The sequence below is a fragment of the Ursus maritimus genome, unplaced genomic scaffold, assembly GCF_017311325.1.
Source record: "Ursus maritimus isolate PB19 unplaced genomic scaffold, ASM1731132v1 scaffold_2, whole genome shotgun sequence".
In the NCBI taxonomy this organism is placed as follows: Eukaryota; Metazoa; Chordata; class Mammalia; order Carnivora; family Ursidae; genus Ursus; species Ursus maritimus.
The window spans coordinates 96,797,915-96,938,939 of record NW_024424452.1 but is presented as its reverse complement, the minus strand read 5'-3'; the positions used below and the strand labels follow the sequence as shown (position 1 = coordinate 96,938,939).

General features: G+C 46.6%; 6 protein-coding genes, 1 long non-coding RNA gene and 1 other non-coding gene across 12 annotated transcripts; 4 read left to right on the top strand and 4 right to left on the bottom strand.

Moving 5' to 3' along the window:
* The first annotated feature begins 17,332 nt into the window (after nt 1-17,332).
* On the top strand, nt 17,333-17,439 carry LOC121104126. The gene has a single exon (XR_005836496.1). It is a non-coding gene; the product is annotated as a U6 spliceosomal RNA (small nuclear RNA).
* Nucleotides 17,440-34,952: 17,513 nt separating this feature from the next.
* IL19 (interleukin 19) lies at nt 34,953-39,773 on the top strand. The gene is made up of 5 exons (XM_008685079.1): nt 34,953-35,096; nt 35,250-35,315; nt 37,573-37,725; nt 38,654-38,728; nt 39,678-39,773. Exons 1-5 carry the CDS (start codon nt 34,953-34,955, stop codon nt 39,771-39,773), a joined length of 534 nt encoding a protein of 177 aa, XP_008683301.1.
* A 12,320-nt stretch (nt 39,774-52,093) lies between these two features.
* Nucleotides 52,094-54,646, top strand: IL20 (interleukin 20). Of its 2 annotated transcripts, XM_008685167.2 has the most exons (5): nt 52,094-52,252; nt 52,547-52,612; nt 52,728-52,880; nt 53,475-53,549; nt 54,569-54,646. In XM_008685167.2, the coding sequence occupies exons 1-5, from the start codon at nt 52,094-52,096 to the stop codon at nt 54,644-54,646; spliced, it is 531 nt and encodes a 176-aa protein (XP_008683389.2). The 2 variants fall into 2 exon arrangements, with proteins under 2 accessions (XP_008683389.2, XP_040490533.1); XM_040634599.1 differs by lacking the exon at nt 53,475-53,549.
* A 12,789-nt stretch (nt 54,647-67,435) lies between these two features.
* On the bottom strand, nt 67,436-74,661 carry LOC121104039. Its single transcript, XR_005836411.1, has 2 exons — nt 74,526-74,661; nt 67,436-73,895 (listed from the first exon to the last, which is right to left on the bottom strand). It is a non-coding gene; the product is annotated as an uncharacterized LOC121104039 (long non-coding RNA).
* On the top strand, nt 74,585-79,541 carry IL24 (interleukin 24). The gene is made up of 5 exons (XM_008685077.2): nt 74,585-74,755; nt 75,910-75,972; nt 76,831-76,989; nt 77,427-77,501; nt 78,376-79,541. The coding sequence occupies exons 1-5, from the start codon at nt 74,585-74,587 to the stop codon at nt 78,457-78,459; spliced, it is 552 nt and encodes a 183-aa protein (XP_008683299.1). The 3' UTR covers nt 78,460-79,541.
* A 613-nt stretch (nt 79,542-80,154) lies between these two features.
* On the bottom strand, nt 80,155-94,754 carry FCMR (Fc fragment of IgM receptor). Of its 4 annotated transcripts, none has more exons than XM_040636402.1 (8): nt 94,549-94,753; nt 87,616-87,951; nt 86,749-86,880; nt 85,562-85,784; nt 83,575-83,705; nt 83,040-83,312; nt 82,733-82,791; nt 80,155-80,461 (listed from the first exon to the last, which is right to left on the bottom strand). In XM_040636402.1, the coding sequence occupies exons 1-8, from the start codon at nt 94,583-94,585 to the stop codon at nt 80,285-80,287; spliced, it is 1,368 nt and encodes a 455-aa protein (XP_040492336.1). In that variant the 5' UTR covers nt 94,586-94,753; the 3' UTR covers nt 80,155-80,284. The 4 variants fall into 4 exon arrangements, with proteins under 4 accessions (XP_040492336.1, XP_040492337.1, XP_040492338.1 ...); XM_040636403.1 differs by having other exon boundaries at nt 83,040-83,195; nt 94,549-94,751; XM_040636404.1 differs by lacking the exon at nt 87,616-87,951 and having other exon boundaries at nt 94,549-94,754.
* Nucleotides 94,755-100,552: 5,798 nt separating this feature from the next.
* Nucleotides 100,553-111,722, bottom strand: PIGR (polymeric immunoglobulin receptor). Its single transcript, XM_008685076.2, has 10 exons — nt 111,431-111,722; nt 110,306-110,650; nt 108,041-108,694; nt 106,452-106,784; nt 105,561-105,884; nt 104,506-104,683; nt 104,014-104,135; nt 103,030-103,161; nt 102,846-102,904; nt 100,553-101,793 (listed from the first exon to the last, which is right to left on the bottom strand). Exons 1-10 carry the CDS (start codon nt 111,471-111,473, stop codon nt 101,698-101,700), a joined length of 2,286 nt encoding a protein of 761 aa, XP_008683298.2. The 5' UTR covers nt 111,474-111,722; the 3' UTR covers nt 100,553-101,697.
* A 17,556-nt stretch (nt 111,723-129,278) lies between these two features.
* Nucleotides 129,279-137,460, bottom strand: FCAMR (Fc fragment of IgA and IgM receptor). The gene is given in 6 exon segments (XM_008685165.2): nt 129,279-129,460; nt 130,079-130,197; nt 130,845-131,601; nt 132,513-132,851; nt 135,841-135,984; nt 137,406-137,460. Coding segments are annotated over 6 exon segments (1,575 nt in total). The 5' UTR covers nt 137,440-137,460.
* Nucleotides 137,461-141,025: the final 3,565 nt, after the last annotated feature.

Here is a 141,025-nt window from a genome sequence, read left to right as displayed (position 1 = left end):
GCTCATTGAGAAGGTTGGATGGTGAGATGAAATTTTCACTCCCGAATTGCAATTTTCTTCAGAAAGCACCGAATCTTCCAACTTTCACTCCCTCGTGAGTAGAGTGGGATTTTCTAAATTTTGCAATTGAATTTAAGAAATCAAAAGAAAATCCATTTGTAGCTAAAAAGAAAAAAAAAAAGCCAGCAGAAAGAGGCCTCTATATATCCACATGTCTTTTGAGTTACAGTCTTATTCCCCATGGCCTCTTAGCCAATGATATGATGAGCGTTAGAGATTAAGTGATTTCCAGGGACTGCTCCTGTCCTGGGTTGCTGCTTCTCATGGGACTGCTGGTCTATCCTCTGCTGTCCTGATATGCCAAGCAGCGATGGAAGAGAGCCAACTTCTTGGGAGCTTTCCCAGGTCAAAGTCAACACTGTTTATATCCTGGTCCCATCCTAATTCCCTAGCTCTGTGCCCATCCTCTCCTGACTCTAGAAAAGCCTCCAGCCATGCTGGCCCTCCTGACTCTCTCAGATGTTCAGGTGTGCAGGATAGTCTTAGAAAACATTTTCCCCTCTTCTGTGCCTGTCAAACATCACTCATTCTCAAGGTCAAACCCAAAAGTCCTGTCTCGGTGAAGGCATCCCCAATCCATTTGATGCAAGAGCCTGCTCTTCTGTATTCTCCCAGCACCTTAACTTCTGTCACTACTTTCACCCCATAATATTACAATTATTTGTTCTTATGTTAAGTCAATTGAATTTGCTGAGTTCAGGGACTAGACCTCAATCATCTCTGCACCCCTAGGAACTTGCAACAGTGCCTGACCTATAATAGATTTTCAGCGAGTACTCTATTTGATAATACAGAATGTTTTATCTGGGCATCTTGTTTGTTGGGATTGGGTAGTATGAAGATGGCTTTGGGAAGAATTCCAACAAGCAGAAAATGGGGAAAGGGCATTCCAGGTGGAAGAAGTAGTATGAGCAAAGACACTGAGGTAGAGAGCATGGACCAATATGGGAGTCTGGAGGGAAGGAGAAGGAAGGAAGGATGGAGCACACTAAGTGCCAACCGTGGAGCTGGGCTCCTTATATGCACTGTTGCACTGGCCTTTACAGAAACTTGGTGAGGTGGCTTCTATTCCTACAAAGGTCATAGAGCTCGAGTTGGTAATGGAGACAGGATTAGACCAATTCTGTTAGGCTCTAAAGCCCACAGCTTATCAGGGTTTTAGAGAATAGTGAGTAATTCAAGTTGGAGCCTAGAGTAAGTGGAAGGAAATAAGGGGAGAGAAGGGCAGAAAGACGCATATTACAGAGTTATATTATTGATAATATCTAGGCCTTTTTCACTGCCTATCATGGACCCAAACCTGTGCTAGGCACTTTAAATATATCACCTCACTAAAATGAATGGCATCCTTATAGGTGATCATCCCCATTTTACAGATAAGTGAACTAAATCTCAGAGAAGTTCAATAATTTGCCCAAGGTCACCTAGCCAATACATGATGGAGCCATGACGTTTTTGACTTTTGATTTTCCACAACCAAGGCTCATTGGGAAAGAACTTAAAGGATGAATCATCACTTAATAATTTGATTCTAAATGACATAACAGGGGTATAGATTTCTTCTTTCTTTCTTTCTTCCTTCTTTCTTCTTCTCCTTCTTCTTCTTCTTCTTCTTCTTCTTCTTCTTCTTCTTCTTCTTCTTCTTCTTCTTCTTCTTCTTCTTCTTCTTCTTCTTCTTCTTCTTCTTCTTCTTCTTCTTCTTCTTCTTCCCCCCCTTCCCCCCTTTTTTTTTTTTTTTTTTTTTTTTTTGTAACATAGGCAAGTCCCAAGCCTGGGCTTTTCTTCCAACACTGTCCTTCTCTCCCTGTATATTTCTGCCCACTGTCTTGTCTCCTTCTTCTGTCCCCTCTGCCCAAATGGATAGAACTAGACCCCATGCATAGTTAACTGTTGGCCTTAAAAAGAAAAAATGAGGGACACCTGGGTGGCTCAGTCAGTTAAGCGACTGCCTTCAGCTCAGGTCATGATCTCAGGGTCCTGGGATCGAGTCCCCCATCAGGCTCCTTGCTCAGTGAGGAGCTTGTTCTCCCTCTGCCTGCCTTTCTCCCTGCTTGTGCTCTCTCACTCTCTGACAAATAAATAAATAAAATCTTTTAAAAAATTATAAAAATAAAAAAATTTTTTAAAAAGATGAATCTTCTGATAGATAAGAACTTTTCCTAAGAAAGAGAATGGATAGGAAGATGAGGGGAATGTCTGGCCAAGGTCTCAAGACGTAATGGAGCAACGGCCCTAGGAGGGCAGGGAAGAAGTCGTTCCCTTTTTCTGTATACTTTTCCTTTTTCCTTTTTCCTTCATTCATCCTGATTGGGTGAAGTTCAAAATCAGCCTTGTTCAGAATTACCTGGGTTTGCTTGTGCAGAAGGCGGATTTCCTGGCCTCACCCCAGATATCTAGGAGGTTTTTTGTGTGCCAGAGAGTCTGTTTTTTTCAACGAGCACCCCAGAGAGTCTACGAATTGAGAATACTGCCTTTTTACAGTTACACCCATAGGATTTAGCTATTAGTGCTGAGAGAACTTGAGGTGCCAGGAACTTGGGACTAGATGTCATCCAGGTGCCTGCCCCAACCAGGAGCATTGACCTGGAGGCCGTGTGTAGGAGTCCCCGTCTTTCGGAATTAGTGATGTGGTTAGAGTAGCAACGTGACTCTCTGTGGACGGAAGAAGGTAGGTCGGATGTGAGAGTCTCCCTCCATGAACGTGCGTGCGTCATCTCAGTCATCACTTGTATCTTTATTCTCAAAAACAAGTCAGTTTTGTTCCTGTCAGCATCTTGGTTGGCCCGCAACCAAGAGGGCAAGCTGAGATGGAGAAGCCCAGTCACAGGCCTCAGGTGATGCTTTGGGGCATGGCTGGGGTGGGGAGAGCAGGAAAGCATTACTCAAATTGCCTTCAGTAGTAAGAAAACAAAACAAAACATGATTTCAGAAAACACAGCCAAAGGACATAAGAGCTATCTGCTTGCACGAATTTTAGGGATTATGACATTTTTTTGTTTTTGTTTTTTATCGTCAAGAATGGGGTGATCTGGACTCTCTAAGGAAGTGAATTTCAACCTGGATGTATTTCAAAATAATCTGAAACTTAAAAAAAATAGAGATGCCTGGGCCTCACCTCCCTATCTGCTAAATCCAGGCTGTCAGTGGTTGGACCTGGGAATCTGTATAAAGCTCCTTGGGAATCTGAAGCAGCCAGTCTGGTACTGCACCAGGGATTAGCATTTGGAAGCCACTCCACTAAGGTGAGAAGAAAAATCACTCCAGCCTGAGCAGTATGATATCAAGTCAAGTTTATTTTCATTATATTTAAATATGAACTGCTTGCTATTTACACCTGCCCATTGGGTTTGCAAATGACAACTTCAGAACACGGGCTCCCAGACCCTGGAAGTCATGGAGATGAATTAGATGACATCTGTCCAAGTCATGGCGATAGAAAACCCCTGCACTGGGAGAATTGGGCCAATGAACTCTGAAATCCTTCCTAACACAGCCATTCCCTGGCTTCAGTGTTAGCCATTTCAACTTGTTCTTTTCTTGATTTTCATCTATGTTCTATGCCTCCTTAGAGTCCCTATCAGGTTGGTGCCTTGAATCATATAGGTAGTGAGAAGCTGAAAGTGATTAGAGATAGAAGGAATTAGGGCAGGTTTTAGTCATAACAGGAGTGCCCAGGGCAGCTATTCAGTTGTACATTGCACAATTCTAAGGGCACCCTTCAAATTGTAGTTAATGATGATAGGCACATTTATTACTACAAGTATGAATCATTTGAGTCAGAGGCTGCATCTTTACTCTCAATAAACTTTTATTGATGTCAGCATCTTTCTAGGCACAGTACAGCCCAATAAAGAGAAGATTTGGTGCCTAAAAGTGTTCCTGACCAGAGATGCCTGCCATAATGACCCAAGAATCAAAGACACAAGAGAGAGGAAACCCGCCAAACAAATCTCCCTCAGCCAGTCTCCTTGACTGCTTTCTGCACCTTCATCTAGGGGTGAAAGAGAAGAAGATGGACTGGAATTTTTCAGCCTAAAATTCTTTATTTGTTTGGGTCCTGAAATTTCATCACATTATAGGAAAAGTAATTGTGACTTTGAAGGACTGGGTTGCTGACTGCAGTGGGCAAATTGGTCCAAATCCCAGAGGAATGCTTTTTGGAAGAAAATTCCACCAGCCCCCTTCCTTTCCAGATCCTACCCCTTTTTCAAAGTTCCACTCAATCTTTGGCTTCTCCATGGACACCGTTCTGATCATTCAAACCATTAAGTGATGCCCTCTATCCACACCTGGCTCTCATTACAGAGTACACCTGTATCTGTATAATTTATTTGGCTTTTAATCATGTATGTATTTCTGATAACTCTCCATTGGTTGCCCTGGATTGTTACTTATCTTTTTGTGCTAGTTTACTTTCTCAAGGATACTATGAGCAAATTAATGCATTTACATGTCCAGCATATAGTTCTAGAGTGCCAACTTGTGCCAGGCATTGTTCTAGGTCCTGGGAGATTAGATTCTCTCCTTCTCTCTCTCCCCTCTGTCAACCAACTATCATCTATCTCAGGTGGTAGATGCAATAAAGACAAAAAAGGCTAAGGGAAGTTAAATAATAAAATAAAGGAAATCATTGATCAAGAAAATGAATGACAGTTCCATTCAATTTTTTTGTTTATTTACCAAAGAATACCATATGCTTAGATGCTAAAAAAAAAATTACACCTGTGTGACTAGAACTAGCCATTAAAAAAATGGAAACAATCCAAGTGGAAGAAAAATGTTATTAGGTTGGAAAACATAGTTGTTGAATTAAACTCTAAAATGGAAGCCACGACATGCAAATGGACACTGCAGGGAACTAAATTAGTAATAGATAAGATGAAGATAAATTTCCTAGAACACAAAAGCAAAAGACAAAGAAATGAAAATGAAAGAATAGAATAATTGTGAAAGACAGATATCAAAGAGCCAATCCACAAATAACAAGAGTTCCTAAAATAATTAACGAAGTCATTTGTAGAAGAAAGCATAGAACATTTATTGGCTTTAAGTAAAATTCTATTTTTTAAAAGATTTTATTTATTTATTTGACAGAATGAGAGAGAGATTACAAGCAGGGGGGAGCTACAGGCAGAGGGAGAAGCAGGCTCCCCACTGAGCAAGGAGCCCGATGAGGGACTGGATCCCAGGACCCCGGGATCATGACCTGAGTTGAAGGCAGTCACTTAACTGACTGAGCCACCCAGGTGCCCAAGTAAAATTCTATCTTTAAAATGAAATATGCTTATTGTATTAATCAGGAATCTTTGGGTTGTGTCAGGGTCCCAGCTCAAACTGGCTTAAGCAAAAGAGGGATCGTATTGGCTCACCTAATGAAGTTTAGAGGTTCACTAGCAATTCATCGTCCTGCTCTGGCTTTCTTCTGGCTTGGCTTCATTCTTGGGTAGGTTGTTCCCATGGGATGGCACCCAGTCACTCTAGGCTGACATTCTTCCAACTTTCCATGCTCAATGGGTGGAAAGAGTTCTTCCTTTCTAATACTTGTGTGGCATTAACCTTGGTTTAATCCTCAGACTCTGATTGGCTGGGCTTGGGTCATTGACTCAGTTTAGGCAGTGGTTTAATCCTCAGACTCTGATTGGCTGGGCTTGGGTCATTGATTCAGTTTAGGCAGCTGAGAAGGGTTGTGGCATTGGTTGCATTGACAGGACACTCTCACTCCTGGAATGATCAGTTGTCTGCTCTATCCAGTGTCCACATGGACTGCAAGTAAGGGAGAGATGGTTTCCCAGAGGATGATGGGGCCGCTGGCCCCAGAAGAAAGGGGAGTGGATGTGGCTAGGCTAAAAAATGTCACGTTGCAGAGATTAATAAAAAATCCACCCCCAGACCTATTCATGCAGAATTTTTAACTCTATAAGGTTACCGAAAGCCTATAAATAAATATGCAGCAAGAAAAAAAAGTCACATGTACCTCAGATTTCTCTTCCACAATTCTACATGCTTGGAAGGCAAATGTACAAAGTCTTTTGCGTCGTGAAGGGAAGAGGTTGTGCGACCTAAGAATTCATTACCTCGGCAAATGGTCACTCAAAATATATGCATTCAGAAAATATAGTTCCCAGGACTCTCCTTGAGCAAACTAGTAAAAAAAGTGTTCTAGAACACTAAGGATAAATTAAAAGTAGGTATAAAACAGCACCACTTCCCATGATTCTACCTCTGAGATTGGTTCCTTTCTACCATCTCTTTCGCTGTCACCATCATTGTTCATGTGGACCATTGCCACAGCCTCTTAACTTGCCTTTCCCTTCTACTCTCCACTCTTCTAAGCCATTCTCCTCATATCATCCAATGGTCTCCTAATAAACCAAATCATGTCACTTCCTTGCTTAAAATAATTATGGCTTTGTATGGCATGTAGAATAAATTCAAGCTCCTTACCATAGCCTTTGAGACCTTGCCTGATTCAGCCTCTGTACATTATTCCCAACTACATTGTCCATTGCTCACTGTGCTGCAGTCACGTAGCGACCCTCAGTTCTGTGAGTGCGCCAAGCTTCTTCCTCTGTAGGGGCCTTCACACATGCTGTTTCCTCTACTTGGAACTGTCTTCTCTTGATTCTTTCTTTGTCTGGTTCCTTCTCTTTTATTACATCAGTTTATTTACACCGCTTCCTCAGATGGTCTCTGATCTCACAATCTAAAAATAGACTTCCTTCCAATTTTCTTGGCACCCTTATCTCAAACCACCATCACAGCTTGTAATTATATGTTTACTTGTGTTCACCTCTGTTATATCTGTCTTGCCCTGGAGTGTGAACCCCATGAAGGCAGGAACCACATCTGTTTTGTTCACCACTGAATTCCCAGGTCTAAGCTGACCTACAATGTTAAAGCAATGGAGCAGGGGGCAGATTTTGAAGTTCTAGATTAGGGGCGCCTGGGTGGCTCAGTCAGTTAAGGGTCTGCCTTTGGCTCAAGTCATGATCCCAGCATCCTGGGATCGAGCCCTGCATTGGGCTACCTGTTCAGCAGGGAGTCTGCTTCTCACTCTCCCTCTGCCTGTTGCTCCCCTTGCTTGTGCTCTCTCTATCAAATAAATAAATAAAATCTTTAAAAAAATATTAAAGTTCTAGATTAAATGCACGAATCCAGAATACAGTTTTTTCGGTTCCTGATTTAGTGCCATAAAGATTGCTATAAACTGATGTGATGTAGAATTTCTGAAAGCAGAATTAGCAATGCATGCAGAGTGATTGCGACCTTGAAGGAAGGATGCAATTCAGTGGGTCCGGGAGAGGTAAGAGGGCATTTCGTGTGTGTATGTGTGCACGTGAATGCAAGCACGTATGTGTGTGTGTGTGTGTGTGTGTGTGTGTTTGTGTGTGTATTGGTGTTAGTGCAGGGAAAGGTTAGGAGAAGACTAATAAGAAGAGGTCTAGAATTGAGATGGATTAAGTGTATTGAGGTAAGGATGTGAGGAACACAGCAAGGCTTCCATGTACCACAGGACCCACAAGGGGTTAAAATTCAGAGGAAAACCAGAAATTGCTTCCAGGAGGCCAACGCTTTCTCCTTAGAGGGGCTCGGTGTTCTGTCTGTGTACCTGCATCAGCCCTAGGACTTTTGGTCTGTGGACAGCAAGGACACCTTGTGGCACAATAAGGAAGGGGTGAGAAATATGTAACGAAGAGGCTACAGGTTCCAGAGGGGCTGCCCACGAAAGGAAGGCAAAGGGGTGTGGGTATCATGAGTGAAGGGGTGCACGAAGGTTTGGAAGACAGAAAAGGAAGGCAAAAGGCTCTGGAAACAAACTTGCATGACTCCCCTATGAATCCAGGAGTAGGTCTTGTTTAAAGGGAGCAAGCAAAACTGCTCTCTATTCCTAGAAAACAAACTTTATGCATGTTTTTTTAAAAGTAAACTCTACCCTCAATGTGGGACTTGAACTCATGACCCCAAGATCAAGAGCTGCACAATCTTTATGCCTGTTCCTCAAGGTGGCCCCATGGGTGTTGCTGCCTGCAGACTGGGGCACCTTAAGGAACAATGAAGAGAGGCAGATGTAGCATTCTCAGGTGGAAGCTCTGGGCTGGCTTACCTGTCTCTGCCATTTTGTATCTATTTAACCTCAAGCTAGCTCAATACCTTAAGACTGTTCCCAATGAAAGGAAGGGACAATGAATGATCCCCCACAACCTTATGTGTGAGCCCCACAGGCTCTGTGATTTGTAATGCCGGCTATACTTGGTCCTGGAGAATGTGGGCATAGTGGGGAGGGTGTGACCCTCTGGAAATGCTGTCTGTGGGCCTAACCTCCATTGGCTTGTCTTGCCCCATCTTCACTGTTGCTCAGCCTCAAAAAAAGACTCTTGGCCTGCTGAGTAGAACATTTCTCTGTCCAGTTCTCAGCTTTGGCAGAGACTTTAAAAGATGGTTTTATTCATTACCTTGTGTCTGAGAAGGTCTGCAACATAGTCATTCCAACCTCTGGATATCTATCTAGCTTCAGGAGCATCACTAGAAAAGGTGAATCTGTGCTTTCTTTACCACCTGTTGAAAGGAGCCATGTGAGAAAATAAGGGTCCATGAACAGTGGCCACTAGATGGCATCATAGTAGTCTCGGTGCATCACAGGAGCGCTGCTTCAGACAAGAAAGACAGTAGCTGCGTGGAAGCAACACAAGTGTCCATCGATAGATGGATGGATAAAGAAGTTGCAGTATATACACAGTGAAATATTATTCAGCCATAAAAAAGGATGAGATATTGCCATTTGTGAAAATATGGTTGGAACTTGAGGGTATTATGCTAAGTAAAATAAGTCAGAAAGAGGAAGACAAATACCGTATGATTCCATTTATATGTGGAATCTAAAAAAAACCCAAAATAAATGAATAAACAAGCAAAGAAAAAACAGAAACAGATCCATAAATATAGAGAACAAACTGATGGTTGTCAGAGCGGAGAGAGTTGGGGGGTTGGGTAAAATGAGTGAAGGGGAGTGGGAGGTATAGTCTTCCAGTTATGAAATAAATAAGTCACAGTGATAAAATGTACACATAAGGAATAGAGTCAATGGTATTGTCATAGCATTGTATGGTGACAGATGTGCTTACTCTTTTGGTAAGCATAGCATAATGCATAGACTTGTCGAATCACTACATTGTACACTTGGAACTAATGTAACATTATGTGCCAGCTATACTTCAATAAAAAATATGTGGTAACTATAGGAGTGGGTTGGCTAAAGCATATATTTTCACTGAATGACTTGCAAGATACTTTCCTTCATTTCTAATGATATTGAAAAATCTCAGATCAATCAGTGGATGGTGGGTTCCAGCTTAGCAATCTCCAGGTATGGAATCCACCATCCCATCTATGTTTTTGAAAACGTTATAGCAACTTCACCTGGGAGATTCACAGTCTTCTCAAGATCCATCACAACCACTCTTTGTTGCCACTAGATTTCCAAGTGGAGTCAAATATCAGCTTTCTTTAGGGGGAAGTAGTACAAAATCTGACTCAGAGAAAATCATTTAAATGCTAAAAGAATTGCAAGATTGTATAATACACATTGGCAAAAACCTGGGAATGGGTGTAAGACTAAGGATGGTGGAATATAGCACTGGATCAGATCAACTTACTGGGTGCATTTATTAGATATTCTGGGTTTGATGTGTTAGCTCTTGCAACTGTCAGTGGCTTTAAAACTTTCTTGGTTGGCTGACAGAACCTTGGACTCAGTAGTGCTGTGTGTTTAATAAGGTTGGTATGCTAGAACATCCCTGACAGGATATAGACGAAGGCATTCAAGATAGGGAGAAAGGAATGATAAAGTGACTTTATCACACAAAATCTGCACACCTGCCCCCCCCAAATACGTCAACCAGAAGGCCCAGGGGACAAAACATTGAGAAATACATTGTTGATGAGAGCACCTGCATTTCTGAAAAACTCTGAAAAATACTGTTTTTTTGTAAGCCAGATATAGTGGTGGAGACACCTGCATTGAGTTGGGCTCACTGATGTCAATGGGAATTCCTACATAGCAGAGGTCAAATGACAGAACACCAAAGACAAGGGGACATTCGCCATAAAAGGCAGCATGAATATAATGGTAATCAAACTGTTTTGAGACGAGGGATCTCTAGTTGGACAATTGATCATGGTGCATCTAAGAATGAAAAAAAATTGATAGACTACTAGAACGTTGTTTGACCTGTATGAAAAGTCTGGTGGCCAATAAATTGGCTTGAGTGACCTCTCATTCTAGACCCAAGTCAGTTATAGACTCAGAGTCTCTTGTTTGGAGGGGGATGAAATGACCCATCTTGTGGACTTTAATTAACATCTTTCCCCAGCTATTCCAGTGCTTGTTTAATGGACCTGTATATGAAGTAGGATGGGGTTACATGTGGGCTCAATAACAGAGACTTGCCCGAATCAAAATTTTTCTGACCAGCAATGCTGCTGAATGCCTAACTTGTCAACTACACAAAGCCCCTGATATGGCAGTATTCCCTAATGGGCCCAGCCAGCCCTTGGGGCGGTTTGATTCAATTGTTCTTTTCTATTGTGGAGAAGAGCAAAATTTTTTTCCTCCTTGGAGAAAACAGGTTTTCTGAGTACATACCTGCTTTTCTGCCCAAGAATCTTCTGCTAGCATCATCTGTGATTACAAAATATGGCGTACTGTACATAACATTGCTTCTGATCAAGACAATCATTTCCAAAAAAGTGCAGCAGTGGATTCATGCCCATGGAATTAACTGGTATAGCCATATACCCCACCACCCAGGAGCAGCTGGCCTAGTAGAAAGATTTAATGGATTACTGAAGGTATGGTACCAGTTGAGAGATGACATCTTGAAAAGACAGTTCTTCCTCAAAAGATATAGATTATACTTGGAATCATAGACAAATATATCTATCTGTATTTCCCATAGTCTGTCTACATGGGCCTGGGAATCAGAGGTAGAAGTGGACTAGCTCTTCTCATTACTAAAACTCAGAGCCTGCCCACAGATGTTTTGCTTCTGATCCTTGTGACTTTGAGCTCTGCTCATTTGGAGTCATGATTTCCAAAAAAACAAAAGCTTCTTCCAGAGCATACACCAATATTGCATTGATTTGGAAGATGAGACTGCCACTGGATCATTTTGTGTTCTTCATGCTACTAAACCAACAGGCAAAGGAGAGAGTTATTCTACTGAGTGGGGTGATTGATATTGATCAGCAACTCAATGAGGGTGGGGGACTATATTTGGAACCTGGGTATTCTCTGCGGTGAATTTTCATGCTGATAGTAGAAGTTAATAGAAGATGACAGTTTTCCCACCCACCCCTGCCAAAGCATATCCAGTGATGATTCAGACCCTTTAGGCAAGATGGATTACCCCACCATAAAAAAAACAACAACAAAAAAACCCAACCATCTGAGGTGCTGGATGAAGACAAAGGAAATATGAAATGGGTAGTGAAAGAAGGAAGTTGTAAACATCAATTATGGCCTCATGACCAGTTACTTGCTTATTATGTATATGTGTGTAGATATATAATTGTATATATTAATTATTTTATTATTCTCTATCCTTCAGGTTTTATTGGAAGTTAACTTCATAATTTGTTTTTTTGGAAACATATGTTCAGATGAAACTGAATTTGAGAAGTAACCAATGCCACTCAGGGACGAGTGCAATGATTGTCGAGACTCTGCAGGTCTGAGTTTGGGAAGAAGACAACACTGTCTTGGTTTCTATGCAGAAAAGTTGCATTTGGGGGAGAAAACAGAGGGTTTTGTGGTAATAGCAAAGCTCACAATTTGTAGAGTGGTGTTACAGATGCTGAACAGCCAAAGGAGTGGGCTGTATCAGTTACTGTACCAGTTACCTTAATGCCTCTGTTTCAAACTCACCATTTCTTTTGAATGGGAAAATAACTTTACTTTGTCTGGGGGGAGGGTGGGCAGGCATCTAGTCCCAGAACTTCTGGGATGACTTCTTGGTGCTGGCGCCTTGGTGACCAAGGAGCCTAGCTAGACCTGGGACTCTGAAAGTCACGATTTTGCTTTTCCGGATGGCTCTGCCATTTGGGTCACTAGATGGAGACTATGAGGCTGGAGAAGGAACAAGAGGTTTGCTCCTTGCTATATACTTCCTGAGGGTTTTTTTTTTGTCTGCTTGTGGTTCCTGTATTACCCCAGCAAAACTTCATCATGGCATAAGCGTTTTCGTGTTGTAGCAGCAGCTGAATCCGGTTTGTAGTTTTTCTAACCCCTGCAGAATCAGCTTCATTGTGTCTCCTTGGGAACACCAACAACAGCCAGCCACTGCCTTTCCACAGAGATCTGGGTCCCAGTCTCTTGAATCCCCTCTTCTGAACTCAGACGACTAACACTGGCTGAGCAATACCTCCTACTCAGAGGTCTGAGTTTCAGTTCCTCGTGGACTGTCTACTAAGTTTTTAAGTTGTAATAACTTCAATCTTCGTTTTGCTTCCTCAGATCTCAGCAGTTGCAACTTCCATGATATTTTATAATTCTCTTTTAACCCTTTTGTTACTGTGATGGTTAGTTTTATGTGTGAACTGGGCTAGTCCATAGTACCCAGTTATTTAATGTACACTAATCCAGGTGTTGCTGTTAGGATATGTTGTAGATGTGTCAAGTATCCACAATCAGTTCCTTTTAGATAAAGGAGATTACCTTCAATAAAGTGGGTGGTCCTCATCCACTCAGGTGAGACTGTAGGAGCAAAAACTGAGGTTTCCTGGAGGAAGAAGAAATTCTGCTTCAAGACTGCAACATTAGCTCTTGCTGGAGAATTTCCAGCCTGCTGACCTGCTCTACAGAATTCAGATCTGCTAGCCCCCACAACTGTGTGAGTCAGTACCTTGAAATTAATCTATTTATGCATATTAAGAGGTTCGGGTTCTGTTTCTCTGGAGAGACCTGACTAATGCAGGTATCTAGTTAGGATCTTTGTATGTATTAGCATATATTAAACTCTGTCTAATCAAATAACTGATGTGGTTTTGATTTTGTGAGTGAACCCTAACTGATTCAGTGGTAGGATCTTTTAATAAAGACTCCTATACTAAATGTGAGTTTAAAAAGCTAACGTGGGTAGAGATTGCAGCCAGTAAGTAGAACTTTGCTTAGGAAGAGAAAATATATGCCAAAGCAGAGTGTGTAGGTTAGAAGACTAGCAAGAGACGATGATTAACACACAGAGCTCATGGAGTGTAACAAGGAATCAAAGCTCAGTCCTCTAGAAGGACAGGATTATCCTGGTACAGAAGGAAAAGAGAGAAGAACACCTTGGGTCATATAAAAGATTAGAAGTTGGAAAAGAGGAAACCACAGTAGATCAGAGCAGAAGCTACTTGTCTGAGACATGGGTTTAGGAATCCAGTTCTTCAGGGAGGACATTCTGTCTATCTATCCCTATGTAACAAATCATGTAAGAACACAGATGCTTAAAACAACAAGCATTCATTTTGCTCACAAACCTGCTGTTTGGGCAGGGCTCACTGCAGACAGATCATTTCTGTTCCACGCCATACTAGGTGTAACAGCTAGACTGGGGCTGGCAGACCAACTTTTGAAATGTGTTACTCATATGGCTGGTGCTGACTCTCTGGGAGCTCAGCCAAGGTGATCCTTCTCTCCAAGTGGGCCCCTCTCCAGGCAGTTCGGGGTTACTTATGGAAGAGTGGCTGGGATCAAAGAACAAGCATCTTTTTTTTTTCCTAAAGATTTTATGTATTTATTGGACAGAGAGAGACACGGCGAGAGAGGGAACACCAGCAGGGGGAGTAGGAGAGGGAGAAGCAGGCTTCCCGCCAAGCAGGGAGCCCGATGTGGGGCTCGATCCCAGGACCCTGGGATCATGACCTGAGCCTAAGGCAGACACTTAACGACTGAGCCACCCAGGCGCCCCAAGAACAAGCATCTTAAGAAAGAAAATAAACTGACAGGGTCTTCAAGAAATTGGCAGTGTTGTTTCTGCTGTGATCCACTAGTCAAGTGGCCACAGAACCCAGATTCAAGGAAAGGAGATATAGATCTCACTTCTCAGTGGGAAGACTGTCAAGGAATCTGGGGCACAGGCATGTTTTAAAACTGCCACAGAGAAAATAGTAGAAAAAGCAATCAACATTTGGTTATTGAGAATTCTTACCTGGCCACATTAACTGGTAAAGTGCATATAGTTCTCTTTCCACTGGGTAGTTCAGTCACAGAGGTCCTTTTGAAATCTTGAGTTGAAGTATGCCCCCTTTTTAAAATAGTTATATACATGGCTTCCTTGGTTAGGTCAGTCCTACATGATTATCAGCATGATTTGGGAGATTAAACAACAAAATGGGAATAGCATAATCCTATGGAACACACAGTCTTAGCAAGAAAATGACACCAAGACAAATCATAAACATTATCTTAGAAGCAGCTGGGTAGAAAGGACACATTACGTACAGAGGAACAAAGATAAAGATGATAACAGAATCCTCCTTGGAAAGAATGCAAATGAGAAGACAGTGGAGCATTATCTTTAAAGTACTGAAAGAAAAAAAATGTGTCAATCTAGAGTTCTGTACTCACTGAAAATATCTTTCAAAAATGAAGGTAAAATAAAGTCTTTTTCAGACATACAATAGTTGAAAGAATTCATTGCCAGAAGACATACATTTCAAGAACTGGTAAAGTCCTTAACCAGGTGGAAATCTGAATGTACACAAAGAAATAAATGGTACTGGTTTTTGGAATGGAAATGGTACTACATAAATAAATATATCAGATTATTTCTTTTAAGAATTTCTTTAAACATTAACTGTTTAAAAATATCAGTAATGTGGGGCGCCTGGGTGGTTCAGTCAGTTAAGTGTCTGCCTTCCACTCAGGTCATGATCCTGGGGTCCTAGGATCAAGCCCCATGTCGGGCTCCCTGTTCAGCAGGGAGTCTGCTTCTCCCTCTGCCTCTGTACCTCCCTCTGCTCGTGCTCTCTCTTTTTCTTTCAAATAAATAAATGAATAAAATCTTTTACAAAATAACAATAATGTATTTTGGAGTTCATAACATAAGTGCAAGTAAAATATGGCAATAATAGCATAAAGACTGGGAGAGGAGAAATGAAAATACGCTATTATAAGTTCTATACTTTACATGAAGTGGTATCTGATACCAGATAACAGATTTGAAGGAAGACTACAATGACTCAAAGATGTATACTTAAGCTCTAGGGCAACCACTAACACAACGAAACAAAGAGTTACATGTAATGAGTCAACAAAGAAGATAGAATAATAATAATAAATTATTATTCTAAAAATGGAATAATAATAATAAACTCAATGAAATCAAAAGCAGGCAGAAAAAGAAGGGGAAAAAGCATTAACAAACAGATGGGACAAATAGAAAATAAATAGCTAGAGGATAGACTTACATCTAACCATCAATAATAACATGTCACGTCAATAATCACATGAAATGTAAATCAGCCCAGTGATGAACAGAACTCATCACGTTGGATTAAAAACAACAACAACAAAAAGAGACCCAAGAATATGCTGTCCACAGGGAACACACTTCAAATACACAAACAGGTTAAATGTAAAAAAAAAAAAAATGCAGAAATGCCTACAGATACACCATGCTATCACTAGTCAAAAGTAAATTGAAGATTACACACAAACACACACACTCTTGTTTTCTGACACAGTGGAATTAAATTAGAATTCAGTAGGAAAAAGATATCTGAAGAATCCCCAAATATTTGGAAATGAAATAATGTACTTCTTTAAAAAAAAACACCTTGGATCCTAGAATAAATCAAAAGAGAAATTAGAAAGTATTTTGAACTGAATGAATACAGAAACACCACATGTCAGACTTTGCAGAATGCTACTAACGCAATACTTAGGGTGAAATTTATAGCACCAAATGCCTATGTTAAAAAAGAATTTCCTCAATTTGCTAAGGGCATCTGTGAAAAACCTAGAGCGAACATCATACTTAATGAAAAAAGACTGGATACTTTCTCCCTAATGTTAGAAACAATACAAGGATATTCATTCTCACCACCTGTATTTATCATTGTATTTGAGATTCTAGCCACCGCAAGAAGGCAAAACCAAAAATAAATAAAATAAAAGGCATCCAGATTGGGAAGGGAGAAGTAAAACTACCTTTATTCATGGTCTACATAGACAGTTCTATAGAATCTACAAAAAGACTCCTGGAACTAATAAGTGAGTCAAGTGAGATTGCAGAATACAAGATTAACATACAAAAAATTGTGTTCTAAATGTACAAAAATCAATTGTGTTTCTGTATACCGGCAATGAACAATCAGAAGTTGAAGTTGAAAACTACAATTTACAATAGTGTAAAAAATGTGAAATACGTAAGTTTTACTTTGATAGAAGATATGAAAAACTGTGCAGTGAAAATTAGGAAACATTGCTGAAAGAGATTAAAGAAGACCCAAGTAAATGGAGAGATGTACCTTGTTTGTGGATCAGAAGACTCGGTGTTGTCGATATAACAATTCTCCCCAAATTGATCTATAGATTCAATAAATATTAATAAAAATTCCAATACATACTTTTTGTAAAAATTGGCAAGCTTATTCTAAATTTATGTAGAAACTCAAAGGACTGAGAATAGCCAAAACAGTTTTGAAAAAGAAGAATAAATTTGGAGGGCTAATGTGTCCTGATTTCAAGATATATCACAAAGCTATAGTAATCAAGACAGCGTGTAAAGATAAATAGATCAGGGAAACAGAATAGGGAGTCTAGAAATAGACCTGCCTATATATGGATAACTGGTTTTTGACAAAGACGTAAAGGCATTTAGTGAAGAAAGGATATTCTTTTCAGCAAATGGTGCTGTAACAATTGGGTATCGGCATTTAAAAAAAAATAAATTTGATCCTTACCACACATCACACACAAAAATGGATCATAGATTTAAGTATATGACTTAAAGTTATAAAACTTCTAGAAGAAAACATGGGGGAAAGGCTTGGTGATTTTGGCTCAAGCAAAAACTCCATAGCTACGATGACAAGAGCACAATCCATAAAAGAAGAACAAGTTGATAAATAGGACTTTGTCCAAATTAAAAACTTCTGCTTTTTAGAAGCCACTGTTAATAAGAGAATGTAAAGATCAGCTACAGAATGGAAGAAGATATTTGCAAAGCATATGTCTAATAAAACACTTGTATCCAGAAAATACAAACTTTATGTTAAGAAACAATTTGTGCTCACTTCAGTGACATTTACACTAAAATTGGAACGATGCAGAGAAGATTAGCTTGGCCCTTGTGCAAGGAGGACATGCAAATTCATGAAGCATTCCATATAGTTTTATGCCATGACCTTACAGGACAATAAAGGATTCGCCTTAAAAAACAAAACAAAACAGAACAGAACAGAAACAAACAATTCAATTTAAAACAATGTAATATTTGAACAGATGCTTCACCAAAAATTCTTAAAAAACTAAACTGACGTCTACAACATGATCTAACCATTTCAATATATGGCATTTACTCAAGAGAAAAGAATGTATATGTCCATACAAAAATTTTACATGAATGTTCATAGCAGCTTTATTTGCAATAGGTTGAAACTGGAAACAGCCCAAATGTCCATTAGAAGGTTAAGTGAATAAAGAAATTGTGGTATATCCATACAATGGATACTGGGCAACAGTAACAAAAAATGAACTTTTCTTTTTCTTTTTTTTTAAGATTTTATTTATTTATTTGAGATAGAGCAAGAGTGAAAGAGAGAGAGAGAGCACAAGCAGGGGGAACAGGAAAGGGAGAAGTAGGCTCCCTGCTGAGCAGGGAGCCCAATACAGACTCAATCCCAGGACCCTGGAATCATGACCTGAGCCAAAGGCAGCCGCTTAACCGACTGAGCCACCCAGAGACCCATCTTTCCTAGATTCTGTAGAGGATTGGAGATTGTCACAATCTCATCAGTACCTTTACAAACAACTGAGATCTTTTGCTGGCCATTTATTGAGAAGTTACTTTGTGCCAGAAACTACCCGTCAGATGAATTACCTCTAATTCTTACAATGAAAGACTAAAGCTCAGAGAGGTTTAAATAATTTCCCAAAGCTCGTAGTTACTAAGTAGTGTGACTAAAATGTAAGCGTACATCTATCTAAACTCAAAGCCTGAACTCTCAGGTTATTCTCATATATCCTGCAGCTAGACCACACCTTTTTCATTTTATACTTGTGAAGATTTTCTTTTTAGATTCAACCATGAGGTCTTACATTTATCCCTCCTAAATTTTATCTTGTTGGATTAAACTTACTGCTCCAGATTTTCAAAATATTTCAGGATCCTCATTCTGTCATTCCATATGCCCATAACTTCCCAAGGTCCATGTCCTTAGCAACTTCGATAAGCATGGCTTCCGAAACTCTATCTGAGTGATTGATAAAAATCAATAGGTCAAGGGACAGGGTAGAAGACTGTGGCCAGCTATTAAAAATCCCCCTTTAGTCTGACATCAGTTTATTAGTCTATACTCTTTGAGGCACCAGCATCCTGCCCTATCCCTGTCCTTATATCAAGATTCTGAGGATATCCCTGTAGTTTGAGCCTAATGCCCTTTTAGCATCATCTAGAACCATATACTAATATTAATTGGCTGATATGATTAGCCTGCAGATGTCTTTCAAACAATATATGCTTCTAACCAAACATGGTGCCTGGAAGGATCAAGATATGGGCCTTAACACCTCATGGGTTAGGGCCCACCGGTCATATGGGCCATATGGGTCACTCAGTGGGTTAAACGCCCGTCTCTTGATTTCGGCTCAGGTGGTGATCTCAGGGTCATGAGATTGAACGCTGCGTCAGGCTCACTGCTCAGCTGGGAGTCTGCTTGAGATCCTTTCTCTCTCCCTCTGCCCCTCACCCTGCTTGCATGCAAACTGTCTCTCTCAAATAAATAAATAAATAAATCTTCAAAAAAAAAAAAAAGGTATCAGTCCCTAGTATTGATGTTTGCCATTTCCCACATAGGTCTCCTCTTCCTCCTCAGCTGCCCCATCTCTGAGGTGATTAAGTATCTGTTGCCCAAAAAACCAGATCATCTCAAAACAGTGGCTTCAAACAACAATAATCATTTATTTGTTCATGAATTTGCAATTTGGGGTATGGCTTGGTGAGATCATTTTGCTGTTACTCCACGTGGCATCAGCTAGGGTGGCTTGAAGGACAGCTGGGGACTGGCACCGCGAGGCTCCTCTGACCCAGCTCATGAAGTGTAAACTCTGGGGATCCCATGATCTTGCCTCATGCCTTCCTGCCACCCTCCCCACCTCACTTCCAAACTCGACCTATGTCGACCAACATGTGTTTTCCAGACTTGCCATTCTCAGGCATCTCCAGGTCTCTGTCTAGCATGTTTTTTTTCCCTTTCCTTGACTAACTCCTCTGCATCCTTGAAGACTCAGTCAGGGCGTCACCACCACCTGGAAGCCTCCTCTGATAACCCCTAACCCCACACACTTCAGTTCACATGAAGTAACTCTCCACGATATTCCCACAGCACATGTTTCCCTTCCTTAAAGCACTTAACCTTCTCTAACGGAGTGTTCTTTTTATTTCCCTGTCTTTCCCACTAGACTCTTCACACTTTAACGGAAGAAACTTGTGTTCTCGGTGGAATGTAGTAGATGTTCAGCATGCTGAATCAACGAATGATGCCATGATAAGACAGATCTTGTGAATTAAAATGCTATCAAAATACCTGATTAGCAGCAGGACCCAGCACTAGAAGGCCTCAGGGGAGCACGTTCTCCTGGACCCAAGGTTAAATGAGTTCCAGTCTATCAAGCATCCTTGAGCAGCGCCTCACGCACAGTGAGCACTGTGTAAGCATTTGCGGCCATGACTGTGATGACTTCCGCAGCTTTCAGAGGAAGAGCTGACCTTGTTAAAAGTTCTTTCGGCTCCCCCATCAGGCTTTTCCCTAGAAGGAGTCCTTGAGTGACTTCAGCACCTTCCCACATGCCCTTCCTCCTCCTCCTCAGGCTCTGGGAGTTCCCTGAGGTTAGAATTCCCGAAAGAGGAATCCTCTGGAAGAGGAAGTGTTCAAGGCTAGCAGTCTGGGTGTGTCTTTCTCTTGGCAAAAGCTTAGTCCCTGACGTCAGCTTCTCTGTCTCCTACTGGCTCCCACTGCAGCAGGTGGATGCAAGCTTGCCACCTGTCAGGTGTTTCTGAGCTTCCCCGGGCCTGGCAGAGCTAAGGAGAGGCAGACGTGAGCAGTGACAGGCTTCTCTGGTACCTGCCACTCTGGGATCAGCATCCACCTTCCCTTTGCCCTTTGAACCCGGGGTCGTTTGTGCTGGAGGGAAAGCAGACCCCCTGGAATGAAAGGCAATTACACTTGGGGAGAAGCCTTGGTCTACACCTTAATTTGGATGAGGTGCCAGGTTCTTCAAGTTTCCTCAGGCCTGGCTCCTGCCCTGCCTTTCTGGGGTGGCCAGGAGCTAAAAAGTCCCAGATTCTTCCTCATCACATCCCTGCCCCACCCTCCCAGGAATTTGTGGAAACCTGAGCGTGGCAGTTTGGGCCTGAACTGTGATTAATATTTGGTGCTGGGAAAACCAGAATTCTGGGCTAAGGTTGAAAATTTTGGGGGTGAGGGGAGAAGGGGAATTTCCAAGATGCCCCTGAGAGAATGAAACTGGGCAGGGTCCTGGGGAAGAAGTTTGAGTGCCGAGGGAGTCTGAGAAGGGTTGATGGGGTAACACTGAAAAGTAAGGCATGTGGCCATAGCAGAGGTAGGGTCTTGAAGAACCATGTTAGGGGCAAAGATAGTGTGGGAATCCTGAGGGGGCTGCCGGAGTCTGGTGGATGATGTGGAGGAAAGAATGGAATTAGGTACTTCTGTCTTGGGTTTCCAGATAAACCTCCCTTCCTTCAGGAGCTCTTCTCTGACCATACAGGGTCTCCCAGGGCAGCACTGTCCTAATCCTCACCCCACTCCAGAGTCAGACTCTGTGGGTCCAGACCCAGCTTCTCCCTCACTAACGCTAGGACCCTTGTCCCAATATTTAAGCTCTTTTCACCTAAGTTCCCTCAATCTGTGAGATGTGGTTGAGAATAGTACCTCCTCACAGGGTTATAAAGAGCAAATGCAATGATAATTAAAAGTGTTTAGCACAAGGGTGCCTGGGTGGCTCAGTAGATTAAGTGTTGGACTCTTGGCTTTGGCTTAGGTCATGATCTCAGAGTCCTAGGTTTGAGCCTTGAGTGTGGCTCCGCACTGAGCAGGGAGTCTGCTTTAGATTCTTTCCCTCTGCCCCTCCCCCAATGCATGCTCTCTCTCTTTCTCAAATAAATAAATCTTTAAAAAGAAGTGCTCAGGGGCGCCTGGGTGGCACAGCAGTTTAGCATCTGCCTTCGGCTCAGGGCGTGATCCCGGCGTTCTGGGATTGAGCCCCACATCAGGCTCTTCTGCTATGAGCCTGCTTCTTCCTCTCCCACTCCCCCTGCTTGTGTTCCCTCTCTCGCTGGCTGTCTCTATCTCTGTCGAATAAATAAATAAAATCTTTAAATAAATAAATAAAATAAAAAATAAATAAATAAAAAGAAGTGCTCAGCACAGAGGTCAGCTCTTGGGTGGTACGGGCGTAGTGGTGGCCGTGACTGGCTAATGACCATCTCTTCTACCACTGAGAGGTCTGTGGGGGGCCAGGGCTGTTCGTGTTGTCTGCCACTGTGTCCTCAGAACCTAACTCAGTGCCTGGCACATCACAAGGGCCCAATGGGTGTTTGTTGAATGAATGTATAAGTGGCTAAAGTGGGCTCAGGTTAGGGCCCCTGTGGGAGTTAGGGTATAAGGATATGGGTCACTGTGTGCATCCTCTAAACATTTTTCTCTCGGTGATCCAAGTTAAAAAAAAAAAAGACATCAAGGTTATTCCTGGAGAGAATGCCTGTGAGTGACCACTTTTCTTTCCTTCCCTTTTACTGTATCTCCACAAATTTTCCCTAGCAAAACAAGGATTCATTTTCTTTTCTTTTTAAAAATTTTTTTTTTGAGAGAGCGCTAATGGGGGTGGGGTGTGGGTGGGTGGCAGAGGGGGAGGAGAGAGAGAATCTCCAGCAGACTCCCCGCTGAGCCTGGAGCCTGACTGGGGGCTGGATCTCAGGACCCTGAGATCCTGACCTGAGCCGAAATCAAGAGTCCAACGTTCAATCAACTGAGGCGCCGGCAAGGACTACTTTCCTAATGGTAGAAAAGGAGAAAATGCTAGTACAGCTTTGTTATCAGTAGAGCAGAATTCCTTTCCCCTCCTCTCCCTTCCCCTCTTCCCCAACCTTCACCACCACCCTGGTAGGGACACTTGTTTTTAAGAACTCCTGTTAATAAAATCCTAGAAGCTGGAAAAAGAGAGAGAGAGAGATTGGAGAGAGAGTGCTGTGAAACAAACCTAAAACTACAGGGGTTCTGGAAGGGAGGAGCTGTGACTGAAGGGGATAAGCGTGAGTAGCTAAGGCAGGGAATGGCTTCTGTTTCTGCTCTCCTGCCCATCACCCTCTCACCCTCCTGCCCCCCTTGGAGGCCTTACTGGCTGCTTCCTGCCAAGGGAATTCTCAAAGCACAAAGCCATGGGGATGAGGTTCCTGCTTTTCTAAAGAAGGATCTGACTGAAGCACATTTGACCTCGGTCAAAGGATCTCCACGTGTTCAGAGGGAAAGAACATTTTCAGCCCCAAATCTTGTGGTGCCCAGCAATGATCATGAGCCCGTGTGGCGAGGGGTGAAATGTCTCCTGGTACCCACTCTGGCACTGCCACTCTTGGTTACAATGGAGTATTAGTCTCCAGAGGCCCGTCCCCCTACTTGGGGGAAGCACTAGCAGCTGCCTGTGGGAGAGGGAAGGAGAATGGTCTGGAGGGAAGGCGCCGGGACCAGACGCTGAGGGGCTCAGGTTGGAGGGCTAGCTCTACCTTGGTGCATGATGCTCCAATCACTAAGCCTCCGTTTCCCATCTGGAAAAAGACGGTAGGAACATGTTCCTTACTTATGAGGAATTTTGAATATCTAGCAAGACCATCTGTGAAAATGCTTTGGAGAACATGAAATGATGACAGATCCTACCTGTGGTTGGGAAGAGTGTTGGTGGAGAAGTGGAAGGCACGGACTTCCCTCAGTGAGTTACATTCCTGTTGCTTGCATTTTCAAATTAAAAACCATTTACTGGGATGCCTGGATGGCTCAGTAGGTTGGGCATTCAACTCTTGATGTCAGCTGAGGTCTCGATCTCAGGGTCATGAATTCAAACCCTGTGTTGGGTTCCACGCTTGGTGTGGGGTCTACTAAAAACAAAACAAAACAAAACAAACCATTTATTGAGTTCCCCCTTTAGCTAGGAGTGGACCCATATGTTATATTGTTTTGTCCTCATTTGCCCATGTTCTAGATGAGAACACTGAGGATAATAAAAGTTAGCCTTATGGGACTTGCCCAAGTTTGGGCAGCTAATAAGTGGCAGATCTTAAATCTGGCCCTTCTTTCTCAGTCAAACTTGTAGTGACCAGCTTGTCTTGGTATGCCCAGGACTTTCCTATCTTCAGGACTGAAAGTTCTGTGTCCCAGGAAACCCCTCAGTCCTGGGCACCCTGGGATGTTGGGTCACCCTAAGTCCGGGCTTATTCCATAACTCAGCATCATTTAGCTTTGCCAATGTCAATGGGGACTACAGACCTATGGGGGCCGGAAATTATTCTCCTGCTTTCTCCTAAGGGAGAGATGGTGCAAGCCTCCTGCCCTGGGAAGACCCTTCTATAGGCACGACTAACATGAAGAAACTCAATAGAAAGGCCTGGTGGTGGCTCCCTTTCAGCATCAGATTTGTGTCTTTCTGTGAGTTTCATCATTGAGCATGTTAATGAACTACTCTTAGCTAAATAGGTAGAGAGAAAACGCAGTTCTTTCTTTCCAAATGAATGCCCTCGCTATGCTCCTTATCACCCCTTACACATGGATACAGCACGTGATTTGCAACATAGGAGGGCAGGGCAGGAATTAGCAACCCCACTTCTCCTGATGAGGAAACTGAGGCACAGCGGTTCACTTGTCCAAAATTATCCAGCCAGCAAGGGTCCAAATTAGATCCAAAGCCAAGTTTTTTAAGGTTTTAAATTTAGAGCTAATGGACTCCTGAATGTTGGTGAATGGACATCAGAGAGGAAGTCTGTATGTTCTTCACATTTTGAGGGGGTCACTCCATATATTTCACCAACTTCTCAAAGGAACAAAGCAGACATCTTGGATTTGTAGTCTGGGCATCATTAACTTTTTCTGTGCTTAAACCATGGTCGTGCTACAAGAAAAGCTTTAGGGATGTCGAGTTAATCTGGCACTTAAAATGTACTTAAGTGTTATTGTGCTTCAAGTGCTTTAGATAAAGTGATTAATTTTACTTTGATATAACTGGCTAAACTGAATTTTTTTCTCTTCCTGTTTGGTAATTCTTTAATATCTAGAAAATGTCACATTCAAAATTATTCCTTCTGGTACCACATTTTGTTTAATCTCTAACATAGGTGCATATACTGAAAGAAAAAGACCTATACAATTTGACTCTTCAACAGCCAGGGTTGCCTGCCTCCACTTCTTCCTGGGGGTTGATTCACTAGGAGAGAAGCATGCAAACCCTTTGCACCTGACATCTCTGATTTTTCTGTGGTAGGGCTTCATGTAAGAGGCACAGAAGAAAAGTGTTTCTGGGTACAGATCGGGGGGCCCTTCCTTATTGGGCAACCAGCTTAGTGGGCAAGCTCTTCATGTTGCACTCACCACAACTTACAGGTGGTGTGGGACAACACCAAAAACTCTGTAATTTTCTGTTTTTGGAAGTTTCCATTATCTGCCATTTATTCCTTCATTCACTCAACAGGCATTTATGGAGTATCAACTACATGCTACATTTTGGAGGCAAAATAATGAGCAAGACAGACGAAATCCCTGCCATCATGGAGTTCAGATCCAAGCAAGAACTTGACCTTATGTTCTCCAGCTAAAAGGTTGACTTAGGAAAGGAGCCATCTGGTTGCTGGAACGCACTCTCTGATGGAGGAGACACAGTCTCAGTCCTCCTCAAGTTTCAAGTCTGACGGGAAGGAGATTTCAGAATGGCTCAAATAACTCAAAGTGAAAATGAACAGAGCACAGAGTAAGTTCACAAGTGTTGAGAGGAGACCAAGTGGGAAAAAATGGAGAGGAGCAAGAGGATTCCTGGAGAAATTGCAATATGTTTTAAGTTTGAGCCTTAAACTGAAAATCCTAGCTCACTTCTTTTTTTTTTTTTGAAGATTTATTTATTTATTCATTTGAGAGAAAGGGAGAGAGAACATGAGCCGGGGGAGGGGCAGAAGGCGAGAAACTCAAGCAGACACCATGCTGAGTGTGGAGCCCAATGCGGAGCTCGATCCCTTGAGATCATGACCTGAGCTGAAATCAAGAGTCCTACGATCAATGGACTGAGCCACACAGGTGGCTCACTTCTAAGAGACGCCGACAGTGAGCTCCCGTTCAGCATGCCAGATGGAATGAATCTGTACCTGGAAAATGGTGGATGTTTAACCCAACCAGTGGAGACAATCCTCTAGGAAAGGAAGTCTAAGCAAAACCTCCGGCTTTCTGGATAGACAGGTTCCTAAAAGTTGGGATAATACTGTGACAGAGTGCTGCTGGTTGGGGTTTCCTCCAGGAGACCATGTGGACAGAAGATGTAGTCTCCCTCCCTGCCTGCTCTCCCATGTCAAGTATTTCAGATCTGTGAGCCCTTGCTCTGCTGCCTGCTAACTACAACTATGCAGTAAGTCAACAGCCTCCAGTTCAACCTCCTCCCCCCACCAGGTCTCTTGAGATGAAGCCCTCCCCAGGAACTCCCTGGTTCCCAGTGCCCGTGGGAACAAGTCTTTTTAACTGACACAGTTCATTTTACCAATAAGGGAAAAACCACATCCGATTTCTACAGAATCAGTTTCTGCTGACATGCCTGGATTTGTTGGTTGGGAAGGGTGCTCTCAAGCCATATTCTCTATACCATTTGCTACTCTGCTTTTTCTTTGCTTGGAGGGAAGAGATTTTTTTTTTGTAATTGTAGGAAGCTTTCTATATTTGTAGGAAGAAGCCAGAAGAAGTGAAAAAGGTCAAGTGAATGAAAACAGCACTGGATTGAGTTCAGGGATATAGGTCCCTAGTCCACCACTCTTCAGCTGTGTGGCTTTGGACAAGATACTTCTTCCTTCTCAGAGCCTCAGTTGTTTCCTCATCTGTAAATGAGAAGGCTGGACCAGATGCTTCTTCATGTCTGGTAGAATGAAGTGGTTAAGAGTGGGGGTGCTGGAGCCAGTCTGCTAGATTGCATTCAGCTCTGCTGCCTGCTCCCCAGTGCCCTGGGGTGAAGCATTTGACAAGTGTCGGCTTCCACAGCTAAAGCAATAGACATAAACATAGCATCTACCTCATGGAGCAGGTAGGAAGATCAAAAGAGATCATATATATTTGGGTGCTTAATACTGTGCCTGGGCTGATAAATAGGCTTAATAGTTGTTAGCTATTCCTGTTAATCTAACTCCTTTGGTCTGTGAATTCTGAGTTCGTGACCATGAGAACTGCAAGCTAATGGAATGAAAAGCACATGGAACATTTGGATTTGATACTATTCTTCTGGTTCTCCTTGGAGCAAGTCGAGACACAAGGGCCCAAGAGCGGGACTTCACCTTCTCCCAATGGCTTATGCCTCTTTGGGTGGACTTTCATGACATGTTGCTTTGAACGAAGTGCAGTTGTAATATGTTTATACTGGCTGGACGGGGGAAGGAAGTGAGCATGTTGGCATGGGGTGTTATGCAAGAACTAAATTTTTATCTTCCATTGTAATAAGCTGATAGATTACTTCTAAAATAAAAAGTATGAGATAGCAATAAAAGCATGTTCTTTAGAATTGTGGAGGTAGGTAGCAGAAGAGGAAACTGAATGGTGTCAGCTGTTGCCTACAGGGCATAGGAATAGGGGGTAGGGAGGGCTGGGGCAACTGACTGCAGTTTTCATCATATATATGCCTTCTAAAATCAGGTACATGGTAATCTTTGATTAAAAATAAAAATGAAATTACAAAATACAAATAAATGCAATGTATTATCCTAGAGTCTGTGGTTGGTGGGGATTTACTGTTTAGCTAAGGAAGTTTAAGCTTCAGGTCCCTCATTTGCATGGGTTTCTTTCAAGTCTGCGGAGGGGACTTAACAATGTTCACATGTCATATATTCTTGTAAAATTCATGAGATGAAGGTATGTTAGCCTTAATCAGTTAAGATTAGTGTCCTTTTTCACTCTGACTTCTTCTCATGGCAGGTGACATTAGAGAAGTCACAATACCTGGGGAATCTGGCTAAGGAGTAGTTGACTTGGGGACATTGGCATTTATTGAGATGTAGATGTAGATGGAGGGGCGCCTGGGTGCCTCAGTCGTTAAGCGTCTGCCTTTGGCTCAGGGCGTGATCCCAGCGTTCTGGGATCGAGCCCCACATCAGGCTCCTCCGCTGGGAGCCTGCTTCTTCCTCTCCCACTCTCCCTGCTTGTGTTCCCTCTCTTGCTGGCTGTCTCTATCTCTGTCAAATGAATAAATAAAAAATCTTAAAAAAAAAGATGTAGATGGAAAGGCTTATAATCCCATCTGTATGTGGTTAAGATATTGCTAGCCATTCTGGTGTGAGAATAGCACTGGGAACACTCCTTCCGCCCATGGTGCTGATTCTTGTTACTGGAATTGTGCGAGCAGAAGAGAAGCAAGTTTTGAGATGTATGGAGACAGAAGCAAGCGTGTTGAAAATTCTTCTGGGCATATAAAACTGAAAGCCAAAGATTTGGATTTCATTAAAATCTAGTCAACATAGAAATATTTATTTATAATGCAATATATATGATTAGAGATGAATCAGATACTTTTTTCTCTTCTGATGGGAACTTCATGAAGCAGAAATTATCAGAATTTCCATGTGTGTAGGGTGCAAACCTGTCACATATATGTCATGCATTCCAACTATCAGCAACAAAAAACCAATTTTGGACAACCATACTAGAAGAAAGACAGACTCGTCTTTTTATTCTCTTCATAGAAAATAACATTTAAAAATCATCGTCAAAGAAGAAACAAAGAGAGGTTATGTAGTTAATTGATGAAAATGTTCAGTTATCTTCCTGGATTTTGTGGTGAGGGTTATTTGTCAGCTTTTAAAATTTGTAATTTGTTATGATTTCTTTTATCATTCTAAATAAAGATTCACTTTGGTCTCCAATTTTGTACTTTTATTTTAAAATTTCTCTTCTTAAAAAGTGCCTCCCTCCCTGATTATATGAGCTACAGGCCTCATACAAGCTGGGTCTGGCCCTGGCTGGGGTTGAATTCTATAAATCGTTTGGTGTAAGGTTGCCAAACTCAACTAATGAAAATACAGGAGCCCAGTTAACTGTGAATATTAGATGGATGAGCACTGAAATGTGCTTATCTGAAATTCACAGTTAACCGAGCATCTGGTGTCCATCCAGTGGGAATAAAAGAAACAGGAGTCAATTCAACCAGGGTAGAGGTAGGGAGGAGGAAGGAGAGGGCAGAGGGAAAGAAAGAGGGGAGAGACTTCACACAGGAAGTCACACCAGAGCTAAGTCTTGAAAGCTGGATAGCATTTGCAAAGCAGAAAAAGCAAGGGGAGGGCTTTCTAGGTGAGAAGGGGCAGTGAGATGTTTGGAGCTCATCAAGAGAGATGAAATTGAAGATGTGGACAAGTCTGATTGTGATGGTTCTGAAGTATTGTGGGGACAGGCTTGCCCTTTATCCTAGTAGCACCTGGGAGCCATGCTGGGAGTTTTAGGCTGGGGAGTACCAAGACTGGGTTTGCACTTTAGGAAGTCTGGCTTCCTAGGAGAAGATGCCTTGTTGGGAATGAGACCAGATCAGTGATCCAAGAAAGGAACAGAGGGGCAATGCTTGGACTCTTTCCATTATCCATTCCTGGCTCCTCCTCCCCAGTCTCCATATGGGTTATTTCATGCCATTTGACCTGTAGACTCCATTGGCATAAGGTGTCAAACAGGATCTGAGGCTCTAGATCAGCAGGACTTGAGTGGGAGCCCTGTGGGTAAGAAAGGAGAAGGCATAGTCAGGTGTTTGTAACATAGGTGCCCAATTTTTCCTTCCCTCTCCCACTAGGCAGGATCAGCCAGTTCAGATTTCCTTAGGTCATGGACTTCCTGGGCAAAGGCAAGTCAGAACAGCTTCTCTTAGGGGAGTTACATCACCTCCCCTGCTAAACAGGCTTGAGGTTCCCCATAGTTTTGTGTTCCGTTCCACTCCATGTGATCCTAAGGCAGCATGGGGTTAGGAAGAGCACTGAGCTAGAAGTCAAGAGATGGAAGTTTGAGAACAGGGTGCCGCTTCCTCACTGTGTGGCCAGAGGCTCATTCACTCCTCCATTTGTTCATTGCTATAATGGGAATCCTGAACTAGGTGCCCTCTGCTATCCTTTCTGCCTCTCATTTCCAAATCTCAAACAAAGGAGAAACTTTTTAAGTTTAAAATCCCCAAGGACTGGGAAATTTATCCTTTTTTGCTTTATTTTCACAGCTATACACAAATTCCAAGCTTATCATTACAATCCAAATGTATTTATCAAGACATTTAAACATTTGTTTTCTTTTTACGTTCCTATTTACTTCCCAGATGGAATATCCATTCATCAGGACCAACATTTCTTTCTTTCACAGACCCTTGCTCTATCATTCTTTCTAGTGTGATATAGTCCTCACAATGATGTGCACAAAATCATTCATACAGACCTTATCCATTTTGTCCAGATCACTCAGTAGGGCCACACCACTCAACTCTATAGAGCCTCATTCCCATAAAAGGCAATGGGCATGGTGCCCTCTGGAGTTGTGCAATGCCTGGCTCACTTTTTGTCTGAGGTCCATGATTTAGCACTTAGAGGAGTGGGCCAGCTGCACCATTTTATGGGGAGAAAATTACCTTGGCACCACCATGAACAGTTCATGAAGTTGGAGTGGATAGTGGGTGGGGACGGGGGATTGGAAGGCATGAGAGAGCTGTGTCCAGCACACGTCAAGCTCAGAGCATTCTCCATTCTGGCTTGAAAGTCTTCCTTCACATTCTTTCTGCTTCCCCATGTACCAGATGGAAAATTGAGCTCTGGTATTCCCATAGTGGATCAACTGGTTCTAGAAGATGCAATACTAAGGTTAGACATAGCCCTACATTTATGGATCAAATCCATAGTTTGACTGCAATCCTGGAAGGGATGCCATTCCATCGCAATCTATATTCTTACTTTAAGTATTATATTGTTAGGCAGCAGGGCTTAGGATGGAGGGAAATCATTTCTTATTGTCTCTCTTCCCTCTCAATTTAGGTCCTCAAAAAGGGACTGCAAAATTAATAACAAAGATTACTATTTTTTAAATTTTTAAAAATGTTTTAAGTAGGCTCCACAGCCAGCATGAAACCCAACACGCTTGAACTCATGACTCTGAGATCATGACCTGAGCTGAGATCAAGAGTCAGACACTTCACCGACTGAGCCAACCGGCCATCCCAAAGTTTACCATTTTATAACCTCCTGTTACGTGCCACCAGGTCACTTAAATCTGAGCACCCTGCCCACATGGTATGTAGTAAGCACAGTGAGCACTAGTTTGCAGATGAATAAACAGAGGTGCAGAGATGAACTGACTTGCCTTCAGTCTGACAGCCACAGGGAGCAGAGGCAGGCAGCCTAAGCCAGGCTTCCTCCAGAGCTGTAGTCCCAGATGCTGTGATATACTATGTGCTGGAGAGGAGCTATAAACACATCACATATTTTTCCTTCCTCTGCAAGTTCCCTGATATGACATCTCTGCCCTGAAATGAAAGCTGGGTCAGAACATACAGTCTGAGCACAAGGGGCTGAATACAGAGTGAGAGCCAGCAGGGACAGTTTTGCAATCACGTAGCATGTGGGGCTGGGCCACCATCTGTGAGCTACGAGCCAGGAGACTCAGGCCATGCTGGGAACATAGCACCCACCTTCCTGCCCAGCCCCTTTTCGGGGAAGCAGGGGCGAGTGGGTGGGAGATCTCTGGACTCAAGAGAGCTCCTCTGTCTCTGCCAGAAGGAACAGAGAGACACCTATTAACTCCTAACGAAGGTGTCTTCTCCTTTTCCAGGTGCCTGGCCCACAGCATTAGAATAAATAATATTTATTGAGTACTTACCATGGATCAAGGCCATTAGCTCATTCAAATCCTCATAGTTTATTTTACTTATTTTATTGAGCTTCAGTAAAGTCATAAACAGCTTGTCTAGTGTCTCACAGAGAAGAGAGAAGGCAGGGTATAAATCTAGAGCTACACCGTGACCATTACAATCTACTTACATGTAGTGTATCATTAAGTCCAAGATGCTGCACAAGGTTTTTAGCCCTCATAGCTTCTTTCCCTTGCATCTACCTCCATAAAAAGTCCCCAGACTTCCCGTCCCTCTTTCTTCTCTGCCGGTGTCCTGCCCATCACTCCCCCGTCTAGCTACATGCAAGGTCTGCTCCAGCCCATTGTCCAAAGGGCCTGGTGGTCTCTTGTTATTGCAGCCCATCTTCATTGAGAGTGCTTCATTTGGTAAAAACAAGCTCTGCTTGTTTGTGGATGTCATGTTTGGGGAGGAAATTTTTACAACTTATCTATCCCTCAGCGTCACCCCAAACCCTGATTCTTAGAGAAGTCATGATGTAGAGTTTGTATACAAAGAGTAATTAGATGGAGGGTCTTCTGTTCCAAGAGAAAGGACTCTAGGCTCTGTTCCTGAGTCTGCCACTGGCTGCTAAACCCCTCTACTTCCTCATTTTCCCACTGTCTACTTCTCATTTTCTCTCCCTGCATTAATCGAGATGAAAGGGCCCTCCAAGGGACATGAGAAAGAGGAAAGAGATGATGTCCAAATAGATACATTTCTGAGAGGGGAAAAGAGGTTTCCCATAAGGTTAAACAAAATAATGCATGTAGAGCATTTTGCTAGCGCCTGACACAAAAAGGTGCTCAACAGCTGTGTGAGGCATCGGGCAGATGGAGTGTGCCGGGACCCGGGACACCTGCCGCATCTCCTGGGGCCGGCTGCTGTCAGGGTGGGGCTGTCAGGAGAGTACGTTCCTGAGTTTGCCTGCAGGTTACAGCTGGTGGCATGCCACAGCTCTCAGGAAAGTGACCTAACTTGGATTTTTCTGTATGGACACAGAATTGCAAGAAATTCTCATTTGCATGGAGATGGGGAGTTTATTCTTCCTAGAAGCTGCATGTCAAGACCCAGAAGAAAGAGGCATTTCTTAATAATGATTAATCAGCTGTATCTCAAAGAAGGAAGAAAAGAAAACAATTAAGGAAATGAGATGCTAAGGAAACAAAGAGAAAAATAATCTCCCAAAGGCGGACCCACCCAGTAAACCTTGACAGCATTTCCTCTTACCCACCTGCATAAAAGTGACCGGCCCTTTCCAAGTGGCAAGGAGCAGAGAGAGAAGACACAGGAGCGGCCTGGAAGCGCCTGGTGAGAGGTAAGGCTCACGTGAGGCTTTTAGGCATGCTCTCCTAGCTCTTGTCCCTCACTGCTGCAGAGAGGTGACCTGTCGTCATCATGTATGTCCTGGGTATTTTGTAGGATGGGGAAGGGTACTCCATAGAGAGGATGAACCTCCTAGTACCTCGTTCTCAGTAAGGAAAGATGGAGAGTGGGGAAGAAGGAGGGTAGGAGGGAAGGGAAAAGGAAGGAATCTAATATTTACTATGACCTTTTTGTTCTAGGAGCTGTGCTGGGCATTTGATATCTTTTCTTTTTTAATAAGGCTTTGCAGTATTAAATAACTCTTTAAATGTAAGGATCACCACCAGTTCAGTGGGACCACGTCAGAAAGGCGCTCCTGTCTCTCTGGTGGGAGAGGAGCTGCTGGGATATCCAGTTGAGTCCCAGAGGGAACGCTACTGTCCATGGGATGGTGTGGCGGTAGGGATAGCAGGCCCCAGGGCCAGCCCGCCTGTCTTCCAGTGCTGGCTCTGCCACTTGCTGGCCACCTACCTTGGGCAGGTGTCTTCACTTCTCTGTGTCAGTTTCCTCTTCGGTAGAATAGGAACAGAAACAACTCACTTCACAGGGTGGTTGTGAGCATTCAATAAGATAATTGTGGGAAATGCTTGGCACAATACCCCCCACACGTGGCATGAATGATAAACATGAGCTACTACTGTTTCTAAATTGGCCAAGATGTCTGGGATTGTCTAACCAAGCTAAGGGAGGCATCTTTCTCCTCTGCACAATGTCTGAGGCTGCTGGCATGGGGTGATCAGACGATGTCCCACTGGTTCTGAGAGTCGTCTTGTCAGAGGAAAAATTGTGATCTCCTCCCAGTCACTTGACTTTCTAGAAGTGTCCTAGTTGCCTTGAGAGGGGATAGAGCTGTGGGGGACTCTACAGTCTTCCCTGCCGATGGAAAAAGAGGAATCAAGCCCTTTGGTATGATGCCTGTTACATGGTGAGGTCTCATTCTACAACTGCACGCTCACGGGGAATAACGCCGAGTTACTAAGACATGAGGCAAAATGGTTTTCGAGCAGGATTTGCTATTTCTTGGCTTTCTGGAGAAGAGCCTGGGAATCCCAAGGAAGACTGAAGAATGGTGGTGGGAAATGGGGCCCACTGAGGCTCGTACTCTCACACACATGTGCTTTATAGCTCTGGCACCAGGAGCTACAATAGGCGGTGGGGGTGGGCTCGGCAGCCCCCACAGCTGGCTTCCTATCTCGTGCAGGGCCACAGGCCACACCCACCTCAGCGTCAGCGCATGCGCGCGCGCACACAGACGGCTGGAAGCAAGAGGTCTGGGCGAGCACCGTGGAGGATGCTGGGCAGAGGGTTGGTCTTGTCACACGCGCTGTCCTAAGACTTCTCTTTAAGGCTAAGGCCTGGTCTAGTGCTGGAAAAAGTCAGGGGAAGAGACTCAGAACAAGAGACTTTTCTCCATATGTCTGCATGACACCATAGAGTGGTTACATGGGAGAGGCAGAGAGGACAGAGGCAGGGAGGGTGATGGGACTAGAAGCGTCTGGCCCTGCCTAGGACTAGCAAGCTGCAAACATGCCCCTGACAGCCCCTGGTTCAGTGGGTGACAGAGGGAAAGTCGCCAACTTGTCCCCCTCTCTCACTTCACTGTGGCTAGTTAGTTGTTTGGAGGTGTCTTGGGCCTCCCTTTCCCATCTTCTCCAGAAGGTGACATCTTCATAGTTGGCTTCAAACAAATGATTTTAAGCAGATACACATCGGGGGTTTATAATAAAAGGGAGTCGCCTATTTTGGGAGCAAACATGTAAAAAATGTGCTTTTAGGGTTTTTCAGATCTGTTGCCTAATTCCTAGGGCGTATTACCAACTCTGTTTTTCCTATTTAATTTATTAAAAACAATGCTTTTCATCACTGTTGACAAAATGAGCCCTGTTGAGTCATAATGGAGTGATAACCACACAAATAGACTCCCTGGGACTTGAGAGCGCACCGTGTTGTGCTTTCTGGGGTGAAGGTGGGGGAACGGGGGAAGGGAGAGGGCTCATTCAATTGATTCAAGAAAACCAGAGGAGGAGACACATGACCATGAACTCCACAAGGCTGAGGTACTGAGTCTTGTTTTCTTGGCTGCTGTCTGGCCTGCCTTGCCAGGTCCAGAGGAGAGCTTGGTCAGGGGTCTCCACCGCTTTCTGCTCTCAGCTGGGCAACTGACTTCCACCCCTTCCTGCAGGACATGAAGACTCCGTGTGTTTCCCTCTGGCTCGTCGCTGCTGTGTTCTTCCTGTGTTCAGTGCGTGCCCGAGGTCTGAGGAGGTGTCTGATTTCCATGGACATACACCATATAGAAGAGGCTTTCCAAGAAATCAAAAAAACCATCGTGAGTATGGGTTCAGGGTGCAGGTGTGGGCAGGGGAGCGTGTCTCACCTTCTGTCTTAACTTGAAGAGCAAGTTCTTTTTCATTATCCTTTGTGTGTCAGGAGGACATGGAGTCCTCATGGCTTGCGTCTGTCCTTATGTTTCCCTCCATAGCAAGCTAAGGACCCCTTCCAAAATGTCACCATCCTGTCCACGTCGGAGACCCTGCATAGAATTAAGGTATTGGCTTGTATCTGTTCTTTCTGTATTGTTATTTTTATGGTGAAGTGGCCCTGGGCTGAGAAAGAAATCCCCACCCTGTCTTCTTTTCCTTCCCAATCCCCAGTGTACTCTCTAAATATTCCTGGTTTCTCGTTTGGCAGCTGATGTTTTAGGGCACACTTGTATTTCAGGGACTTGGAAACCCCCAGGAGGGATCAAAGTAGCACCACTTACCTAGAGAGGGATTGGGGGTGTCACATGCTCAAATGGGACAGGTTGTCTGTGGCTCAGGGTGATTCTGGAAGGTTTCATGGGGGAGCTGAGAAAATGAGCAGTAACTTAAAAGCTGAGTTGGCTATGGGGCAGTGGAAAAAGGAGGAAGGAGTCTGGAGATCAGGGAGAATGTGTGTGAGATCAATTAATGTGTGTCAGGGGACAGTGAGGCAACCAGGCTTGTGGTGTGAGGGTCGGGCAGGTGAGTGAGGTGAGTGGAAGAGGATGAGGTGGAGAAATACACTGGAGTGATCTTACCAAGAACCTTCAAAGCCAGGCTGAGACCTGACCTTAAATACAGCAAAAAGGAGTCACTGTAGGTTTTTGATCCAAAGACAGGATCTTTCAGAAAGACCGTCTGGTGATGTTCTTTACAATGGAAAATGTGAGGCAGGAAAGCCAGTAAAGAGATCAGTCCAACGGTCCAGATGAGAAGTGTTGAGTGTGTTACAAAACAGTTGTTTTACAAGGTGAGAATTCACTTCACAGAAGGGGTCACTGAGAAATGACCTTAAAAATGAGCTCCTCCAGTCCTTGTAAGCATTCTAGAAAGATCCAGTTCTTTTTCAGATATTTATCGGCCAGAGTGCAAAGGACAATTGCAATGAGTTACTTTTTTTTTTTTCCTGTTGGCTTCTCTGAGTGAGATAATTCTTCTAGGCAGTGTTGGGCCTGATCTATTTGTAGTAAATAGATGTAGTCACTTACTAAATACTATTCCAGCCAACTGTATGAGAGACTCATAGGATAGTGCAGTTGGAAGGGACCCAGAAGGCTACCTGTTCCAAAGCCATCATTTTCAAATGAGCAAATAGATAGCTTGGGAGAGAAAATGACTAGTAAGTGGTTGAGCCCGTGGTTGAACCCTCAAGCCCCCTCTGTCTCCAGATTCTTTCTCTTCTCTAGGTCCAGAAATAGCTGATGTGACATAAGAGTCAATGAGCATGCAGGTCTTTATCATATTTCTGCCTTCCTCCCCCCCCCCCCGATAAAACAAAGTTGTGCCACTTTTTGCTTCTTTGGTTAAGGGAACCAGCAGGAGAGAAGGAGGAGAAGGGTTTTGCATTGCAAGTAGAGTTTGCCATCTAGGAAAAGCTGCCTGTGGGGCCAAGGAGGCTTTGCTGCTTCAGTGTTAATGAAGATGGATGCACTGTCCTGCTTCACACCCCTCCCTTCTCAGACCGAGCTATAAATCTCCTGCCCAGCAACTCACTGGCTCTCGGGGCAGCGTGTAAATTGCTAGAAGGAAACTCAGCCTAGCCAACAGCTCTGGGCTGGGTCCTGGGAATCCAAGCCCCGTCCCCGCCCCGCCCCGCCCCCTTAGAGGCGTACCCACTGTGCCAGCTGCAGACCCGCCCAGAGGTGCACATTTCTGCAGCTGTCAGTTTCCATTCTTGCAAATCTTAGCTCCATTCAAATGATCCCTGCAGTTTAAAAAGGATGGATTGGGGGGGTGGAGGGGGAGCAGAGCAGGGCAGTCAGGATAAATACAACGTCATTATGATGGAAGGAATAGTGCCCAGCACACACCTGGTGTGCAAGAGCTACTGATAGGTATATGCATGTATTTACACACATGTTGATGGGTGGGAGAGGGTATGGGGGGGGCGGACTGCAGCACAACATAAGGAAGTATTTTTCCAGAAAGCTGCACAGACTTAGATCCTTTCGAAAGGATCAAATGCCTGGAAGGGTTTAAGCTGAAGTTAGTGGTGCCATGTGGGATGCTGCAGAGAGAATTCTAGTCTGTGACTGGGTTCCATTGCTTGCTGTTATATTTCCTGGCCATAAAAAAAGAGGAACTACAATCTCTCTTCAGTGCCTTCATCACAAGTAGCTTTGATGTGGTGAGAGGACATGGATACTCTGAGACCAGCATGAATTTAAAAATTTGACTTTTAGCTATTTTGTTCCTTGATGCCCCTACTCAAATAGGCTGCTTTGGTCTCTGAGACGGTAAGAGAAGAGGGTCCCTGGGGCTTCCTCTAATTTGTGTCTGTAGCCCTTAGATGTCTGCTGCATGACGAAGAACCTCCTGGCATTTTACGTGGACAAGGTATTCAAGGACCATCAGGAGCTGAACCCCCAAATCTTGAGAAAAATCAGCAGCATTGCCAACTCTTTCCTCTACATGCAGAAGGCTCTGAGACAATGTGTGAGTGGTCACATCAGAACCCTACGTTCCCCAACAGCCCCAGGGAGAGCCCAGGACACACTGATCCCACTCAGCTTTCCGAAGTGATTCCTGGACTCAAGGGAAATCCCCTGCCCTGTCATCCATGGGAAGAACTGTCCAGAACCTCTTCCTCAGGGCTTCCTCTGGCTGATACCTCAGCAGACCCCATTTCCTCATGGATAATCCTCCTGGGGTGACCTCATATCGAAGTGATCTCAGCACTGGCCTGTGACAGAGACAAGCCCAGGAGTCCAGGCTTATCATACGTATCCCTCCAGTTTCTTTGTTTGTGGCCCTTTGGGGTTTCCATAGCAATTGACCTCTGGGTTGTTTCATCCTATAGTCTATCCCTAGGGGTTGCCTATAAATTCATTGTGCTCTATTAAAAACAAACACCAGAAATGAAACCAAACCCAAACAAATCCACAAAAACTTATTCCAGGAGAAACCTTGGGTTCTAGCCCAGACCCTGCCAACGATTAACTGTGTGACTTTGTGGCAAATTATCTCTCCTTTCTGTGCCTCGGGTTCTAAAATTGTTAGAAGTCATGACCCCTGCCATACTTATGTTAAGATTCATTTTACCAATTATTTAATTAACTAATCCAATAAATATTTAGTGCCTCTCTTGTGGGGTGGTGCATTCACCGAGTGGTGACAAGAAAGATTTGGCCCCTACTTTCCTGGCCCTTCCAGTCGCGTGAGTTGTAAACCCAGAAAGAGCAAAAGCCCTGGTCAAACACAGGGCAACTCTATCAACAGACTCTCCTCCCCCTTGCTGCTCCAACCCAAGTTGACCCACCTGATACACACCCCCTTGGGAAGAAGGAGGAATGTCCCTCCTTGGCGGAAAAAGTGGGCTGGGTGGAAAGGTCCTCTGATGGGTACTTCCTCCACTTGATCACAGCAGGAGCAGAGGCAGTGCCACTGCAGGGACGAAGCCACCAATGCCACCAGAATCATCCACAGCAACTATGATCAGGTAAGGGTAGGCAGGGGGAGATGTGGAAGATGGAGATGGACGTGGGACCCTGAGCGAATGGGCCAACCCCTCTGCCTCCTCTCCACTTCCTCAACAAGTGTTTATTGCCGGCCTTCCCAATGATGGGTGTCAGCCAAGAGTGTGTTGGTCTTCACCCCTTGGCTCATTTCCTGGGCTCCCCTTCTCACACCTCCACAATTGTCTCCTGCCCTCACATATCAGAACTGACCTGTGTTGAATTTTGAGGGAAAGGGCACACTATTTCAGGTGGGTGTGACGCGGAGGGAGCCAAGATCCTCAGGGAGCTGTAGGGTGTTGTGCACCAAACATGTTACCTGCTAGGTGTCCCTGTGGTGGGTCACTGCCGCCAGCGCTCTGTGGGGTGACCGAGAACAGCGCTTCTCACGCGCGCAGATGCAGGATGCACGTCTCACATAGAGGTAGAGCAGAAGCAGTGGTTCCCACATGCCTCCTTTGGGGACTTTGCCAAAGTAAAATGCCGAGCCTGGGCTAGTAGGTATGGAATGAGGCCTGAGATTCTGCATTTCCACCACACTCCCAACTGATGCCAGTGCTTTGGCAAGTCAGGAGGCGGGAGGCTGTTCACAGCTCTGCTGCGTTGTGGAGAGGCTCCATCAGATCCTGTTATAACTGGCTGAGACTTGCACTGTTCTTGCCACGAGCCAGCTATTATCCCAAGCACACTGCAGATATGAACACATGTTCCTCAGAACGATGCTATGAGCCAATATCTGCATTGGATAAATCAGGAAACTGAGGGAAACAATTTGGGTTGCCTGTTAGAAAAATAATTTGGGGTATGCATGCTCTGCCGATATAATTGATGGAGGAAAGGAAAATCTCATGACGACTGCAACATGGGGAAGGATTTGAAAACGATTGCATAGTCGAGAGAGGCATGTTCTTAGGATGATTTGCCTGATTTCAGCTGGAGGCCCGGTCTGCTGCCATTAAGTCTCTGGGAGAGCTGGACGTCTTTCTAGCCTGGATTGACAGGAATCATCAAGGAACTTCTGCGGCCTGAGGACCAGCAAGCTAACACCCCAGGGAGGAGCAGCCCCTGTTCTGTGCCTGAGGGGAGGGAGATGGGGAAGGCCCCATTTTTATGCAGATGAGGGTGTTTTGCAGAGACCTCTCTCCCCTCTCAAATTCTCTCCTCTGGGGCTGGGATATTGCAGGGAAAAATCTAGGTTTGAACAGATCTCCGCATGGGGCTCCAAGGCCCATGGGCTGGGCCCAGGCTGCCTGATCCCACTTGAAACTAGACAGTCTGCTGTCATATTTATAATAAACAGGTCTGTCGGAAGGTCCTGCAGGCCATCGTGGCGGAAACGGGTGGGCTTCCCCCTAATTTATTGTGCAGTTGTTTATCCCGTGTCTGTGGTGTGAGCTGAGCGATGTCCTATAGTGCATATTGTACGGATTGATTTTCCTGAATAAACTCAGTTCTCTGCCAGTTCGAAGTGTCTTCTCATTCAGCAAGGGTCAGTCAAGGAATCGTAGGTGGTGATGGTGAGAAGTGAAAGGGGCCTTAAAGAACGCACATAGGTAGGGAAACAGGCTCGAGACGGGTAAGAATCAGTGAGTCCCAAAGTGAGTCAGTGCAGAGAAGGGCTCCACATGGGGTCCCCAAAGCCCCCCCCCCCCAGCACCCTGTCCTCCACCTAACAATCGAGAAGATGGACACAGGGCTTCTGACCACCGGGTTCTTGACATCACTCTGCTTCTCTCTGTCTCTGTGACTTTCTCTGTCTCTGAATGTCATTTCTTTCTTACTGCTCCCACCTGGATAGGTCTCTGACCCTACATTTGTCTTCCATGGGCATATAGGTTGAGTTAGAGAGAGGGTGTTTCTGACAGAGGGATGGCTGTCCTGGGGACAAAGCGGAGCAGGTACGGCCCAAGGCCTGGGCAATGCTGGGTAGAGAAGTGTGGCCCAGGCTACAGCGGAGAGAGGCCAAAACGGGCACCATCTTCTAGAAGGACACTCTTCACGTGGTTAGCGACACTAACAACTGACTCTTGCTATGCATGTGCCATGTGCCGGGTGCTGAGACGAGCACTTTCTCGGCACCACCCCGGGTCCGCATCTGTGCTGGAAGCGGCGGGCCGAAGCATCCTTTCCTCACTGCTATCCGAGGAAGAGATGCCGCAGAGCACGCTCTACTGGAAAGAGCAGGAGCTCTGAAGTCAGATGCACTGGCGCCGATCCTGTGCAACTTGGCACAAACTACTTAATGTCTCTGTCTCAGTGTCCTCGTCTGTAAAAGGGAGACAATGACACCAATCTCCAAGTGTTGCTGTGAGCATCAGGCGTGGTGAAGGGCCCCTGGGAGCCCAGCAGGGTGGCGGCTGCACGGCCGGCGTGGTAGGAAGAGTGCCAACCAGGAGCTGGGGTCTGGTTTCAAGGCTTCTCCTGCCATGGACTGCCTAGGGCAGGTCGCTGAATTTCCTTGGTCCTTAGTTTGTCTGGAATGTGGATTATGACCCCTATACAATCTCCTGTGTGTGCTCATTTAAAAGCCAGAGTCAACATGATGGCCTAGAGAGCCCTGCGATCTGCCCACATGGCCTCCCCAGCTCCGTTTCCTCTAACTGTGCCCCAACTGCGTATTGGGGCTCACTCCGACCCAGCCATCCTGGTCTATTTTCTGTGCTCCTCAAATACCCCGGGCATGCTCTCATCTCAGGGCCTTCGCACTTTGTGGGAACACAGATGGGTAAACAGAGGTGGGATTAAAAAAAAATCCAGTGTTACATTCTGATGGGATTAACAGGCTATTAAGAGAAAGTGGGACTGTTTGCAGAGGACTCCACCTTAGCAAGGTGACCTTGGATGGACATCCATGGTGAGCCAGCTGGATGAGGGCAGGACCACCTTCGTTAGAGCATTTCTGATCTCTTGCCTGCCCTGGGGACCACTTGACCCCAGACACCTCCTCCTTTAGGCCTTTATTCAAAGGCCTTTGTAAGAACAAAACCCTCATTTCCACCTTTAGCACATCTTATACCCCTTTCCTGGTCCCCAGCGTCCTATTTTATTATCTGTTTCCCCACTCAGATGTAAGCTCCATGAGGGCAGGGACAGTTTGTTTTCTTCACTGCCTGGCACTTACTAAGGTGTTAAATTCATATTTCTTGAATAAATGATCTGGATGAGCTTAAATGATTATAATAGCAAACATTTATGTTAGTGCTTTCTACATGGTAGGCTATTGTCTAAAAAATACACATAATGTATTATAATATGAATATATATATATATTTTATTTAATTCTCACAACAATCCTCTAGCAGCTCTGAGAATGAACTAAAATGAAAAAAAAGGCCACTGCTTTGAATTTTAGCAATACAGATAATGAAACCCCAAGGAGGAAACCGAGGCACAGGGTGGTTAAGTAACGGACCTGAAGTCACACAGCTCACAAGCAGCAGAGCCAGGGAACCTGGTTTCGGAATAAGCTGTAGTGTCAGCAACAACGGGCCGGTGCTGAGCGCTCACTCCGTGCCAGGCACCGGGGTGAAAACTTGACATACCCTTTCTCCTGCACTCCTTACAAAGCTCCTGCAAGGTAAAGATGATTGACCAACCCAATTCTACGGAGGAAGAGATCTAAAGCTTGGCGAGTTTCCACACACACCTAGGGTCATGCAGCTGGTTGTGGAACTGGGAGTCAAACTCAGGGCGTCCTACTCCCAAACCAGAGCCCTCAGTCACAATGGAGCGTCGCCTCCACATCTTGCACAGCTGGCGGGAGGCTGGCAAAGAAAGCTCCTTCCTGGCATCCTGGGCCGTACCTGTCTGGTTGCAGAAGTCACAGAGGAGGCGGAGGGGACAGGGCAGGAGGAGACGGGGCAAGAACTATGGGAGGAGAAGATCTCTCTCCCTCTTTCCTTCTGTATCTCTTGTCTGTGTGTTTCACTTTGTCCCCTTCACTTGTGCAACTGTCCTTTCTTTCCTTACAGACTTGAATGTCTCCTGACTCTTGGAGCCCCCAGGGGGCCTGGAACAGAGTTGTGTTTTGTTTTTGGCGTTGTTGTTTTGCTTTTTTTTTTTTCGTTTTCTGCTTTCACAGAGCTGGTGCTTAATACATGTCTGCTGAGGAACCAAGTATAACATTCTCCCCTAAGCCATCCCTTCTGAGTCTTCCATGAACCCTTAGGCACCCTTGCAAACCTCTAGGGCTCACCTTCCACTGCCAAGGGAGGGACCCCACAGCAGGTGGCAGGACCATGGTGGGCACCTTACATATAGGATCTCACCCAAGGCCCAGAGGAGCTGGGAGGTCGGAGCTCTTACCCCCAAGTGAGCAGTGAAAGCGGCTGAGGCTCAGGAAGGTGGGAGACTTGCCTCAGATCACACGGCTAAGGGGCAACAGATGTAGACAGTAAATCCAGGTCCCATCATCCCAGCTCCAGTGCTCTCTGCCCTTGCTGCTGGGGGAGTCCACTTTATTTTGGCCAAGACTCTATCCTCCAGGGCCTAGATTACCACCTTGGATGCAAGCAACCCAGATGTACAAAAAAGGGCCTGGACTTACTAGCAGCAATCCTGTCAAGTTACACACCCATGAATGGGCCAACACAGAGCAAAGAAGCAGAGGCCAACTTCTGAATGGGTCACACGATGTTCCTGTCCAGCTGAGAGTCTGGGCTCCTCCTGGAGGACACTCTCTCCTCCTTCCATCTTCCACAGCAAATCACAGACAGCCAGGCATGCTTGGGGTAACTCTTTTAGAACTGTGGTCTTGGGGCGCCTGGGTGGTGCGGTCGTTAAGCGTCTGCCTTCGGCTCAGGGCGTGATCCCGGTGTACTGGAATCGAGCCCCGCATCAGGCTCCTCTGCTGGGAGCCTCCTTCTTCCTCTCCCACTCTCCCTGCTTGTGTTCCCTCTCTCGCTGGCTGTCTCTCTCTGTCAAATAAATAAATAAAATCTTAAAAAAAAAAAAAAAAAGAACTGTGGTCTTGCCCCAGAGATTGGCCAAGAGGATAAGAGGATAGGTTTTTGTGTGAAATTCTGCTCGTGCCCTTCCGGTATGACCTTGGGCAATCTCTTTAATCTGAGCCTCAGTATCCTGATCAGAGTACAAAGGCAGGAGAGAGCTGCCTCACGGAATCGTTCCGAGGATTCAGGACCCCATCTAGAGTAGATGTGGATAGTAGGCATACAGTAGGTGCTCATTAAAAATGATGGTCGCTCCCAACGAGTCTCACCTGTGCTAATCTAATTTCCCATAAAAAACTCTTGTCTTGGGAAAGCCTTCCTCTCACATGTTTTTTAAACTAGCAGTGAGACAAGACAAAAGGCACTGCCTCTGGGTCTGTGCTCCAGGAAGCTGTCAGCGGAGTCCCTGAGAGGGACCTTGCAGTTTCTACGCAGGCTCTGGCTGTCTTCCTGAATCTCTCTGCTGTTCGGACACCCTCCTGCACCCTCCTTCCTCAATCACAGGCCCGTCCCTGTGCGGGACCCCTCCCTTGACCTGTCTGGACCTTGCCTCATTCATGCTCAGCACAGTCCCTAGTACCTACAGATCACAGGCTCTCCCAGGCAGCTGGGAATGAATGTTGGTCGGGGGCAGAAACAAACTCGTTCCGGGAGATAGGTTCGGCGACCAGCATATCGCATCTGGCCAAGGAGTTTGGGGGAGGATAAATTTTCTAAAAGCTGTTACGAATGAGCTCTAGAGCATTCTAGAGGTAGTCTCTACTTCCAGGTCTGTTTCTGAGAGCCAGTTGGTTAACCCAGGCTCAGACCTCTGCCATGGAACCAACATCGGTAGGTTAGAGTGTCGTAAAAGAGGCCTCCTCCATGCAGGCACAAGGCTTGATCCAGGCCCGGGACCTGGGAAGGGTTCAGAATCCAGTATTTACCACGAGGTACGTTTGCCCCAGCAGGCGCCTGGTCTGGATACCTCTGTCTGGTCACTTTCAAAGGTACTAAGAAGACTCTGTACCTCAGTTTCCTTACTTGGAAAATGAAAAGAATAATCATACCTACCTCATGGGTGGCCTGAGGATAAAATGAGTTAGTATTTTATGAAGTATTCAATGTCTGGCATTCAGTTAAGCACTACAAACAGCAAAAGGGCCTCTGGTCACACTCTGTGCTGTCCTGTCTCTGTCCGAGCCTAGGCTGAACTTCCCAAGCACCATAGCTCCACCCCGGGGACAGTCTTCCTCCTGTCCTTCCTCTCCACCGCTGCCACTCCCATTTGTGTTCCCTGGGACCCAGAGCGGTTTTCTAGTGTTTGACAAGTCCGAGATCCTGAGTGTCCATCTCCTCCTTCCAGACTGTGCTCCTTGGGGACGGCTACATTGTGAATGGCTGCACTCGGTATGTAAATACGCCTTCAATAAATTAACGTGTACATGAAGCCAAGCCAGTCCCCACTGTCTCGGCAGCTCCCTCTCACAGGAAAGCTGTGGCTTTGCTTTTTGGTTGTAGGACATGCCTTGTCCTCCATGGACACATCTGTTTGGTACCCCTGTTTCTAGCCTAGAACAAGGAGTCAGTTTTCCCCTCTGTCTGGCCTCCCTGGCTTTGGTTTTGATTTTGCCCCTGATTGTTGTCTTATGGTCGTCAAGTCCACATCCTGAATCCTGAAGGTCAGTGCCTCCCATCCCTCTCCTGGTCAGCCAGCCCTTTGAGTATCTTGCTAACCTAGGTCCCTGCTTACCTGGGAGCGGTATGGTCCCAAGTGTGCCAGCTATGGCACGTTGTCTGCTCTGACAAGGCCAGAAGCAGCACCTTCCCTCTTGGGCAGGGAGTTCTCCGTTGTTTCAGGCCAGCAGTGCTGTGAGCCGGGACAAAGAACTCAAGAAGTACTGACTTCACCTCTTCCTCACCTCCTCAGTGTCTCTAACACAACCCCATCCAGCCCAGGAAGGGTGCAGTGCCACTCCAGAGGACGTGTCCTGAGGCAGAGTGCTGACGACGCCCACTGGTTTTCCCAGTGGTTCCCACTTTGCAGGCAGAGGCTGGGAGGAATTAGCCAACTCTGGGGTCCTCTGTGTCAGAGGAAATCTCAAGAGAAAGGGTGACAGCAAGTCAAGTTGGTTTAACAGAGGACTGTGCTGAGGCAATGGGATCATGCCTGGGGAGCTCTAAATGATGTCTGAGGGGACAGTGGTTGGATGTCAGAGAGCTTAGTCTCTGTGGGGAACTGGTGCCTGAAAAAGGGCTTTGAATCGAGTTAGGGAAATGAATCCGTAAGCAAGTCTGCTGAGCTCCTGTGATGTGTGCAATGTTGACCAAAGCATCACCAAAGGAAACTGGTCATTGGTTCTTAGAAATGGAAGATTTCAGAGCGTCACTTCCTCGGACTTATGTTCACCATTCACAGCGTTGACCTTTTTCAACGTTCTTCAATACCTGCCCCCCTACTCCACCCAACACCCACAGGGGTGCCCTCCCTCAGGTCCAGAAGCACCCTCTGCTTCAGGAACTTTGTTCTAGCTATCCCATTGCAAGGAGCAAGCATCCCTCTGCTCCTGCCACAGCCTCTCCACCCCCAAACCTCATAAAATCATTAGTTCTTCAAAGCCTTGCTCAAACCAGACTCTCTAAGAAACCAACTTAGATAAGAAGTAATCTCCACAACCCCCCCAACCCTCAGTGCCCATGATGACCACAGACTGAATTTTCTAGGAATGTCCTGATAACAATGTCTCCCATCATCTCCATAAAAAAACCTCCTTCCTCTCCCACTTCGTGTCACAATTGGGAAGGTGTGATTTGTATACCTGTGGGTCATTTGCACCTGCCATTAGAGCCAGGGGATCTCAAACTTCTATGTGCTCTGGACCTCTTTGGCACACAGCAAAGCCTGTGGCCCCTACTCAGAATAATGTTTCTAAATGCCTAAAATAAAATAAAATACATAGGATTACAAAAGAAATCAATTATATCAAAATACAGCTATCAAAATACAGAATGACAACAGGTAGTATATAATGAACGTGCTTCTGGATTAACGCATTAACAAGATCTAGCAGCAGGCAGGACTACAAACTACTGACATTTCTTTTTTTTTTAAGATTTTATTTATTTATTTGAGAGAGAGAGATAGTAACAGACATAGTGAGAGAGAACACAAATGGGGAGGAGAGAGAGAAGCAGACTCCCTGCTGAGCAGGGACCCCCCCCCCCGACGTGGGGCTCGATCCCAGGACCCTAGGATCATGACCTGAGCCGAAGGCAGATGCTTAATTGACTGAGCCACCTAGGCATCCCAAACTACTGACATTTCTAAATAGTGATGAGTATAAATGTTATTTTGAATATCTGAAACAACTGTAATGTGATACAAAAATATTTGTGATTTCTATCAGTGACAAAGTCACAGGTACTGCTAATAGTCTTGTGGTTTGTATTTGTTTCCTGTCCTCATAACCAAAGAAAATGCTAAGTTTTGATCAGAGATTAGGGAAAAGAAAAGATGTGTTTTTTTTCCCACCCACCTTCTCCCAGGTAAAGATCTCCCACATTAAAGGCTCTGTTCCCCTACAATGCTCTGGGTCCCACAAGAGGTCTCAAGAGACCAATCTTTTCACTTGGGTGCTCTGGTGCCCACACATGGGAGTCTCCATGCTTGTTTATGGAATTAAAAGGCAAAGAATTAAGTTTATCCCTATTCTTCTAGATGAGGAAACTTAATTCAAGACCATGTCTGGATTTTTGTTCCCAGATTCCACGTCTAGGGGAGGGTTTTCCCAGTTTTTCCCACTTCGCAGGCAGAGGCTGGGAGGAATTAGCCAACTCTGGGGTCAGCTATGTCAGAGGAAATCTCAAGAGAAAGGGTGGCAGCAAGTCAAGTTGGTTAAACAGAGCATGATGGAAAGATGCAGGAAAAGGAAATGACATCACTCATTTTGTAGGCTTTGAGGACAAGGAACTGAAAATGTACGCTTCAAATAGCATCAGTTGCTCCGCCCATCCCCACCCTGCAGGGGGTAGCAGGGGAGGTACCAGAGGCTGCAGGCAGGGCAAAGCTCCCACACTGCAGGCCTAGGAGTGAGAATGGTCTCTACTTGCCCACCCAGGGAGCTGAAGTTCTTCCTTCAGCAGAACCTGAACACCCAAATGTTTCCCTCCAAGGTGATGCAACTGGGCAGGAAGCCCACGTGCCAGCAATGGTGACGTTGTTATAGACAGGAAAACCCTGAGCTGCAAACGCAGGACTTGCCTTGGGAAAAAAGGAGTGGCTGGGTTTTATTCTGGGTTTCTAGAAAATTGTTTCCTGCCCAAAAATGGCTTGGTTAAAGAGCTGAATTCATTTCATAAGAAGGAATTCTTCCTTTCTCTCCTCTGCCCAGCTCACCTTTACAATTATGCTGGCACTGATTATATGCTGACTCTCAGTTTTAAAACCCTATTTCCTAGAGTTAGCTTGATATGCTCATGAAATGTGCCCCCCATTTCTTCACCACAGCCACATCATCCACTAAGTATTTTATTTGATCACTATGTGCTAAGCACTCTGCTGCCCTTGAGGATTTCATGGTTAGTACAGTTACTACCATATCTCTTCCCTCACTCTAAGACCCTCCATGGCTCCTTATTGCTTTGGGGGGAGGGTGGGGACAAAGAATCACAGAAACAAAAGGCAAAAATGAAAAGTACTTAAATCATTTAAGTAATTTCCCCATAATTTACAGATGAGGAAACTAAGATCCAGAAAAGTGAAATGATTTCTCCAAGACCACACAGTGGGCTGTAGGTAAACCTAGAGCTAGATGATATCTTTCTAGACTCCTAGTCCAAGTTCGTATTCCTTGGCATGATAACCTGGATGATAAAGCCATATTTCCAATTTGATCTCCCATCACAGTTCTGGATGATCATGAGAAATCATCAAAAAAAAAAAAAAAACAGGCATGAGCTCAAGAGACATTTAGATGAGCTATTCACACATGCTTTCAACATTTATCAAGCATTACAATGAGAAGTTATGGTCTTCATTTTCAAAGAAATTTAGGGAGACATTAAAAGATTTTAAAAAGAATGTTCTGACCCAAAGGTAGAAGAGCAAGGAATCATAGTGACATTGAATATCAGAATTGGGATAGGTCTTATACGTTACCTATTCTATTGCTCTCATTTGTATGTAAACTGATATGTAAACAGATATGTAAACTGAAATCCAGAAAAATGAAATAATATGGGAAAGTCATCCTGTAAACCATGGAATCCCTGAACTCAAATACAGGACCTCAGAGTCTTAGGTATTAAGAAAAGAGTTGAAAAGGAATATATTATAATCTCTACCATCTTGATAGTTTTCAAAGCATTGTATATAGTTAATCCCAGATGGTTGGATTTAATCTTACCCGGAAGTGTTGTCCTACTTGATGGATTAGTTCCTGTCTACAGAAATTTTTCAGTGTCATTAGGAAGAAAAGACTAAGGCTTATGAAACAGAGGACAACATTGGACTTTCTTCGTGCCAAAGAAAAATCTGCAATTGGAAGTGAGAGAAAGGAGGGATTCGTGTGGCCCCGAATAGATCAAAAAGAAAGAATTGGGGTCCATTCTTTAATGATGAATGGAGGGAAAGCAGGGTGGCCATTGTTGGAAAGAAGTGATGGAAATGACAAAAGCAAAGAAGAAACAGCAGGAACTCGCCTAGTGTCTGGGCTGGGGAGAAATGTGGTTAAAGAGAACTGGATTTAAAGGAGGGGGTCGGGGGCCTGGCTGGCTCCCCGGGTAGTGCATGAGACTTTTTATCTAGGAGCTGTGAGTTCCAATGAATAAAGGACAGGCGGGGCAAGGTAGGGAGAGATAGCCAGTTATGTGATTAGGCTCACAGAAATCCCAAAAATATGGAGGTTTGGGGAAACCAGAGGTAGGGGAACAAACCAGACCACCCTGCCCTGGGCGTGTGGGGTGGGTGTCTTTTTTTTTATAACAGTCACCTGTGACCAACAAAGAAAAACCAGACCCTAAAAAGAAGTTATCACCAGTCCTTACTCAAGCCAAGACATCACAAGAATGATAAGGCCACAAGCTCCCCGGTCAGTTCTAAATTAAAGACTGTCCGTGGAGGCCATTGTTGGCAACACTGTTGGAAACCCTCTCACTCCTGAGAGCTTTTTCTGTATCTTCACTTAATAAAACTCAATCACTTTACTCACTCTCCTTTGTAAGATTCATTCTTCAACTCTGTGAGACAAGAACCTCGCTCTCCTGCTTCCCTAGCACCACGTTGGGTGTGCAGATTACTTAAAAATAAAACTTAAAAAATTATAAGAATCCAGAAGGGGACAAAGCACCTGTTGGAATTCTCTTCCAGTTCTGTAATTCAGTGATCTTTCCTGCCCTGATTACTATTTTACCTTCCTTCTGGAAGGAAGCCGGGAAGAAAGAGGCCCATCTTTTATCTGAGAACTATAACCAGTAGTCTACTAAGAAGTAAGACTCTTTAGGAGGAAGGTGTTGAGGTAACACAGCCTGCAATTAATCTGCCTTAGGATGGGAGGAAGTGCAATGCCACCAGAGAAATTCCAGGGGAGTTTCAGACCTCACCTGCAGGAGCTCATTTCCTTTATGTGACATGTATAAATAACTGGAAGCCTCTTGGCTTGAGACAGACTCCTAGGAGACCAGAAGCAGCAGCCTTTCCTGAACTCAGGTAAGAGAACTCCCTTTCTCTACACTATTCACACAGTTCTGTGTTTCAGGCTGGTTCTCCCAATCATTTACCCAAGTGTGTTCAGGGCCGCATCTAAAGAAGCCCTTTCCAATAGGACAGAATATCCTAAGGATAGAGAACTGTCATGTTTATCTTCTCACGCCAGTACCTAGTGCAATATTTAAGATGGTGTTCAATAAATGCTAATCGAATTGTTGCATTTAAGCTATATTTACTATACACCCTCATGTTCAAGGCAACTAACATCATTCTCTTTTTTAAATGAATTGATTATTCACTATATTTTAGATGTATAAATCATGCATCATTTTCTTTAAACGTCAAAACAAGTTTCTGGGGTAAGTGTTATTACCACCATTTTGGGGGCTAAGAAAACAAAACTCAAAGAGTTTTGTCCTACTTGTCCAGGGTCACGTAGATGTAGGGTCACTAAAGCATTCAGGTTTGCCTGTGACTTCTCCAGTTTTAAAACTGAAAGTCTTGTGTCCTGGGATCCCCCTCAGTCCAGAGCAAACTGAGACAAACTAATTTGATGGGAACTTGTAGCCAGTATGTCTCAGCATGGCACTGTCAGATTCTTTATTTAAAATGTTGATATGTTGTTCATCATGGATTTTTTTTCACTTATTCTGATGTTGCATTAAAATATTACTTATTTTGATTATTGAGACTTTTTGTGCCCCCTTAAATTCTGTGCTTGAGGTGAGTGCTTTGTTCTCCTCACCCTAATCCTAGCCCGTTATAATTTATCTTGAAACTCAGCAGTATGGGGATAGGAGCAGTCTATCCCAAGAAGAAATGAGTTCCCTTCCTACATTTCTTCTCCTTTTTGGGGGGCCTGGGCAGAGCCAGGAGTTGCAGAGTCAGGAAAGAGCACCCTCTTGCATTCCTCTCTGATGTGCCTGACTATAGCCTTCCTGTAGACGGTGCTGTGGAGCTCAGATGCCTCAGGAGGGAGAAATATTAGGTGTACTGGGCTAATTGCCCATCAGATCTTGACTTGCCCTGGCAGTAGGATTGCTATGAAATCATTTACTTTCTATTTGCCTTTGGGGATGAAATAAATCTCTTTCCCCCAAATAACCAACCTGATCCCAGACAAATACCAAACAGCGAAGCTCTTCTGCCCTGGGGGCGGCCATAAAATCCACTGACAATATTCTCCAAGTTTTTTGGTGGCTCACCAACAGCTTCTGTAAGATTCTGTTTTCCTGCAGTTCCCCTTAGGGCTTAAGGGGACTAGAAGAGTGAGCCACCTTGGCATTCTGAAAGGGAAGACTGAATACGTCAATTCACCACAACAAGTTTTAACATTTTCCCTGAAATGTAATCCTCTGTCTACTCACTGCAAGTGCCTGCTGCTCCAGGACTTACCTGCTGGGCAATGACGATGGGGTTGGGATGGGGACAGAATAAAGAGTCAGGACCTGTAGCACCAACTCACACTCAGACCCTGAACAAACACCCAGAGTCTTTTCTTCCAGGAGGCTCAGCAGCTTTTCTTAGTAAGTTAGATGAAAGGGCCAGACTGTCCAAAGCCAGACAAAGCTATTGAGTTTCATCAGGGGACACCTGGGGAAGGCATGTCCCTGCTGACTGAATTGGCTTCTTAAGACATGATGTCGGGAAAATCAGTAAGTCATTCTCTTTCCTTTGAATTCCTAGCTCCTTTGGTCTTCAGATTCTGGCGCAAGATGAAAGCCTCTGGTCTTCCCATCTGCCTTTTCTCTGCTGCATTTTATCTCTTCTGGACACCTTCTGCTGGACTGAAGACACTCCGTTTGGGAAGCTGCGTGATCACCACAAACCTTCAGGAAATGCGAAATGGATTTTCTGAGATACGAGACAGTGTGGTAAGTGAGGGACGCAATCCCTCCCTGCTCCAGTGGCTGTATCTCTTCTTCTCTGCTTGTCGTTCTCTGTCCTCTGGCAGCCCAGCATTGCGATCACAAAAAGAGATAGGCTGGGGACTCCTTACCAGGAGGATGTGTTCCTAAGAAACAGCTGTAGTTCATAATTTAAGAGTGTTTTAGAAAGGGACACTGTCTGCTGGGCTGTGTGGCAGGGAAAGGATGAGAGGTCTTGATGTGTAAGACCTGGCAGTAGTCACTGACCTGTCCTTTCATGCCTTGCCTTCTTCCATTTAGCAAGCCAAAGATGAAATCATTGATATCAGAATCTTGAGGAAGACTGAGTCTTTGCAAGACACAAAGGTATGTGCTTGGTCCATAAATTTCTGGGAGGAAAGATGAATTGGAGGCATCTCCATCACCCTGGGTCTTGTCCCTGGATGCTCTCCCCTCACCAACATACTAGTCTTCTTTGTAGCCTGCAGATCAGTGCTGCCTCCTCCGCCATGTACTGAGACTCTACCTGGACAGGGTATTCAAAAACTATCAGACTCCTGACCACCATATCCTCCAGAAGACCAGCAGTCTTGCCAACTCTTTTCTTACCATCAAGAAGGACCTCCGGCTCTGTGTGAGTAAAGGTCTTGGGTAAAAGGATCCATTCGGTGCACGTAACCTCAGTGACTTAGCAACCAAGCTCTTTCTTACTCCCATTTAATGGATAGAAAAGTTGAGTCCAAAAGTTCTCATAATCTGTGTTGTGCCATGTGACTAGGTAATAAGAACTCAGTTTTACTGACTTTTGGGTGTATGCTCCATGCAAAAAGTCTAAATAACTACAAAATGCTCTTTGATATTCAGGGTAATTATCTATTATCCATGAAATCACACTTTTTCTGTAAGTGAAAGATCCTATGATATGTTAGTATATCCTGTGTCCAGGCAGCCGCTCACCAAGCCATTGGATTCAATATCAAGATATGGTCTGAATAGGACCTGGGGATCCAACAAAGAGCTTCATATTTGAGCCTACAAAGCTGGCCTTGTCTTCTAGCTGATGGTTAGTTTTCTGATCCCCAATGATGAGGTCTGAAAAGACTTTGCTATAGGAATGGAGTATGTGCAAGAATGCAGGTGAAAGAGTAGAATTCCCCTTCATGGCAGTGACAAGGGCATAAAATCAGAATCTTTAATAAAATCTATTATTCTGTGGCATTCTTTTCAGCATGCGCATATGACATGCCCTTGTGGAGAGGAAGCAATGGAGAAATACAGCCAGATTCTGAGTCACTTCGAAGAGGTATATGCAATTTTGGCCTTGGTTGGGATGGGTGTGTTTTCCAGAACTGAGATCACAGATGGGTGGGATGGATATTCATACTGGTAGAAATCCTGTAGCCCTCAGTCACCCTTTGAGGTCATGTGGACCATCCCTCTGCTTTAACCCGGGGGACACCTATCCAGGCTCTAGAAAGGTGCTGTCTCCGGAAGATGCTCTGGGGTTCTAGAGGGAATGGCCCTAATTCCATCAAGTCATTCCAGAGATATCTGATCTTCCAGCTGTACAAATAAGAGGCAATAGTTTTCCAACATTCACACACTTATACATACCCTCAAAAACATTCAGTCACAATCCCCCACATGTCCATGCCATGTTGTTTCTCATCTTGGTACCTTTGCACATCTGCCAGGAAGGCCTGGAGTCTATTCCTCACTGACTAATTCCTACTCATCCTTTAAGACTCATCCTAGGCCTCATCTCCAGGAAGGTACTGACTACATCTCTCAAAGTTAGGTGCCTCTCCTGTCATCCTGTGGGAGCTCCACCCTCCATCTACCACACTACATTTTAGTTGCCTGCTTCTGTCTCCCTCACTCGACTGAATCCCCTGTCAGTAGGGATTGTGCCATTCATCTCTGAATCCCTAGGCAACCCAATGCTTAACACAATAAATATTTGTTCAGTTGAAGTTGCACAGTAGGCAACCCTTACACACACACACACACACACACACACACACAATCCTTCTTTAAAAAAAATAAACAGCCTAATTATTTTGATCTCTGTGATTCAAGAGGCTTGGGTTGTAGTCTGAATTCTACCACCCCCTAAGTTTCAGTTTCCCTCTGTAATGGACTCCTGATTTTCCTTCCTCTTGTGAGATCTCGAGATTCCATAACTTCTTGTAAGCTCTCCATTTTGAAAAGAATACTGTGCTTACAATCCCCTGTAGACCTACCAATGAAAGGAGAGAATTAACCCAGAAGCACATATTGTCTCTTTATGAGGTTCTCACCACAGAAGTGTGTGTCTTTCAGCTTACGCCGCAGGCAGCAGTGGTGAAGGCTCTGGGAGAGCTGGACATCCTCCTGCAATGGATGGAGGAGATGAAATAGGAAGAGAGTGAGGACCTTACTGGCAGTAGTGCTGGCCAAGAGTCCCAGTCCTTGGTACTGGCGGAGGCATGACCCCAAACCACCATCTTGTTGCTATATAATTTAGTGCTCGTCACCATGTATATTATTTATTTATTTATTATTTGCCTCTTTACTGTGGTTGTCTCCCTATGTTCCCACTCTTAATCTAGCCCATGGTTTTATAAGATTTTGATAATACCTTTTCTACTGTTGGGTGTATTTATTAGTTAATATACTTATTTATTTTTGCTATTTAAGTTATTTATTTTTGTTTGTAAAGATAAAACTTATTAAAAAATCCACGGATTCTATTTATAACCTGACTACAGTTTTTCATGCAGGTTTTTGTACAGTAAACAAACCATCTAAATTCTAGAGGGGTGGCTAGGGGTGTTACTCATTTTATTAAATTAAGGACATGTTTACTGACTGCCAAGACTCTATGATATATTTAGAAGTGAACTAATGGCTACTAAGTGTGGGTTCTGGAAGAAGTTCTGATGTGAAATTGCAGACTTATCTTACAATTACTGACCACCCCCACTCAACTCCCCAACCCCATCCTGGTTATGGAATCCTGTATCGTCAAAATGTATTTCTACAAATAAAGTTTTCTTTGCATAATGTCTTTGTGGAGTTTGAAAATGCTTCAGGATCAAAAACAATGGTGGGGAGACCTTGAATCTCTTATTACCAAGGGACTTCTTGTTCCTTTGGGGAAGAAGATGTCAATGGGAACTTGGGCCTTCTTTCTCCTACTGAATGCATTCCCAGCTCTATATCTTAATTGACTCACATCTCTGATCTCACAACTCTGCCCTCTACACAAAGGGGCTGTGACGGAGTGAAGGGCTTCAATCATCCCTGTTTTTACCTTGTTGGCTTTGAGCACTGTCCTCTCTGCATCTGGTTTTCTTTCTCACTCTAAGTTCTCTTACTTTTGCAATCGGGGTCTTGATTGCAACACAAATCACAATGTGCAGAAGGCTCTATTGTAAGGGTTAAGAACACACAGATGCGAAGTGTAGTTACTGGGCCTTGCCCAGGTTGGTGCATGAACACTCTCTTGAGGCTCTTCTACTTTGTATTCTGGCCAGCCCCAGGCTCTAGGTTGTTTCTGGATCAAGTCTTTGTCTTTGTGACCAACTACTAAGTCAGTGTTCTCTCTTCCACCTCCTTTCATGTTGAGCTTTGCTGGGTTCTTCTGGCACTGGCTGTTTGCCTCCTTCCTCTCCACCTCACTCTGAACTGCACTCCTTGAGTAACAGTTTAGTTTTCCCAATTTCATGAACAGCAGACTAATGCTGATCCCTGGTTCCCAAGCCAGCTCCCCTCATTGCCTCTGGTTTCTGCTCTCAGCCCTCAGCTTGGGCCTTGATGGAGTTTAAATAACTTTATTAATTTCTCTTCTCATTATACAAGTAACAACTACCCAAGAGAGAAAATTTGGAAAATACAGAAAAAAATAAGGAAGAACATTTAGATCACCTCTTATCCATTCTTAAACATTTAGGTGTATTTTTCCCAGACCTTTTTTCTTGGATCCAAAACATAACTTAACCCTCATTACCTGAGTGATTTGGGTTGTAAAACTTAACCTTCTTGGAAATCAGTTTCTCCCTCTGGAAAACAGGATGATAATATCTACCTTTTGGGGTGATAGAAGACATGGTTTCTTATGTTCCTTTGAAAACAAGACATCTTCTGCTTTCATATTCCACATAATTATCACCTATTTGCTATCAGATTTTTACTCCATCTCACTTATCTTCTATCATATTTTCCAGTTGCATGTATCCTGGTTTTCTATGACCAATCTGACAAACAACTTAGCTTCAATGCTCAAGGAGTAGTTGAGGAGCTAACTTCACTGAACTCAGTGTTAAAATTGGAACAACCACCTCCAAGAGACATTGGATAGCAAGGAGGAGCCTGGTTTTACCTGCCAAGGGTGTGAGTCTTCCAGATGGGTGCGTCACAGATTGACCCCACAGCTAAGTATGAAATTCCTCCATTTGTTTCCCAGGAAACATTTCTGACTCTTCTGGAAGTCTGGTCCATTGGAAGCCTGGGTCTTTTAGGACTATACATTACCATGTTAGCAATGACTTTACCTTACCTTACCTCTTTGCCTATCTATTCCTCTCCCCAGCAGGACCCATCTCATCCTCCAAGTCATTGCTTGACCTATCGTAGTACTAACTACAAGGAATTCAGCAGTGAAGACACGATCAGGTTATGGGCAAAGAGAAAACTTCATAAAGGTGGGGCCAATGAGGGATAGACTCTAAAGAATGATTTATGATTGCTACTTCCAACTCCAACAATTAAAATGATTATTGTCGTTTATTAAGTACTCATCATGGGTCAGGCACTTCATTGGGAACTTCACATACATCATATTCAATCCTTAAGACAACCTTGTGAGGTAGATAGTAGTGTTAACCAGTTTGCAAAGGACAAAGTGCTCAGAGATGGTAAGTAATTTGTGCACGAGGCAGAACCAAGACTTGAATGTGGTCACCTTGATACCACAGCCTTGTATGCTTCCCACTCTAATGTCCACTTTTCTCCAACAATGGCATTTGGGTTCAGAGGTACAGTAGGAAGGAAAAATGTGTGATGACTTCATAAGAACATGAATAAAAATCCTGACTTTGATAATCACTATCTTGGGCAAGCGACATAAGTATCCTTAGTTTCTTCATCTGCAAAGTTCAGGTTATACTACTTACCACACTGAGTTGATGTGAACACGAAATGAGATTGTCACAGTTAACTTGAACAAGCACTTACTATAAATTAGGTACTGTTCTAAGTGTGTTGTAAGTGCCCATTCATTTATTTGTATAAAAGCATGATGAGATAGCTCTGATTATTCCCATTTTACATATGATGAAGCTGAAGACCAGAAAGGTAAAATATCTTGTTTAAGTTCACATAGCTTACAGTGGTGGAGGTAAAATACGAATATAGTAGGAAGACTGGAGAACCATGCATCTGACCACTTTACCTCGCCAGCTGGACAGAATGTCCAGTCTATAGAGAGCACTTGATCAACAGAAGCTCTGGCTATAGTAGCGGTTCTGCCTTGAGAGGAAGGTGATGAGCCTTCCTACCAAGCTGTAGTGCTAACTCTAACTTACTCTCTATGACATCTCTGTTGACCTTCGTTTTTCCATGGTCTACACCTCGTCTCCTCAACAAGCAGAATGTAAGTTCCTTTGGAGGTCACAAAGTAAATGTGCCGAACCTCATGTTGACCTATCAGTTCTAGTTATTCTACCTCTCCAGGTCTCAGTTTCTGCTGAGAGATTGAATATACAAATGGACAGTGGTTAGACCATATGTAAAAATAGAATTCTGATCTACAATCTGCAGCTTGGGAAACCAACCCATTGCCTACACTGCCCAGCCCAGGAAGCCAGTCTACTATCTTTAAGTTGGATTTGTATGAAGTCAGACCACTATCTAGCAACCAGCCCAGGAAGCAAAACCATAACCCCTGTAGCAATTGGTTCCTTGATGGTCAGGATTTGATTGGTAACTGACAGATTCCCTGTATTTTGTTCCCATTCCCAACTTAGCATGAACCAGGGAAGCAAAATATGCACTCCTAACCAATCCCATAGGATGCCCTGCTTCTAGTTAGCACACTGATAGCTTCCCCATGCCAATCAAGGCATACCCAAAGTCTTCCTTGTTTCCTACTGTAAAGCTTTCCCACTCCTGCAGGCCTTTAAGTCTGTGTTAAAACACAAGTGATAGTAGCTGACTTCTTTGCTATAACAAGCTCCGAATAAATAGCCTTTGCCTGTTCTCATTTTGTTGGTCTTAATTTATTCCACACTGCATTTGTAAAATGAAAGAGTTGAAACAGGTGATTCTGAATTCTAGAAATGAGATGTGCTGTAACTAACGCAGAGGATCAGAGGTAAGGAGTTTGCATGTATCACCAGGTCTGGATTCAGAATTTGGGGTGAGCACATCTGATTGGGCAGGCCTACAGGGTGCCCTGGATGCCAAGAAGCCTGGACAAGCCTTCCCTCTGATGGGAGGTGGGCTCCTTCTCAGAACGAGAGAGAGCTCCGAAGCCTAGAAATGAGATCCAGATGCAGGGTAACTCAAAAGAATAAAAACATTCACTCTATCTCTCATTCCCACCATAGCTTGAGGTTGCCTAAATTCCTTATTTTTTTTAAAGATTTTATTTATTTATTTGACAGAGATAGAGACAGCCAGCGAGAGAGGGAACACAAGCAGGGGGAGTGGGAGAGGAAGAAGCAGGCTTCTAGCGGAGGAGCCTGATGTGGGGCTCGATCCCATAACGCCGGGATCACGCCCTGAGCCGAAGGCAGACGCTTAATCGCTGTGCCACCCAGGCACCCCTAAATTCCTTATTTTTAATGATCCAGACCTTCTCCAACATAGTCCAGTGTAGCTTTGTCTGCTTATCGCTCACTCAAAAAAATAGACAATGGACCATTCTTCTGCTGGACTCAAGTTCCTAAAGGATAGGACTGTGTCTTTTTGGCTTTTTAGCCTGTCCTATCTTAATATAACATTACATTATTGATAAGGACTAAATTCAAAAGCAAAAGGATGGCATGTATGTAACTACAAAATTTTTAAAAATACCAAATGAAAATCCTTTTTCTATGTATGTGGCTCTCACCTGACTTTTCCCTGAGTTAAACGCTGTGCCTTTTGCCAGAACGCAGATAACTCACCCTGCAGACTGGGCTTTGCCAATAGGAGGCAGCAGAGCAAACAGCAAGAGGACGACTGAATACAGTTACTCCCCTATTTCACTGGAAGGCTGGGAGGAGAAGAGGTGACACCCTCCAGTTCAACTCAAGTGTCATGAGCAGGATGAGTCAACTGCTTAACGGGAAGAAGGTAGGACCCAGAGGCCTGGAGGCAGGAAGCTGTGGATTACAACTAGAGTGCTAATACCTTTCAGAAAGCATTCTTTGTCTCACTGAATGTTAGAAGTCGAGAGAACATGGATCAGTTTACAGGGCGACATGGGGTTCAGAGAGGGGAAGCAAATTGCCAAAGGTTACACAGTGAGTTATGGCAGAGTTGGCATTAAAACTCAGGTCCCTGGACTTCCAACATTACTAAACCTCAACTCAGTTCAAGAAGAAATAAGTCATCCATAGTAGAAATGAAGTAAAACTGTCTTTATACATAGAGGACATGCTTGTCTGGGTAGAAATATCTGATGGAATCTGCAAAAAGCTCCTAAAACTAAGAAGAAAGTTTCATTTGGTAGCAGAATATAAGATTCAATATACAAAGATCAATTATATTTTCATATACCAATAACACACAATTGGAAGTTGAAAAAATAATATATTATTATAATGCAAATAATAATATAATTAAATAATATATGTAAATAATATGTGTATATATGATACACACACACTATTGACAACAACATAAAAAATTTTGAAATGCTTGGGGATAAATCAGGCTACAGATGTAAAAGATTTCTTCACTGGGGCACCCACCTGGGTGGCTCAGTTTGTTAAGGGTCTGATTCTTAGTTTTGACTCAGGTCATGATCTCAGGGTCATTAGATGGAGACCTGCATCAGGCTCTGCACTCAGCAGTGGGGAATCTGCTTGAAGAGTCTCTCTCTCTGCCCCTTCCCCCACTTGCATTTGCTCTCTTTCTCTTTCAAATAGATATATCTTTTAAAAAAAGATTTCTGGGGCACCTGGGTGGCTCAGTCGTTAAGCGTCTGCCTTTCGGCTCAGGGCATGATCTCAGCGTTCTGGGATCGAGCCCCGCATCAGGCTCCTCTGCTGGGAGCCTGCTTTTTCCTTTCCCACTCCCCCTGCTTGTGTTCCCTCTCTCGCTGGCTGTCTCTCTGTCAAATAAATAAATAAAATCTTTAAAAAAAAATAAAAATAAAAAAATAAAAAAATTAAATTAAATTAAAAAAAGATTTCTGCATTAAAAACTACAAACCATTGCTGGGAGAAATAAAAGATGATCTAAATAATGGGAAGACATATCATATTCAAGGATTGGAAATCTCAATATTATTAAAATGTCAATTCTCCCCAAATTGATCTATAAATTCAATGCAAGCACTATAAAATTTTCAGCAGCCTTTTTTAAAGGTAGAAATAAATTCGCTTTAAAATTCCCACTAAAATACTACAGACCAAAAATAGCCTTCTGAAAGAAAACGAAGTTGGAGAATTAATATTATCTAATCTCAAGACTTATATAAAGCTATGGCAATTACGACAGTGTGGTATTGGTGTAAAACTCGATCAATGGAACAGAAGAGAAAGTCTAGAAAAAGACCCACACATTCATGGGCAATTGATTTTTAACAAAGTTATAGAGGCAGTTCAGTGGAGGTAGAATAGACTTTTCAGGAAATGGTGTCAAAGTAATTGGATATTGTATGGAAAAAAATGAACTTGGACCCCATACCTTATTCCATATATAAAAGTTAACTCAAAATGGACCATAGATCCAAGCATAGACTCTATAAAAAAAAAAATGTGCGAAAGATTTGAGCAGACGCCAAAGAAAATGAACGAAACAAAAAGCACATGAAAAGATGCTCAACATCATTTGTCATTAAGTAAATGCAAATTAAAACCACGATGAGATACCACATCATACAAACTAGAATGGCTAGAAGTATAAAGATTGGCCATACCAGGTGTTGGGGAGGATGTGGGGGAACTGAAACTCTCATATACTGCTACTGGGGATGTAAAATGATAAAACCACTTTGAAAACAGTTTAGCACTTTGTAAAAAGGTAAGTAAACATCTGCTGAATGACCTAGCCCTTCCATTCCTATATATTTATCCAGAGAAAAGAAGCCATATGCCCATATAAAGACTTATACAGGAATGCTTGGAGCAGCATTCTTTTAAATAAAATTTTGAAACAACCTAAATGTCCACCAATAAATGAATGGTTAATATGGTGGATGTGTTTATTATCTTGACGGCAGTGATGGTTTTACAGATGTATACATATGCCAAAACTTATGAAATTGCACATTTTAAATATGTGCAGCTTATTGCATGACAATAATATATCAGTAAAGCTGTTACAAAATAATTCAATTTAAGGCAGTTTCTCTTTCTAGGCATTATGGAGGTTATAGGCATATAAAGAGAGTGAGGTTGGTAGAGCAAGTCACTGTCCAGCAATAGATGGCCCAATATGATTAAAGAAAGAAACTTGTGTGGAGGTGAGACCAGAGAAAGCTTTCCAAAGGAAAAATCCTTAGATTAGGCCTTGAAGGATGAGCAAGGATATCAGCAAGTGGCATGAGAAGACAAAGGACCTCAAAGTCCTGCTACCTCAGGCAACTGGCTCAGTCTTGTGCTAATAGCAATATCTCCTTCTGCATGTATAGCATATAGCAGTTTAAAATACCTTTATTTAACTCATTTTATTTACTTATCTATGTCCCACCGCCTACTGAAGTGATTTAGAGTGGCTTATAAAGATACACGCAATCCAAGATTTAAGGAAAATGGATGAAACACCTGGAATGCAGACAATACAATGAAGTTGAGCTAAGATTTTTCCACAAAGGATGTATCATAAGATTCTGAATCATAAATTGCTAGAAGGATCAAAATTTGGCTTTGTGCTTTATACAGGCTGGAACAAATTGGGAAACAATTATTACAAACTCACTAAGCACTTGCTCTAGGTTATCTCATTGAACCCTCACAGACTCCGCACAGGGGGGGTGTCTCTCCTCCCAATGGTAGAGCACAGAGATTTTTCTGAAGCTGGTGGGAGCTGGTGGATATGTGGAAGTATTTCCCTCTTCATCTGTTCTGTATGAAGGAGGAAATAGCTGTTGGCTTCTAAATGAAACTTCTCACTGAGAAAAATTCAAGAAAATTTGGAAAAATCAGGAAATACGGAAACAAAACCTGGAGGTATTGGAGAGGTAACAAGACAGGCAGAATTACAGCGCCAAGATGTGGAAGATGGAAATCCAGTCAGTGCTGGGGTTGGTACTGGGGATGGCTTTTCCCTCAGGGAAGTCATCTAAATTGAGAAAAGTTAAGGAAAGGTTGGGAGACTGAGAAGATGTGTAGAATTTAACACAAATTTATAGGATTGGGGCAACAAAAATAGGCACTCAGAGCCTGCTGAAGAGGGGCCCTACTAACTCCCTGCAAGCTTAGGGTTGAGACCTCAAAGAGCTGCCGCAGGAGTCATGGTACTCCATAGACTGGCCCTAACAGGGACAGAAAAATCAGCTTTGAATCATCTCAATCTATTAAAGTCATCTGAGTAATTAAAGTAATCTGAGATAACGAACCCCCTACTCTCCTTTCAGAAGCAAATATATATCCACCTCAGAGGAAAATGATATTCTAAGCTTGAAATTATCTTTATAATTTTTCATATACAATATCTGGAAATGTTCAGAATAGGCAAATGCATAGAGGCAGAAAATAAACCAGTGGTTTCCAGGGGCTAAAGGCAGGGGGAATAGGGAGTGCCTGAGAATGGGAAGGAGTTTGCTTTTTGAAAAGGTGATGAAAATGTTCTGGAATTAGATTAACAGTGCTGGTTGCACAACTCTGGGAATATACCCAAAACCACTTTTAAAGGGCGAACTTTGTAGTATGGGAATTATATCTCAGTAAAGCTATTGTTTTAAAAACAAACATGAGATAACAACGTTTTCAGACCAACAAACTTTAGCAGAAATTACAAATAGTTATTTAAGGCATAATGATTTCAGGACAAGATGATCTGGCTTATTAGGAAATGACTTTGTTCTCGTATGCTTTCATTATAAATGTTAATCAAAAAAGAGCCCACTCCACAAATTCTGATCTTGAGGTTTTCATATAATATTCTCATATGACTTCTCTTGGGGCTGAACTATTATCATTTTAAAGCAACTTTGCAGACACCCTAAGCGGATGATAGAAGCTGCGATTAGCCATAGTCTATTCTACTGTTTCTCTATGAGGTACTATTATAAGCACTATTTTTATTCTTCCTAAATGGAAGAGCATATAGATAAAGGGTAAGAAGTTATTTGTAGCCATCTCAAGCTCTTTTTATTAATAAAAAGCATTAAGTGTGTCATGGTAATATATAAAAATAATATTAATAATATTTTAATAGCAGCTAACTCCTTCCTGTGCTTACTAACGTGTCAGACTCTCTCTTCCACGTATTTTGCATGTACTTTCTCGTTTAACCTTCACAAATACCTATGAGGTGCATTGTTATTCTCACTTCAAAGAGGAGGAAACTGAAGAACAGAGGAATTAAGAGACTTATCCAAGGTCACACAGCTAGTAAATTGCAGAGCCAGGAACCCAAACACAAAGTGTGACTCCATGGCTGCATGTTTTCCGGTGCACTGTGTTTACTGCCTTTCATACACTCAGGCTTGGAGTCAGAATCCCAGAGTCAAGTCTAGGTAGCTCCATTTGCTAGCCCTATGAGCTTGGGCAAATCATGAAACTTCTCTTTGCCTTGACTTTCTAATCCATAAAATGGAGACGACATCTGCTCTGAGTTTTCAGGAATGTCAAATTGTGGAAGTACTTTATAAGGTACAACACAACAGGCTGGCTTATTGGTCTACAGCTGAGACCTACCCCCAACCCCCGCCTCGCCAAAGAAATGATGAATTCTAGTCCCATGCTACCAGAATTCGTACCCAAACCAATCATCCTGGTAGGTGTCCTGGTATGTGGCCAAAAAGGGCTTGCAATATAAATTGGGAAAGCTGTTTCACTGAACTCTGTAATACTTCGGGCCCAACATCTTATTAGGGGTGAATGAGACCTTGCGACATTTTTTTGGCTGGAGCAAATTGGCACTGAAAGCCTGGTGAGGAGAATCTCATTCTCACAATCCCTGGGGCAGCAGCTGGAGCTTACAATAGCTGGCTCGGCCAGCCCTGATGGTACAGACTTGTGCATGGATGTGCCTATGAGAGACACTCCTTTGAGATTCTCAAAACACCCTGGAGAGTGGGACTTTGTAAGAATCTGCTATGTTTACATGACTATACGGGACTATAGCACTTTGAGATATTTAATTTCTAATTTTTAATCACAGGTTAATGAAACATGAACATTCAGGTTATGCTATTACACATTATTTTTATTATTATTTTATTGTGGGAAAGAAGAATTCACTCAACCAGGATTAAGCAATTAGATCCATTACATCTTCATTCTTGGAGGGCCATCTGTCTGGCCTGGGAAAAAGCATGGTGACTTTTCAAGGCAGGAAATACTTCACAGAGGGAAATACCCTCTCTTCATTTCCATGAGTAATACATTTTCTAAAAGGATATTTTTCGGAAGTTGAAGGCAGAATGGACAATGAACCCCACCCACTGTTGCTGGAAGTAGCGACTACTCTTCGTCAGTCCTTCGACTTTTGATGATTCCCTGGATTTGATAATTTATCTGTGGGAAAAGGCTGGAGATAAGGAACCACATACACAAAATTTTTGGTTTAAGAACCCAAGTTATTTTGCATTTCAATCATCATGTGCAAGGCTTTTCAGGGACACAGTCTCTAGTTTGTTATATTCTGGGGCAAGCTCAGACCTGCCTTTCTTTGCCAGTTTTAAAATCCATGTAATAAGGAAATATGTGGGAGAAGTATGTGTGTGTGTGTGTGTGTGTGTGTGTGTGTGTGTGTGTGTGTGTGTTCTTGTTGTTGTTGGCTTGTCCAAAGCTTTTTACTGGCGCCTACCAGTAGAAGGGTCCTCTCCATCACTCCTGCCAGGATCACAAGGCTCTTGATTGCAGGCAGGCTTTCGGACTCCATCCATCTTGCATTCTGGGCCTATTGTCCCATTGTGTGACTCCTAAATGACTGAGCAGCCAGTTGGATCCCAAAGCGGTGAGCATCAGGCCAGAACCTGCTGAGTGCGTTGCTTGCATTGTGCTTCAGGAGAAAGCAGTGCTTTCCATCAAAGAGGATTTTTGAGAATCTCTGACTTATAATGAGTTGTCTAAATAGCATCTAGACTAACAGTTCTTCCTAAATCAAGGTCTAAATTCATTTCCTGAGGGTTGAAAGGATCTTTAAAGACATTTACATTCTTACCCCGTCTAACATTAGCCAGGTTAGGATAAGTTATGCTGCAGTAGTAAACAAGACCTTCATCTCTCTCAGTGGCTTAGTACAACTGAAGTGATTTCTCATTTATTTCACACAGCCAAGACATGTTAACAAGAGTCTCTGCCCATCACGGATACTCAAGGGCCCAGGCTGAAGGACATGCTTCTCTCCTGTAACGCTGCTATCTCAACACAAGTGGGACATAAGAGAGCATGGAAAAGGATGCACTGGCTACTAATTCTTCCACCCAAAATGACATGTTTCTTCCACTTCAAAATAGCCACATGGCCCATTTAACTTCAACGGGGAAGGGAAGTGTGATTTTCCCATGTTGTGGGAAGAAGGAAGCCGTGAATGTGAGGAGTAACGGCAGTGTCTGCCATACATGAAAGTGCGTGTCCGACCTAGAGTACATTGGGAGATTTAAAATCTTAATTCACGTGCTGAGATTAACCCAACAAAACACAGATCTCAAATCATTCTGAATACTTTCATATTGAGTATCTAACTCACTATTTATTCAATAGCCTAATCTTCTGTGCTGAACAGTGTAAGGAAAAGAGAAGGATACAATATCTATCCCTTTGCCCTCCCAAGATCTTAGTCCAGGAGAGGGAGGGGGAGGGGAGGGGAGGGAAGGGAAGGGAATGAGAGGGAAGGGGAGGGGATTCAGTACTGCAAAAAAAGGTTCAAATTGTTACAGTGCTTAGGGGTGATAGAAATTCTTTGCAGCTTTTGGAAATGGTTTCAAGGAAAAGAACTTGAAGAGCAGGTACATTTTTAATGAAAAAGTAGTAGGTGTTTGTTGTTATGCCAATTATACAAAATCATTTAAAGACAAAAATGAAATTCTACTCAGCCTGTACTCTTACTTCTTCAAAATAAGTAACCTTAATAGGGTGTGTGTGTGTGTGTGTGCGCGCGCGCATGCATGTATATGCATATATATGCAATCTGCTTTTGACAGTGAACAATATATCACGACCATCTTTCTATGTCGAGGCAACAGGTGGTTAGTGTTTGGCAGGTAGTAAGGACATCCCAGATTGTGAACAGAGGCACAGAGGCAGGAGGTGGAGATGAGCAGCTCAGTTGGGCTGGGAGCACAATGTGCAGAGGTGTGGGGAAGAGATAAAGCTGGGGAAATGAATGGACCAAGTCTCAGAGACTGTGCATTTCCAGGTCAGGGAATTTGAACAATTTCAGTGAGCAATGGTGAAACTAATGATTTGCTTAAATTAAAAATAACTTTTAAAAAGATTGTGTTTATTTATTTAAGAAAGATTGAGAGTGAGCAAACTTGCATTTATATTCAAATATAAATATATAAATTTGCATTTATATTCAACTTGTATAAACTTAGAAAATGAAGAAAAGCTATAGAGGAGAAAAACATCCATTGTCTTACCACTCAACGAAATTCTGTTAACATCTTGGTATTTATAGTTCTTGATCATTTTCAACATATATGCCCACTCTTTTTAGTATAAAAATCATATCATACTGCATATGTCATTCTGTAACCTCTTTTTAAGCCTAAAATATTATAATTTTTTAAGAATTTAAATATAAATTATTAGTGGTCAAATAGCAATCCATTACGTAGATTTTACCCATAAATAATCAAGAATCACACAAAGGTAAAAATCAGTTTAATTTACTTTATCTCCCCTTTAAGTGCATTCCATTTACCCAATTTTGAAATTAACAATTCATTAGAGAACAGCCACATTTACTGAACACCCAATAAGCAGAAGGTTCTGTGCTAGGCACTGCTGGGATACAGAAACAGAAAAGAAGAGTGATGGGTGGGAGTGGGGAAGGGAGAGCATTCTCACCAGAAACCAAAAATGATTTGGTGGCTGAGGAGTAATACAATTGAGTTGTGCATTTAGAAGTTTCTTTTTTCAAAGTAGTGTGGTTTCTGTTTTAAAGAGGGATGAGACAAGAAGATTCTCCTTCCTTTTTCCTCCCTTTCTTTCCCCCTTCCCTTCATCCCTCCCTTCTTCCTCCCTCCTTTAAAAAAAGAAAGTCTCCATTGGAAAAGCAATCTGGAATATGTGAGACAGAGAGACACAGGAAAAAGGACCACAATCCTGGATCTACTCAGGAGACTATAACTATCATTTTTCTCCAACCTGTATATTGTCAGGTATTTAAAATATTCATGTCTTTGGGACTCAAAGCTGGTGCATTGCGGGTTTTGGGAGGGTACAGGAGCCTGACTTCTGGGGAGCACGGGCAGTTCTCAGAACTGGATGTCTCGTATGGTTCTGATTCCCAGATTGATTTCCACTTGGCTTGGAAAGTGAGGACCATGGCTCTTCCTCCCACTTCTCCATTCCTGCCTACAGCTCTGAGGGATCAGCAGCACCCTAGGTCCCTTGTCATGCTCTTAAGTTGTATTTAAACTGCTGTTCCCCATTGGTTTCCATGAATCATTAAGCAAAAGAACAATCAGTGGTGGTCCCTCTCCTAGCGGCTTCCAGATCCTTCTTTTCCTTGGTCCCCTACAGTAGTTGTATGGTCATGGAATTTGTGAGGGTCACAGTGGTCTCAGGCAGGTGCCCCCTCCCTTTGTTTTTGCTGATAAACTCCTGCTCAGGCTTCAAGCCTCAGATCAAACATCACCTCTACTGCAAAGCCTCTCTACCGCTTCCAGTACTGTCCCAAGATGCGGGGAGATTCTGTTTCACCTCCATGTTCCCATGAGCGCTATCCTTCTATTAAGAACACCCATGACACAGTGTGACAATTTATCTGTTTGCAAGTGTATCTCCACTTTACTGATGCATTAGAGCCCAGAAGATTGCATCCTAATTTATTTCTTAACAGTTTTATTGAGATATAATTTACACACCATAGTGTTCACTTGTTTAAAGTGTACAATTTCATGGCTTTTAGAATGTTCACAGAGTACATCACCATAATCTAATTTTAGAACATTTTCTTACTGCCCCAAAAGAAACCTTGAACTCATTAGCAGTCACACCTATTCCCCTACCCACCCAGACCCCAACTCCAAGCCTTAGGGAACTACAATTCCATTTTCTGTCTCTATAGATTTGTCTTTTCTGGACATTTTTACACAAATGTTATTATAGTGATTCATTTTTTGGTATAGCCTCTTCTGGCACTCAGTAGTGCTTAGGAAATGTTTGTTCAGTAACTGAATGCACGTCCGCTCTACTGAGAAGTGTCAGGGAAAGGGCGGTACAGGGCAAAGAATACTAGACTAAAACCCAGGAGACCCGCGCTCCAGTTCTGGTTCTCTCTTTTATTTATGTGTCCGAGGGAAAATCGTTTGACTCTTCTGACTCTCAGCTTTCTAATCTGCAAAGAAATAATATCTGTCCCCATTATTTCAAAAGGTTGTGGTATATGTCAAATAGGAACATTTCTTTGGAAGTGTTCCGTATATCTAAGCATGCTGTACAAATGTAAAAAGAATTTGTTTGTTTTTACTTTCATCTTATGAAATGCCTGTAATAATAAATTATTTGTTATACCAATAACAAGAGAAGGTAGGATGGCAGAGTGCCAGTCTAAGGGCGCCAACCAGTAGACACACACGTTTCATCTCTGCTCCTAGAATGATACCAGCTAAGACAGGGAAAAGGCTGACAAAATGCCCAGGTAACCCACATCTATTACTGCATAAATTTCTTAGCCAAACAGGGAGATAACCATCCTTTTTAGAGTGAAGATTAAAGTCAATTCACGGGAAGAAAAATGATGATGTAACTTTCTTTTCTTCCCTGGCTATCAGGAAATCCTAGTTAATTAGCTTATTGCTTCTCTCCTGCAGGGAGTTTCCATCGGTCAGAAAGAGGGGGTATTTAGTTCTAAGAGTGAGCTCTTTATTGCTTCACCTGAGAGTGCAGATGGGACCTCTCTCCATCCTGATTCAGTCCCTTTCTCTCCCTATAGATTTAGGGAGATTTATAGGAGATGTGGGGTAGGAGTAGATTTACTTCTCATACATAAAACTCAAACTCTGTAGAGAGATATACATGACAGGTGGTATGAGATTAACAGAGTAACCCCCCAAATCTAATAAAGAATATTTTGGGGAGAAAGTGGTTTTGTAAATCAAATTTTATTCTCAGAGGAGCTTTTCTGCCACCCAATATTTTTGTAAAGGAAATTCCCCAAGTTCTGGATGAGAGAGGTTAGAAGAACCTCTGGTCTTAGTCTCATCTAGGATGGAGTTTGTGTAAAAATATGTGGATATAGCCTGAAGGACCAGCCCCAATTTTTCTAACCTTTCAAAGTCAGAGACTCGGACCTTCCCCAGGGGTGAGCCAGTGGGGTGGGCCAGGCCTTGCCCATCTGCTCCCTCCGAGGAGCCTTTGGGTTCTGCCTTCCAAGCGGCCATCTTGCTTTTTCCACTTCCCTGACCATGTTATCTGTCCACTGCCCCCTTCCCCAGTAAGGGCTCCCTTCTTATCCATCTTTGATGTTATTTCAGCTTTTTCCCTCACAGCCACTACTTTCTTCTAGCCCAGAGTTTCTTAGCCTCAGCACTGTTGGCATTTGGGGTCACATCATTCTTTGTGGTGAGGGGCTGTCCTGTGCACTGTAGGATGTCCAACAGCAGCTCTGGCCCATTCCACTCTGTGTCTGTAGCACCTCCACCTTCCACACTCCCCAGTTAGGACACCCAAAAATATCTCCAGACATTGTCAATGTCCCCTGGGGAAATTGCCCCATTGAGAATCACTGCTCTAGTCCTTCCACTTTCACTTGAAGTGCTCATTTGTTATACATTCACCACATGGAGACACTGGGCTATCCTTCATGTGTTTTATGTAGTGCCTCTCAAATTTAAATATACTTAAGAATCACCTTGGAGTTTCTTAAAATGCACATTCTGGTCCAGTAGTTTTGGGGAAAGGGTTTGAGATTCTGCATTTCTAATGAGCTCCCAGATAGTGCTGTTGCTGCTGGTCCACAGACCACATTTTGAGTAGCAGGCTCTGTGTCATCATGTCCTTGTGAGCCTGTGGGACGTGACTTCACAGATAAAAAAGCTGAGATGCAGACGGCTCATGGGCAACTCAATCACGTTTTGAACCCGAGTCTGCCTGTGCACAAAGCTTGTGCTTATCACCGGCAATGTCAGTTGATGTTGGGCCAAGGTCCTTGAGTTCTTTCCTTGCCCTCTCTTCCCAGGTAATCATGCTATGTTAAGCTCAGGCACATGTTTGCCTGGAAAAATCCTTATTATATTATGTCTTCCTTAGACAGAATGAGCTACTTGTGACCCCAGGTGGGTATCCTGGAACCTATTGAGCTACATCCATGACCTCATGCCTCTGTTCTAGCCTGCCCTGCTAACAGCTCATCCCTCCTGCCCTCCTGCCTATCAGTAGGCAGTTGTCTAGCACTGCAGCTGCCCTGGGGCTCACTTTCTCTCAGCTTCCTGCCTCAGCGGTCTGTCTGTCCAGTCCTCTCCTGTCTCCCTGGTCTACTGCTGCTACATTCTTTTTATGTTCTTTTTATCTCATGAATGCCTCTGGGCATCTTCTTCCCGTAGTACTTAGGGATTTTAGTAATGCCCTGGATCCTGAAGGGGGAGGAAAGGGTGTGGTGTGGTCTCCTGCCAAGGACTGGAGGGCAATATGTAGGTCCTCCTGGAGCGAAGGACTCAAGCTTGGTTTTCATACAGGTGGTGGCAGCAGACCAGGCTGCTGGCTGGGGACTGTAGCAAATATTTTGTCTGCTTAAGGAAATAAACACCATTGAACGTGCGATGAAGGGAAGGAGTGCTGGCGCCAGAGAGATTGAGAAGAGTCTGCCAGCTGGAGAGACTAAGAAGGGCCAGTTCCTTCCAGGGTCCCCTGTTCTTCCTTCTACACTGAGCTGGAGAAAATGATTCCACCCCTCACATCACATTCTACTCCCATGTCTCTTGCCTGAACCCAGATGTTTGTGTAGGAAGGTAATTCAGAACAGGGCTCAGTAGCCTCTCTCTGTAAAGGGCAGAGAGTAAGTATTTTGGGCTGTGTGGGCCATACGGTCTCAGCCATAAATCCTGGTCTCCTTCATTATAGCACAAAAGCAGCCATAGACAATATATAAACAAATTGGGTGTGGCTGTGTCCCAGTAAAACTTTATTCATGGACACTGAAATTTGAATTTCATATACTTTTCATTTTTTTAATTTTTTTAAGTCATTAACAAATGTAAAAACCATTCTTAGGTCTCTGGGTGAGCCATTCTTAGCTTATTCTTGGCCTGTAGTTTGTCAATCCCTGATTCAGGGTCAGGCGTTTCCCACAATGTATCCCAGGGACATGGTCAAATACTCGTGGGAAATGCTGCATTAAACAAAGTCAGACACATGTTCCCTTGGCCCTCATGGGACTTCTCAGTCTTCATTATTCTCAGGAGAATTACACGTTCCCAAGAGGAGCTGGCACGTGCCAGCCTTTTGGAATCTACTGACTAGGAAGTCTCTTGTCCCTCAGGAATGGGTTCTGTGCAACATGCTGTGGGAGCACGGCCTGGGTCTACCCTTCATTTTACACACGGGGCAATCGAAGCCTGAGTGCCTTGCTAGCTGGACACCTGGGTGGGTGTCTTCACCTTGGCTCCTGACATGCTCCATCCTCTGGGTGATCACCGGCCGAGCGGCACAGGCCAAGGCTAGCCCACCAAGACACCAGGGCCCTTCAGCTTTCCAGGCCTGGACGTGCACACACTGCCTTATTCTTCCTGAGCCTGAGATGGGGCCATCGGCAGCTGCGTGTGAGGAAACACTCAAGAATTCCTGGCCCTGAGCCATCGCAGAAGTACGTGTGGGCTATCCTGAGTCTCCAGGTCACTGTCCCATCGTTAATACGGCATAATTATTGAATGATGGAGTAAGCAGACTGGCGTACTCTGCACAGCAGTCATGTATTCACATGTGTACAGAGTTTATAAAGCACTCTGTGTCATTTTCCCATTTGCTCTGTGCACCTGCCCTTTGGGGGACGTGGGGCGGTTTTCTGTTTGTTTGTTTTCATTTCATAGATGCAGGAACTGAGGCTCAGGGTAGCCGGGAGACTTGCCCCAGTCACAGACCTGGTGGCACAGCCAGAATTCAGCTCAAGGCCTAAGCTCACCTCAGCTCACCATTGCCCCATTGTCTTTAAGTGAAGGGTGAGTAGGCAGTGAAGTAATTCTCTAGGAAAGCATGACCAATTTCCCTTTCTCCACCTCCCCCCTCCCTCCGCCCCTCCCCCAGCCCCCATATATATGATCTCCACAAAGCCTTGCCAGCCTGCACTTCTTTACCTTTGAAACGGCTTTCATAGCTGGGAGAAGAACCTTCCACCCACGGTTACACCCCTGATCAGTGAGTGGTGAGGGTGTCTGTCCAACTTGCCCCTGCATAACAGGAGCCAGCCACCCCTGAACAGCAAGCCCTCAAGCATCCGTTGCAGGACCCGAGGTGAGTGATGGGAGATGCAGGAGTACTTTGCTTCGAAGCACTAGACCGCTTCCTTATGGGAATGGGAGCCAGGGGGATAGATGAGGAGCTGCGTCCTCCGCTTTAACACCAAGAAGGATCTGGGCTGGACGGAAGGAAGGCTGGCAGGATTATGAGGCCCAGAGATGAATCTTCAAGAGAGGCTGCAAACACTGTGGCATTTAAAGGAACAGAATGAAAAGGCTCTGAGGGAGACACTGAGGCATGGAGCTGCGTACATGACGGAGACTATTGGGCGCTCGTCCTGCACCCCTCTGGCCCGTGTGTTGGCAGCCATTCCAGAGACAGGTCTTCTCCCGCCTTCCTGCCCAGGCTAGGGCTGGAACTGAGTGGCTTCAGGTGTGAGACCAGGGCCCAGAGTAAGACAGGTTCTTAAATGTTTGTGGAAGGAAGTAAGAAAGAGAGGGAAGGAGGGAGGGAGAAAGGAAAGAAGGAAAGAAGGAAAGAAGAAAAGCAAAGGGAAAAGAAAGCAGGGAGAAGAAACTCTCTGCATACGGGTGTGACAAACAGATAATGGGTTACCATCCCCCAGCTTGGGGCCTCTTCAGTCATCCTGCTGGTGCTTCAGTGGGAGGTTTTAAAGGTGATTCACCTGGAAATCTGATTCTTCCCTCTTGTTTAGCTCCCTGAAAAGTTAATTCTTCGAGTCAGGGGTGAGTCGGCAGTTGAGGTGGCAAAGTGAGTGTGTGACCCTAACCTACTGTCTGGGCCCCCCCGTGGGCCAGGACTGACCCCTGGGCTCCCTTGTGATGAGGAATTGGGACGGTCTTCTCCTGGGGGAGAAGAAAAGACCTGCCCAAGGGTGGGTGCCTGGTGACTTCAGGGCAGAGCTCAGACAAGCAAACGCCTGGTTAAAGTCCCTCTCCTCCTGAGTTTGGAGAATGTTCTACACATGTTCTTTGGCACTTTAACAGCCCCCCTCCCAATTTCTTCACTCGTCTTGGTTAAATTCTGACTGGCCAGTTGTCGGCTGGAGAGCACTGTCATGGAGCAAGGAAGGAGGTGTTGGGTGTGGGGGATGTGGGTAGGCATGGTGGGGAAGGGTAGAGAGACACGAGACCAGCGGGTATGAGATGGAGGGGCAGAAAGACCCGCACCCCACCCCAGCACACACCAGCAAGGCCACATGTTCGCAATATTCTAAACTGGGAACTTCCCCTCGTCTCAGGTTTCACATCAGTGTGTCCCCGAAGGTGGCTGAGGGAGAGCCAAGGAACATTATTCTGGGTATGCTACTGCTGGGGCAGAAGACCTACCTCAGTGGGATGCCTCTCTTTCTTCCAGCAGGATCCTCCTGGTCCTTCCTTTGCTGCAGATGGGCTTTTCACGGCAGACAACTGCCCTCCTCTGCCTGAATCTGATCCTGCTTCTCTGGAGCCAGGCGCCAGGGGTCCAGGGCCAAGAGTTCCAGTTCGGACCCTGCCGAGTGGAGGGAGTAGTTCTCCAGGAACTGTGGGAGGCCTTCTCGGCCATGAAGGACATTGTGGTGAGTGAAGTGTTGTTCTGGACCCGGCTGCGGGGGTTCCGTGAGTGCAGGAGACTATTTTATGATTAGGGAGCCCTTTCAACTCACTAATTATTTTCCTATATGGTAACTTTACGATGTCAGAGGCATCACAAGCACACATTTCCTCTTGCACATGAGGAGACAGAGGCTCAGAAGGATATGGTCAATCTCCAGAAAAATAAATTAGCCTAAGGGGAATAAAGAAGGGGGCCTGATTCATCTGGGTTTCATCTATGTGTGGGGGGCGGGGGCATGACACTCCACCAACCAGAAGTCATGGGAACTGCTTTGAGACCCGCTGGAGTTTTCACCAACGCTTTGCCAGGCTCCTGCTAGTCCGTTCCCACCTGCCAAAGCTTTAGCTAATGGTAAAAAGGATGGCTAATGTTGAGGTGGGAGGGGGCTGCTAGTGAAATGTGACGGAGAACTTCCTTGGGTCCTGAAGGTGACCCAGTACTCACACTGGCAAATGCACTCCTCAAACAATGATTCAGATTTGGGCAGAAAGAGGGAGCTTAGTGAGGTGGCCTGGGGGAGGGGAGAGTGCTGGACTGGGGACAGGACACCTAGGTGTGATCTTGACCTTGAAACCAGGCACAAAACCCTTCCCCCATCACTTTCCTTGTTTTCATTTCACATTGAGGAGGTGGGAAAATGAGCTCTAAAGGTCATGGATGCTTTGACGATAAACTGAGAATTGGAGGATATGGCTGGTTGCAGGGGAAGCTCCAAGGGCAAGGGGAAGCTCCAAGGGCAAAAGGCAGCTCGGAGGTGGAGCCCCCACCCCACGCCAAACCCCATGGAATATGGAGGCAAAACCCTGCCCTGAGTCGTTCTTAAGCCAAATAGGCTTATTTCCTCCTGACCAAAGGAACCAAACAGGTCCCCCATCAGGGCTCTCAGAGCTCCTGGATTCCATCTGCCTCTGGTCATTAAGCTTAGTGATTTCTGTGGCTGGAAACTTGTACCCTCATCCCTGGGGCTACCTCAGCTCGGCCCTTCCTGGGTCCTCCATTGGTTCTTCTGGCTTCTGAGATCTCAGACTGGATAGATTTGGGGGCCAGCATGTATTTGCAGGGTTGGTTTCTATACTGCCCCTCAAGCTGGACACATCTTTCTTTCTGTTCCCAAAGCAAGCCAAGGATAACATCACGAGTGTCCGGCTGCTACGGAAGGAGGTTCTGCAGAACGTCTCGGTAATCTGATTTTGGGGAAGGACTATGCCTTTCTCCGGTGGCTTGGTTTCTACGGGTGGTCTAGGGGAGGCTGATAGAGACCACTTCTACCCAGACTGAGCCGACACAGGACAGCGCTGGGCAGTGAGCCAGAGAAGTCAACGTCTGGGTCATTACCCCAGTGTCTGGGTTACGTGGGTATGTGTGTATGGGGGCATGGAGGGTGGCGTGGATTGAGGCTCGTAAGCACCTTTCTCCATTAGGCAGAGTTTCTAGGATTCAACATCTGCTTAGGTCTCATTGGTTCCCATTCTTCTTTCTCACTCATTACTGTTGTCCCCTCACCCAACTAGGCAGTCAGCAAGCACATGTACTGAGCCCTGAGCCCTGCAAGGCACTGAGCTTCACTCTGGCACTCAACGGGGGCTCAAGTGCAACCCCTGTGTTCCAGGGTGTTAGTTTTCTTTTCTCTTTTCTCTTTCCAGTTCTTTCCCTGGACTCTCAACTCTGAACCACCTAGTGTCGGGTGCTTCCCAGGGTCTATCACACCCCCACACCCCCACACAGCTATTAGAGGGGCCATGTAGTGTAGACGAAAGAACATTAAACAGATGGGGAATCAGGACTCCTGGGACCTAGGTCTGTGTCTGCCATTGACTGGCTGTGTGTCTCTGCTCTCTGGGTCTGTGGTTCTTCCCGCAACCCAAAGGTGCCGCTCTGCGTGCCCCGGAAGGCTCCTTCAGAGCTAATGTTTATCAACATCTTCTAGAAGATCTCTTTCTCTGTGTGCTTATCTTGCCTCACGTGGCATGTGGGTTGTTCATCTGGGGCCAGGGTGGGCAGAGGGCTTGGCTCTGCAGTAACCCAGATCCTTCCCAGGATGCCGAGAGCTGTTACCTCATCCGTGCCCTGCTGAAGTTCTACTTGACTACCGTTTTCAAAAACTATCTGGATAAGGCAGCTGACTCCAGGATCCGGAAGTCATTCTCTACTCTGGCCAACAACTTTTTTGTCATCGTGTCAAAACTACAACCCAGTGTGAGTAGAACAACGCTATGACCAGCGGACCACAGGAAATGATGTATTTTGAGAAGATGTCCTCCCTCCCCTTATCCAGTTCTGGCTTTTATTCCATGACAGGGATTCAGTGCTGTCATGGGAAAGAGCACAGGCTCTGGACACTAGCAGTTCCAGATTCAAGTTTAGCTCTGCTTCTAACCAGCGGGATCACCCTTTGCAAAGCAACCTCTCTGAGCTTCATTTTTCTTATCTATAAAATGTAGATAATCACCCCTACGTGGCCAGATTGCTGTGAAAATGAAAGGAGTCAGCCCCCACCACTGGCAGCAGCTACCTTGAGAATGTGGGATTCAGAGCTGGCCTGGGGAACCCCTCCGGCATCACTAGGAAGAAGTGATGGGGGCTTGCCTCTGCTGCTACCCAACACCTGGCACAATTTTTTTTCTATTATCCAGCAGGAAAATGAGATGTTTTCTATCAGTGAGAGTGCACGCAGGCGGTTTCTGCTGTTCCAGAGAGCATTTAAACAGGTAATCAAGGCCAGGGTTCAAGAGCTTGCCTATCCACCAGTAGACTAGCCTGAACTGTCACACGAGGGTGCCTCAGACGCCTCATGCAGAACTCTCTGCAGGTGACTCCACCAGGCGTGCCCCAAAGCCACCAAATTTTGCACAAGCACAGGTATATTTGCATCAATTATCATCTACTTTGCACAAGCTCCACAAACTACACAGTCCATTTTTGTGCCAGTTTTCATATTAAAATGCTTTTCTATTTCCCTACGAGATGATTTCATTATTAAGGACTTTCCCTGTGGAAGTTTAATGAATACTTGAGCTAGGCAGTTGGAGTCTGGGGTGGGCCCCCTACCCCAAACATGCATTACCTATCTGCAGTAATTTTCATAATGCTGAAATGGTCTATTTTATGAGGAAAAAAAAAGCATGGGAAAATATATTACTGTCTCCCAAGTAAAGACAACAAAGAAAATCCAAATTTCATCCACAGACCCCCTACAAAAAATACATGATTTTGATCACTTTTTTGAGGAACAGATACATCAGCCTAAAAATAAATGGTGAAGAGTATACAGAGGAAGGGGGCCAACTGGACCTCAGTTTCTTCATCTGCATAATAGACTCAGGAGGTGGCAAAATCCACCCCGCACAGGGATTCTATAGTTCTTGCTATCAGGAACTCCAGATATTTTTCCCTTGCTCCTTACCCACTGCTACTCACTGTCCTCACTGCCTCCCCTGCCTCTGTGAAGCAACGAGTGATGGGTGGGTACGCTCATCAGAGGCCATCCCAGAGGTGATACAGCCAGCTCCAGGAGTGGTAGGTGGCAAGGAAACCTATTCTCGTGGCTAATATGGTAGATCTTCAACACTCCTTTCTCTTTAGTTGGACATACAAGCAGCCCAGACCAAAGCCTTTGGAGAAGTGGACATTCTCTTGACCTGGATGGAGAAATTCTACCAGTTCTGAATGCTGAGTCCAGGATACCCTCCTTGTTCTCCATGTCATTTCAAATGTTCCATATCCCTTCCTGTGATGTTCTCACCCTTGACAATGGATTTCGTTCTTGGCCAGGCTTATCCTCAAAGACTTCATTGTTTAAGTGGCCCCAAAGACAGTCATGGAAAGTTCTCTTGGATGCTGTGAATAATCTACAAAGTAGATTTCTATATTTATTACAACTCTATTTAATTCCTGTCAGTGTTTTAACTGATGCTGTATTTATTTGTCAGACTGTAAGTTCTGTGTAGGCAGCAGGGACAGTGCCCCACGCTTCTTTTTCATCCTCCACAATGCTTGACACCATGTGGGGCAGTGGATGAGTGCTCAGTAAATGCTTAATAAACTGGATTTTTTGTCTGTCTTTGAATTATTGAGGAACAATGAGGGGTGCTGGGATATGAAGTTGCACTTCAGAGCATAGAAACCATATTGCCATGAGATCTGCAGGAACACAGCATTGGGGTGGAGGCAAGGGGCATGAGTTTGGAATGTAAATGATAGAAGATACAATGCAAGATAAGTGCCCAGCACAAAGCAGGCTCACTAAACATTTCATTTCTCCCCACCCCATTCTTATCATCCCTTCTGCTTGGGGCCCTCCTTTCTTATCTGCAGCTCGAGAGGTGCCATTGTCAAGCTGACATTGCTAATGGTGTCATCATACTACTTTCCAATCTTCGATGATACTCCCTGCTGATAAGAAGCAGGGAACTCAATTCTGGCAGCCTCTTCTTCCTAAGTGTGGGGAAGTGCGCAGTAAGGCTGAGTTATGCATCCAGGAAAGGTCTTCTTTTTAATAGCAAGACTGGGTGTTCTCCATTCTCAAGCTCTGGCTGAACTTTGTAGTTGACTTCAGTCCAAAGATGTAATGTCTGCCTATGCCCTTGCCCAGAAAACTTAAGAGAAGGTATATGTAGGGGGCAGGGGGTATCTCTCCTTTCACGACATAAGTGCTATTGCAGATCACCTGGCCTGCCCAGAAGCCACTTTCTTCCCCTACCTTGCCAGAAGTTACCTGGCAAAGAAATGAAGGGGCATTTCTGAATGCAGAGAGATGTAATGGTTTGGGATGGCCAAAACAGACCAACATTAAGTGCACAAATATCACTGCTAAGCCATGGAAGGAGATGAAGAGATGACGCAAAGTATCCTATTTTTAAAAGAGGGGAGACACTGGGGTCAAGGTACTTATGTACATCAAGGGAAGGATACAGTAAGGAGGATTATATAATCACTAACACTAATAAGCATGGTTCTGAAAATCTACAACCTTTCGTCATATCAAAAAAAAAAAAAAGTCCTTACCATAGGACTCAAGATGAATAGAAGCTCACTAGTAAGAGCCAGCCTCAAGATCAGGGCAAAGAGGTTGCCAGGGGCATTTCATTCCTGGTTCCTTCCTAACTCACAGGACTGAGGCATGCCTTCACTATGAGGTCTAGGGGCTTTCTATTGGTGTGACGCCCAAGCCTGAGGAAGTCTCCTGAAGCAACACTATGCCTATGCTCCAGCCTGATGCCGTGAGTCTAGAGCCAGGGCAGTGGAGACCCTAAGATCGAAGACACTCTGCAAATCCCATGGCTTGGGAAGAAGCAGGCAGCACTGGGACAAATGTTCTGCATGTCCAGAGCCCACCTGAAACCACAGGGGGCTGCAGAGGTGTGCAAGAAGAGCTGGGAGGGTTTACTGAGCTATTCTCAAGAGAGACAGGAATGAGACTTGAGGTTGGCGTGGGAGGTAATGAGGGCTCTGAAAACAGAGCAAGTATTGGAAACCAGCAGCTAGACAGGACTCATTGGCACCAAGGTCTGGGCCCAGGGGGACAGCTGGATAGGTGAGTCAGGCAGGGAATATTGACATAATCATCTGAATCAGTGTCCTCCGCTTTGGCAGCAGGCTTGTAGTAAAGGCTCACATATTCACAGCTGGTCTTCAGAGATGGGGCATGGAGCCAGAGAGCTTCAGGCACCTGGGAATAACCAAAGAAGCATCACTGGATCTGGGTAGGGTGATTTTAGTACCTCTCCAGATAAATTTCCACAGTGGGCAATGGCGGGTATGTGCATGGTTGCAGGTTTCTAGAAGGCAAAGACGCAGAAGTGGCTCAGCCTTGGGCAGTTTCAGGATAGCGTCTCACCCCAGATAACTGAAAACCACTTAGATCTAACGTGGGCAGGAAATGCCTTAAATGAGGCTCAGGCTTAAGTCATGTGGCTAAGCATGGGTCTAAAGGAGACTCAGCTGCCAGAGGAGTTTCCCCTCTGGGATTAGATGGTATGACTTGTGGAATAAATATGCATGTTCTTAGGGAGATATTCAGAAGCAGCATGAGTCATCCCCTGCACCTCTGTAAGGACTAAGAGAGGCTGCGATGTGGCATAACAGTACATTCCAGGAAGGCGCTGGGTAGGGAAGAGGAGGAAGGTGGTAGGCCACTTGGGCACAGTGGTGTTCCTCTTCCCCGGAAAGTAACCTCAGGATCATCCGCCTTCAGAATGGGTCAGTTCTTGGGAGGACAGGACTGTGCCATGATTCCAACACTGCACAATTATCATAACATCTACCCAAGAAAGCTTCCGTAGGGAGAGTCACCTATTGAAATACAAGTGCTGAGAACTACAGGTCCAGCCCCACAAACATAGTAGGCACTCAGGAAGTGCTCAGTCATGGAAAGGAGCTATTACTTTGTGAACTTTACCAGAGAGGGAATGAGCTGCAATTCGCTTCAAAAATATATCTCCTACTACTTGTTACAGTTCATCATTTAAGATTAACTTATTCTGCTTGAAAAATCAAGAGGCTCCCTGTGAAAGCTAAAATATTGAGCCATTAACAATACACCCCTTGTGGTGGACTGGTTCGGTCAAGATTTTTGTCTCTAATGGTGGGAATGAGAATTTCAAGCAGGGACGAAGAGTAAGATTTGAGCAAGGTACAGGCTCAGGTGAGGGTGGGAGTGGCAGCAGCAAAGTTCAAGAGGAAAGGGCTGGTGTAAAGGTAGATGGTGCTGCTGGACCGTTCCTACACAACTATGAACCTTCTCTAGCAGAGGCGGGTAACGGCAAGGTCAAGAAGCTGGAGGTGACTGTGGCAGAGCTGTCACTTGTTACTGGGTATCACCGTCCCTGTTTAGCAAGGCACACAATTACCTAGTGAGAGGCTCCATTTCTCAGTCTCCCTTGAAGACAGGTGTGGTTACATGACTAAGTTATGGCCAGTGGGATGTGACTGGGAGGTATGTGTGAAACCCCAGGGTCATGGTCTTAAAGAAGCACCTTTCACTTTCTCTTATGGGCTGGAATGGAGACATGGTGCTGGTGATCAAGCATTGGCGGTGGACCAGGTGAGACTCCAGAGACTCCAAAACAGGTGTCTGAGTCCCTGGATGACCAGATGGCTTTGGCCACCTCTTCCTGGCTCCCTGCCTTAACTTGGGAGGAAAACAGGCTTCCATCTTGTGAGCCCTATGGTTTAGGGTCTGTTGCGTTAGCTTTGTCTACACCCTAATTAAAACAAGAGCATTCACCACACTTAGTCTTTTCCTGGTTCCTGAGGCAATAGTAGTAGTAGTTTTTAACTACTGTGGGCTACTTTAGAGAATAAAATAGTTTCTCTTCTTAATTTGGATAAACAAAAATGAATGGACAGTTTAAATACTTTTAACCCATCTGCCAATGGCCATCCATAGACACAGGAGCTCCCTATGTCCACTCATAGATTTCCAGGGGAATCCTCCTCACCCAAGCGTTGAATCCTATCTACATCTTGACATCTGTCTGCCAAGTCATCCTCTAGGCCAGGCTTACTACCGCCAGTGATGGGCAAGTACCTCCTCTCATCCTACAGAGTTTACTAGAAAGTTCTCCCTCATATTAAGGTAAAGCCGGGTAGCTTCCAATGCCTTAACACCTCCTGGAAATCGACGTTCTTTCACAAGAAAGTCCTTCTCTGTTTGTAGAGTTGCCATCCATCGCCTCTAATGAGCGCCTATTTATCCCACGGTAATGCTTGGCTAGAAGCCAGGTAACGAAGTCTACCACAATTGTTGGGCACTCAGTCTACCGACACCCTCAAAGGAGGAAACTGACACAACCTCTTCCCAGACTCGGGGCCCAGGAGGTGCTGGGAAAGCCTTGCCCTCCGGCTAATGGGCAGCTCCAGGAACCGCCCCCGGGCCCAGCCCAGGTCTAGGGCCGCCCTTCAGGACGCGGCTGCCAATCAGGGGCGGGGCGGAGCTTACCTGCGGAGCGGCAGAGGGCGCCGTCGCTCGGGGGCCTGGGAGAGGTACCTCCGCCTGACCTAAGGGGACAGGGAGACGGAGGTGAGGGCGTGGCCGCGGCCTGGCCCGCCCCCGGCCTGCCCCTGGGCCCGCCCCTGGCCCGCCGGAAGTCTTGGCGAGGCGGAGCGGGAGCGGAGGCGCGGGGCGTTCCTGGAGGCGCGGAGCTCGGGTGCAGCCTCGGTGTCCGTGCTCACGGGTCCCGCTCGGCCCGGCCCCCGCCCCCTCCGGCCCGGCCCGCAGTCCCTGGCTCGCCCAGCCTCCGGCTCACCCTCAGCGTCCGCCGCCCGTGCCCGCCGCGGGCAGGCGCTGTAGACGTTCTGGATGCGCGGCGGCTGCGACGCGCGGGGCCGATGCAGCGGAGGCCGCTGGGATGCCTCCAGGGCGCGCATCCTCACGGCCACTCCGCGGACCCGCCTGGAGAGGGCTGCCCGGCAAAGCCGCGGGGAAAGAGGAGAGAGGCGTCGGGGGCTCATGGCCACCGTCGCTGCCCTCGGGTCCCAGGAAACTACAGGCTGTCTCTCTCCCCGGGGCGTGGCCGGGTCTGCAGTGGAGATGCTCTGAATGTATGAGGCACAGCCTCGCCCTCCACCGAAGACCAAAGGGCCCAGGCCGCCCTCCTCGTCCCCATTTCCAGACGGTTGACCAGCCTCCCACGTTTCTAGTGCCCCAGTCTGCTCATCTGGAGCTCCTGAGTTTCCCTTGGGAGGGTTGATGGGGGAGGGGTAAGAGGGAGGTTCCCGTGGAGTCTGAATGTTCTGGGCCCTTCTCACAGCTCACCTCACCGTGAGCCCGCAGCCGCTCACCTTTCCTCCTTTGAATGACCCTTTTCATCAACAGCCCCAGCAGTGCCAGCAGGATGAGGGCCAGGGTGGTCGGGACCAGGATGTGAAATCCTTGGTCTTCCAACCCAGGCACGGGGTCCTGGTGGAAGGCTCTGAGGAAGGAAGGAGAGGGAGAGGGAAGGAAGAGATCTGAGGAAGGGAGGGAGGGAGGTTTAAGGTAGCACTCCCAGGCCCAACTTTTTTGGAGATGGCTCAGAGGTTTGTCCATTTGTTAACAAAATCCTCCCCCACCACCCCCCGCCCCCAAGGAGCCTTGTCTACGGAATCCTGAAAACTGGATCCGAATTCAGGTTCAGCTTTCTACTGGCTGTGTGATCTTGAATCAGTCTCCAAACCTCGCTATGCCTCATTTCTGGGGAAATGGGTTTAGTAATGCCTATTTCACAGAACTGTTCAAGAATGAAACAAAATTGTAGGTATAAAGAAGTGAAAGTACCTGGTCCAAGCAGCAATCAGTAAAGGTCAGTTCCCCTTCTGTTTGCAGCTCATTTCTTTACAAGATTAGTGCAAATACCAAACAAGTTAAGTTTCTTATAACTGTGGGAAAGATGTTTCTCTCATGGAGTGCCCTCTGCTTAGAAGGTCTCCCCTCCATTTTCTCTACAGATTGAAATTTTACTTTCCTTAAAGGGTCAATACATTCTCTTTTCTTCTGCAATCATGGCAAACTAGAATCAATTTTTTCTCACTGTCCTCAGTTCTTGTGTTTATACAGGTTACAACCCTTATCACAGTCAGACTTGCATTAGTAAAAGAAGACCTGAATATTGCATGTTTTCATCTTTCTTACATTTTCAGGACAGAGCACAATGCCTGGCGGATAGTAGAAACTAAGAAAATGTTGGTCGAGGGACACCTGGGTGGCGCAGTCAGTTAAGCTTCTGACTCTTGGTTTTGGCTCAGGTCATGATCTCAGGGACGTGAGAGTGAGCCCCCAGATGGCTCAGTGCTCAGCACAGAGTCTGCTTGAAATTTTCTCTCCCTCTCTCTTTGCTCCTCCCATTTGTGCTCTCTCTCTCTCTCTCAAATAAATCTTTTAAAAGAAAAAGAAAATGTTGGTTGAATTGACTTGAATTCTTCTCCACTGGCAGGCTGGTGTAGTCTATTGAGCGAGGAATCAGGAGTCCTGGTTCTATTTGAAAACACATAGTTTTCAGGGCGCCTGGGTGGCACCGCGGTTAAGCGTCTGCCTTCGGCTCAGGGCGTGATCCCGGCGTTATGGGATCGAGCCCCACATCAGGCTCCTCCGCTAGGAGCCTGCTTCTTCCTCTCCCACTCCCCTGCTGTGTTCCCTCTCTCGCTGGCTGTCTCTATCTCTGTCAAATAAATAAATAAAATCTTAAAAAAAAAAAAAGAAAACACATAGTTTTCATGACCCAGTTCCTCATCTATAAACCCAAATGATGTTGGAGGTCCTTTTCCTCACTAACATGCTTCCTTTGCTTAGGCAAAAATAATTCCAATTCTTGTAGGTTTTCTTTAGAGACTGCTCTAATGCTGCCCCCTAGTGGTCCATTGCACCACTTTCCTGGGAGTGCCCCAGCCTCTAGACCAGCGCTGTCCAGTAGAAATACAATGTCACAGTAATTTTAAATTTCCTAGTAGCCACATTGAAAAGGTAAGAGAAAACAGATGAAATTAATTTTAATAGTTAATAGTTTCATAGTTATTTTATTCTTATTTAGTTCCCCATCAAAGCAGATCTGACAGTGACTTAAAGATTTGGGTCTCATTTCTACAGGATCTCCTGCTGTGACATGGACAAGTGCATTCTTGTCATTGGACTAATGAGCTAATGTGCTACACTCACAGGTAGTATAGTCCACAGCGGCCTAGAGACAAGAAGGGTCTCCACTGGCAGATATTGCTGGAAGAGTTCAGCGGATCTCCTAACTCTAGCCTACTTTGCCTGACCTCTAGCCCATCCTGGATGGTGCAGACTGCTTACCTCTGCCTGTGAAGCCTGGTGTGGTAGTTGTAGCTGGCTGTCTGGGGCCTAAGCAGCCCCTCCGGAGCTGAGGTCTTTGAGGCTGTGGTGGATGGCAGGAAGGTTGGGGACTTGGCAGCTGCTACTGAAGACGCTCTGGAAACTCGAAGGTGGTGAGGGGTTGGGGTGGTGGGGGAAGAGTGGATTTCTGGAGGGGCCTTAGTCCTTTCAGCTGGTGTGGTAACTGCAGGAGATAGCAGAAAAAAGTGACATTCCCTATACATACTGTAGTCTCCAGCAGGAATGGGTCACCCTCTCTTTCCTAAACATACTCTTTCCCTTTACCTAGACTCTGCACTTGTAGTCCTCATGGCCTGAAATGCCTTCTTAGCATGTCCTCTACACCTAGTAAATTCTATGTATATGTGCTTCAAAATGCCATTTCCTCCAGGAAGCCTTCTCTGACTTCCCAGGCACAAGAGCTTGCCCTCCTCTGAGCATGGAGAAAACCCTGTTTATAGTTCCATCCCCACTCTGCTTTATGCTTGCCTGTTCTCCTCCACCCCACATCCATCAGTCACAACCTTGAGTATATGGTACACTGAGTTATACTATCCCTCTTGGAACCCAGCAAAGTCCTCTAGTGTAACAATTGTTCGATTAATGTATCTACCTCACAAGATAGATGTGAGGATGTGATGGAAATATTGCACGTCAAAATGCATTTGAAACAGGAAAAAGTTATAGGAATGTAAAGGTACCATTAGTATAATCATCAGTCTTTTCATTGCAAAATAGAATTGTTAAAATAGCTGTATTCCAGCAAATGTAGACAGCCCTATGGGGAACAGGAGGCCTGAGGACCTCTGGCTGGAAAAGGTCTGCCCAGTCTTGGTTTCCACAAGTCATTCATAAAAGAGCTAAGATTTTGTGAATGGAGCACAAACTCCATTACTTGTGGTGCCACCTGGTGGTGATGTGTAAGTCCCGCAACTAGTTCCAAGCGACAAGACTTCAGGGTGGGCTTGAAGGACATAGGCCGCTAATCTCAGGGAGGTACCCTCTCCCAAGACAGGGAAATACCCATCTGAGACTCAGCTGTGTTTCGCCAACCATTCGATGAACTGAACACATCCCGCCTCCTCCACTGTCACAATGCCACATCATCTCTCCCACTTTCTCTCCTACCCTAGCTTTGGTGAACTGACCTTTAGGTATGAATTCAAAAGAACTGTCATGCACAGGCATCTGGAGCCAAGGGGGCACCGGCATGTGCAGAAATTTATGAAGCCAACGTGGAGGCTCAGGCATCGGCTCCTCTTCCCAGAATAGCTCATACTCTATGGAGGCAAGGGGAATACATTAGTGGGCTCTGAGAGCAGCCTGAGAACGGGGGAAGGGATGTTGGTAGGAGTTGAAGCTGACCCAGGTAGGGTGGATATGGCAATGAGGGGATGAGGGCAGAGTCTACCAGGAAGAGCAGAAAAAGAAATGGGCTGGAGACTTCCCTGAAAGAAATGCGCTTTCACCTTCACTCAACCAACCTTTGCACTAGCCACCACTGGGATTCTAGGCTGTGGAATTAGTGCTGCATTTGAGTTAGGAAGTCAGTGGAGGCATGGAGAAAGGTGGGATTCGGGAGAAGACATACAGAAAGGATTAGATTATAAAGTACCAAGTTTGGCCTACAAATGTGGCTTGAAAAATGACTGTCTTTCCTTTATAGTTATCCCTGATATTTCTCATGGGACAACTATGTAGGACAGTAATGTCCTTTTGCTTCTAATTTCCGCCTGTCTCAGAGCCTCTCCTCAATGTTAAACCCCCACTCCCCTCAGGCCTTGGGTAGGATGGATACAGTACAACACAAGAAGAGTGCTTATCTTGTTCCTTTCATATGGTTTGGACAGGAAATTTGGGGGACTGTGAGATTTCAACTATACAAATCCCAATTATCTTTGGACTGGCTAACATCGTAATAGCACGAGAGTCTGGCGGACTGCTATAGTTCGATGGTTGTCCCAGCCTTCCTGGGTGGAGACATTTGCTGGGTGCACTGAGCTGGGGGCACCTACCACTGTAGACAGTCAGGGTGACTAGTTGGGTCTTGCCTCGGTCTGTCTTCATGCCTGTCCCACAGGCATAGACTCCACTGTCACTCTTGGTCAGCTCTGTCACCTCTACTAGGAACAGATTCTTATCTGGACAAGGCTTCAGGGTGACTCGGTGCTTGTATTCTTCCTTGACAAAGTTCTTGTTGGACACCACGGTGGCACATCCTCCAGACTCGGCCATTTCCCGGCACAGATAGAGCCTCACATGCATTTGAGGAAGCGGACACTCAATGGTAATGGATCCACCCAGCATTCCCTCCAACTTTACTTCTGGGAGGATCCTCAGAGCCCCAGCCACTGCAGGGAGAGGGAGTTAATGTATGTAGAGGAAGCCTCATTCCCAAGCACATCCCCAACTCCAGCCCTATTTCCAACCCAGGCCCCAGCCCAGCCTCACACTCATCCCTAGCTCCAGCCCCATTTCCATCATCAGACCAAGCCTCAGCCGGCACTTAGCCTTGGCCCTCTCCTGATCTCTATAGTCTTGGCCTCATCCTCCACCTCCTCTCATCCCTAACCCTATGTATGTCCTCAGCCCAGCTCTACGCCCTGGTCCCTTTGGCCCAAGCCTGGTCCCCAGCCAGACCTCTCCCAGCCTAAGCCTTAACATAACCCTCAACCTCATTCAAACCCAAACCCATAAGATCCCAGACACCAATCCCCTAAGAATACAGTCAAACTACTGCCCCACGCCAAGGAGAGATGCTATGCCATGGTGACCTCAGACAGCACATAGTGCCTAAATGACTTCAGGGCGGTGTTGGGAGGCACAGTGTGATTTTGCTGCCAGAGGTTTTCTGTCTAGTTTTGTTTTGCTCAGATCCACTCAGCCAAAACGACTGTTCACCCTTGGTTTCATTTGTTAAATCATTAAAACACACACACACACAAACCCAAGCATTTATCAAATGCCTTTCATGTGGCAGGAAGGTAGCTGGCATCCCTCCATGCACAGAATGACTCATTTAGTGGGTGATACAAATGGCCAGTCACTATGGCCCCAGCACAGTGTAATCAATCCCATGGCAGAGATTCACAGCATTCCTTGGAGGCAATGAGCTGAGACACCAGACCCAGGTTGTTGTAGAGGGATGGTGTCGTTGGAGGAAGGGCTTCTAAAAGAAGTGATGTCTCAGTTGTGACCTGAGAGGCTGGGTGTAGAGGGCAGCTTAGAGAATGATGATCATCCTCCCTGAAGTAGGGAACACAGATGGAACCCAAGGGTGTTTGTGTGCGTGCATCTGTGCACAGGTGTACGCACATTGTTTGTGTGAGGGGGAGGGTGTGAAGCAGGGAGGAATACATGGTTCATGAGTCCCTGAAATAAAAAAGCTTATGCTTTGGCTGAGAGAAGACAGGTCTAATGCAGTTGAGTCAGCTGGAGAAGAGGGTAAGTCCAAGTATGATTAAGTATCAACTAAGTGGGTCCCAATAAGTGTCCACATGTTTCTGGGAAGAGGGGCATAGGGTGAAATGTGTGTGTTGGCGTGGGGCCAGGGGACTGGGTGGAGGCGGAAAGACTCTTCCAGGCAGTGTGTACGACCCCCAAAGAGGCTGGGATAGGAGAGAGAACATGGCATGTTCGTGGGGCAGAGAGGAGGTGACAAATTTCTTGAAATTCATCCACTGACCATACATTAAGAAGAGGTCCAACGAGTTTAGTAACGTGAGGAGAGTCAAGGAAAGAAGCAGGGCTTGAGGTTTCTGGATGAGCAGAGAATGCTGAGGAGGACGTTCCGGAGAGAGGAGAGAGTGTGGGTAACAGTGAAGAGGTAGAAACAACCATGGGAGTGTGAGGTGGGGAAGAGGGGCTGGGAGGGGATCATTTACAGGAGCACGTTCAAATGTAGGAACATAGCTGGTGCTAATGTGGTGAGGAGAAGCAGGGGGGCTAGCCAGACACATAATAGCTGCCATGGGAACCCTCACACAAGTAATCCAATGCTGCTTCCAATCTGCTGGAAACTGAGGTGTGTGAGGCAGTCTCATGACTGGAACATGGCAATGGAAGGGTGACCCATTCAAAAGACAAAGACCCAATCATGGGGGTGGGGGAATTACCCTGTGTGACCAGACAGCCCGCACCTGTGTGTGGGGCCCAGCACCTGCCAGTGAACAAGTATTTTTGGACCAACCCAGCCACAAAGGAGAGTGAATGCTGCTTTCCCAAGAGCAAGATGCTACAATGTGGTCAGAGGGGGGCCATCACCTATGCAGACACCTCCAGTGACCTCACTCTGCTCAGGGATGAGCTTCTGGTAAAGTCTTGGCTTACCCAGATCCTCTGTTATGGGCTGCATGTTTGTGTCCTGCTAGAATTCATGGTTTGAAGCCCTGACCTTCAATGTGATGGTAGTAGGAGGTGGGGTCTTTGGGAAGTAATCAGCGTTAGATGATGTTAGTGGAGCCCTCAAAATGGGATTAGTGTCCTCATTCCCTCCATGGACACAAGAAGAAGCCATCTGAGAACCCAGGGAGACGGTGGCTGTCTGTAAGGCAGGAAGAGGACTCCCACCAAGGGCAATATTTGCCGGCACTTTGATCTTGGGCTTCTAGTTTCCAGGACTGTGAGAAATGAGTATCTATTGTTTAAGTCACATTGTCTGTGGTATTTTTTTGAGGCAGCCAGAACAGACTAAGGCATCCTTACTGTGCAAACTCTGAATGGATGAAACACAAGAAAATCTTCTGGGTACATTGAACTCTGGTCCCAAGGAAGCACGAGTTGGTGAAATGTGAAATGACCAGACCCCAGCTCTCCTTGGAGTTCATAATAGCTTCTAACCCGCACTCAAGGCTTAGAAAAACACATTTCCCAAAGAGAGAAAAGACTGATATAACCTCCTGGTTTAGAACTTAGGCACAAGGGCACCTGGGTGGTTCAGCCGGTTAAGCGTTTGCCTTTAGCTTGGGTCATCATCTTAGGGTCCTGGGATTGAGTCCCGCATCGAGCTTCCTGCTCAGTGGGGAGTCTTCTCCCTCTGCCTCTACCCACCCCCTGCTCGTTCTCTCTCTCTCTAATAAATAAATAAAATCTTTTAAAAAAATAGAACTTACGCACAGTGTGTGTAAGATTCATGTTGGAGGAACTTACTAGGTTGATGATGATCTGATCTTCCCTTTTGGCATGGTGGTTACATCTATTGGGGATGGGGGAGCTGTGGACCTGCATTTTAAAATAAGCATCCTGGGTGCCCTTGAATTTTTGCAATTCTGAACTATATAGCTATATTTCCAAATGATTCTGGGGACTAAAGGGAGGGGTGGAAGAGGTGCCTAAAGGACTCACCCTGCTTAATATCGGTATTTTATAGAGGCTGTGATTTTTATGTTTGTCAGATGGAGTGTGAATTTTTTCGTCGATGAGAAACATCCAACTCAACTTCCCATCTCCACATACGCCAACATGTGTGTCCGGGCTGGACATCTGCTCTTTGTCCTGTCACAAGGAATGGAGTGTCCACTCTCCTCCCAAAAGCCAGTCCCTCCTCCTGTGTCCTGACTTCATCCTGCTCACCTTCTTTAGAACTTCTCTGGTGCAGCTGTCCCTTTCTCCTCCCTGGACCATTGGTCTCTTCTCTGCTGCCATTGCCATGGCTTACACACTTGCTTTGATATTGCCCGTGTTGAAAAAGCCCTCCATTTACTTTTTGCCTCCTCTTTAGGGGCCATCCCTCTTCTGTTCTCTTTCTCAAACGAGAAATCATGGAATCCACTTCCACGCCTCCCACTTCCTCTTCCACCTACATCTGTCAGAATTTTGTCTCCAACATTCCACTAGAACATCTGGTCAAGGTCAACAAAAATTTTCTTTTTTTCCAAATTTCCTTTTTTCTCCAAATTTCCTTACATTTGGTGTCTTTGTCTTCATTTACTTGCCTCTTGGGAGCATTTGAGGGAACTGAGCCTTCCCACCTTAAAATGCTTATATCCTGTGGCTTCCCTGACACCACTCTCTCAATGATGGCTCCTTTTCAATTCCCTTACTTTCTTCTCCTTCTCTATCCACCTCTCAATGCTGGGCTGCCCCAGAACCTGGAACTTGGGCCAGTTTTCTTCTCGGTCTTTGCTTACTCTCCCCACACTAGCTCATTTACTCCCAAGGCTCATAATGCCAACTCGATGTAGATTTCAGCAGAACATACATCTCCAGGCTTGTCCATACCTCTGAGCTCTAGAATCACCTTTCTGATATCTCCACTTGGACTCTACTTGAATATCTAAGACGTATTTCAAACTTACGATGGCAAAACAAATAGACAAACAACAACAAAAAGAGAGTTCTTGATTTCTCTTCCAAAACTTATTCCTTCTAAGCTCTTCCTGTTTCAGAAGATGGCACCAACATCCATCCAACCACTGAAGTCCAAAACTCATTCTCATATTATGTTTAAAAATCAAGAATAAATTTTAAGGGTGCGTGTGTGCATGTGTGTGTGTGCATTGGGTCACGACATCAAGTGTATGTATTATTATTTTGGGGGTCAAGGTAAAAAAAGATTTGAAAGCCTACACCATGTAATACTGCCTTGCTTTATTATGGAACTTCATCTAGGGCTCCAGGCAACGTGGCCTATGGCTTGGGCCCCATGCATTGGTTCCTGGGAACCAGGACCACCCCAACATTTGTACAACCTGGGGTGGAAATAAAGGTCCAAATATTTCATATGTCTAGGTATTTTAAAGTTATAAATCAAGTTAATGAACTGTTGAATAAAGTGTGCTCTATACCCCATCTTGGCAAATTCACATACTCTTTAGATGTCCACTCCAAATCATTTCAATGTGAGAAGAATGTTCCCCACATTCCTAGCCTCTGCCCCGTCTCCCATCTTTTCTCATCCCTGGCTCCTGCCCATACCATAAGTGTCCTGGTATGTACATGACAGATAACCCAGCTTATATGTATTAGTTCCACCCATCTCATTCCGAACTGTCACCTGTGGCCACTCTTTTATAGAATTAGAACACTAGGATAGAAGACCCAGGATAGAGGCTCACACAGTCATTAAAAGTGGGCCCCAAGTTATTTGGACTGGGAACTTGAGGTCTAAAAGAGGGGACACGGGTGGGGGCTTGAGGTGGCCAATCTCCTTGGTTCTGTGAACTCCTCACACGGTGGGGAAAGGCACAAATGGAGAAGGACCAGACCCAGAGCAAGGATCCCTCTGGCCCAGGCTAGAATGGTGGTATTGCTCAGGACAGACTGCAGTGGTACAATTTAAGTAACCTTCACTCCTAGAGATCTTCTATCCTGACCCAACCCCTCTCTCCTCTCAGGCCTAAGTCTAGTTAACCATCCACTGGGTTCACACAAGCCCTACTACCTCTCATGGAGTCTGACATTTCATTAAGTTGCATTTCCTTAGACTTTTAGGGCTTTTTAATCTTCAACTCAATAAATATTTGACTTTCTTCCATATTCAAGCTATTAGGAAGAAAGCAAATATGAATAAAAAATAATTTTGAGCCTCAAGAGCTTATCATTTAATAAACAAAATGGGGGCGCCTGGGTGGCACAGCGGTTAAGCGCCTGCCTTCTGCTCAGGGCATGATCCCGGCGTTATGGGATCGAGCCCCACATCAGGCTCTTCAGCTATGAGCCTGCTTCTTCCTCTCCCGCTCCCCCTGCTTGTGTTCCCTCTCTCACTGGCTGTCTCTATCTCTGTCAAATAAATAAATAAAATCTTTAGAAAAAAATAAAATAAACAAAATGAAGTGAGTATATGCCAAGTCACAATATAAAGCAGAATGAGGTCAGTTATGGGGATTCAGAAGATGAGCTCTGGAAAGTGTTGTATGAAGGGGGTGGAGGCTGAGGTGGACTTTGAAGGATAAAAGGTAGAGGTGAAAGGAAGGATGTTCCTAGGAGAAGGAATGGCATGAGAAAGAACATGGTGGCAAGAATGTCTAGCACATGTTCAAGGAGGAGTCCTCTTTGGCTGGAGGTTAGGGAAGTGCAGGGGAGTGTGGTAAGCTCAGAGGGTAAAAGGGGAGCCCAGGGGATGAGTTTGTAGGTGGTGGGAGCATTGAAGGTTGCTGGGAAGGGCGATCCTATGATTAGAGTCAAGCATTAGAAAGAGTAGTCTGGAGCTGCAGGCTGGTCAGGTTGGAGGAAGTGGGAAAGATAGTTATGGGATGACTGTGTGTTCTCTTCCTTTCCATTCCCTCTGTTACCTCTCTAGTAGAGACTGCCATGGCTGCTCATTCTGGTAATACTAGTCCAGAAACTATATGAATTGGCCATTGATTGGGTCAAAGTCTGGGTGGGGATAAATGGGAAGAAGTGGTTAAAAAACCATTTGCATTTTGAAGCTGATATCAGAGAAAGTTAAAATGGATAGAGTAGCTAGCTGGTTTGATGGGGACCAATGAGGAACCTGAAGTAAGGTATTAGGCATGTTTAATTTCAGATCTTGGTGGGATATTGAAACAAGAGTTCCCAAAAGCAGCTGTAAATTGAGATGTGGAACTTGGGGAATGGATTAGGGTTACTGAATGGATGAGGGAGTCATCATTTAAAGCTGAAGTTGAAAATTAGCAGTGAAAGAGACCCAAAGAAAGAGAATGCAGAGGTAGGACGAAAGGAATTTGGAGGCACTTGTTTTAAGATCCCCCATTATCAGGCTAATATGTCTAGGAGAGGTGACACCTTCAGCCCTCATGAGTCAACACCTGAGCCCCACAAGAGATGTATCTGGAGTGGAGAGAGGGGCACAAGCCGAGAGTGGGGAGGGTTTCCCAATCTTCACATGGTCTCCATCCTTATCCTAGGCACTGGTCTGCATCTAAATCCATCCAGAAACAGCAGAGCTAGAGATGGCCCACAACTCCCCTACCTGTGGCCAGTTCGAACCTCATAATATGTGTGGGATGCTTTCCCATGGCACTTACCTGGCAGGAAGCAAAGTGACCAAAGCCAGAGGTCCATGGCTCCTTCTAGAGCAAGGTCCCATCCAAGAGCCCCTGGAAACTGGAGCAGAGACCCACTGCTCACCCAGGAAACCTTTACAATCTGGAGCTTGAAAGAGATTTCTGGCCCCACGAGGAGCAAGGCTTGAAAATGAGGAAATGGCAACTTGTCTTGTTTGCTAACTAGTTTTAGACTAAAAAAGAAAATACCAGCAAACCACAGCGGAAGCTAGGAATTAAGAAAACATGTTATGTTGAGTGCGAATGGGTCACCGGGGTTCAAAGGGCTTCTAGGCAGCACCTAAAAACTATTAGAAACAGGCATGATATTTCTCTGCCTTGGGCACTTTTTCTTGAAGGGTCCTCCATGCTTTATGTATATTCTTTCTGAGTCAGAGGCACTTGCTTTATCCCTGTCTTCAGGACAAAAGAGGCTTATCATCAATTTTCTCTATCTGGAGAAGACCGTGTGGTTAGAAGCTTAGGCCTGATGTCAGAAGATGCTGGTTTTAGCCCTTGAATTTATTTGATAAGTTATTTTGAGCACTACTATATGGGACTACTAACCATAGGTTTTGAGGAATTCACTCCCTTTCTCTAAACCTAGATCTCTTTATCTAGAAAATGAAGGTGGGACTAGATGAGCCTGGCACCTCCCCCCACCAGCAGGTCATTGTTCCTGGAGTCCTAATTAGCCCCACTTGATATGAGCACCTCGTATCAACCACCCCTCATTTCTCCCAGCTATGCCCCTAAAGGTGTTTCCTTCTGGCAGGGGCCCAGGTCACCTCTCAGTGACCACAGGTGCAAGCCAGAAGATGATGTCACACAGCCTGGCAGAGCTAGCCTTCAAGCCCCTGAAGGACCATGGGGGGAGGTCCAGTGGCTGATGGAGAAGAAAGAAATGCTGAGGCCCTCAGTCATGAGGTATCACAGAAAGAGCTTTGGGCTCCAGTCAGAAGATGTGGGTTCTGGTCCCGGCTTGGTGCTTGCTAGCTTTGGGCCTCAGTTTTCTCATTGATAAATAAGGATAGTTCCTGCTCTGTGTACATCACAGGGCTTTCATGAGACCAAGCAGAAGCCATGGTCATAGAGATGGCTGAAGAGCCTTTTGTTGTGGAGATGTATGGGGCTGTTCCTTAGGAGGGGATCCCCAGGGCTTCATTCCTGATGGCTACATGGAGGACTGAGGCCATTTCTACCCCCTTTCTGGGAAGGCTTCTCAGTGGTCCTATGCACATTGCTCCCCACTGGCCCCCACACACCAGATTTTTCACATGCTCTCCAAAACGCAAAAAGACAACATCCGCAGTAGAAGTCGCATGTGAGGCTCAGAGCAGGTGCAGAGGAAATGGGTGTGGGGGTGGGCAGCCTGCTGCTATTCTAATTTCCTCCAACCACAAACTGGGCCAAGGTGGCAGGGGGCAGGCCTGAGGCGTCTGGTTAGAGTGAGCGACCACCAGACGTCTTGGTTCTGGTCAGCCTCCACCCTTCCTTACTTGGAGGGCTCTTCCCAATTCCCCACAGCTGTCCCACGGCTGGGGCTCTGCCATTTGCTGGGCTCAGGGTGTGGAACTGCCTTGGAGAGAGAGAGAATAAATGAGTGAATGTGACATGTGTGTGACGCTGGGTGTCAGAGTGTGTGTGTGTGAATGTGTAGTATGCGAGTATGTGTTGTGTGGTTGTCAGTGTGTAAATATGGGTGTGCAGTGTGTGTGATGAGCAATATATGACCGTGATATGTGACTGTGTGTGAAATACGCACCATGTGGGACAGTGTGAGGAATGGCATGGGAACATGTCATGTGTGACATGTTAGTGTGTGAGTGTGTGATGTGTGGCATAACAATGTGTGTGTGACATGTGAGGTGTGGTTATGTGATGTGTGGCTGATGGGTGAATGTGTGTGATGTGATGTGTGAATGTGTGGCATATGGTTGTGAGTGTGTGAATGTGTATGGTGTGTGCGTGGCATGTGGGCTTATGGTTGTGAGTGTGCAGATGTGTGCAGGGTGTGTGGGTGTGTGGTGTGTGGTTGTGAACGTGCTGCATGTGTGAACGTGTGTGATGTGATGTGTGAATGTGTGGCATATGGTTGTGAGTGTGCAAATGTGTGCGGGGTGTGTGGTGGGTGGGTGTGAACATGCTGCATGTGTGAACGTGTGTGTCTATGAAGATGCGGGTTAGATGCGCTGTGGCAGAGGCCCACCGGGCAGTGCCTGGGGATGTGTGGGACGAGCGATTTTCACATCATGTGTGGCCCAGATAAGACCCTTAGAAACATCACATTGGGGTTGTTAAGAGCAAGAATTAGGGATCTCCCGACTGCCAGGAAAGGAATGTTTGAAGTCCCAGACCTGCGCCATCCCGTCTCCACCTCCAGATGTTGCCCCAGGGTCTCGGGGACTGGGTCCCCCAGGGAAGGCCGAACCCTGGCTAACCTCAAAGTGGGAGAAGTTTACTGTCTCCATTCTCTTCTCCCTCACTTGTTTTCCGCATCTGAATTTTCTCTCTGCTTTCTGCCTCTCAGGGCAGCTGCAGTGTCCCGGAGTTCCCACTCCCCGGAGAAGGGCTGAGAAGCTGAAGCACACTGACATGCAGGGGACTCCATGGCCTAATATCCTCTGGGGCCAGTGCCTGACCAGAGGGATGAACCTCAGGGAAAAGATTCTGAGTCTCATGACAGGCAGGTGGACAGAATAAATAATACCAGGTACACCAGAAACTGTTCTAAGTCTTCAGGAAAATTCACTTAGTCCCCATAATAACTTAGGTTTTATTACCTCCCTAAGTTACAGATGGGATAAGAATTTCACATAAGGTTGCTGTGAGGATTGCCTGAGGTAAGCATTACAAAGGGTTTAGCTCAATGCCTGGAATATAGTGTAAGTACAGTGGAGATTAGCCCTTGTCATTAAGGTGGAAGTTGTCCTTATGGGTTGTGCTTGGTCATAGCATCACCCTACTTTGACCCCTCATGTCGCCAGTCTCCAAACAGCCCATCTCCTGGGCCTTTCCAGACCGAGTGCTGAGATCCTAGGTGGTGCTTCCCATGATCTGCCACTGCTCTCCCCAAAGACAGACCATGAGAATCCCCTCACCTGCTGGACTGACCAGGGAGCCCACTCAGGTGGACGTACCTGGCTCAGGCATGCTGTAGTTTCCACTTTCCAACAACTTGGATCACAGGCTTGCCTGTCCCAGAGTGAGCCACTGCACAGCAACGGGGCTTTGGGGAGGTTAACCTTTATTATAAGCCTACTTGTGGCTTTCTGCTACAAGAAATGGTAAGACTTCTTACCTGAATATGGCTACACTTCTGTTGGTATTCTAAGGTTAGAATCCAAATACGTAGAATTTTGCATGAATTTTAATGTGACTTATGAGCAAAAATCTGAAATTTAGAGTATCCACCTCCACATGTTTAATCAAAGACTTTTACTCTAGTGAGAGTAGATTGGCTGTCCATTTCTTTATCAGCCTTAGGAGGGGCTTACCAAGCCCGCGAAACTCCTGGAGTCTTATAGGGCCATCTTCCTTCCCGTTCTGTTTCAGCTTCCTGGCTAGCTGGGGGCCATTGGTCTCAGTTTTATATCCCCTCTTGCAGTGTGCCCCTGTTACTTAGATAGTCTTTCTGAGGAGATCTTTCATTATTTTTGTCATATAAACTCCCTGGTAGAGTTCATCATTTCAGAGAAGCTTGTGGGGTCGGGGGGACAATCCTTGTTTGTCTGCCTTGGGGACCAGCTTCAAGACCTTACTACAGTCAGCTCTTCTCTGCTCTTCTCTTCTCTGTCCTGCTATATACTGTTCTTAGGAGACATGTTCTGTCCTGACTCTTGGGAAAGTCTTCGATAAATAAGATAGATTATCTATCTATCTATCTATGTATCTATCAATCATTTATTTATCTTTACACACCAAAATGAACTGCTATAAGCAGATTCTCAGCCACTACTGGGCCTTAGTAATATGTAATCATTATTATAGAGTAGATTTTTTAAAAATAAAAAAATCAAGATAATTCAAGGACTTGAGGAAGATTTTTTTTGTCATCAGAAATATTGAAGTAGTTCTCTGAGTGATTGCTGGACACTGATCATTGCCATTTGGTCTATCATTAACCCCACTGTTGATTGTTACTCCCTAGTACTGGGCTGAATGGTGTCCCTCCAAAATTCATGTCCTCCTGGAACTTCAGAATATGACCTTATTTAGAAACGGGCACTTTGCTGATGTAATTCAATAAGATGAGGCCAAACTGGGTCAGGGTGGGCCCTAAATCCAATGAGAAGTGTCCTTGTAGGAAAGCTATGTGAAGACACAAAGCGACACAGCAGGAGAAGATCAAGGGAAGATGGGGCATAGGTTATAGCAGTGCGGCTGCGAGCCAAGGATCCCTGAAGATTGCTGGCAGCCCCTGACAATGAGGAGAGAGGCACAACCCCCTCACAGATTCCCCCTTAAAACCTTCGAAGGAACCACCCTTGTGGATACCTTGATTCCAGACTTCAAACCTCCAAAACGGTGAGAGACTAAATTATGGTTATTTTAAGCCACCCTGTTTATGGTACTTTGTTACAACGGCCCTAGGAAATTAATATACTCTCCCAAACTGGTGAGTTTTTAATTTATTAGATATCCCATTTCGGCTACAGAGCAGCTTCCTTATTCATGAGAGATTTAAGGTAGACTTTGGGTAGTACATTATTATACCTGCTATCACTTATTTATAATATCGATTAAGAATAATGTAAGACTGTCTACGACTTTAGTGGCATTTCTTGGCCTTTGATTCTAGGGACCAGGATAGGCTGTCTGAGGTCAGGATTGGCTTGTGGGTTATTGGCATTAATATAGAAGCTGCATTTTAATCCTTCTCACCTAGGAATGATGCTTTGGAGGTCAGAGAGCAGTTGCAGGGGGAAGACAGTGATTGCTTCTGATCGACCTTGTAGTTTTTGTTCTTCTGGAATGATGGTCCATCATTCCAGAAGAAGCTAGATATTCACCCCCATTATAGAGGACAGAGAAATAAACATTCCTGATGACCACCTCTCCGGACCAGGGTGAAGCCCAAGGCTCTGACCTAGGTCATGGTCAGGAAATCAAGCCTGGGCACTGCAATTGGTAGAGGGGAGACCAAGGAGGACTGAAATCTGAGTCTTGTCAAGGGCAGGCTTAGAAGCATGAAGTATCAGAAATAGTACGTTCAAGTTCCATGTGGAAGCAAAGGTTCTGCCCCACATTAGACAGGATAGAAGCCTGGGAAGAACTTCCTCCCAGAGAGAACTCTCATACACAGAGTCCCTGAGGATGAGTCTGGCATGGGCTGGGGGCTTATAGGACATGACAAGGTTTAGTGCCAAAACCTAGGAATGGCCTTGGCAGACAAGGGGGTCCTTTATCTAATTACCATCCCCCAAGACACTTCGGGTCAACTATTCTAAAAGCTAAGTTATCATTTAACTAGCTTCTGGTTAATATTTCTATGGAGAGAGTTTACTCATTTAGTTACTTGATTTTTGATTAATAGCCTCTCCATCTGGGATGATACACCAGGAAGGTATGAGATTCAGGGCCAAGTATTCCATGGATGCTTAACCAAGATTTTTTTTTAATGCCGAAGAAGAGTGCAGTTATACTTGTTTTCAGTTTATTCCATTATAAATAGTCTTAATTACATTCAGTAACACAGAGCTTTGGGGACCATTGGTGTAGACCCTGAACTATTCTTTTGCTGAAGATCATCTTGGTCCCACTTGCAGGCAGTCTCCTAGCCCCCTCTCAGCCCAGCATTGGAGGTGGGGGGAACCTTGGCTTGGGCCCACAGCCTGGAGTGCCTGAAAGTGGGACTAAAGCAAAACACTCTGAAAGGGCTGGCTGGGAAATAGAAGGTATGGGGACAAATACAGTCTGAGCCTCCTTGGTGGCAATCATGGTCTTTAATTATTAATGAAGTCACATTTTTGATTTGTAAGCAAGTGTCAGCTGGTAGGTGCTGGTTGAAGTACAGAGATCAGAGGGAAAAAGACCTTAAACCTTAGCTCTTTGGAGATCGGCTCCTCCCTGGCATCATCAAATACCTTCTTCCCATCCCTTTAGTTGGGAACTCTTCACGTAAGTGGCTTATGAGAGTTTGACCACTCTTTTATCCCCTTGGGTCCATCTGAGCGACAGAAAGGGAAGGAGTCCTCTTCCCCTGAGGTGGGGCTTGTGAAAGACCAGTCTCCATTATGTTTTTCTCTTCCTCCACCTCCTCCTTTTTCTAGAACTGTGCTTCCATCAGGAGTGCAGGGGCTCTTGTAGAGAGATTCCTGGCCAAGAGGAGAGGAGATGCCGCCCCTGGTCTTGACACTAGTTTATGCTATGTGGTACCCTTGAGCAAACTTCTTCACCTCTCAGGACCTCAATTTTCTCTCCTGTGAAATGGTTAGCATGTGTGTTTATGATTTCTTGTATGTATGCCCATGTTACATGATCCCTCAGGCCTTAGGACTCCAGACAGTTTATGATTTCTCCCACTATGGACGGAAGTGAGTGTCTTGGTGAATATAACTATACTGAGAGGAGCTGCAGCTTCCAAGGATTCAGGGATGTTTACAAAAAGGCTGCTGGTTGGGTCTGCGGCCTCTCTGTCCCAGTGTCTAGAAGAGCGCCTTGATTCTAGTGAATACCCAAATATGTATTTTCAAAGAAGGAAAAGAAGAGGAGAAGATGGAAGCGAGGGGAGACGCAGAGAAGGAAGGGTGGAGTGGAGAGGAGAATCCCATCGAGGATCCCATTAGAAGAGTAGGGAAATGCCTGCATTCTGAAATTATCTTCCCACCCACGTGATCTCTCTTCTTTCTGAGAGGTGCCTCTAAGATTTTAATTCTCCTTCCACATCTTGGGTTCTTTCATTAAAATAAGCGGCAGAGGGAACCCCTCCTGGCCCCTCAACCCCACCAGGAACAGTTAGGCCAGGCTTGGATACCACTGAGGAGGGACCAGCAAACCCTCTGAGCATAGATAAGAAAGTGGGGTGTGAGTGCACTCAGTGAAGCCCCCTGGAGCTGAGGTCCGCTGAGGATCAACATGATTCTGAAGGCGATTGTCATGAGTGGTGGGAGAGGAGAGAGCAGCTGGTGCCTAGGCTTCCCCAGGGCCCTCCTGGGCTTCGGCAGCCATGTTGTTGGTCTGGAGCAGGAAGGCGGTGTAGGCCATGTCAGCTTCCTCCTTGGAGGACTAAGGGGGCAATAGGACAGGAGTCAGTGTTTGGGGCACTGGCTCAGTGGTGGGGGTCAGAGGGGGGTTAGGCACTAAATATCTTGAATTCATAATCTTGGCCTAAGCAACCCAGGACTGTGTTGACCTGCTGCTCTTATTCTAGCCCCCCATGCTCACTAAGGACTAATTTTGAGAAGCGGAAAGTTGCAGTTTCTAAAAATATCTTCCTCTGTCTCACTACCGCCTTCCAACATGTGGAGTGGAACCACCTCTGTTGCTTGGGCCTGTCCCCAGAAGCTCTACCCACACAGTCCTCAGGCAAGGTGGTCTCAACTGGTGTCAGCCACAGTGGTTCACATTTTTCTTTCACTACCTGCTCAGAGATGGAGCTCGGCAACAACACAGAGCTAGAGGGGAAGGCTGTCTCCAGGGCACGCTTACTCCCCTACTTGTTCCAGATTCGGGGGTTCTGCTGTTTCCAGGGAAAGTAGATAAGATAGCAAGCATTAAAACCCTGGATTAAGGAAGCACAGGGGATGGGAGGAGGGTAATTGTGACCCAGAGTTAGGAGTCACCTATGGTAAGATTTTAAGTATATGGCACTTGGTTGGGGTTGGGAAGGACTTCTGGTGACTACCAAATTGCCTACTGTCGGCAAATGTCTTTCCAACCCAAGAAGAAGGCTGGTCCTGAGCAAACTCTCAAGAGAGCCTGGGTGGCCTGAAGTCCACAGGTTCCACAGCCCAGGAAGAGGATCACTGGCATTTGACATTTGACCTTCCCCACCCTGTGTCTGCAGCTTCTGTGCACTTCCTTCTTATCCCTCGGTCTCCCTCCCTCCGGCATGCTCACAGCCTATCAGCTTACCTCCTGCCTCTGCCTCAGCCACATCAACACCACAACCAGTAAAACATGTCTTGCCCTCAAAAAGTTCTACTATTTTCATTACCTTCCCTATTCTGACATCAGCCCCCTCGCTGCGGTGCTTTCTCCTGAGGTCTAACTGCAGTCCCTCTTGCTGCACTTCCTTGTCACACAAGTGAGGCCTCCCTCTCCCTCCTCACTCTTACCCGTTTTGCCTTCTTGGGTTCTTCGGTCTCCACGGTATTCTCGGTGGTGGTGCTGCACTCTGTGTGAGGAGCAAGGTGGGGGGATTAGCCTTCCCTGGCCTTATAATCCCACCCCAGAGCCAGAGTCGTGTCTAATTCTTGTTCTCCCCGGGGGGTCGAGCATTCCCTTGAGCGAGGGACATACCATCTTTTCCTCCGAGAGTTGTCTCCTGAGTGACTGGTGAGGCTCCCATGTTGTCATTGGCACCAAAATCCCTGGAGTTCTCAAAGTCTGACATGCTAATGTCTGTCCTGTAGCTTCTAATTGAAATCCGGTCTGTCCAGGAGAAAGAGGAGTTGGCATAGGGACAGAGGACATAGGCAAGCAGGACGTGCTGCCTCTGAGGGAGCCCCACAAGATAGCTGGAGGGGGCAGTATGACACGTCCTCATCTCTGACTCTGACCCAGAGCAGAATGGAAATGATCAGAGTCTCCTACCCCATCCCTTCTCATGGAGAAGCAAGACTCAACCACCCCTGATGCTTCTTTCTTTCTTTCCTTTTTAAGATTTACTTATTTATTTGGGAGAGAGCAGGGGAAGAGACACAGGGAGAGGGAGAGAGAGGGAGAGAAGCATATTCCCCCCTGAGAGCGGAACCTGATGCAGGGCTCAATCTCATGACCCTGAGATCATGACCTGAGCCAAAACCAAGAGTCAGATGCTCAACCAACTGGTCCAGCCAGGCACTCCAACAACCTCTGACCTTTCAAGGCACAGTGCCTCGTCCTGTCCTCACATCAGCCCTGTGAGGCATTTATTATTATCCCTGCCTTGAGCCCTGAGGAACTGAGGCATGAAATGGAGACATCCAAAATCACACAGCCAGCCAGTTCTCAAATTAGGCTGGGAGTGTAGCTCTCCCTGCATACTGAGCTCCTCGTCCTGGCAGTCCTCCCTCTGAAATTGGACCCTGAGCCATTACAGGTGGCCTTTAAGAGACAGCAGTACTTAATGTGAGTTTTGAGTATGAGGTTATCTTTCCCCACCCTGCTTTCCCAGAACCCTTTCTCAGAGCCTGTGAAAGAGAAGGGACCACAGCAGCCCCACACTAGGGGCAGCTAAGCCCACCACTGAGGTCCAAGGGCTCAGGGTTGGAGATGGGGGACAGGGGCATCCCTGGCACTCACCAACGTTCTTCCTGTGCCGCGCTCTGAGCACTGCCACAACCACGGCCCCCACTGCCAGCACCAGGCCCAGGGGCACCAGGGTAGATACAAGCACTTTGGAGCTCCCGCTTTGTCCCACAGGGCTGGAAGAAGGACTGAGTTAGTTACCAGAAGGGAAGCCTGGGGTCCCAGCATGGGCCAGCAGGTTTGGTCCCACTAGCTCTTTCTTTTCCTCCTCTTGATACATCCCCCTGGCTCTACTCTTCTAAGGAGACTTCCCAGACATGGCAGAGGCAAGGACTGGGACTTCTCTGCATCCCAGGACTGGGAAATTGAACTGAAGGGTGGACACCACCTCAGCCGCAGGAGAAGGCCAAAGAGCTCCACTGGCCCCTCCCGAGCACAAGCCAAGGCAATAAGGGCTGCCCTGCTAGCGAGAGGAGAACAGGCTCTTCTCTGTGCTCCCCCACGGTCCAAGCTCAGGTCCTGATCCTCTAGGATATTCTCCCTCACCTGCTGGTGTCTGCGGATGCTCTGCTCCCATCTGCGGCGTCTCCAGTATCCTTCACTGTTTTGTCACCCACATCCACAAACAGCCTGGGATTCTGATTGACTTTGCTCTCAACCTCCTTGACACTTGACTCTACCACCTCTTCACCAGCAGCAGCCACTTGGCTGACATCTTGGGACCCTGGAGAAAGACAGGTGGAGCTGGATTATTGTTCTTTCTCTGTTTTCACTCCTGGAGATTAGGGAATCCGAGAAGTGGGACTTCATTAGCAATCACAGGGTCAGGGTGAGATCTGAAGGCTGTTAGAGTCAAGTCCAGGATAACACTAGACGTAGATGATCTCTGTCCCATTCAGACCAAGTTAATTTCCATCTACAAGACTCCATGGCATAGATCCAGCTCTGCATAGGGGCTGACCCATCAGTTGGAGACGGAGATTTTTCTCAGTTTTTGAAATCCTACCCCAGGTCTCCTGACATAAGGACTGGGTGCAGTCGTGCTGCCCCCTGGTGGTACCGTGGCAATAGGTCCCTCAGTGAACCAGACCATTGGTACCCAGGCATAGTAAGATTTCTAGACAGACTAATACCCTCATTAGGAATAAAACATTTCATGTGACATTTTTCAAAGAGTCCTAAAATGCAAACATTCTAGAAGAATTTGCTTTAATTTTCATTATTGGATCTTATACATGAAGATATCTGGCCCTCTTTTGATAGCAGGCTTTGGTAGAGTATATTGCATGTGATAGTGACTTTGAAATTTCACTATGTAGAAGATCTCTCTTATAGAAAGGGCTTCAAAAGAGCCTGAAGGGGCAACTATAGGACTTGTCTTGAAGCTGCGGTTATATGGCAAATCCACTTTTTTTTTTTCGATTTGTATGTTTGTTTCAGATGCTCCTTGTAGAAGGCTAAATGAGACTGGATAGAGGTTAAATCTCCTGCCTCCAGTCTCTTATAGCCAAACCGGGGGGCCACCTCTGATGGAGGAGCTGGTAGGCAGGAACCTTCTCTGGTGTCCCCAGGGGACATAGACCTTGTCCTCAGAGACTTACCTTTCACCCTCTCCTCGACTGCCACGTAGACAGCCACGGTCTCTCCGTATCGGAGGCCATCCTTCACCCCGCACCAGTACCAGCCTTCGTCGGTCTTGGAGACTGGGTTCAGGGTTACGGAAATGATTTGGCTCTTCTGGTCGCAGTCCACAAGGGCCTGGCTGTGCCCTTCATCTTGGCTGGGCAGAGTTTTGCAGCCTTTGTTACTCCACTTGCACCAGTATTTCTCATAGGAGTAATATTTGCATGGGAAGTGGCAGGAGAGCTTGAAGTTCTCTCCCACCTGAACAGTGGCAGTCTTGGGCGCCTTGAGGCCTGGTTCTCCTGGAACAGGGAAGGAGGGAGAGAGAGGCACACAAGTTGGCATTGGTGATACTGCAGGGAAGTGACTGTGGTGGGAAACTTTGTCCACGGTGCATTTCCTCTCTGGATAACATTATAAACAAATACATTATACTGAATACATAAAGAACGTAATTATGTACCTATGTAATAATTATTATTGATGACCCTCATGCATTAATCTAGTCTATCATTAAACATAGACTCTTACATATTGACCTCAGTTTGTTTTCCTTGATCTTCTCTTCTAGACTCAATACAAAGAGCTGCAGTCTACTTCAGCTGATGGCATATATACTGTAAAAGAGGCCAATGTTCTTGATAAGAAAAGGTGCTACATGTAGTAGTTTGGAGAGTGTGGAGTATGCACAGGAAAGGGTGCTTGTTACAGTTATGAAAACATGATGTCTTGATAGGTGGGCTCTCTCCTGAGGTCTGTCCCAGCAGTGTGGGATGAGATAAGAGGAAGAGTGGTTGAGGGGGATGTCACCGCTGACTGATGGATCCTGGGGCTGCTTCCCCTCCCTCTTGTCCCAGTTCAGCTCTTACCATCGACAATCTTGAGCTCCACTGTGGACCTCCAGCGAGTATCGCCATTGGTTAGACACCAGTAGAAGCCAGCATCTTCGGTGGTGAGCTGGTTGAGTATGACTGTGTAGGTGCCATTGCCTGGCTCTTCGTGCAGTGTGAGCCTGCCCTCGTACTGCTCCTTAACCAGCCCATCACTCTCCACCAGCGGTTGGCAGCGGCCATTTTGAGTGTCTGCCCAGCGACACCAGTACTTCAGGCTGTTTGCTTCCTTAGGGTTGTAGGGGCACAACACTGCCACAGAGCCTCCAACCACACCTTTCACCACAGAGGACCTCTGGGGAATTACGGTCTCTACAAGTGCAGAGAAGGAATGGAACATCAGCAAATGATCTGGGCAGCCTCTTCCGCATGGTCTCAGCTAGGGCAGAGAGTGAGGTTTAGACTATTTACCTCATTCTCCTTAGAAAATGAGAAAGACTCTCCTAATGTCACAGAGCCTATAGCTGGAGATGTCAAATCAGGCTCCAGGGACCTTCACCACTAGTCTGGACATCTGGTTTCCTTTCCCACCTTATTCTGGGCAGAGAATGGAAGGAGTTTAAGGAGAGACTATCAGTTCTTCTCCTTGGGCTTCTTATAAAATCTCTCTCTGTATAAGTTTTGTCTGTTTATTAGCTCATCCCCTAAAAATGGTCAGATTGTTTTTCTCCAAATTAAGAAAACATATTTAGGATGGTATGATTTAAAATATAAACTATGTAGCACAGAAGGTTTGCTTTTTGGCGACCCTGAAGACTATCTCAGAAAAAACAAAAGATGGCCATTCTCCAAAAACTAAAGCTGACATCCAGTGGCAACACTGGACGACTGAAGATGCTGAGGAATGTGGTGAGGACTGAGCTGGATATAAAAGTGATGCCCAGGGAATGTCAGCCCCTTAAGGAAAAGTCCCAAGTGACACTGAACTGCAAGTACTGGTTTGCTGTTTCTCATGAGGGTAACTCTCTGCAGGGTGCTTCCAGGTGAGGGGGAGCAGGGATTTAATGATTTCACCACCTTGCTGGCTTGCCAAACTAGAGCTGAGTAGGCCAGCTGCTGGATTAACAAATACCCCTATGAGATGTTGAGGGGGAAATTTAGAGGCTGGGGCATTGTTTTCCTGGGAGAGCACTGAGACCAAGATAAGCCAAAACCTCTCCCATCCCAGTGTGGGGGATGAGGTGCCATCCGGCTCAAAAGACAGGAAGAAGGGACAGGTGGCCCTGCAAGCCCTGCCATGGCACTGGGATTCCATGCTAAGTCCTCTGTGGCTCTCTGAGACCCAAACAATCTGCAGGTCTTGCCTCAATAAGAAGCTTCACTTTCCTTGTTAATCAGGGATAGTCATTAAAAGGCCTTTGACAGAGAAGAATTAGTAGATAAGGCAAGGTTGAGGTTGTGTTTTCTAGCTCTTCTATCCAGGGGCCCACATAGCATGCAGTTCAGGGCTTAATGGGGAGCAGATGACATTGACTGACTGATGGATATTGGATGGACTCACAGGGTATGAGCCAAGGGCCCACCTGCTGGGCTGACACACCACTTCCCCTCCCCATCTCAGGTCTCACCTTCATTGACAAAGAGTTGCCAGGCCTGGATGGGTGAGTCTTGGTGAGGCTGGCCATCCGAGTGGGCTCCACACAGGTAGTTCCCTGCATCCTCTTTCCTCAGGCTGGTGATATGCACACTGAAGAAGCCGTTAGTCTTGGGAGTGAGCAGGACCCTGCCCTCAAAAGCCTGAGACTTGTTCCCCAGTGTGTTGATGACCACATCGCAGTCTTCCCCATTGCTTATCCGGCACAGAAATTTTGCCGTGTCTTCCACCTTGGGGTCCAGGGCACACTCGAAGGTCACGGAGCCCCTCAGATCTCCATAAAGCAGTTCAGGTTCAGGCTTTAGCACTTGGAGGTCAACATTGCTCTTCTCCCCACTGGCATCATCCCCGGTCTGGCAGACGTACAACCCAGCATCGTTGAGCTGGAGTCGCTTGATAATGAAACTGAACTTTAATTGGTTGGTACCATCAATAACGAGATCTACTCTGTCTTTATAGTTGGGGTTCACGTACTCATTAGAGTCAGTGACTAGAACACAGGACTGTCCTGTCTTCTTGCACACGGACTTCCTCTTCTCAGAATTCTCAAGTGTGAAATGGCAGTTGATGGTCACTGTTCCACCCAAGTCCGCTACGTAGACTTCAGTGCCATTTAGGAGACCAGGACCTGCAGGATGAGGGGCGGGTGGCAAGTTGTGATTTCTCTTTCTTGCAACATAGGGCTGCTCAGTATTCCCAGTGAGGGTCTGGGTGTGCCTATCACCTTCACTGCCCTCCTTCCAAGAAGGACACTGTCAGAATATGTCTTCCAAGACCCAGCCTTACTGCTGTCTCCTCCATGAAGGCCTCCCACAGCTGACACTAATCTCTTCCTCCTCTGCTCTGTTGACACTTACATCTGTATCTCTTATTACATCTGGTCTTGCCTATAGTTAGTTATGTTCCCCACAGCCCAGAAGGCCCTTGAGAGCAAAGACGTGCTTTACACATGTTTGACTCCCCTGCAGTGCTTTGCGCGGTGCCTGTACACAGTGGGCGCCCAAATTAACATGTGTGGAAATAAACAAAATAAATATAAATATAGGGTGATGGATTTCAGTGCATTGTGACAGAAGTTTCTAAAAGTTACAATAGTCCAAATATGGAATGATCTGCTTTGTAAAGTAATGAATTTCTGCCATTTAAAGTGTTTAACCAGACGCTGTACGCTCATCGTCTCCAGTGTTCTTTCAGACATCCTGTATAAGGTCAGCTACAAGTTCTCCTGGGCTTTTAAAATTCTTCCATCTTATGACTCTCCATGACCACCTGAATCAACTCCTTACTCAGTCCGTAAATAACACCCAGGCACATCCCAGGGGAATGTCTTTGAGACATATCTTTAAGAACCCCTCCAATTTTCCTCCCTTAAGACCTCTTTCTTTCTTAATTTCCCTTGATTATCTAAAATGCCCTTTGTTGTTGAAACCTTGTCAGAAAGAGCTTTCCTATTTTTTCTCTTCTCTTAACTAGAACAGCCTTATTCAGTGGCCCACTCCTCCAGGGCCCTGGTCTTTGGGCAAGAACTGATCATTTCATTTATGCTGAGGGCGTCGATGGAATAATGGATCCCAGGTCAAAAATGCATTTTGAGGGGCGCCTGGGTGGCACAGCAGTTTAGCGTCTGCCTTCAGCTCAGGGCGTGATCCCGGCGTTATGGGATCGAGCCCCACATCAGGCTCCTCCGCTATAAGCCTGCTTCTTCCTCTCCCACTCCCCCTGCTTGTGTTCCCTCTCTCACTGGCTGTCTCTATCTCTGTCGAATAAATAAATAAAATCTTTAAAAAAATGCATTTTGAAAGAAGTCTTCTGGTGACCTAAAGGTCTTGATCTGAAGGGTGCACTAGTGGCAGGAATGTAAGGATCCCAATAAATCTCTCTCTGCCTTTTCTGTCTCCCTCAACTCAAAGACCTCTTGCCCCACCTGCAACAAACACAGTCAGAGAACTTGTTCTCCTGATGTCCTTGCAAGCTACAGCCTTAGTAAAACCCTCAAATGTTATAGGCCCTGAAGACCTAGAAAGTGTACCCACCACCCCCAAGAGGGTCCCATCAGTCTCATTTCCGTGTTCTATTATGAAAAGTCCTTGCCTCCAGAAAGAAAAGTCACAGCCTTCCCTACCCCATGCCAGACACTCTTCCCTCTCAGGAAATTCTTCTTCAAGCCAAGCCCTCCAACTGCAACTGAGATGAGTCCCTCCCACTTTGCCAAAGGAGCCCAAGGGGCCTGGGTGCTTACCCGGGCTGACCTCCAGGCTCACATCAAAGGACAGGCCTCGGCTACTAATGCCCAGACCACACTTGTAGCGCCCAGAGTCACCCCGGGTGAGATGGCCAATGTTCACCACAAACGTGTTGTTCTCTGGGAAGTTGGTGAGGTTGACTCTGCCCTCATAGTCCTTGGCGACATAGCCCTCTGAAGAGATGAGGGTTGTGCAGCGGCCCTTGGCTCCCTGCCGGCACCAGTACTTCCGGGTATGCCGGTTGACGGAGGAGTCTGGGTAGTAGCATGTGATGGATACTGAGCCACGTTCCACACTGCTCACTTCCTGGGGACCAAATATGGGACTCTTCATGGAGACCACTGTGGGGACAAAAGACAGAGGTTTTCTGAGGCCCTGGCAGGTAAAGCCTGCTGAAAGAATCCCAATAGCCTCTCCCGAGGAGATGACATTTTCCCCCTGACACATGTGCCTTCTGCGGATTATTCGCTACGTACTGCAGCAGAACAATTGCTGCTGGAGACTGCTACACGATTTGCTGCGATTGGGTAAAATGATCGACTAATCATTATTACATTCTAACTGTGACTCATTAAAGATCATCATTTTAAGGACAATGGAATGACAAACTTATGTCATGAAATCCTTGTCCATTAAAAAAAAAAGCCATTTTGTGGGGTGCTACACCATTGCATTTGCTATCTATTATTTTCTTATATTTCTTTTTATTTTCTTATATTTTTAAAAGCACTTTGAAGATTCTTTTCTTTTTTTTTTTTTTCCAGATAAAAATACTGAGAGCCAAGAAGGATTAGTCATTTTCCCAAAACCACCCCTTAGCAACTCATAGGGATGTCTGGCTTGAGGTCAAGGTCTTTTTTTGTTTTTGTTGTTCTCCTGGTAAAGACCTTTAACCAAACTCCTGGCCTTGAAACAAGGAATTGTCATTCCTGTTCCTGACCCCTAACATTTGCTCACTGTGTTGTTGTTGTTTTCAGACATGACCTTTCAGCATCATCTGTGTGACTCCTCCTTGAGGCAGTGTAAGTTTTGAGAGGGGCATCCCTGGGGATAGGCCTGATTTTCAGTGGTCCCAGGGCACTGGGTCCTGGAGGGGGAGGACTGGAACCTGGTAGACATACCTGGGAAGACAGCCAGCAGGCAGGCAAGGAAGAGGAGCCCCATTGCTAGTGGCTCTCGAGGACTGTGCCACCCAGGCCAACTTCTTTGTGGGAGGCTGAAAGACAATAGCAGAAAGGATGAAGCTCTTGTGTTTTCCAAGGCTAGTTGGCTTAGAGTTCCTGTAACACCTGTTTGGTTTTGTAGCTCCAGTAACTGACATAAAGCCTGTTGAAAGAATGAATGGTTCCGCCTTTCCCATTACAGTTCAAAGTCCCATTATTCCGCAGTGCTTTTTTATTCCTTAATAGTTATAAGTAGATATTTATCTTTTCAACTAAGCTGCACGTTCCTTTGGGGTAAGGACACAGGTGCTATTTTTCCTGTGTTCCCGTCTGGGAGGCATGGTCCCAGGCAAGATCTCTAAGATCTCAGGAACAGCTCACTGGATGATGGGTTATACCAACCAGTGACCCCATCTCTCTGTTTCAGCTGCCCTTCCTATATCCCTGATACACTTTATGGTGTGTTCCTATAAGCAACCTGAGACCCATAAAGAAGGCCTGATAAGGATTCAAGTTGTAAATGTCACTATGATAGTCTCTCACCATGATCTCCTTCCAGGCACTGTGTTAAATAATGTACATGTGTTATCACATTTAAACTTAATATCATCCTCTGAACTGGTTGTTCTTACCCACATTTTACATAGAAAGAAATGAAAGCTTAAAGCTAAGTGCTTTCCTCAAGGTCATGTAGCAATTAAGTGTGTGGGTGGGCAGGGTGAGGGGGAGAGATGGGCAAGATTTGAACCCAAACTTGTCTGACTCCACAGTCCAAGCTCTTCGCCTTCTCCCAGTGCCCTGGGTCTCACCTCAAACACAGCAGCAGGCTTACCCCTGTGCTCATTCTTGTCACTTGTAGAGCCCTCATTGCTTATCAAAGCATTGTCATTTATGCTTTACTGGAGCTCTATAACTTCCCTTTAACTAAGACAGAATCGATATAATTACAACCACTTTATGGATAAGAAAATCAAGGTCTTGAGATGCTGAGTGATAGGCCCAAGATTTTCCAGAGACTTGGTTATGGGATCAGGGCTTAAAATGTAGGTATTGTGCCTTATTATCCTGCCTTGTGATTCAGGGCAGAGGGAGCTGGAGAATCCAAAATAGGGCCCCTTGGAGGGCCTGATGCAGGAAAACTTTGTCACATCTGTGCATATAGCCTTGGGCTGGGGCTGGGTGGGGCAGGGGGTGCAGTTTGAGGGTCCCAGGGCTCAGCCTTACCACCACTGTCCTTAGGACCCAACCTGCAGCCCAGAGGAGGAAAGAGGTGGACAGAGGAGCCCTACTTTCCCACGAGCTTCGGCAGGCTTTAACCTTTGGAGTGGATTTGACAATGAGAGCATTTAGGGAGAAAGCCATGTCAATAAGCACAGGGCAGTAATGAGCACCTATAAAGATAAGGAAGCGTTAAGCACTAGGGAGCCCAGGGAGTGATCTCCCAGGCTCCCCTTACCACCTTGGCCCCTGCTTCCGCTCCCAGAGACTCCCTTCATTAGCTTGAGCCAAAGGCAATAGAGCTGTTTATCTTGGTTATTTCTTTTCCGGGGGGAATTCCCCAGCAAGGAACCTTTTTATTTCCTGGTACAGATAAAGGTATTCTGTTTCTCCAGTTCTTTGGAAGAGTAAGGGGAGTGGGATAGGGAAGGAGGGGACAGATATGGGTGTCAGGTGGCAGCCTGAGGTTCTTTTGATTCCAGTTAATTTCCCCAGGCCTTTCACACCAGGCCAATGATTAACTTCCGGGGTAGGTTCTTAGCCAAATGCCAGTGTCAGCCCCAAACTGGATGCACTCAGGAGATGCTGGATACAGGAACCATCTGAGTGGTCACTACGGGTCACCATGAGACTTCCAGGTGGGACCAGGTGTCAGAAGGCTGGGAAGTCTGTCTTCTCTGGCAGACTGGGGATGGGCTGGCTGCAGAGTCCCAAAGAAATTATCTTGGGTAAATTGGGCCTTGGGTGCAGTGACAAAATGCCACATGCTTTTAAAAGCCACACCAGCAGTATTTTCCTTGATTCTGGTTCCTATTCTCACCTTTAGATACGCAATATTTCTGTGACACAGGAATGGGTACCTCCTCTGGATTGATAGAAGTAATTCACTCTGAGTTATAGAGAGGCAGATGCCTGCCTTTCCCAAGGGGGGTCCTAACTTCTGGCCCGGGCTTCCTCTCATTCGTGACAGCATATATGGCCTGAATGTCCACCTGGGGAGAAGATGTGCACATGGACTCATTAGCCTCTGCACAGCCTCGGGCCAGGGATGAGAGCATCAGGCATGCTCAGCTGGAAAGGCAAACCTGGCAGAGAGTGACCTTGGTGAGGAACACACAGTCTACCTACAGGGGAGAGGACAGGAGGGCAAGGGCACCCCCACTCTTGGAAGCAGGAAATCTTCTTTGTCCAAAGCTAAATTTGAAGCATAATTTCTCTGCTAGCAGCTGAAAGGACCCTGGGCTTTGAAAATCACTAATGATCCCTTTCTCTCAAAACCAAACTTTTCTCCCAAATTCAGGTCTCTGGGAGGTCGCAGTCCATGGTGGCTGGAGCTGGTTACATGATTCACTTAAGGAAAGACCATAATACTTATTGGGCAGCTACTAGGGCACCAGCTGATTTGCTAACTGCTTTTCTTATATGACTTCATCCATCCACACAGCAACCCAAGACGTAGATATCATTATCTTCATGTTGTAAATGAGAGAGCTAAAGGTTAGAGAGATTCTTGGCCCCAAGACCCACAGCAGAATTAGATCACCACTCTATTATCATACCTTAGATGAGCAGAAGGACCTGTCCTTTTAGAATCTACATAGGCTGCGGTATCATGCACGAAGGCACATTTTCTTTTCCTTAAAACAGGAGTTGTTCTTTTTCCCAGCTAGGCTGGGATATTCTAAATCACTCTCATGTTACCAGTGTTATTTCTGACACGTTTATAATATGTCTACACAATTGTGGATTGGGGCAGGGTTGTAGGTTGTGCTGGAGAATAGAGTGTATTACCTTATAAAACTAATCTACCCTTCGGTTAGAGTGACTGAACTTCAGCTCCACTAGGTTGGAATCCAAACCCTTGTCCATCGAATCTCTAGTTTCCTTTTTAATTCAGAGGGAGAGGGATCTCCTGAACCAGGTCCTAGCATGACTGCTGGTGAACCATATGGCCTTCAGCCACTCTGAGCTCTTTATCTGTTTGGTACACAGCAGAGGGTCAGTCAGGGCTCTCACAGCCCCAAGGGCTTCAAAAAGGACAGAGTATGCACTACAGGGACGTGAAGACAAGTTGGCAGTTTCTGACATCTTCCTGTGAACTTGGAGCTCAGAGGAGTGGGACATGGCTGGCCTGGCTGGTGTTGGGGCTTTCCTTGGTTTGGACTGAGCGGCACCTTCCCCTACTTTGAGGAGAGGCACCACCTGAGCCCATTTGGGACTATCCCTTCCATCTCCCTCGGGTGCAGGAGCAGAGCACATACTAGAGTGATCCCGAAAACTGCATTATCACTAAGGCAGGGAGAGCAGTCTGTGTGGTTTGGAAGGGCCTCAGACTTGAAATGACGGGTGGGAGCTTAGGAGAGTTTATGTAGTTTATGCAAGTCCTAGAGTGTGGGAGTGTCTCCAAGTAAAGGCAATGTTGGGGGAAGGGAGTAAGAATTCTAGAGGGCAAGAAGATGGAGAGATAATGGTCAAGGGGTCTGAAGAATGTATGACCTAGAAAGATCCAAGACTTTCTAATCCCATCCCTGTCAAAAGTGGCCTGCATTAATGCAAAATTTAAGCAGAAATTAAGCATTTGAAATACCAGCTCCATGAAGCTCTGGGAATAAGCTTCGTGGATTTCCAGATGACCTTTCTGCAAAAACTTTGAACCTTGTTATTGATTCTATCCCATTCTACCTTGATCCGTAGATACTTATCTCATCCACTCAACCAAATGGCTAGCTCCTAGAAGGCAGGGGCCAACTGAGATCGGTCTCTACAACCCAGAGGGGCTTACATGAGAGCATCTGGCAAGGACCAGCTGCTCACCAAAGTCAAATGGGATTGGAAACGGTTACATTTCCTTTCCCTCTCTGGGAAGGACAGTCAGAGCTGATTTCTTTTCACTTTGCCAAATGCCTTCTCAGTTTTGGGCATTCAAGGGGCAGTTGCATGAAGAGGAGCCCAGAGGATGGAAGAGAAGCCAGAGGTCCCAAGTCCTTCTCTGTCACAGGCTAGAGGAAGAGCTCTATCACTTGGGCAAAATATGCTGGCTCAACTCCTTCATCTGTAAAATGATCATCACAGATCCTTGAGTCCTCTAGAGAGAAGGGCTTCTGTGGATGGGAAAATATGGAGGGGATAATGGAATATGCATATGGAAGTACTTTAAATAGTATATAGTGCCTTTCCAGTGTAGGAGGCTACAATCCCTCTTAAGCACGAGGGAGTGGGGGTCTGTGCACTTGGCTTTCATGGTTGTTGTGCATTTGGAGAATGGCACAGAGTATGGGTTCTGCCGCTTGGTTATCAGCTCTCTCACCTGGGAGCTGTGTGATTTGGGGGCTGGATATGTAAACTCTTTGAGCCTCAATTCCTCATTTGTAAACTGGAGACAATTGTACCTACTATGGAGAATCACTATAAGGATTAAATGAAGCAACATATGTAAAGTCCTTAGTATGGTGTCGTCTTAAAAAAATATTAGTTCCTTTCCCATCTCCTCTCTGAAATCAGCACGGTCTTCTCTTTTTCCTGTCCTAGAGTGAGAAGAGAATAGAAATCTGTTTACTGGGCATCCTTTGAAGACTGGGGGTGAGCTACTCAGATTGGACCAGCATGATCTGAAAGAGGAGAGTAGATTAGAAGTGGGAGATATAATTATAGTTAGAGCATATGGAGTTATTTTCAAGTGCTTTATGTGTATTTACCTCACTTAATCTTCACAGCCACCCTAGGAGCGAGAATAAAATGGGCAAACCCATTTCACTGATAGGACAATTGAGGCACAGAGGAGTAAGAAATCTGCCCAGGGTTACAAAGCTGATCAGTGACTGCCATGGGATTCCAACTCAGGTACTCTGAACCAAGAGCAGAGGATAAGCTGTACTAGGCGGGTCTTGAAATTGAAAGGAAGTGGTCAGGAGAGGAGGGAGCAGGAAAGCCACTCTTAGAGAAGATAGTCCAGTTCTCTCCTCTTCACTTTTCACAGGAAAGATAATTCCTGTAAAGAGACACCTGAACCCAGAAGTAGGTGCCAACAGAGAAATTTCTTCCTGAAAAATAATAATAGCTGCTCTTTATGTAGCCCCTACCACGTGGAAGGCATGTTATGTATGTTTCCTGTAACTGGACACAACGCTTCCAAAGCTTCTCTCTACATGGTCAATGCCAGGGACTTTGGGATCCCAGCCCCAGCCCACCCAGAGAGAGGGCAAGACATAGTTGAGGAGGGTCTCTGCCGAGCACAGGCATGGATAATATTACTTTTTTTAAAAGTTGGGTATTTTGTTTTTTAGGTGATGTCAAAAGGTCCCCATGACCCTGTCAAAATGGCTGTACCAAAATGTCATCACCCATACTTGCTGAGTGACCTTACACCACTCACAGGAACCCATGGAGGATTAGCTTCCTCACCCACAGATGGGATTGTGACACCTACCTTGCCTACCTCCTAGATTCAGTTCAGGCGGGAATGAGATGATGCTGTGAAAGCCTGGGGTAAGTGAATTCACAGCATGGAATTTGCTGTCTTCACTCTATTGATAAAATAAGGCCACAGAGGTTTAGAGACTCTAAGAGACAGGCAAGGACTACAGAGGTAGTGGCTCTCCTGATTCCTGCTTCATTGTTCTTTCTGCTACATCACCACATCCAGGGCCAAGGAGAAGGATGGATGGATGAAGAATTCCAGAGCTGGCTCTGGGTGGGCAGATAGCTGCCTTCTACCCTAACCCATGAGCAGGCGCATCCCCTCTCCAGATGTTCAAGAACCTGTAATTCCCCTCGTGAAGGGGGAGAGCAATAGTGGAGGCTTTGGTGCAAAACCACCAGCAGCTCAGTTGGCCCCAGGCCTGGGACAGTTGCACAAGCGAGGGAGCCCTGGGAATGGAGCTTGTGCAGCCGCTGCACTTCTGGGCGAGGGTCCTGTGGCCAGCTGGGGATACTGTCAGGATGGGCAAGGGGAGAGCATGGAGGGAAGGGGGCCTCCTGGCTGCAGAGGCAGGGGGAGCATCAGGACTCAGAATGCTGTCTGTGCCTGGGAGGGGGCTCTGCCCACCTGACTCATCCCCGGGAGGATCTCATGTTTCCCTCCTTAGCGAGGGCAGGTGATAAGATGGTACAAATTATGCCTCTCTATGGCAGGAATCAACTGGATCAAAACTAGGTTCAAACAGGAAAGGATCCCAGAGCCTCCCTGAAGCCCTTAAAAGGGGCTGCAGGTGCCCTCACCAGAAAGTTGGAGGTGGAAAGCTTCCAAGACTAGAGGACTTGGTATGCATTATCTTATCCAGGTCTGTCTGGTGCTCAGTTAAGTCCTTGAGTAACTGAACTAGATTGAAAAACACCAAACAATTGTTATTTTGCTCTGGAGGTTGCAAAGCAACTTTTCTCATTTGAACCCCACATACCTGAGTGATAGATATTATTTGGATCTCCATCTTACAGATCAAGAAACAGAGGCTCAGAGAGCAATGAGGTGACTCGCCTATGGTCACACAGTTAAACTATGGAGGAGTTAGTTGAGAATTCAGGGGACGAACTTAGAGAAAAACTGCACATGCTGACCACAGACATTCCTTCTTCCCACCGGCTGATATTTCACAGAAAAGGAGTGGGGGCTTCCACACACACGTGCGCGCTTGCTCATCTCTCTGGGCCATGGACCTCTGCTCCCCAACTACATTCTCAGCCAAGCAGGTTGCAGCCCTTGTCTTCCTCACCCTACTGTCTGCAGGCTGGGAGCTGTAAATGTGGAAGGTTGCCTGAGCCACCATCCCAGGTCCTTCCCAGATGGCATCCCGTTGCAGATCCCAAAGCAGCCACACTTACTTTAAGCCACTTTCTTCTCTCCCAGCAACTCAGATTCGGGGGCACAGCCTGCTGGCCGGTCCACAGCCTGGGGCTTTCCAAAAGTTGCCAGCAGGACACTGGATGGTGCTGCCAAAACTGAAACTGTGTGCAGTGCTTGACCCACACCTGGGCTCTTAAAGGGACATTCTCCCGTAGCCCTGGCAGCTGGCCAGGGGCACGTGACTCTCACAGATCCCTTGCTTTCCTTTCTTTTCCTTTCCTTTTAGCTTTTCTGACTGGTTCCATTCGCTCCCCTTGACCTTGGAGAGACTGTTACCAGGGAACTCTCCATCATTGCAGCTGCAGGATGAGAGACAGAGTATGAAGCATGAAGAGCCTATTCTGCCTTTCTCTAGCTGCAAGATCCTAGGCAAGTCATCTTTATATTTCTTTTCATCTGATGAGTAGGGATAGTAATCCCAAACCTACAGGTTGAGGGAATAACTGGTTATTAGATGTAAAACCCCGGTCCAGGTATGGTATGAGGTTCGTAGGCATTTGCTGGAACACAGGTGGCAGGAACGGCTCGCAGTCCTTGGCCTCATCTCCCCACTCACTTGGGAATCCCCCACTTTATAGGATACTTAGCCTGGATGAAGTCCGCCCTTTACACGTCTTCTGAAGAACCCCCTTTTACCAGCCCCAGTGCTTCCAGGAACTTGGGGGACCGTGGCTTGTCCCATTTTACTCCCTACAGGGATTAAAAACGGGCTGCTTCTGGGCTCCCCTGAAAATGGCAGACCTTGGAGCCATGTTGGGACCCGGGCTCTGCGCCATAGCAAAGCCGGCACTTATCTGCTGAGCTGGGTGGGGAACCTCCTTCCCTACCTCAGTTAGTCCTTGATGGTCTCCCAGAGATGATCCGGTTAGGACTCCCAGAGGTGCCCCAAATGACCTTAGCAGTCCCGTGTCACATAAGTGAAGCCCACTCCCCACACACACTCATATGTCCCCCCACCCCACACCACACACCTGCTCCCACAGAATCCTGTCCCATCCTACTGTGCAGGACCGACCCAGGCTCTCCCTACAACGTCCTGCAGGCCAAGTCCAGAAGGAGAAGGAGGAAAGGAGAAATAGAGTCCCAGAAAACACAAGGCGGTCAGAGCCCCAAGTCTTATTTGGTTCACCACTCACTCAGGAGTGGGTATCAACCTGCAACTATTGGTGTGGATGGCAAGAAAAGAAAATGCATTTTCTCGCGTGGTACTTAATTTCAGACCCTAAATGCACAATCTGACTAATGTTAGAAAATAAAATTACCTAGTCACTTCCGGGCAAGCTCGGTGCCATTCAACTAGCTCTCCGTCACTTCACTCCCGATTTAAAACTCAGTCTCATTCAGGACTTACTTTCTTGTTTGTCTCCTTTCTCTCCTCTGGTTTTATGTTAAGTCTGGGGGAAGTGGAGCACGGACAAGGGGGTGGCTTATGTCAACGTTACTGTCGAGGCAGGAAGAAGGAATGCCCTATTATTTTGACCTTGCTTTGTTGTGGCTCTATGCTGGCTTCAGCCTGGGGCAGGAAATAGCCTTGTCTTCTGAGATGTGACTTGTCCTGCTGGTCAGTGGCCCTTGTCTCTGCTCATCCTGAGACTATCTATGGTCCACTCTGTGCTCTCCTTGTCCTTACCTCTGGGCTCCTCCAGGTAGGACTTTTGCAATCTCTCAGCCTTTCGTTGCCTTTCTTATGGATACAGGGTAAGTTGGGCTGATCAGCATCCTCCAACACCTTTGGGAGATCCTCTGCAGCCGAGCCTCATTCTCCCCCAACACCCGTTGTAGCCTTCTGGGCCCCATTGTTCCCGTGTAACTGGAGCTGCGGTGAATGTCGACAAGCCTGTAGACCACTGAAGTGCTATACAGGACAAGCAAGGTGCAGTTCCCCTGGGTCTGGAACCTGCAAACCGTTCTGGATAGTTCCACCATTGTCCGTCTCCTCGCCCCAACTGCAACCCTGGAATAAGCCCCCCGTGGGGAGCGGGAGGTCACACAGGAGCATCAAGAGCTAAGCAGTCTTTCTCCTGCCTGGATTCAGGGTGGCTATCAGTGGGAGGATGGGACGGGAGATGGAGATGGTGTGGGGATGGGGGTAGGACAAGCCCGGTTCTGCCAGGTTACAGCTCCTTTCAAAGGTTTTCCTTCTTAAGCTTCTCTCCTTTCAAAAGCAATCGTCAGATATCTGTAGGTTTTGTTCTCTTGTTTCATGTTAACTCATTTTCCCCACGGCAGGGGTTAACCTGTATCTAGTTGTCTGTGCTGGGGTAGGGTTTAAGGGAGGTCCACTGAGTACTAGGACAGAAACTTAATAAATGTTTGCAGGGAGGGAGGGAAGCACCCCCATGAAATGGTTGCTTCTCTGGCTGCCTCGGGGGCCCGAGATCTCCCACTCCATTTCCTTATTCTGCACTGAGAATTTCCTAGATTCCATCCTGGTGTGGGCTCCCAGGAGTCCCCAAAACTATCTTAGCAGACACGCACATGTGCACAGCCCACCGGGCCTACCGATCCAGCTTAGGGGAAAGGGAAAACAAGAAGTAGAGCGCAGGGAGGAGTCAGGAAGTCAAAACCCTGCATCTTATTTTGGGCTCAGCCACACGCTAGTGGTGTGATTGGAGCCACCCAACTTCCCCTCTCTCACTGTGGCTTCCCCATCGGGAACTCAGTGGCCCTAAAGCATAGACCCTGCCTTCCAGTCCCGAGAGGGGAGGGACTGGTTAAGAAGGTCCAACTGCCCAACTCAGCAATAATGATGATGAGAGCAGTAATCATACCTTCTGAATGTACCTACCTTATGTCACATCATGTACTTTAAACTCCCTCCCCTTGAAATAATAATATGAGAACAATATACTAATAATAAGAACTAGGGCTTCTCATTTGACTTGCATGACCCTGGGACTCAACATGGGCTCGGAACACGTGTCCTGGTCCTGGCTCTGCCTCTAACTTGCTGAGTGACCTTTGCCAAATCGATTCCTTCTTTAGGACTGCGGTTGTTTCTTCTGTTAAATGGGAGGACTGGGCCACGGGTCGCCAAGGCTTTTCTGGTGTTAGGGTTCCGTGTTTTTGAGTGAGTGTTATGTTTGATCCCTATGCTGCTGTAATGCATTACTGTAATTTTGCTGGCTTCAAACAAGAGAAATGGGTTCTCAGTTCTGGAGGCCAAGAGTCTGAATCAGGAGTGGACAGAGCTGTGCTCCTGCTGGAGGCTCTAGGGGGGCCTCTGTTTCTCGCTCTTCCAGCTTCCAGCAGCTGCTGGATTCCTGGGCATTCTTTGGCTTGTGTTTGCATCACTCCTGTCTTGTCCCTGTGCTCATATTGCCTTCCGTGTGTGCCTCAAATGTTTCTCTGTTCTCTCTTACAAATTCACTTATGATGGCATTTGGGGTCCATTTGGATAATCCAGGATGATCTCTTCCTCTCAAGTGCCTGGACTGAATCACATCCGCTATAACCCTTTTCCCAAATAAGGTAACATTTACAGATTCCAGGGATCAGGAGGTGAACATGTCTTTGGGGGGGCCACTTCATAGCCCACCACAAGCATCTACTATGCCCATGACCAGTTTGAGTGAGGTCCCAGGAGATTCCAGATCAGCAGTGTGCCTCCCTGTTTCCCAAGGGCATATGGTCCAATTGAAGAGCCATCACCCCACACACCACTGCCAAGGAACAGCAGCAGCTGGGCAGTAGTCAGCGTGGTGAGGCAGTGCAGTCTTGGGGAAAGCTCACAGGCTCCAGACCCAGAATGCCCAGGTTCACATCCAAGCCTGGCCATCTGCTGGCCCAGGGGACCCTTGACAAGTTTCTTAGGGTCTCTGGACCTCAGCTTTCTCATTTTAAAATGGGGCTAATTATACTTACCCTGTGTGTTTGTTACGAATATTAAGTATAACATGTGCAGTGGCTGGCATCTTACAGGTGCTTATGATTCAGTTTCAAATGAATGGGACAGCATAGACTTTCAGAACAAAGAGTGATTCCCACTGATCGATGAGGAGCCAAGGGCGGAGAAGTGGAATGACTTGTTCTAGTTCACATGACGAGGTTAATGACAGAGATGGGTCAAGAACCAAGGTCTTCCAGCATTAGGAAGTTTCTTCCACTTCCCAGAGCCTTTACTCTCCAGATGAATTTTTTGAATTGTGTTTCCATGGGCAGCAATGGACTTCAATTTGTATCTTCAATTGATTCAGGGAAGATTGGAGAGGACCAAGCATTCAGGCCTACTCAGGTCCGACCCTACAGGCTGGCATCATCAGCTGGGTGATCCAAGACCCTGGGTTGGCCCAGCCACCCACAGAGAAGGGACGGCCTGAGATGTAGGGTCCTTCCCCGGCCCTCCCGTGCCCTTCTGGCATTCTGGCAGCCCTCCCTGCAGATGGCGCTTATGAATGCGGCTTTTGCCAGCCGAGTGAGATAAGAGCGGACAGATGAAACAGCCTATTACTGCTCTTGACCACCAGGTCTCTGCTCCCATGTGCAGATCTCGGGCTGAGTCAATGTTTAACCCCATCTAGAGTCAATGTTTAATCCCAGGCCAGCCAGCCCCGGAATTCAGCATTCCTCAGCAAACCAATCATACAGTCATGTCAGTGTCAATCACTGGAAAATAGAAGTGTGGCCGTGAATCTACCAAGGCTAAATATCAAGCCCCCCTCTCCCCTTTTTAAAGATATTGACTATGTGGGATTATCATGTCCAAGCAGCCCTTCCCTTGCCATCAGCAGGTAGTAGTCTAGTAATTCTTGCCCCTAGCTGTCTTCCACTGGCAGGAACACAGCGTGTACTCTTCTTGTCCTGGGCTGGAGAGAGCCACGGGATGGGGACTATTGCCGTGGGTGTTCAGCTGAGCGCTGGGGCTGGGAAGGCAGTCCCTCGTGTGGCCACTGCCTGGAATCCCACCATGAAAGTGGGCACTACAACTGTCTAGTTGGCTGAGCTCAGGTAGGCTTTTGGGGAGTTCCTGAGCCCAGACGTATGTTCAGAGGCCTGAGCCTTTTCCCAGGTGAGCCTTCCTGTTACAGAGTAGGAGGGGGGAGAATTAGCTATAAATACTCTGTATTTGCCTGGCTATTGAGTGATTTCATAGAGGCTCCCCATGCCCTTCTTAAGGAGCTCGGAGCCTGACACCTGGGACTGGGACTGGCAGTATCACGTCAATGTCAGGAACAAACCGAATGAGGGAGAAGTCGGGGGATGACCAGCTGGGTGGTGGATGCGTGGAGGGTGGGGAAGAAGGTGGTTCTGGTCACTGGAGAGTGTCGGGGAGGGCAGCTTACCAGAGCCTGAGGGCTCTTCTTCTTTCCACATGAACTCACCGAGCCACCTCCTTCTCCTTGATCACCTGCCTCCCTGTGTCTTTGCCCACATGTCCCACCCCCCACCTGTTTTCCTAGTTCTGCTCACTCCCAATCAGGGAGTGAAAACAACACTTCCTCGGGGACTCCTGGGGTGGGGGTGGGGGGTTCGTTTGTCATTTGGGAGGTGAAGCAGTGAAGGCAGAGACTTTGGGGGGAGCCCCCCAAGACTGGCGGTGTCTAGCCCCAAGGGGCTTTTGTGAAGAGCAAGGAGTAGTGAAGCTGGACTGGAAAATTGGCCTTGGTCCAAAGGTTCTCTCAATTGCCCCGGGGCCAATCCCAGAGCCCCAGAGACTTTTAGAGGCAGGAACAAATGAACCAGCCTTTTCTGAGGTTACCAAACTGCTCTCTTGCCCTCTCCTACCTCCATACCCTGGCCAGGGAGGAGCGGAAGGAGGAAGATTTTTAGAGTGGACATCCAAAGTCAATAGGCAGGGTGTCAGGTAACAGGGCCCAGCCCCTCTCATAAGCCACTGGGGTCCTTCTGCAGACGTGCCGTTTCCTTGTTCCTGGTCTTGGCCTGGACTTCAGCCCACGGTTTGCTTGTCAGATGGCCACTGGAACAATATCCTCTGTGATCCAATGCAGCCCATGCCCCTCTGAGCCTCAACATTCCCATCTGTGCAATGGTGTACAATCTGCTTTTTTTCAGGTGATGTAAACTGTCATTAATTTTTAGTTGTCTGCACAACAGAGGTGGAGTTGTGCGCTGGCAAAATGAAAGAGTTTAGGCCAGTTATATTCATTAACCGGTCTGCCCTTTACCATCCCAGGCTCTACGGAAGCAAAACTCCCCGAAGCCCTTTTCCTGAACTCTTGTCTCAGGTGCAACATCGGCACTTGCGGGGCAACGTGGAAAACGCCTTTGGTCGTGGTAGTCCTGGCTCTCCTCCTCTTAGCTAAGATCCTTGGAGGAGTCAGGAATTTGTAACGTTAGGGAAAGAAGTGGCCCTTCTTTGACCTTCTACTCTCAGAGCAGAACTGGTCGATCTAGACCGAGTCAGCAAATAAGCAAAGGTTGGGAACTCGGCCAGAGGTTGGAAAAGGCGGAACAGAGAAGACTCCGGATGCTAACAAGGGAATGTGCGTCTTCAACAGAATGGGATCAAGGGACAAATAGTGGCTTATTGGCCCAGTGCCCCAGTGTGGATGATTTCTACGTGCCTCCGGAAGTGTGGCATAGTGTCCTCCCTTGCCTCCCTGCTGTCCTTCTGGTTTCCGCTGACCCCTTGGGGAGCAGGCCGGGGGGTGACAATTCGTCCTTCTGCTGAGAGTGAAGGGAGCAGGCTGGCCCGGGGGTGGGGGTGGGGGCAGTGCCCGCGAGCCAAGTGGCGTCCCTTCACGGGAAGTGGAGAGCTTGGCGGTGCTGGGCCCTGCCAGAGGGTCCGCTGGCTTTTGTGTAGACCCTCCATCTCGTCAAGCTCTTAGCCCTGGAGTATCTGTAGCCGTGGAAAATAACCACACAACTCCTGTCTCCTTGGCTTAAGAGCATGACAGATCGTTCCATGGAAACACCTTCCCTTTTGTCGGACTGAAGCTGTGTTGAAGCTGATTCCATATTTCCCAGACTGCACTGGCTGCTGGAGGAGAGGAACAGACCCCCCAGATCTTAGTGGAAAACAATCACAAGTTTCTGGGGGTGGGGGTGTCAAGCATTTGCCCTGGGTTACCTGAGATGGACGGACATCCCCACAGGGAATAAAAGATCTGAGCTCGCTAATGCCAGTAAGGACCTGGGGGTGGTGACTTAAATTTTTAGCTCTCTGTGAACCTTTTCTACTTCACTTAGCCAGGATAGGAATCAGCCCACTAGGTGACCAAAGAAAACAAATTACTGGAAATGATTATAAAAGCTTCTGTGCATGGGCCTAACAGAGGAAAACAAAGAAGGACCTGATCGGACGCCAGGGCATAAGCCCAAGTGCGGAGGAAGGCAGCGTGGGGCACTGGTAAGGGTTTAACCACGGAGGCAGACTGCTTCACGTTCAAGTCTCTGCTTGCCCTTTCCCTAGGAGTCTACTGCATTTCTCAGACCTCGGCTTCTGCGTCTGGGACGCGAGAATTCTCCTGTCTGCCTTACAGAACGGTTGCATCAAATGCAGTGTGAAAACCGAGGGTAGCGCCTGCTGCGTGGAGGTACTGCAGCGAGGAGCAGCGGTATCAAGAGCTGCGCCCTCGCGGGCAGGACCCGCTCGGTCATGGGAAAGCCAGGGCTCCTGCGTCTTGGATTTGCAATCTCCACGGAGACTTCCCCGATTCCAGCCTAGTGATGGTTGTTTCCCCTGCCCCTCGTCCCAGGGATGTGACTACCATGCTAGCTGGGGATGGAAGACAAAAAACCAATCCCTGACCATCCCAAGTGATGGAGTTGGCCTACTTTGTCTGTTTGACTCCTGCCCTACTCTGGGCATCCGTTAGCCCATAAAGGAGAGAGCTGTAAAGACTTGGGGCTGCCCCATTTCCTTCCAGACCTTCCCTCAGATCTTATCTCTGCCCAGCTCCAAACTATAGGTCCCCAGACTCTTATCTTGACTCTGTTCTGACCCTTTGAACTTGTACTGGCCCCTCCCCCTGGCAGACGTCAGCTTCCCCTAACGCACCATGACGTGGCAGCCGGCTCTACTTTCGATGTCACCCCTGACTCCAGCCACTTGGCCAACACCTTTGCCAAGCTGGTCCCCTCTTTCCCCAAGATGGGGTCGTCAGGCTGGGCATCCTTCCTGCTGAACCCCAAGCAGAAAGTGTTACAGGAGTTCAGAGGAAGGAGAGGTCCCTGAGAGGGGTAGTTGGGGAGGCAGGGGGAGGCAGGGAAGTTTATGAGGAAGAGTGGGGTCTGATCCTTGATGTCAGAGTGGGAACAGGACAGTCTTGTATGCTTTCATGGCTTAGCTCAGGGATTGGCAAATCACGGCTCTAGAGCCAGATCCAGCCTAACACCTGCTTCTGTAAATAAAATTGTGTTGGCTCACAGCCAGCATCCTTCGTTTACGTATTGTCCTTGGTCGCTTTGGTGCTACAACGGCAGGGCTGTGTAGTGGTGACAGAGGCTACGTGTCCCACAAAGTCTAAAACATTTACTGTCGGGCCTTTGACAGAACGGGTTTGCAGCCCCCTGCTGTAGTGGTACCAGCTTTCCCAGACAAAGAGCCATCTGAGGAGCCCAGTCCGGTGAGATTGCTTCACCAAGACGCCACAGTCCGAAATGCTGGGGAAACACTCACCGAGTTGCCACACCCCAGAGCTAGTCACAGGGCACCTTTGTGTATTAAAGGTTCCAAAATATCGTATACTTAAGAACCCGTTTATTGTTTAACCAGCGTTTCTCAAACTTGTTTGATCTACCGAAACTTTTTCTTCCCCTTAGAACACCTCTTAACAATCTTGAGAAGCTCGCATTCTGTGGACGCCCCCGGTAAACACTACTTGGGTGGAATGATCCTGTACTGACTGAGTCCTCGGCCTGACCCTGCTCTTATGGGCCAAGTGACCTTGGCGGTGTGACATCCACCCCCGGGCCTGCTTCCTTATTAGTCGAAGGGGGTAATGTGGTTGTCCTAGCTCCTCTATCTCTCTTACGGGCTTTTCAGGCCGGTCACTGTGCTAGTGTTCACGAAAATGGTCCGGAGCAAGATGACTGCGGTGTCGTTGATTTTTTTTTATTAGTTTTGATTTGATACATTGTTCAGCAATGGCCGAGTGGAGAAAGCACTAGATCGAGGTTAAGAGTTCCCTTTTCTGAGGGGGGGTAATCAGAAGGGGGAATGAAACATGAGAAACTATAGACTCTGAGAAACAAACTGAGGGCTTCAGAGGGGAGGGGGGTGGGGGAATGGGATAGGCCGGTGATGGGTAGTAAGGAGGGCACGTATTGCATGGTGCACTGGGCGTTATACGCAACTAATGAATCATCGAACTTTACATCGGAAACCGGGGATGTACTGTATGGTGACTAACATAATATAATTAAAAAAACATTAAAAAAAAAGAGTTCCCTTTTCTGATCCTTACTCTATTAATAACTGGGTTTAACCAAATTACTTCTCCCCACAGGGCCTCAGTTACTTCACCCTAGACTCTAAGGATCTATTAGCTCTGAAAGTCTATGATTCCATTTGGCTAGATACATTCAACTTCGCTACTTATCCAAAACAATGGGGTCTCTCTCACCAACTTTGAAGACTAAATCTCCATGATTTTCTGGGAACACTGTCTGTGCCCAGCACCAGCTGGAGGGTTTCTAGTGTTGCTGACAGCATAGGACCCAAGGCTGATCCTTCTGGAAATGTTGACCTGATAATTCTCAACTTGACATCGGAGTCTTTCCTTTCTTTCTCTCCCATTGCTCAAAGGCTGCTTTGCCCAAACATGAAGTTCAGACAGCTGGTGAACAGATTTGGCAAAACAAAAGAGCAGATGTGACCCCTGAAAAGACAGTGGGACCAAGGGTGGAGTGAAAGTTCCCCGATAGGCATGGAATGAAGTGTTTATAAAGCAGAATCCACATAAAATTCCCTCTGGCCACTTTCTCTGTTGACACTGCGCTCCCCGTAAAATGACCATTTCCCAGCTTCATCAACAGTCCTTGATATCAAGGATTTATAAGCAGTTGAACAACAGGAGCTTTATGAAGAAGGTGAGAATCTACTGAAAAATACCCTCCTCATCCACGAGTTTAGGAAAATCCCAGAAAATCTTGCCTGGGTCAAAAGGTCTATGGCATAACAAGTATAGGCTCAAATGGGGGGGATAATTTGAAGAATGGGGGTTGTTCTTTTTGGTTTCTATGGAGAATGCACCTGCCGGTGGAGTCAACCAGGGGAACTCCCAAATGAAGGCGACTCAGAGCATCTCAGAGGCCACTGAGCCCATGCCCTCCAGGCAGCCTTTCAATATTTATTGAGGACCCCACTGAGTTGGAAGTTTTCTGGGAACTTAGTGAGGTGGATCCAACATGATTACTGCCCTAAAGGAGCTTAGAATGTACTTGAGAAGGCAAGTATGTGATTATGATTAAATGTGTGCAGCAGGCTGAGTGCTAACAGATTTCAGGAAAGGGGGCAGCTAGCAAGGGCTAAGCACGATGGCTAAGAAGTTATGGTAATTGGAAGCCTCTTATAGTTTCCTACCCCCAGGAAGGGCAATTCCACACTTTCCTAGGTGATCTCCATCAGGGTTTAATCAATCCTTTCTTGAAGCCTTCTTTGAATCATGCATCACCTTTGGCTGTGGGAAATGCTTAACCTTCCTGGGCCCAAGGATGGCCAGCCTCTGCTTCCCCAGATGGAGCCCCGCTCCATTAGCTTCCCTTCATACAGGTGGAGGAAGGATGAGAAAAGGCTGAAGTTGTGGCGTTTTCGTCCTGGTTGTCTTTCCATGGTGACTGAGCGGCTTATGCTTCCATTCCTCGGGGTCCAGGGCATGTCTCCGGGACAGTCAGACAGGCCTGGGGAGGACAGTCATCCTGGAGCATACTCCTTCCCACGTGGGCCAGCTGGTCTGGTGGGTGGCTCGGTTCTAGGAAATATGTCATCTGAATCAAGGTGACCTCTGCCATCCTTTCTGTCTCCTGAGCTGCACAGACACAGAGCATGATGTGAAGGGACCGGGAACTGAATTTGATTCCCTGAGAATCCCACCCCTCAACCCCCACAAGACGTTGGGAACTTCCTGTCACAGAAGAATTGCCATGGAGCCCTTTGACTGAAGCGGATTGGGCCAGGCTTTTGGGGTCCTGGGTGTGATCATCTTAGCCTCTTCCACCTGCTCCCACAAATCTCACCCTCTCTTCATCAGAGCTAACCACCACAGGGCACTCATTTTAGGAGAAGAGGCTTTCAGCCGGGCCATGTAGAGGGCGCAAGCGTAGTTTGCTCCCACCTCTGGCCCCAGCACTCCTGCAATCCGAGGCTGGGATTGCTCACGTGGTTCGCACGCCCACAGTTAGCGTCTCGCCATCCTCTCAAGGGCTTCTCCTTCAGCTCTGGGATGTCACTGAGGCCTAAGTACAGAGATGATTCTCCCATTTCATTGATAAACCAAGGCCAGGAGCGATTACACGGCTCAGACTAGAGCTTAGCATTTCTGTATCCAGAGGTCCTGGCACCAACTCTGACCCCACCCAGTCCTGAGGGTGTCAGATCGGAACAAACACTCCCTCCCCAGCCTTGGGCAGACTTCGACTCAACTCACTCATCTTCTTGGTCCGGAGCTTCTTTTGCAATAGGCCAAGAGCCGCAAGTGTAAGGGGGCACAGCACCGCAGAGACGGGAATCAGGATCCAAGAGATGTTTTTCTGTCCTGGAAAAGCGCTGGAGTGGAAGCAGCCAGTGAGGGGGAGGGAAAGAGCACAGGGGAGGGAGGGTTGGAGCTGGACAGGAGGCCGAAGGGCATTTGGCCCTCGCCCCTCACTCTACAGGTGAGAAGCTGATGTGAGGGAAATCGGCTGCCTTCATTCCCACAGTGGGTTAGTAGCAGAGCTGGGACCAGAACCCCTGTCTTCAGGTTCCCACACCCTGAATCCTGGTCCCTACTGCAGGGCCCGTGTGTGGCCCCACTGTGTGCCACAGTGGGAGAGAGGACTGAGTGGGTCCGGGAATCTACCCTGGGCATCTGGCTCTGCCACAGTTTTTCCTTGTGGCTTCAGTAAGTACCTCCCCTCCCTAGAGCTTTTGTTCCTCATCTTTTAAAAAAGTCCCAAAGGTTCCACTTAAATATTTCTGTTTTCTTAATGTTTAGATTTTTACTTGAATACTACATGAAAATACTCAGGGTTTCTTGGCAAGGACCCTTGAACAAGGGAGGGTCTGTGATTTTTATGGTCCTTGCCCTTTGCTGTCCTGGGGGACAAAGAGAGAAATGAGTAGATGAGTGGGGTACAGAGGTCAGCCCACGGGGGAACGTGCCCAGAGTGGGGCAGATATGGAGCCCCGGCCAAGACAAAGGTCTGGAAGTTTACCTCATCATGGAGGACCCCTTGCCCAAGGGACTCATAGACCCAGCAGCTGGGGCCTGGCCTGGTGTGGCTTGGGGATCGCTGTCTCCAGCAGGCATGTCTAGGTCCCCTTTGGTGGCCCCCTCCTCAGATGCCGTCTCTATGCTGGTCGGCCTCAGGGTCCACACACTTGCAGCTGGGGTAGTTCCTTCAGTGGAGCTCAGGACTTGGGGCTTAGAAACAGTGGTCGCTTCTTGCAGGATTTCCAGCACCCATTTTTCTGAGACCAGAGTTGATGGCCTGCTGGTCCCTCTGACCTCCCCAGTGACATCCGGAGCTCTTCTGACTCTCTCTGTCTCTTCTGCTGGCCCATCGGCCTCTGTAGTTGTCTCCCTTCCTTCCTCGCTGGGCCTAACCCTATTCGCTGCTGAGCCTCTGGTGTCCCACACCCAAACACCTGCTGTTGTATTGGACTCGCCTCCAGTTGCTGAAGCTGGACTCTCTGGAATGGGGACTGTTGCCCAGACAGAACCCTCTACCTGGCTGCTCGTCGCTTGAGCTACTGCCTTAGTTGTTCCTGGGGTCTGCCCTCCCTCAGCTGATGCTGTTGTTTTGTTGGTTCCTGGAGTCAGACCAACTCTATCCCATCCTGTCCCCTGTCTTTCTATAGTCTGGGTGGTTCTTGAGGTCCGTCTGTTGGCTGCTTGTGATACCGTTCCAAAGGATCCCATGACGAGCTCACCGGCAGCTGGAGTGGGAGTGGGGATGTTGCTGGAAGGATCTGTGAACGGAGAGGAAGACTACATGGGAAGGCTACCCCGGTGCCTACAGGATTTAGCAAAGGACGCCTGGCTCAAGGTGCTTGCTCCCAGGAATGCGATCTCACTAAGCAACACAGTCTTTGGTCAATACGTTGGATAAAAATAAAAATTAGGGAAAATCAGGTGTATTTTCTAGCCTGTTGCAAGTATTGACATTCCACAGTCCTTTCTCCTCGTTTTATGCCCACATACTCTCTACTGGGCCGTCCTGCCCTCCGCAGCTGGCCCCTTTCCCACAGCCCAGCACATACTGCCCCCCAGACAGAGCAGGCGATCCCAGCAGATGGCTAGAGCAACACCTAACCAGACAAATGCAACGCCAGGCTCTGACCGCTCCCTGACACGCCACCTTGCCTGGCCGGCCACTGCCTGAGCGCCCTTCCGTGGACTCTGAGTGCCCAACTCCAGGTCACGTCTCTGGAACCGGCCATGCAGAACATGGGCCTGGTAGCTGTCAGATGTCTGCTGAGGGGCTGGGTCTCAGGAAGAGCCTCTTCTGTCCTGTGTATCTTACCTGCTCTGCTTCTCTGAACAAAGAGACGTCATGAGCCGAAGTGGCCACATTTTTCAATTCACTCCCTTCTTGGAGTCCTCTCCAAACATACGTGGAACAAAATTTGGGGAATGTGGGTGGGACAGCTTGCATGCATTCATTTAGGCAGTTTTTCCGAATATCCACCTTCCTTCTGAAGGTAATTTCTTTCCGAAATGCAAGCCTACTACTTCCTAAAGTCCTTGCTTTACTCCCAGCTTTTCCTCACCACCACCCCCCCAGGCTTAAAGCTCTCTTGGACCTGTCGCTCTGCTCCAGCACCTTCTCCTTCCCAACATTCACTTCACCAAACTTGACCCACCGACCTTCAGCCCGTACCTGCAGAGACAGTCAGATTCATGCTGAAGAAGAACATGTTGTTTCTGTTTCCGATGCCACAGCGATAGCGCCCCCCGTCATCCAGGGACAGCTGGGACAGCTGCACCACAAACAAGCCTCTCCGCGGGAAGTCTGCCAGAGCCACGCGGCCACGGTAGCCAAGGTGAGTGTAGTTGGTGGTGGACACGATGGTGTGGCAGATCCACGTCACAGGGCTTAGGCGGCACCAGTACTTCCTCACGTGCTTGTTGATGGACAAGGGGGTGTAATGGCACTGGATGGTGACAGCTCCCCCAATTTCCCCCGACACCAGCCTCGGGCCCTTCAGTGCATTTGCAGCTACAGGCAGAGGTGGGGGAGAAGAGTCAAAGGAGAAGGACCGTTGGGTATAGTCACTGGGGAGTTACAAGCTCCAAACTCTGCCAGAATTAGGGAACAGGTTGAAAAATGCCTTCATGATAGTGAAGTCAAGAAGAATCAATATGGATATGTTGGAGCTTAGCCCACTGGGTCAGGAGTACCCCCAAATATGGAGGGGAGCTCTAGCTAAGGCTCCATGTGAGAGACAGAAATGCAGGAATACTCTTACCAACTATTTAACTACTGCCTATCACGTGCCAGACGTTCTCATACAAGCGCGTCCAGAGCCTGGGTCAACGCCTGATGGAAGGGCTATGGGTGGTTTGATGGAATACGCAAGAGAGATGGTAAGTAGGTGAGGACAGATGAGTGTGCTTTCCCCAGAGAGGGAAGGGTGCCCCAAACACAAGAATCCTGGTCCACTTAGTGGGTCCATCCCCAGACAGGTGGCTGAAAAATGTTCACACTAGGCACTTTTTATGTAGAACCATAAACAGCCACATACCACCGTCGAGGCGCAGATGAACAATAGCCTGAACATGTCTACTTCGGCAATAGGCCCAAATCACACTTCAACGCGTCTACGGCCTGTTTACTAAATGACATGAACTTGACCTGGTGCAGGCAGAAACAAAGCTTGTTCTCGCACTGCCTCTCCATACTGGCTCTGCTCCTTGATCAATCTCAGGCATAATTGCAGGTACAGTAACTTTCATAGTCTCACTTGGATAGGAAAATGTCCAGTCTGGTCGAAAACTCTATATCCAGTTCAGTCCGGTGACTGGTTGCAACTCCAGTTTCTTTGCTCTACTCCTTCCTCAATTCAGAACTGCTGCTCACGCCCCTCGGGGAGTGCATATGGAGGGGCAGAGGAAGGTGAGAGGGAGAGTTGCGGTCTGCTCATCATGCTTACCGGGCACAAGGGATGTCCAGAACTCTTCCTAGAACTTTGGCCTCCCAGACCATTCCAGGCCCCCTGGCTACATTTCCTTCCTTGTAAGAACTGCCTCTCTTGCTGGCCTCTTGTGCCTCCTCCACCACCACCATGCCTATAACATCGGGCCACCTGCCCTTCTTTTTGTGGTCACAGTCCTTTCTGGATGGCCTTTGTGGTGGAGTCCCCAGGCCAGCTCCTTTCTGTAGGTCCCACATTTGGTCACGGGAAGCACACTTTGGTCCTGTTGTCAGGAGAAGCTGGGACATGGGGCAGCTTGGTGAGTGACTTTCTACAAATTCCTCTTACTTGACTGAACATGAGGGGGAAGTGATCCCTTCTGTCCCCCAGGGCAGGTGGAGGCGAGCACAACACACTGACATCTCTCTCTAGAACAGCTCTTCCAGTGAGCTCGGCTACCCTCTCATGATTCGTCAGATGGTTGCGTGGGGGGCTGTTGCTGGCACAACCCACTCTCCAGGCTCTCTCCACAGTCCTGGACAGGAGCTTAAACATCTTGCTGTAGGATGTGGGTGCCTGGCATCTCTCAATTTATTCTATGTCTCTAGGACCCTCTGAAGCCAAGAAGGCTCAGGTTTTTTTGCTTGTTTGTTTTTAAAGATTTTATTTATTTATTCGACAGACAGGGAGAGAGAGTGCACAAGCAGGGGGAGCTGCAGAGGGAGAGGGAGAAGCAGGCTCCCGCAGAGCAGGAAGCTTCATGCGGGGCTCCATCCCAGAAGGCCAAGATCATGACCTGAGCCGAAGCAGACGCTCAGAAGGCAGACGGTCAGCCGACTAAGCCACCCAGGCGCCCCAAGAAGTTTCAGTTTAAATCCAAATTTAATATCCTGTTGCCAAAGCTGGCTACAGAATTGCAAAGCCCAGTGCAAAATGAAAACGCAGAGCCCCTTGTTCAGAGGTTATTAACCCCTGTTCACTATGGTAATAGCAGACCATTAAACCAAGCACCTTCAGGGTATGGGCCCCTGTGACTGTGCAGAGCACAGGCTCATGAAGCTGGCTTGCCTGTTGCATACGTCTTGAGGTCTAACAAAGGAAGACTCAAGGCCATAGGTGCTATGACTGTAGCAATACTCACCGTAAGTTTAATTAGATGACATGCCACCAATTATGCCACCATTAATAAAGCTAAATGGCCGCTTGTCTTTAAAAGTCAAGAATATTCACGATTACAAACAAGGATCATCTCAGGACAACAGCGATGGTACCCTGATAAAGTGTTCATACCCTGGATCTCAGGAATTCGTGCAATCTACACGTGGCACATACGAGAGGATCTCCGCTCCATTAATCAGCCGGATGGGTCAGTCTGACCTCGCGGGAGAAGGCTGATTAAGAATCTTTAATGAGGGGCACCTGGGTGGCTCAGTCGTTAAGCGTCTGCTTCGGCTCAGGGCCTGATCCCAGGGTCCTGGGATCGAGCCCCACATCAGGTCCCTGCTCCTCTGGGAGCCAGCTTCTTCCTCTCCCACTCCCCCTGCTTGTGTTCCCTCTCTCGCTGGCTGTCTCTGTCAAATAAATAAGTAAAATCTTAAAAAAAAAAAAAAAACCTTAATGAGCTCTTGCCATGAACATTTTTTCTTTTATTAATACTAAATTTTACTTGCCCTTGAGAACTCATTTGGTGAATTACTGATCAGTAGCCCGTAGTTACATATAATTAAGGTGTATATATATTATATTATATGTAATTTGGAATATATTTGGTATGTGTTATATATAATTCGGAATGTTTTATTAGTCATCTGTGGGAATTAAAGAAAGGGCTAGCATTTTACAATCAACGTGGAGCCCACCTGGGTTCCCTGATGCAGATTCTCAGCACTTCAGTGGAGGCGGGGGCCCTGCACTCATTCCCCCATCATTTCCCTGCAGCTGTCTGAGGCTCTGGCTTCCCCCGGGGGAGAAGCGAGGGGGGCCTGCAGATGGAGGGAGCCCAGGGACTGGAGACTGACTCGGTCTGAGAGAGTAGGGGAAGGCTGCGGCAAGACGGAGGGAGAGTGGTTGCACCTGAAGCGGCTGCCTCCTTCATTCAGCAGAGGGGTGAGAAAGGAGTGAGTGTTTCCTGGGCCAAGAGGTGGGGCCCGGAGGGGAGAGGGCCATTCCACCGGCATCTGAGATGGGGTTTTCCGTGTAAAGGGGTCAGAGCAGAACCTAGGCAAAGGGAGGAGATGGACCATCAGGGGACCCTCTAAGTTCACAAATGCAGCCGCAAGAGGAGGAGCCAGCTCTAAACTCCTTGCCGCCCCATCAAGTAAGAGTTCCCTGCCTTCTGCCTCGCCTCCCTTGGGCTCCTGGGACCCTGCTGGGGTCCCAAGTGCCAGCTGCTGACATGGGGAGGAGAAGGAAGAGAGGAACAGAGGAGAGGGCCACCCCGTCCCCGGTGCTGCCTTCCTGACCACAGGCCTTGGGTGGACATGAGGGCGTATCTTTGAAGGAAGACTGGAGTGCTGACCAGAGGATTTAACTGCACCCTCGAAAGTATCCGATTCAGCATTTGAGATTCAAGGAATTGAGTCAGAACTCTTACCTACATTAATATGTTAGCAGAAAAATCATGGGCCTGCCTGAGTTTTCCCTTGGGGTCAGGGGATGCCTGCTTCTACTAAAAAATTTTAAAAGGGGCTAGTGGGAGACTCAAATAAAGAGATGGTGTGATTATATGACAGAGCAGTCTCGCTCAAAATGAACGTTTGAGTCATTAAAATTCTGATTTGTTTATAAGCCAAACACAATTATTCATCCTTTTTTGGTATTACCAGAGCATTTTCATTCATTCGTTCGATGATTATCTGTTCCGGGTCTACTCAGGACTAGGTTCTAGGTACCTGACACTCTGGGCACATACTCACCACATTTCTCAATGGTTCCCCATTACCATCAAAATAAAATCTTGCAGCACGGACACAGGGCCATGCGTCATTTGAGCCTGGTCTATACCTGGCCGGCCTCACCATACCAGCCTGCCAGCACCTATGGTGCAAGGACTCTGTCCTCCACCCACCTGTCCCTTGTGACTGGCACGTGGCCGGCCCTCCATAAACGTGTGTTGACTAAATCAGTAGATGCCGAGATGTAAATTTTATTTATCCACCTGGTTATTTGTAGAGTCTGAGCATTTTGAGGAGGGCCGTTCTGCGTCTGTAAGCCCCTCGTCCTGGGCCTGGCACTGAATGTTTTTATAATGGGTGGGCATGAGCAGTGCCCCTTCTGTCTTGCACGTGCATGCCCTGGAACCCTCATCCTGCAAATGCAGCTGACTTGCAGTCATCAACTTGAAGGGAAGAGAGCAGAGATATTGGGAATATCCTAACAGCGAATATTCTAGAAATGAGCAAAGCAGGCATTGGCCCTCTCTTGTGAGCTCTTGCCTCGCTCATTCCCCCTGGACCCAGACCTGACCACTCCCTGGATGCACTGCATGGCCTGGGATCCCGGGAGAGAAAGCCAGGGGTATGCTCAAAGTGGCGAGGCAGTGCTGAACACCGCTGAGCGGCCCGCCAGGAATCTCTGCAGCCTGGAAGGCATGGGGCTGGTTTTGCAAGCTCCGAATCTGGGCTGTGCTTGGGACTCACCTTGCAATAGGCACAACATGAGGAGGATGGGCATTTTCCATCCTGCCCTCTGGTTGGCGACCTGCAAAAAACACTGTAGTTGAAGAGGTCTGAGGGGGGCAGTGAGAAGCTGGGGTGAGCAGCAGGGAGACCCAGGGCAAGCCCTTTCTCATTTGAGGCCCTCAGTGTGCTCAGTGTTGTGGCTGGGTGGGCTATATCTCACCAAGAGCAGGACAGGGACTGCCCTCCCTAAGAGAAGCATGACTCCATCTCCCCCTCCCAAGCATGTGTGTATGGCCCGGGTCACCACCACCAAGGCTAAGATGGCCCTCCCCTTGGGGTTTCTGTGTTCAGAAGAGTTGGAACTCCCTCGGTAGGATCCCAGTCCCCGTACCCACTTGCCAGCACAGAGCTTTGAATCTGGGGGAAACCTTGTGTCCTGGAAAGACGACACGCTTGAGGTCTAAAAGTAGGCGGAGGTTGTGGGGCTTTGGTGGGGGGGGGTCAGTTCCCCCCCCCCCCGGGGGGAATGAGCACATGCGTCAGGGGATTGTTGCACAACTGAAACTAGATTGTGTTAGAAGTGCTGGCAGTCTGCTGGGTACAGAGTAGCTCCCTCCCCCTTCCCTTCTCACCCCTTCTTTCCTGCAGAAAGAGAACTAATGCCTTCAAGGGAAGCTTTCTGTTTTGCTGGTGGGGTGCCTCTAGGCAGTAACAAGGACTTAGAAATCAGCTCTCAGGACAAATAGTTGTCGGGACATGGGTCCTATTCTTTTTCTTCTCCACAATTTCTAGGAAGCCCTCCCTGCTCTCCAGTCCATGCTGATGTCCCTCTACTCTGGTCTCTCCTGCTGGCCTGGTGGGACGTTGTGCGTCATCTCTCTACCCCTAGGCTCTGGGACGGAAGGCAGCACGGTGCAGGAGCAAGACCACTCTCGGAATAGATGCTACACTGATCCTCACTCAGTAGTCTTTTATTGCCTGCTGCTGCTGAAGACGGAGATTGTGCATTGTACTTCATTTGTACCCCCTAGTGTTTTCATGGAGGCTTCCTGGTTGATTAAAAATCTGTGCTTTAAATCTGCCTACTGCCTGCAGTTCTTAGGACCTATACATTTAGGAAGAAAGAAAGAAAGAAAGAAAGAAAGAAAGAAAGAAAGAAAGAAAGAAAGAAGAGAGAGAGAGAAAGAAAGAAAGAAAGAAAGAAAGAAGAAAGGAAGGAAGAAAACGAGGGCAAACTAAAGTGAGCCATCATAGTCTCCTTCCCCTTCTAATCCCTACCTCACTAATGTTGAGAACAGGTGCAGACAATCAATGGTCTGGCCCAGGGGCAGGAGACCCTCACCTCCCACCCTTGCCCAACTAGACTAAGTCACACAAGGCCACTGGCCAGGCTGGGACATAAGCAAAAGGAGGAGAAAGGGGAATGCGGGAGGCGAGAAGAAGAAGAGGGAGAGGAAAGGAAGGGCAAAGGAAGAGAACGTAGAGGATGGGAGAATGGTCGAATCCATGGATTGGCCCCATAACTGCAAACTGTCACCTCAGCTTGGCTCCACCCGGCTGTCTCCCCTAAAACCTTGGCCCACTCTACCCAGGTAGGGCCCCAAGAGTGGAGGAAGTTGGAAGAGTCCTTGGGCTCCTTGCGCCTCCTTCGTGCCCTCTTAGCGATGCCCCTGCCTTGGGCACCAGCATGGCAGCCGAGGCCCTCCCCGCCGTCCAGAGCTTCTGGCTGCCCACCGTCACCTGCAGGCTCTGCCAGGTGTGCCTAATCTGTTGTTTGATTAATGTCTGCCAAGCCCAGGCTCCTCGGGGCTTGTTTTCCTAGCGCACTAGGTGCTGACACGACGCACGTTGAGGTCAAAGTCTCAGCACCACACCACCCAGTTCCTCTGAAGTCCCCTGGTGGAGCAATCTCTAGGCTCGGGAGCAAAAGCCACTTCGCCTCTGAGGGGCAATGAGGAAGCACAGAGTGTGAGATAAAGTTCTCCAGGGAGTTACCAGCCTTGATTGGAGGCTGAAAGGACAATATTCGAGGAAATTGTCTCCAAGCCATCCACCCGGCCAGTGACCTTCAGAAAACCTTTCTCCAGGATACCGGGAGCCCCAGCTCAGCAGCCTGGGCTACAGGCCTCTGTAATGATGCATAGCATTTTAGGGAATGAGGGCCACGGGGGCAGGGGGCTCTCGTCCCTCTGTCCTGCTGGGAAGGGCATCTACCGCATCTCCAGCACAGGCTGGTGTGTGACTCACCAAGTCCCTATTGCCCCCTTAAGGCCCACTTCCCTCCTATTCCCTAGCCCTGGGGCAGCAGACAAGAAAGCAGAAGAGCCCATGTGGTATAGAGGGAAGGGTACAGTTCCAGGGCTCAGAAGCCTTCGCCTTTGCCCGTGGTTGATGGAATGACCTAGAGCGAATGCACCCCTGTCTTCACTAGAGCAGAGCTTTGACCCTGTGATCCCCAAGTCTCCTCTTTCTGACATTTCTTGGTTCTACATGAGTCAGGGCCTCAAAGGCATCATGCACTCTGGTGGGAGGGAGAGTCAAGGTGAGCAGGAGAATGGGGAGGCAGGAGGGCGATGCTGTGGGCTGAACCCCAGGGTCCTTCCCTGGCCTCCTGGGTGTGAGCGCAGCCTGCTCGGGGAAGGGCCCCTGAATGCCCGCTGGAGAGTTGCTGCTGCAAATCCCCACCACCGCCACCACCCCCAGGGAGACAAGACCCCAGCCGCTGGGGAGAAAGCCGAGTCTCACCTGTCCTCCTGGCTTGGCTGAGGTTTCTCCAGCCATCTCAGTCCAGAGATAAAATCCACCCGGACTTTATGCTTTCCTCACTCTCTTTTTGAGATGCTGGGTTTTGAACACCTTCTAGCTTCTTTTCTTTAACCTTAAGACTGCGAAGGCAGCTCTGGCCTGCTGGAAAGCAGCTGGAGCCACAGGAGAAGCTCCAAGGGCAAGATGGAGTCGGCCCCTCGGCTCTCCACAGGGGCGGCAAGCCACTGCACCCAGTGCCCTGCCTGCCGGTTCTAGGAAGGAGCTGGTCCCGGTTCCTTGTGGTCCTCACTGTCACTTAACTCCTGCAGAACTTTTCCAGGGGTGGTCACAGTGACGTCAAGGATCCACATTCTTCCATCTCTCATTTCCCCTCCAGTCCAGGGCCCCAGATTTTTCAGGATGCCCCAGTTTAGCTGGCCCCTTCAGGATAAGTGATGCAGCAGTCTGGGGAAGCGAGACAATTCAGGAGAGGAATTCCCCTGTAGTCTGGCCGGGCAGCTGGTGTCTTCTGCTGGCCTGGCCCCTTCAGCACCCAGAGAGAGTCAGTTTGGGTCACGGACTCCAGTTCACCTGCACGCCTGGTAGTCCCTAATTCATGCTCCGGATGGAGCACAAGATAGGAAATGAGATGATTTCCATGGAAAGAGAGCACTGACAAGTGTGGCTCATCCAGGAGAACAGCATACTTAAAAATACTCCATTTTGCTTTGGAAAATATGGTACGGGTAGGTTCTCTTCCTCATAAGAGATGCCATGCCTACCTCTGTTGGTTTTAAACTGACATCAAAATGACAACTAAGGAGCCCGAGGGATGGAGGTACTGCAGACTCTAGTGAAGGACTCTTCCCAGAGCCCCTGAAGGACACTGTAGC

Bases quoted from the DNA above. Each gene is read 5' to 3' on its own strand.
- IL19 (XM_008685079.1), top strand. From the start codon at position 34,953: ATGAAGACTCCGTGTGTTTCCCTCTGGCTCGTCGCTGCTGTGTTCTTC. The intron at 35,316-37,572 runs GTATTGGCTTGT...TTGTGTCTGTAG, and splicing joins AGACCCTGCATAGAATTAAG to CCCTTAGATGTCTGCTGCAT. The intron at 37,726-38,653 runs GTGAGTGGTCAC...ACTTGATCACAG, and splicing joins AGAAGGCTCTGAGACAATGT to CAGGAGCAGAGGCAGTGCCA.
- FCMR (XM_040636402.1), bottom strand. From the start codon at position 94,585: ATGGACCTCTGGCTTTGGTCACTTTGCTTCCTGCCAG. The intron at 83,706-85,561 runs GTAAGCAGTCTG...TTCCTTCCTCAG, and splicing joins ACCAGGCTTCACAGGCAGAG to AGCCTTCCACCAGGACCCCG. The intron at 80,462-82,732 runs GTAAGCTCCGCC...GGTTATTCCCAG, and splicing joins CGCCCTCTGCCGCTCCGCAG to GTGCCTGAAGCTCTCTGGCT.
- IL20 (XM_008685167.2), top strand. From the start codon at position 52,094: ATGAAAGCCTCTGGTCTTCCCATCTGCCTTTTCTCTGCTGCATTTTAT. The intron at 52,613-52,727 runs GTATGTGCTTGG...TCTTCTTTGTAG, and splicing joins AGTCTTTGCAAGACACAAAG to CCTGCAGATCAGTGCTGCCT. The intron at 53,550-54,568 runs GTATATGCAATT...TGTGTCTTTCAG, and splicing joins TTCTGAGTCACTTCGAAGAG to CTTACGCCGCAGGCAGCAGT.
- IL24 (XM_008685077.2), top strand. From the start codon at position 74,585: ATGGGCTTTTCACGGCAGACAACTGCCCTCCTCTGCCTGAATCTGATC. The intron at 74,756-75,909 runs GTGAGTGAAGTG...CTGTTCCCAAAG, and splicing joins CGGCCATGAAGGACATTGTG to CAAGCCAAGGATAACATCAC. The intron at 77,502-78,375 runs GTAATCAAGGCC...CTTTCTCTTTAG, and splicing joins TCCAGAGAGCATTTAAACAG to TTGGACATACAAGCAGCCCA.
- PIGR (XM_008685076.2), bottom strand. From the start codon at position 111,473: ATGGGGCTCCTCTTCCTTGCCTGCCTGCTGGCTGTCTTCCCAG. The intron at 105,885-106,451 runs GTAAGAGCTGAA...TCCCTGTTCCAG, and splicing joins GGAGCTCAAGATTGTCGATG to GAGAACCAGGCCTCAAGGCG. The intron at 102,905-103,029 runs GTATGTCCCTCG...CTCCTCACACAG, and splicing joins AACTCTCGGAGGAAAAGATG to AGTGCAGCACCACCACCGAG.